Genomic DNA, 134,613 nt, shown 5'->3' with positions numbered 1-134,613 from the left:
TTAAAACTAAACCAAGACGGGGATGGCATTCTTTTCTTTTTAAATTTCACCAACTTTTCCATTGATTCTGCTGTGAAAAAATATAAAATATATTATTAAAAATATATAATATAAACAAAGCGATAATTCTTCATCTGTAAACTATGAACAAAAAAAAGTTCAATTGAGTTTGTTAAAAAAATTAACAATTACGTAAAACTAAATTGTTGTAACATACATATATAATTGATATAAAGTTAGTAAAAGACAATAATTAAAAGCTTAATTGTAAAATCTGAACTTACATAGAATGCACGATGGATTTGGAGAAGAGAAGTAAGTTGAAAAGACAATAAAAAATCTATTCTAGAAACAGAGAAAAAAATAGGTTAAATATGTTTAAAAGGGTTAGGAAACAAATTATTTAAATTTTTTTTTCTAATTGTTAGATCCATCGCCAAATATGTGGGCTTTAGCCTGTGGGTCCAAACATTTTTTTGTGGGTTCAGAGAATCAAAAGTTTGTGGGTTCAATTTATTTTATTCATGCTATTAATAAGGAATTTTATTTTTTGTGGTGTCACCACCTTCAACGTGGGAGCGAGCCGAAAGTGAAATGTCGAAGATGATGAAGTTGCTCAACCTATGGTATCTCAGAGGGATAAGTGGATGATCAAATGAAATCATTGGTGAATGATTATAAGGTAATGGAAACATTAAAATAACACTTTCTTCAAACTAAGAAACCATCAATGTTTATGAGTTACTTGTCTTAATAAGCATGGTGAGTGAGTACAATAGTGGTTTTGATGATGATGTTTGTAGTTAAATAATGATCTCTCCAATTCAGATCTCTCCAATTCATATACATATTCTATGTGTCTTGCATTCAGATCACAATAGTAATTTTCAGAAGGTTCACTTGCCAAAAATAATTTGTTTCGGGTCCTATTTAAAGTAGTACATATTATCTTAACAATTAATATGCTTTTTTAGATTGTCAGTATGCATGAATGTTAGGTGATCAGTAAAGTTGTCAATCTAAATTGGTGAGTGATGTTTGAATTGGTTTGTTATATGTTGAATTGGTGATATTGATACAATGTTTTCTTGTAATTTTAAATTTGAACTACTAATAGCTCCAATGTCTTAGATGATGTTTTGACTGGAGTACAAATCTCGTATACTTGAAGTCTTATTTTGGCATGACGACCCGCTAACGGTAAATATATGATGGAGTGGAATTGGTCATGTATTACAGGACTGCGTCCGGTGGCAGATAAATCTTACACAAACAAAATGAAATGGATACCGTGTCGGGGCTAAAATTTTGCCGCGAAAAAATCCAAATTGACAAAAGATAAGTCTTTTTCCACTATAGAATTGTCTTTTCATAGACATTTCAATTATTTGACATGTAGAGATTCACTGTACAATAAAATAAATAAATAAACATATGGATAACGGAAGGGGGTTATTGGGAGATTGATTTGTGTAGAATTTGAAAATTTGAAAATTGATAGATTTTAAAAGTTACGTGGATTATGCAAATATATGTACTCTTGATTTGTATATCTTTATCTTACTTTTGTAGAGATTGTTAGATATTTTCTTTGATTGTATTACCTTCTTTCTATCATTCTTTTTGTAAACAAATATGTGATGTATGTTGTTCTAAAGATTTTCCAAAATATTTTATTTGAATATAATATGCCCATTTTTCCTTTTGAAAAAATATTTATTTGTTAAAAAATAATAATATATAATAATGTTAATATAATACGATGAATACTATATATTAAAAATTTTAACTATCCATGGAAAACACAAATTGCTCCACATGGCTTGATAAAGCCTCAAGATAGTAGCATGTGGATGGAAGCGTGGATATAAATCGCTTCTCTTCATGGGTTTTTTTTTTTTGTGTGACCTTTATAACCAATATCAGTTGTAATTGTCCATTGGGCTTCCATTAACAGAATATGTTTGACAAAAAAATATAAAACAAGATGAATTAATCTTTGTTAACAATAGTTATTTTGTATCTTAAACTTTTTTTATTATATATATATATATATTTGAAATCTTATAGACTTATATGATATTTTGAAAATTGTCTCATCGATTAAAATATTTGGAATTGATCTCCGAAAAACACTAGAATTAGTTAGAGTTAGAAAATCAATCATACTTAACGTTTTGAATAACAAGATATTTGAATAGCTTTTAAAAATAATCAAACCAATGGATTTTATTAAAATTAATTCATATACAATTGCAATTGAATATTTCAAAAGTTTCAAACTTTATAAGAATTTGTCTATCTCTTAAGTGTTTTTATGCAAATTATTACGATCATCAACATAAAATTAATTTTTTTTAAATATATCTTTTATACTATAAAACAGAAGTCATTTGACAAATTTTGGAGTGATACGTGTCTTTTATCATTTTTTAACTACAATTCTTTTAGTTTTTAAAAACTGTTTTATTAACTAAAGAAAAAACAATTATTAATAAGAAATAACTGTTGGGTGGTTACACTCCCACTATTTACGTTCTATCTTTTGATCTTCAACTTTCGGTATCTGGGTCTTGTAAGGTTTTAGGGGTAAGCTATTGATTAGGTTTGGATTGTATTTGGGTTTGATAATTGTATAGATCGGTAGAGAATGGGAATTAGATTAGACGAATCACGTGTCTCAGTTATTCTCGGCTTTCGAGGTTCTTGATTTGTAAACATGTCAGATGCTATTGGTGCTGTGTTTCTTGACGAATCATGTGTCTCAATACATGAAACAAAATCTAAAAATCATTATGTATACCTGTTGGTTAAATCACATACCTACAAAAACTTTTTCATCATGCTTCTGAGAAAGCAGGTCATCAAAAGATATGCAATGAAAACGAAGTGAATCATTTGGAATCTCCTCGAAATTCTTCTTAACGTGTTTTAACCAAACGAAAAATATTTTGAAAGGATGTGGTGTTCCTCTGTAATTCCCTAGATTAGGAGACAACTTAAAGTTCATCAAAATACAACATTTTCCTTCTAATGCAAGCTTGTATACGTTCTCCCTGTTAGAACATGATAAAACCATTATCAAAAGCATATAAACATAAACAACTCAGAATTCTATTGTAAACCTTATCATCCAAAAGGATTAAATCAATTCCACCAACATCTCCAGGCTTAATGACATTCTGAAATTTCCACATACGGACTACTCGGACCTTAATTTTCTAGATTTCGTTTTCAGAATATAGCTTTAACTGAGCAACAGGAGTGAAAGCAAGCTTCATCTTGCTCATAGCTAGAATAATACCTGGAAAAAAATTAAGATTAGAGTCGACAATTTGATATTGGAAAAAAAGGGGAAAGAAATTCAAGAGTTGCAGATTACAAACTCAAAAAATCCAAAAAATCACTATACCTTTTGCTAAGACGATACTGGATTTTTTTCATGCGATAGGTTTTCATATTTGTATATATAAGAGAGGTCGTTGATGATAGAGTATCAAATCGTAAAGTTGATGGTTGGATTTACGGGATAGTGGAGAAGAAAATGGAAGATACTGTGCTTGAAGAAAAATTAAATCAAATTAAGAAATAGTTATAGTGCAAAATTGATGGAGAAAAAAATTATATCTTATTGGGCTTAAGAAAATTTAGTTGTGTCTAATTGGGTTTAAGACAAAACCAAAGTTGTATACGGTTACATATTTTTCAATAAAAAAGATGCTTTTGGGAAAACCTTTTTGTTTTTAAATAATTTTTTTTTCAAAAAAGAAAATATTAAATTTGTACTTTTCTGCTTTGTAGATGAAGGTTTTCCACAATCATCTTTAGTCACATGCGCAACTTTTGGTTTTGATTTCGTTGATGAAAGTTGTCCATCTTCTTCAGCTAAAAGTGAAACATCTCCTTTAAGTTTCTTTGAAGAAAGTTGTGGCACACAATCCTCAATCGCTAACGTACTTTCTCGCTTTTCGGTTGGAGTTGATGTTGATTATGTGGAAGCACTTATCGAATTGGTAGACTCTTTGAAAACATCATTGACCGGAAAAATATCAATAAAAAACATTTATTCACATCTGAGGGTATACTATGAAAATCCTACAGAACAAAAAAGAACAAATTTTATTGCAAGTGTTCCCTAGTTATGTATCCAGAGATGGAGTTTTATTTTTTTCATACTTTGATAACTGTAAAAACATTTGTTTCTAAAAAGGTTAAAAGCATAATATAAGTTCAAGTGGAATAAGAATACCAAGTTCATAGTGGTTTCGGTGAAGTTTGAGAAATGAGGACCAATCTCAGGAATGTCAGTCTACATAGAAAATTCGTAAAACTACTAATAATAACAACAACAAATTCTGAGAACTATTTCAAAACATAATAATATAGAGTTTTTATCATTTTTACCGCATTGGCATCATCACTATGAAATCGTAAAATTTTAGCAGGGTCATCCATCATTCATGTTAACTTCTTTAAAAGTATATGGTGTGTGATTCTTGGATGTTTCAGGTTTGTTAACTATGAAGACGAACTCCCGACACTCTAAAGCTAGAAGTTCTCTAGGGAATTCATTCCCACTGTCGAACTGTGAAAATGCATAAAAAATAAATAAGTTTAGATATTGAGATGGATAAAAGATCTATTTTACCTGAACTTGTTGCTCCAACAACTCATATGCCGATTTGTGAATTTGTTGAATGACTTCCCCGTCAAACATTACAAAAGAAGTGGTTCATGTATGATCCAAGACTTTACAATGAACCTTATATCTGTGAAAATAAATTATAGTTTAGCATAGTGACAAAAATAAATAGATGATATATTGCTTAATGACAAACCTTGTTTTTTTAGAACAAACAATTGTTTCGCATCCGTCACATTAGAACTTATCCATTTCTTTTTTTTTTTTGAACAAAACTTATCCATTTTGATTTCTTCAGTTTTGGGGTTTAAGTATGGGGTTACTTTCTTGGCACATCCTCGACAGCCAAGATACCACCAAGGAGCCTCAGTTTTAAGTGCACATATTGTTGCATATATACAATACATTGTTTCCTACAAATAAAGAGAAAATTTAAATAAAATGGCTGCATATGTAACTGATTTAAAAATTTGATGAAAGAGTACAAAATACCACTTACCTCATACGATGTTAACAGCTGAGAAACTGTTTTGCGATTCTCAAATGGAATCTGATCCGAAGAAACTTGGGTATAGGTTGACAAAGTCAAAAGGGAGCCACATGATGTTGTAGACGTAACATCTTTTGACATTCTAGTATAGTAAAGTAATATCATTAATCATAAATAGAAAATTATAATAGAATATGAAGTGAAAAATAAACCGAACTACTTACTTTTCTTTGAAATCATTTATCTCAGCAATGTCAGAATTAATGAACAACTTTATCGAAGATTTTCCACTTTGGATTGCGTTTCTCCCTTTTTTCCTATATCAAATTGCCGACTCCAATCTTAATTTTTCCAGGTATTGTTCTAGCTATGAGAAAGATGAAGCTTGCCTTCACTCCTGTTGCTCAGTTAAAGCCAGATTCTGAAAACGAAATCTGGAAAATTAAGTTCTAATAGTCCGTATGTGGCGATTTCAAAATGGCGTTAAGCCTGGAGATGTTGGTGGAATCGATTTAATACTTTTGGATGATACAATACATAATAGAATTCTTAGTTGTTTATGTTTACATGCTTTTGATAATGGATCTATCATGTTCTAACCGGAAGATAGTATACAAGCTTGCATTAGAGGAAAACTTATATCCGAGTTCGAAAACGATTTGGGAGAAGGAAAATGTTGTATTCTGATGAACTTTAAGTTGTCTCCTAATCTCGGGAATTACAGAGGAACACCACATCCTTTCAAGATATTTTTCACTTGGTCAACACACGTTAAGAAGAATTGTGAGGAGATTCCAAACGATTCATTTTGTTTTAATTGCATATATTTTGATGACCTTCTTTCTCAGAAGCATGATGAAATTTTTTTTGTAGGTATGTGATTTAACCAACATGTATATATAATGGTTTTTAGATTTTTTTTTCATGTATTGAGACACTTGATTCGTCTAATCCAATTCCAAAAATATTGTCCATAAAAAATGGGTGTAATAGGAGGTTGTTGTTGTTGCTCTTTCCTTTTTCATATGATTCTTGCTTGTTCAGATCGAATAAACTCATGTATATTATTATCATCGATAGAGCTTAAACTCGTTAGTAATATTTTATTTTCCTCCTCCATTTTTGTTAGAGCTAATTTTTGGCTTGATTTTGTATATGCAATTGAGTCATCTTGTAACTTTTTTCTCTAGTTGTTGCACTTTCTTTTAAGAAACTAAGGATTTGCTCATTTGATTAAACCAAGGTAGCCATAGATGAGTTATTACGTTCATCAAGTTTTCTTTTGAGTTTTGCTTTATTTGATCCAATATATATGACCTTGTGATGAGTTTTTCTTTGTTTGTTTTTCCATGTTTTTACTAGAGAAAGATATTGGTTGAAATATGATCTTTTCATTGGGTTGAACCTATTATTTATACACAACCAAATGAATGGCCATAAATTTATTTCAGAGATTTTCTATATTATCTATGTATATTATACTTATACATATAAAGATAGGATAATAACAACAAACAAATTTCAATCCAACGGTTGATCTCAAATAAAATCTAGTGTATGGTATAGATTCAATTTGATTATTATGTAAATTATATTAAAGTTTAGGACTAAAATGCAAAGTACATAAAGTTTTGTAGATAAATTTGTGTTTGTTCTTCATCAGACCCTCAAACCCCCAACCCTTAGATTTCGAAAGTAGTGAAAACTCAAATGTTGGAATAAACAGTTTACTTTTGGACGGATTTCTAAATATTCGAGGGATTTCAAAAAAAAAGTTGAAATTTTGGAAGTATTTCTAAAAGTAAAATCTCTCTCTCTCTCTCTCTCTCTCTCTCTCTCTCTCTCTCTCTCTCTCTCTCTCTCTCTCTCTCTCTCTCTCTCTCTCTCTTTCTCTCTCTCTCTCTCTCTCTCTCTATCTCTCTCTCTCTCTCTCTCTCTCTCTCTCTCTCTCTCTCTCTCTAAAATGTTGGATCCTTACTACATCGTGATGAAGCAACACAAAAGGAAATGTGATTGGCTTTATGCAGTGGCAGACGCAAACTATGGCATACCAAACAAGTGTGCTTGTGGTCAATCTATCGTAGTGGAGACTGGCGAAAAAGGAAGGCGGTACTATGTATGCAAATTTTTTTCAGACTATGAATCGGTCATTCTTCCATTGTCTTTGTCCTAAGAGTTAGTGGTTCTGTTTGTATACTTTTAAACCTTGTGGTTAGCCAGCAAAAAATGTTCTTTATGGTTCTATTTGTATACATTTAAACCTTGTGGATATCGAGCAAAACTGTTCTTTAAACCTTGGGGTTCATAGTCTTTGTCTTGAGACCATTTTTGGTAGCTGGTCATTTTACCAAAACCGACCCATTGTCTTTTTCAAAAGACTTTTAAGATATGTGGTTACATAAGACTCCCTTATCGATGCAGAATGTCTAGAATCTTTTGCCTTGTGACTTTCCGTTTTCTTTCATCAATACAACAAGTCCTTAGTTTGTTTTCCTACCATCCAACAATTCTATAGTATAGACTTTCTCAACATACTTCTAAGCCATGTGGAAATAAGAATCTTTAAGCAGTTGATTTTTCTAGGCAGTTTTTTTCTATACAGCAAATCAGTTAGTTGTTTTTACCATCCAACCAGTCTAAATTGATCCATAGTGTCTTTATCGAACACTTTTCTAAGGTGTGGGACATTTCGAAGCCGTAGGTTGTCTTTGTCTAGAGACATTCCAAAGCATGGCAGTTTTTGTTTGAGCTATGTCTTTGTCTCCTTTAAGGCCTTGTTGTTATTAAACAGAAACAGTTCTTTAAGCATTTTGGTCCATAGTCTTTGTCTTAAAATCTTTTCAAACTGTTTTTCAGGTTTTTTTTTTGCATCCAATAAGGTATTATTTCAGGCATTAGTCGCTTTTTCTTTCATTGAAGGACTTTTTCTAAGCCGCTAATCATTGTCTTTCCGTCATGTCTACAAACCAACCTGTATTATCTGTTTTAAGACTCTTTTAAGCAATATTTTATCTTCTTGGTCGTTATAGCAAAGACATTTCTCAATTCAGTTTTTTGTTTTTGCTCTTAATTTTTTTTTTTGTGTTAAGACATCTCTTAAGTTGTTGGTCGTTTTTTACCATCCTAAAGTCTAATATAAGCCATTGGTAATTTTTATCCATCTAAGGACTTTTCGGAAACTGTCTTAAGACATCTTTAAGCTGTTGGTTACTTTTTTTTCCCTTCCAAAAAGCCTTATTTAAGCTGTTAAGTAACAATCTCTTGATCCTTTTTAATAATCTTTCTCTTTACACATCTTTAAGCTGTTGGTAGTCTTAGTCGCTGTGTGACTTTCGGAACCAGGAGTTGTTTTCGTATCAGCTATGTCTTAAGAGTGATTTCAGACATGGTCTTTGTCTTAAGAGCGTTTTCATACTGTTGTCTTAAGCCGTTGGTCGTTTGTTTTCCCATCCAACAGACCGTAAACCAAGCCATTGTCTTTGTCAAGTGACTTTTTAAGCTGTGGGTTGTTTCTCTACTCAAAAAGTCCAGGACCAACTCATACTCTTTGTCTTGAGATTTCAGATAATTTGACATTCTTCCATTGTCTATGTATTAAGATGTGGTCATTATGTCCATCCAACTCACAGTCTTTGTAGCCTTGTGGTTATTCAAGTAGAAAACAGTTTGTTTACGTCTTGTGATTCATAGTCTTTCTCTTAACACATCTTTAAGCCATTGCTCGTGTTCTTTTTGCCCATCAAACAAGTCTTGAGCCATTAGCCGCTTTTTTACCATCTAAAGACTTTTTCAGAGTCTTTTCGTAAGACATCTTTAAGTTATTGGTCGTGTTTTCACTTCCTATAAGCCTTACTTAAGCCGTTAAGTAATAATCTCTTTTAGATTCATAATCTTTTGTTAAGAATCTACGCGTTATGATTCTTTAATCCATTGGTAGTCTCTGTTTAAGACTGATTTCAGAGTATGAGTTGGTCAATATTTCCATCCAACTTAATAGTCTTTGTGTACTTTAAAGCCTTGTGAATATCAAGCAGAAACAATACCTTGAACCTTATTCATAGTCTGTGTGTTGAGACTTTCTATTTGAAGTTGTCTGGCAGAGTAAAGAATTAATTATCCATATATAGTCTCGTCACACTGTCTCAGTCATGAGAGTTTATTTCATTTGAGCCTTGGGTTGTTTTCCATCTATAGTCTTTGTCTTGAGAAATTTTAAAGCTATTGGTTATAATACCAAAACCAAGCCGTAGTCTTTTTCAGAAGACACCTAAGCCATGAGGTTAGGTAAGAACCTGTTGTCAATTCATATTGTCAATTCATTAAAGCCGTTGGTCGTTTTACCAATACAGCAAGTCGTTAGTTGATTTCTACCATCCAACAAGTCTATGGCATAACTTTCTCAAGAGACTTCTAAGCCGTGTGGTTAAATAAGAACATGTGTTTGATTTATAATCATTGTCAAGAATCTTTAAGCAGTTGGTTTCTTTTAAGCCATTTGGGTATCATTTTATGCAGGAATCTTTTACCATCCAACAAGCCTCGCTTATGACTTCTTAAAGCTTTTTGTCATTTTTCTTCGTCCAACAAAGTATTCTCTCAGCCATTAGTTGTTTTTATTCATCTGCTGACTTTCTTTTTCTAAGCCGCTGGGCAATGTTTCCATCCAACATATCTAAAAATGGACCCATATTGTCTTTTTGATTCATAATCCTTGTTAAGAATCTGTGTGTTATGATTCATTAAGCTGTTGGCAGCCTTTGTCAAAAGACTTGCCAAAGCCATTAGTTGTTTTTGTATCAGCTTTGTCTTAAGGACATAATTTTTCATCCTTTCCATCCACCAAATTACAATCCATCTCATAGCATTTGTCTTGAGAGCTTTTTCAGACTTTGTCTCAAGTCTTTGGTCGTTTTTTTTTTCATCCAAATCATAGTCTTTTTGTACTTCTAACCCTTGTGCTTATCCCAAAGACATAGTTTTCTTTACTTCTTGTGGTTCATAATCTTTGTTTCAAGACTTCATCAAACTGTTGGTCGTTTTTTTTCCCATCCAACAAGTCTTCTTTTGCGGGTCATTTCTCCATCCAAAATATCTAAAACCGACCTCTTTTGTCTTTGTCAAGTGACTTCTTTAAGCCGTTTGAACTCTTTTATTCCACCAAGGACCCTTTTCTAAGCAACCCCTATTGTCTTTTGTGTAAACGCTTTTGTTTCAGACTTTGTATCAATCTTATTTCAGCTGTTGGTCTGTTTTCTTTCCATCCAACAAATGCGTAAACCAACCCATCCAACTCATAGTATTTGTCTACTTTAAGTCTTGTGGTTATCGCAAAGACATAGATCTTTAATCCATGTGGTTCAGAGTCGTTGTCTTAAGACATCTTTAAGCTGTTGGTCGATTTTTCCAATCCAACGAGTCTTATTTAAGCCATTAGGCGTTTTTCTAAGCCGTGGGTCACTCTTTTCTCATCCTCATATAGTCTCTGTCTTAATACTATCAAGCCATGCACTACCAACCAATAGATTCCAAGTCTTATTTTCCATCACCATAACATCTTTCTTTAACAATGCACTACCAACCAAGAGATTCCTTACGGGACAGTGTACCAAAGTAAAATCGGACAGTGTACCAGATGATCTTTTTGAATTTCAAAATGCACAGACATCGAATAGAACTGATCTAATGTGTTTGACTTTGTCCTCGTTTGAATTCCATCCTCAAAAAGACAGAAATTTTAAAAACAAAAAAAAAACTTGCATTTTAATGTCATAGACAGAGAAATTACCTTGGCGACGATGATGGTTTCAAGCAGAGTAAGCTTCCAGGTATGCAAAGAAGTAACTCTGGCAGAAAAAAAGGCCGGTGAGTTTCCTCTTGCAAGCGATACTATCACCTGTTCAAACAAAAACCAATGTTCAGAAACTAACCACTCTGACTTGTGTGACATAATTTATACAAGAGAATGAATTTGACAGATTGTACAATGCTTAGCTTTCAAAACGAAAACGGGAAAAAACCCTAAACCAAGATCACTGCATAAATTATAGTTGAACAATGACTAATTTGAAAACGCTAAATCGAAATCGCCAATAACACAAACCTTACAAAACCATAATTAACATATACAGAGACGTAACTTCACGACGAGTGAGAAACCCAAACAATCACATCGGGTTTCAGACGGAATCAAGCTTCCAAAAGAAAACCAAACCAATCTAATCAAAGAAGAAGAAAAGATTGAACAATTCAGGAAATTTGCGAACCCATAATCAATGTCGCGAATCAAATAGTACTCAAACAGATTCACGATTTAAAGATAACGAAACACTTACTAATCTAAGATTGCAATTGGATTTTCCGGTTTTGCAAATCTTCGAAAGAGAGCATTCTTCCCCGGAATTTTTTTCGTAAACAATGTGGAAATAACAAACACACGACTTTTATAGACAAGTTTTCTAACGGTTATATTTTAAGAACTGAGACAATTGATTTGAAACGAACCGGTCCTACACTTTTCACCCTAAACTTGTTCGATTTATTTCCAATTGAACCGGTTCTGTATTTCCTATTGGTTGTATTTTACAACTTAAACCAAACCGGTCTTGTAGTTTTTCACGATGTCTACTACTATACGCTGTCGTTTGTCTGTATAGTTTCCAACATTTTTGATTCTCTCTTTCAGTTATGCATCTATTCTTTCACTGGCTAAACCACTCAACCTCTTCCAGGTGAAAAGATTTCTTCAATCCGACAAAAAAATATTTGTTTGATCAAAACCATCAGCCAGCTTTGAAACAGTAAGATCATGATGATTCTTTGTGTTGTTAAAATGCTGAGTTCTCTTGCTTTTCTTTTAGTTTTCACATCTTTCACTCAAAATCTTTGTATTATTTCATAACAGCGAGTTTTGATTTCTAACAATTAAACTGAATCACAAACTAAATGATATAAACTCACACACAAGATCTTTATTTGTTAATCTGGTGTATTGAACTTTTTTGTTTTATATTGGCCTTCTTAAATCTACTCCTCTTCTTTCAAATCTCTGTAATACTGTAATACTCACTGATCTATTTCTATTTTCTATATAATAACCACCTCTTGCCTCCTCTGCTCTTTCAGCCACTCCGGATCACCTTTCGTAGCTGCCTGGTTATCTCGTGGAGCAGGTGAGAATAATCATTTTATGCCAAAGTGTGTCATCAAGTAATCTCTTCTTGTTTAGACCAGTAACAGAGCATACATCACCTTGAAATCCTGATAAATGGCATCGTAGAAGCTTGTCAATGGCACAATGTTATCGAAATGAAGAATTGGAGCATAAGATGCTAATGCTCCAATTGCTATGTGGGGGATACTTGAACCTGAACCACGCTGGAAGCACTGTCCCAAGACATAACACACAACAGAACATAGTTTATAAGGAATGATAGTTAACTAATTAGAAGTTATCATTCCATTGAGAGAGGTGGGTGTGAGCTTACCAAAGACAACCACAGGTGATGCCGCGGATGATAGATTCTGTTTCAAGCTTCTTATCAGGATTCTGCATAATCAGCCAATGCCTGCTGAGAGTTCAAGTAACCCAATGTTTATGCCATGATTTGAAACTGAAGTGGTCAAGACTATGCGTTGATCCTCTCTAGGGCTGGGAGTTACAGTTGCGGCAGTATAACGATCCTTTTGGTTATAGTTTTATGACACCACCGTGCTGTTATTTCTTTAACAAGTAACAACTACTGTCTGTTAGAAATCTAGGTTCTACCAATTCTATGTTTCTTTTACTTCTTTTAAGGGCGAAGAGTTTATTTGCCTGTTTACGGATCCTCAAGCAATAGTCGTGACAAAGACAGCAATATGCTATACAAACTGAAAAGAAGGCTAGGCTAGGAGATAATGCTTGTAGAAATAAAATACATTGTCTCCTCAGAGATCTTATTAGAGCATTTAGTGTAGCAGATAAGAGGTAAGGTGATACCAAACGAAGAAAATGATCCATGTGCCAAGAGACAATCTATAAAAGCAATAAACTCTACAACACATTGCTTTCTTCTCTTTGGACTCTGTACTAATTTGGAGTTTCTTGCAAGAACATGAATCCTTTTGTTCAAAATTCTACAGACAATTCTCACATCGATATCGAAGAAGTAGTGAAACAAATGCAGTAACCAAGATGTTTAATTACTCTGAACTCTTAAGTGAATCCCACAGAACACCCAAATCGACATTACCTCCTGAGAGTACAATCCCTATGTTTTTACAATCTTTCCAACAAGGATTGCTACGGAAACTAGTTGATAAAACTGCTGCTAGGCCAATGGCACCACTTGGTTCCACAGAGACTTTCAGCATCTCATAGCACATTCTCATGGCTTCAATTATCTCCCCATCCTCCACAACTACAACACCATCTACCATATCTCTCACTACCGGCCTAATAGAAAGAAAAAAAAACATGTTTTCAGACAGTAACATTTTATGTTCTATAGAAGTAAGGATTAGAGGTACCATGTCAAGTCTCCTAGAGAAGCACGAAGGCCATCCGCTACGGTATTAGTAACAGGTAAAGTGATGATTCTACCAGCAACCTTAGACTGAGCCGCATCATCAGCTCCTTTTGGTTCAGCTGCTATAATCCGGATGCTCGGCTTAATTGACTTAGCAGCCAGCGCCACACCAGAGATCAAACCACCCCCGCTTATCGGCACAATTATAGTGTCAATCTCTTGGATTTGCTCCAACAGTTCCAACGCAACAGTACCCTGACCACTGTTCAAAGAACTATGCATAAGATTTGAAGATTCATACAATTTTTGAATAACTAGTATCAAGAAAAAGCGAAGTACCTTATGATGCGTCCATCATTATATGGGTGGATGAGAACGGAACCTGTTTCGTGCAAAACTCTGGAAGCTACTTCCTCTCTAGAAGACATTGTTGCTTCACTCCATATAACCTTACCACCATAACGGATCACATTATCTACTTTGCACTTGGGAGCACCTTTTGGTACAACGATATACGCAGGGATCCCCTGCATCTTTGCAGCCAAAGACAACGCAGCAGCATGGTTTCCACTGGTAGAACAACTCAACAGCAAGTAAGGGACTAACAAGTGAACGCAAAGTGTATCATTAGCTATAAACACACAAATCAAGAAGATAGTAGAGAACCTGCTGTGTGTTACAACCCCTTTGGCTGCATCAAGAGACAAGACAGCATTGCATGCTCCACGAAACTTGAAAGCTCCACTTGTTTTTCAGACAATAAACAGAGAAGGGATTACTTAATACTGAGAACAAAAAGAGAGAAACTTAAAGAAGATAATAAGCAAAGCCTCACCCTTTCTGAAAGCACTCGCACTTAAAGAACAAGCTTCTTCCAGAGATTGAATTCAAGGACTCAGATGTTAGCACTGGAGTTTTGTGTATGTACGGCTTGATACGTTCATGAGCTTCCTTTATGGAAGATAAATCCGCAGCATATTCATGCCTCTTCTTTGCTTCCATTTCTTAAAGGACTTACTGTCTGATTAGATTTGGAAATGGGATTTTTTGTAGATTTCAGAGAACATAGATGTTGTCTTGTTTCAATTATCTCTGAAAAAGACAGCACGATGTTTGGATCTAGAACAGAGAACGACGTTGCGCTGTTTTCCAAAATAAAACGTCGTGAACTGTCTGTGTGTATTAACAAAACTGTCGCATGTTTTCTTTTGCTTAGCTTTTACTTACTTTTTAGCCAACTGTCTGTGTATATTAACAAACGTTTCCAAACACAAAATTCTATGATAGATTTTATATTGATTTTTAAAAGTGTCAAATCTATTTTTTCACTTTGTTCATAGAAATTGTTTTATAAGGATAGTGGAAACGTTTTATTTTCTATACTCATTCAATTTTTTACCTTTATAATTTTTGCATGTCTTTCCACCGCTATCATTTCTATCACAAATTAGTCATCTGGTCCAACTATTAAAGTGTTTGCTTAAAGACCAGTTGAAACATATATCCAATTACAAACACACACACACACACATATATATATATATATATACTGATGATTGAGAAAATTGAATAATAAGAGCATATCATAAATAATCAACAAATAAAGTAATAGTGGAAAAAATATTCTCAATATAATAAAATTACTTCTTGACTTTCTATAACTTGTGTAAAAAAATGATTTCAATGGATATAAACTGGATTATGGTTACCATCAATTATATATTGTCAAATATATTATTTTATACATGACTAATTAGGTTATATGTAAATCTAGTTTGGAGTTCAATATTAGTGGTTTATTTATATGTTATCGTCCGCAACCGCAAACATTTACATAAATGAATTTTTGATTTTGAGCGGTAAAAAATAGTTCAAAACAATACAAAACGATTTATACAACTGTTTCAAAACATTGCTTACTGCTATCATATACAAAACAACGGTATTTGCGAGTGGCAATAGAAAACCCATAAAACCCTTAGAATACATATTATGATGTAGTAACACATATTTGTATATAATAAATGATTGTGGCTTTATTGATTTTTCCACTATTACTAGTATAGCAAAATTATATACTTCCTATGTATCATTTTAAGTAGTATTTAAGATTTTTTCACAAAGATTAAGAAAATATAAAATTTTATGTAGTTTATCTTGGTTACAAAAAAGTAGCATTAAATGAAATTAGTTCAACTAATAAGAAAAATATACTATTTTGTAATTGATCATGAATTTTAAATGACAATAAACTTCATTTAGAATATTGAAAACATCACTTATTATGAAACAAAATAAAAATTTGTAAACACCACTTAAAATGATATGGAAGGAGTATTAATTAACTGCAAGTGAATTAATAATATTATTCATAATAAATCCAATTTAAAAGTCAATTTATAGATTATAAAAAAACAAACAAAAACAAATTAATTTTATATTACACTTCTGAATTAATAAAATACTAGATTTTGACCCGCGCTTTGAAAGCGCGGGATAACATTTTGATTATTTTTTTAATTTAACAGACTAATTTGTTTTGTCTGAGCTTTAATATTTGAGTTTTGACATCTATAATTGAAAGTAATTTATTTTGACATCTCATAGTAATGTGCGTTCAAGTTTTAGGTTTATATCGGTTCGAGTTTAAGTTTTCAAATTGTTAGGCTTGGGGTTTTCGGACCCATTTAGAAACCATACTTTTTCGGATTGTTCATGTAATGTTGGGTTCGAGTCATGTTTTTATATTTTCATAAAACCCAAAGTGAATCTAGTTTAAAGCATGCGTAGTTAATTATAAGTAATTTTTTGAAATTAATTAACTGAATAAATGGTGAATAAATCCAAATTATTTACATAAAAAATTAAGAGAACTATCTTAGGATAGCCTTGAAAAAGATTTTGTCATAAATATAGTTTCTAAGGATTAAAATGACCAAAATGTTTCATTAAAGTTAAGGGATGGAGTTTTAAAATTTTATAAAATAAAAATAAATTTTAAAAATAGTTAGAAAAAAATTTTGAATTTCAAAAAATAAAATCTGAGAAAAATAGAAAAATTTAAAAAATCAAATAAAAAATGAAAGTTTGAATTTGAAAAAAATAATTTAAAACTATAAAAAATATTTTTTTTTATTTTTTATTTGTTGTTATTTTTTATTTAGTTATTTAATTATTTGTATTTATATATTTAGGGTTTAAGAGTCTTTTATCTATTAAATGAAACATTTTGGTCATTTTCTCCTAAGAATCTATTTTGTGACAAAAACCTTAAAAAATGTCTATTTCGGAAACTTTCTCAAAATTTAATGTTATTAATATATTTTATATCTAAAGAAGAGCAAGATCTAGAGTTATTGTTTTCTTTAATCTTTCGATTTTCTTGTTTTTTGTTATTGATATGTGGAAAATTTGTAACTCTAATGATTGGCCGCTAGTTTGTTATTTAGTATATTCGTATAAATGTTAAAGAAAGAGCGCGGAGCCCCGGCCCGAGCCATAGGTCCGCTAACGTAAAGCGAGGAGTTGAGCCTGAACTGGCGAACTGAAGTCACAAAACTTATGATTTTCTTGTTTTATTTTTTATTCTTGATTTGAAAAAAGATTTGCAACTATAATGATAACGCAAACTGTGCTTTACATAGTTAATAAAGATATCGGTATAATCAGAAATTTGAGTATCAAAAATATATTGTTTTTTTAATATATCGGCTTTTATGTAATAGTTATCATATTTATAGTTTGTTGGATTATTTTTAATAGATGAGGAGGAAAATAAATTAAATGATTTGGGGTTTAAGGTTCTGTAAAGTAGAGCTTATTGAGTTATGATCATATATGTTAGGAGTTCATACTTTTGAATACTGCCGAAATACTAATTAACATATTAAGCTTTATTATGTATATATAATACCATGTCAATTTGAAAAAATCGAAAACATATTGAAGTTAGTGTTGGAGCATGATGGTGTAACATATGGTTTATAAGCAATGACAAACATATTGTTTATTTTAGTATCGTTAATACAAATAATACAAATGTGTATGCATGTAAAAATTTACAATTTAAAAATGTAAAAATTAAGAGAAGTAAGCTGGATATCCATAACCCGCATAAACATTTCCCAAAACTAGGTCCTCAGCACTTAAGCGCGATTTGGTTTTCTCTCTCATCTCTGTTCTCTCTCTCGTATCCTTCACAGAGAGGAGATTGAGAAAGCTTTGTTGTCAGTTTTACGATGGTTTTCTTCGCCATCGTTCAAGCCTCTCACCGGCTTCGGTCTCATCCGACCGGTTTTGGTCTCCGGCATCGCATCTGTCATGATGGATGGTCGGCTTTGGTCTCCGGCGTTCTCACCTTCCTCTCCGGTGAAGAACGGCTGGCTCCTGTCTCCGCGTCGCACTTTGCTTTGTGTTGACGGCGGCTTCTCCTCGGGTTCATCCCGATTTTGTTTCTGTCTACGGTTCTTGTGGTGACCGAACTGCATGCCGGAAAGTTGATGGTTGATTGGTCGATTGAAGACGATTTGTTTCTTTTCCGAGCCGTAGACCTGCAAAGCGTCTGGGTTTCTGTGAAGGCTGCTCTCCGTTGATGGAGCTCATGCGATATGGCTATTCATTTTGCTAAAATTGTCCGACGGTCTCTTCTTTCCGTTATCCTGTTTCCGGTGTGTCCGGTGGATCTACGGGAAGTTGCTCCGGTGACGATTTTCTTGTCGTGAAGTTCGGTGGCGTTTCAGTTCTCGGACACGTGTCTCTCCATCGCTAACAATGTAACGCGTGGATGTGTACGGGTTGACTCATCTTCTTCTTTTTGGATTTTTTATCTGGTTTTTTTTGGGCTTTCTTTTTAGCTGTGTTTGGTTTTTTGTTTGCCCTGGGTTGGGCCTCCTTGTATTTGCTGGTATCTAGCCTTTGTGCTTTTATAATACAAGATGACAAAAAAAAAAAAAAAAACATTTCCCAAAACTTGAAAATCCGAAAAAACCACAATAATATTTGAGAAACCAAACTCCTTTTTATAATACAAAACTTCTTTAGACCTACCCTGATCTCGAGTAAATATCCCGTGTATTCACCTATAACTCCATCTCCAAATTGATGCATAAAGCAAAATCTTGGTACCAGGTATCCTCATTACTGTTTTCTAAACTTCTCCCCAATGATCCAGACGATAAATAATCCTTGTCACTGCAGAAATATATAAACGTCATACATCACATATCCATCTAATCACCTCAGTCAAATAATAGCAACCAAATACATGAAAGGGATAAGTATCGGTAGTATTCTATAATCATAGTTTCCTCTTAAAACCATCCTTCATCCCCCATAGCAAAAGTTTCCCAGTTTTTCTGAAAAGTTAGTTCAAATCCCTCCTCTTTTCAGATAAAGAACCACAACATCCCTATTAATCCATCCGTCTCCACACTAACAAAACCAGTTGTTTCACCTAAAATCAGATTGTACAAATAGATAGAGATCATACTACTGAATTGTCCAGCTGCTCTCTGCAATCCAAGTTAAAAGAAACCATATTTATGACAGAATCAGATGTTTTTTTTGAAACAAAACAGTAGTTGTTAAAAAAGTATGGAAACAAAACAATATGATTAATATATCACACTTGTTTAAAGTTATGAGACTACGGATCATGTATCTAAAATTAACCATAGTATAGGAGTGGTTTATATAACTAAAATGATGATATCATATCCATCAAAAAACTCAGGTCAGCAAAAAAGAAGAAGAAAAAACTCAAATGTTACATTTTGGAGTTTCCAGAAAACAAAAGCGAAATCTTGTTTCTCTATAATAACATTACACAAATCTTGAGCAATTCTAAAAGAAAAAATAAGAGATAGCAGACCAAATCTGACTTCAAAAAGCACCACAAATATTGTCAATCTTCTTTGAACAGCAATGTCCTTCGGCCTTTCCCATCATACCCACATCCCACTCAGATCAACCAATTTTACCAAAATGATAATCATCATTTTGATTCAAACTTCACCTCTGTAGCCAATTTTTGTATGCCACATGATAATATTAAGATTTTCGTGATGGTACACAATAGCTTAGATGGTAGTATATATATTAAAAGGGATTGTAGGTTGCGATATGAATAGTTTCAAAAAGATTTGGTTAATTGAATTTTTTTTGGGAATATTCCTTATTGTAACTGATTCACAATATTTTTATTTTCTTATTGTTTTATTTCTGGAAAAAGATAAAACATTTAATTAAAAGCATACACTAAAAATATTTCAGTGGCAGAAATCTGTAAATACTTTAAAACTCCAAGGGCACCTCAAAAAAGGCCCTTCAGTTTTAATAGTATTGATATATTCATAAATTTAGTGCATAACAGATTTTAAATATTAAAAATATTAGCTTAACATTATTTTATTGATAACTTATAAAATTTTATATCTTTTTTTGCTAAGTTAAAACAATACAAATACCTGAAATTTCGGTTGATTTTCATTACTGAAGAAAAAAATAGTTTTTGTTGTAAACAAAAATATAAGTGCAAAATTTTATATTGGAATTGCTTACATGAAAAAAAAAACTAAAATTAAAAATCGAGAATATATATGCACATTAAAAACTTAGGCCCAATATGAGCATTAATATTCCCGAAGCCCTTAAAAGTTCTAAGATCCGTAATATTGTTCGGTTCACATTACCGCCGCACAAAGTAAACGCAACAGAGGAGCCAAGCACACCGACGAGTGTCCAACGTGGCGTGTTCTGCAGCACGCACGTGTATCACCTATTCTCCATCCACTGAACACGGAGATAGAAACTGCTGAATAACGAAATGACGATTTTGACCCTCAGTAGCTAACAAATATCTAATCTTGATGAAAAAGGAATCTGGTGGAAAATGTTGAGATCCTCGTTTCGGCTTCTCTATATAACAAGAACCAATCTTCTGGTTCGAGCTTCACCATCATCGCTCTCTCGACTCTCATCTAAGTTCAGCTCTGCGAAACCACTTGTCAGTTCTCATCATCAGATTCCGTTATCGACAACGGGAGCTAAACTTTCTAGGTCGGAACATTCCATGGCTGCTTCCTCCGAACCCAAATCCATCTATGACTTCACCGTCAAGGTTCGATATTTTTCTTTTCTTTCGGGTTGTGAATTGAATCGTGGGTCGAAAAATTGAAAAGCATGTGAATTGATGACAGGATGCGAAGGGAAACGATGTTGATCTAAGCACTTACAAGGGGAAGGTTCTGTTGATTGTCAACGTTGCTTCTCAGTGGTAAAAACCTTCGTGTTTTCAGTAAAGTAAGTTGATCAGTTAGTGACTAGTTTCTTGTTGTCGGTGCAGTGGCTTGACCAATTCGAACTATACTGAGCTTGCACAGCTGTACCAGAAGTACAAAGACCATGGTATACTTTTCTTTACCAGATTTTTTTCTTTGTTTGTTCAATTAACCATATTATAGTATAGATGATAATTATGTTAAATGGTATTAGGGTTTGAGATCCTTGCATTCCCCTGTAACCAGTTTGGTAATCAAGAACCTGGTTCTAATGAAGAGATTGTTCAGTTTGCTTGTACCCGTTTCAAGGCCGAGTACCCCATCTTCGACAAGGTAACCACTTTTACTCTAATTCAAGTCTTATTATGTTACCATCTTGGGGTTAGTTCCTTGAAACATGAGTCATCCCATGTTGATATAAATAAGTATTAGTCTCAGGTGCTTTTCGCTAGTAAACACAATATGACTTTCTGAGGCCATTCAGTTGTTTCTTTTTTACAGTTGTTAGTATTGGACTTGATTTTGGAACTATTATGCAATCCAGGTTGATGTCAACGGTGACTCGGCTGCTCCAATCTATAAGTTCCTAAAATCAAGCAAAGGTGGGGTTTTTGGAGACGGAATCAAGTGGAACTTCGCCAAGTTCTTGGTTGACAAAGATGGGAATGTTGTGGACCGTTACGCCCCAACTACTTCCCCTCTCAGCATTGAGGTAATTGTCGAATCCTTTTTTTTTTTTTTTTTGGTCAAAGGACCACAAAGATGGGAATGTTTTTAGAGACCCAAACATTTCTATTAATGGTTCATTGTTGAAATCCGCTATTTGCAGAAGGACCTGAAGAAACTGTTGGGAGTTACTGCTTAAGCAACTAATAGGCGCAAGTATTCAAATAAAAGCTCCTATGGTATTGTAATAAGCTGTGTCTATGTTCTTGAGTGTCTTTGGGATGAGTCGTCTCCTACTACTTAAAATCCTCCTTTTTAGTTACTGATGTGTGTAACATCGTTGACATAAAACACATATTTACCGCTACTATTGTATTCTGCTGTTTCCTAGAATCGTGGGAAGAAGAAAGCTAGAGACGCTTTTATAAAGTCGAAATACAAATCAAATGTCTCGAAGTAATAAAGAACTGAAAAAAAGACTAGATGATAAAAATGAAACCAAACCAGTTTGTCTCAAACTAATAAATAACTGAAAATGATTAGAAGATAATATTCTTTTCTAAGTGTTATTTTAAATTCATGTTAAGAAATTATTTAATTTCACATATTTTCTATATTAAAACATCATTATTCATACGCATATCCATATTTTAATTAATAAAAAATAAACTGAAAAATAAAATTAATAAATTTTATATTTCAATAATAAAATGACAATTATTTTGCAACAATAAAATTTCTCTACAACAACGACACTTAATATGAAACAAAGAGAATATAAAAAAGTAACATTTGCAACTGTTTAAATTCTAACAATCAGGTGATTTATAACTATTTACAAAATATTTTTATCGTAATTATGATTTTTATTTTATTATTCAAAATTATGTTGGGGTCAAAAAAGGTTATCAAAGATTGTTTATTTAATTTATAATAAGTTGTAACGTAAATCAGATTAGATGATCAATGATCAGTATATGATTCATTTGACTGAATCATATTATTTAAAATATTTAGGTTTCTTCTAATGATCTAATAAAGTATATTATTTTTTTGGTGAAAAAGTGGTTTCACCTCTATACTCTATACTGAAAACCCAAACATTGTAAATAGTTATTTTCAGTGCTAATTGAATCTAAGTGACGGTAGTTGCAGCTACAATCGCTTTACCATTAGTTGAAAACGTTGGTAAAAACGCGGGTTCACCTCTTTGCCGGGAACCCAAATGCTATAAGTAATTTTTTCTAGCATGAATTGTGTTCATGTGGTGATAATTACAGCTGCAATTCCTTTATCACTGAGAAACTCAACGTTGGTAATAAATATTATATTTTCCTCTAAATGATTCTATTGATTCAAACAGATTCAGACTGAAATAACAAAGGAGATGATTCTAAGCTAGCAAGTTACAAACTCTAGAGACTAAGCCAGTAGGACATATAACCTTTTTCTAGAGAAAACGACCAGCAGAATTTGTAAAATCTAAATCCATAAGTACAGAATGCCCAAGCAAGCAAATCCATAGAAGAAAGAAGGCCGAACTAAGCGCATACTCTTAGGTCATCTCCAACAAGACACCAAAACACCAAATTTTGTGTGATTTCATCTCCAACAAGACATCAAATTTGACACTATTCCACCAAATTTGGTGTAATGTGGTGTAACACTATTTATCACACCAAATCTTTAATGTACATATTTTAATATGTTTCATTAAAAAATATAATTTAATTATTATCAAATTTGTAATTAAACATAAATATATAGTATTATTTTTTTAAATTTATTTTCACATTTGGTGTGATAATATTCATCACACAAAATTTATAAAATACATTTTAATATGTTTCATTTAATCCCTTATATACTAAAGCGCAAGTTGCCTGGCCAATCAGTTTCTGCCACATGTTTATTGTTCAATTTCTTTTTAAAAAATACTAAATTAAATAAAGAATTCTGATACAAGCAGTTTATTTGTAGTTAGATCAAAAATAAAGTGATGATAAAAACAAAAAAAAAGAAGCAAAAATCGTTTTATTTGTCTCAAGACTATCAACCGTTTCAGCCACTATCTCCACCTTCTTCTCATACACTACGTCAACTTCTACAAATAGTTTAAGGTGATGATTGTTTGGATAGTTTTTAGATTTTGGTTTTTGGTTTTTGGCTTTTGGTTTTTAGTTTTTAGATTTTGGTTTTTAGTTTTTGGCTTTTGATTCTGCAGTCGATTTTAGTTTTTGGAAAAACATGAATGGTGATTTTGGTTTTTAGCTTTTGGTTTTCGTTTTAAAAATTATTAAATACATTTATTTTAAATTTTGATTTTGTTGTAGTTTTAGTTTCTAAAAAGCTTCAGGTGATGGTTTTTTTACTTTTTAATTTTCCTATATTTCTTTTTGAAGTTGAAATAAAAATTAATAATAAAATATATTTTTATTAATACTAAAATATTACTTACTGTGAAAACAACAAAAAGCACAAAATATTACCACTTAAAATAAATTTATTTATTTAATAAATTATTTTAAAAGAAAACAATGCAATTTAAAAGAGAAAATAATGCAAACTAAATAAACGAACCACAACTCATATATATATCACAATGCATAGTTCATGCAACTCAAAAAAAAATTATTAAAATTTAAACAAAATTAAAATAGTTATATTTTAAAATATTCTATAATTTAAATATTATAAAAATATCAATAGTTAGATTTTCAAATTACCATATAATTTCACACATATTAAACAGTATACAATTGACAATTAGTTTATTATTCAAACATACTAAATAAAATTTAAATATATCTTAGAATTTTGGAAAACTGAATAAAATTATAAATATATTTTGAATTTAAAATTTTATTATCTTTTTGGGCTTTTAAAAATTTTGATTAATGATTTTTTGGTCTGTTATTTTTTTTTTTTAAAAAATAACTTATAAGTTAATTTCTTTTTTTAACAAAATAAAAAATTACTAAAAAAATATACCACAAATTTTAGTAGAAAGTACGAATAGTTAGCAAATGATTCTTACTAAACATTATTTGTGTATAGAAATTATCTTCTTTATTTTTTTTTATATAAAAGCATAAATATAATTATTATTTTAAAAAAATTATAAAACCCACGTGAGTTTTGAAAAAACCATGAAAATTTAGTTTTTGGTTTCTATGTTGAGAAATCAGTTATTTCCAAAAACTAGTTTCCCTACATTTTAAGAAATCTATTTTTTCAAAATCTTGATTGGATGAAAAATGGTTATTGGAAAAACAAAAACCAAAAACTAATCCAAAAACCCAAAACAATCAACCTCTAATTTATTCCACGAAAACATAGCAGCTGATGTTCATATTTGTTTTCTCTGAGAAAGATGTTCATATTTGTTTTATTTGAGAAAGATGAATCTTCAATCTTATGGGGACTGTAAAGGTTTTGAAGCGGTAGAAACGGTCATTTAAAAGAAAAAATAAGTGAAAGTTATAGATGGCTTTGGGAAATACCTTGGTATCCATTGGTTGGTGGTGCCAACCAGTGTATTTTTGTTTAGGAAATGAGTTAGTACCGAATCTTTCTTATATTCTCATCATTAGATTATTTTTTGTTGTGTAATTTTGATTTATTTCTATATTTTTACTTTTCTTGCAGAGGAATGGTTCTTCCTCAAACCAAAATGGCTCCACTACAACCGAAGATGAAGAAGCTGGCAACACCATTTCATCTCTGTTTTTGTTTTAGAGTTATGTTCCGATTAAAGTTGATGAGAGTTCATGAAGAATGGATGAGAAGATGGACTCCAATTTACCAAGAGATCTCAACCCACGTGCTACTCATGATTTGATTAATAGGTCAGATGCAAAACCTTGATTAATATTTTTTTTTCTTTTCTCTCTTTGCTCTTTAACTATCAAACAATGCTGAAAACTCTTAAGATTGATAAATTTTCAATAGTATTTTATATAATGACAAATATCATGGGTAGTTTATATATATAAAGCATGTACTGGTCGAGGCTATTCTGTTTACATCTATAATATTATATTATATATTGGTCAATTAATTACAATACCTAAATTATGTAATATTCTTCTTAGTATTTATTTTACAGCATAGTTAAAATATCATATTTTCATCCAAACAATCCTTTAATTAATTGTTCAAATTAAATTTCATGTAAAATCAAAATTGATTTTTATGGTTACACAATTAAATTGAACTAAATGAAGGGCTTTGTTATTAATTTATAGATAAAAGAAAACTAGCTCTTAATGGATAAGAGAAGAAAATTCTCAAATGTGATTATTATAGAACTCAAGCATTATCTACAAATATTACAATACATGGAAATTAACATCTGACAATCAATTTTGCTACAAATCATACTATTTTTAACATAATAAATTAATAACTATTTTCCTGTAGTATACTAGTAATATAGATCAATTACTATCAAATTTGTAGTTAAACATAAATAATATTATATTATTTGTATTTTTAATTTATTTTCATATAATTCAAATTTTTATTTTATTTTTATTTTATTATTATATTCAAATTAGTAAATAACTATTATTATTTATCACTTATAAATAATAAAATATAAATATAATCCAGATATAACAAAATAATTATTTATCAATTACAAATAATAGAAATATAAAAGTTTTAAAACTGAAAACATCAAATAATATATAATATTGCTTTTGGTGTAAGATTTGGTGTTATTGTTGGAGATGACAAAAAAAATTGACACCAAAACACTAAATTTGTTGTAATTTCAACACCAAATTTGGTATCATTGTTGGAGATGCCCTTGGATGAACTAAGGAAGAACCTGCATATCATTATATGGCTTCGGAAACAAACCTGACAAGCCACGAGGTAACACAGCGAACCAGATCCCGGAGGACGAAGACCCAACTTTTAGCTTACAAACCTTCACGTTAAGGTGCATAAAGGGCCAAAGCCCCCAAGTCCTTGAAAACGAGCCGGATTTTCTTCCAAACCGACCATAAAGCAACTCGCCTAGAGGGAGACAAGGAACAAGCACAACCTTCAGCCATTGATAGATCTACAACTGAAAGCAACCAATACGCACATGCAGCTTTCAGAGAGAGACACTAGATTTTGACCTCCAAGGAATATTTTTTGTTAACAAAAATTTGCTTAAACTTTGGCTAATATGTTTTTCAATTTGTCTAATATGTGATATTTTTCATTCTTTACAGAAATTTTTTTATCTTAATTACTTCAATTTAATTTTATGTCGAGAGACTTATATTCTTATCTGATAAAATGATTAATAATTTTCACTGAATTTGAATATATTTTTTGTATTCGCCACCCTATTTGAAAAAGTTTGAAATTTCTCAACTATTGGTGATTATTATTGTAGAAATCATAATAAATTTTCAAAAAGTAATAGAAATGTATGTGATGACTATGATAAATAAGGCTGCAAAGATTGCACCAGATAATATATAACTTCGATTAGCATTCAGAAAACTGAAGTTTGATTGGCAATTTATTGGAAATATTTGCGGGTGAAAAATCTTATCAACATTTGTTATTGATATCTTACGAAATGATGGATCATAATATATTAATTTAACGTAGTATATATATATATTTCTTAAGATATTTGTTTAAGTTTTAGGAAAAATTGTGTCACATATATTTATTTTACGAGTTTTGAAATACATGTTTCAATAATTATAGATTTAATAAATCATTTATATATACATACAATTTTAAATGTATTGTGCTTGAGTATTATACGTGAAAAGATAATTTTGTGAAATTTTTAATTTTTACTTTCCCAAATAATTTTATAAAATTGTTTTTAGTTTATGTTATAATAGTCTAAAAAGTTAATTAATTTTAGAGAAAATAACTAGAATGTTATAGAAAAGTTGGTTTATTACTAGAATGTTATACATCTTTTGAAAATTACTAGAGTGTTTTGATACCCCTAGTAAATGATAATAAGGGCCTTTGATTAGTTTTTTTTTAATTGAAATTATTTTTAAACATTAAATCCACATCACTAATTAAGTATCCACATAATCAATAGAGAACAATCAACCATCTCTTTAATTACATAACGTTGAACAAAAAAAACACAATAACACAGCACAACTTCGTCGAAGAACAAAGGAACCCTAACCACATCTTCCCTGAAATCGTCATCGACATTGTGTTTACTGCCTCTTCCTCGAACTAATTCTCTGTCTTGTCTTCTCCGATATTGTCTTCTCCGATATCGTCTTCTCCGAAATCGTTGTCTCCAATCGTTTTTACGAAATATTTTTTGCTGCAATCGCCCGAAATCCTCTTCTCTGCTGCGTTTTTCGAGTTTGTGTCTGAGTTTTAATTTATGTTGTGGCTGAGTTACATTTATTTTACGGCTGGTTTATATATGCAGTTGTGGCTGAGTTACTTCTCGCCAATTTCAGAAAACCTTGTTATAAGAAGTGTGCATTCCGAGGAGAAAAGACAAATACATTCCAAAAAAACACCCAGATCGGTAATTGTGGGATGTATTTAATTAAGTTTGTTTGTGATTTTATACCCATATATGGATAATCTAATTTTTTTTTCAGATCTGGGTGAAAGAGAAATTTGAACAAAAAGAAAATAAAAGAGACAAAAAGAAGTGACGGATTCAGCAGAGACGACGCAGAGGAGTTCATTGAAGCTTGGATACATGGATGAATACCAGAATGGTGCAGAAAACATGTATTTTGGTTTTCTATGTAAAAAACATAACTCACCCATGTATTGTGTGTTTGATTTATGATATGTTTACACTATTCAGCCGTGTTGTTTATATATCACAGCCGTGTCTCAGCCATACCTCAAACATACCCTAAAATCAGAAAATGTTTAGATAACTCAGCCGTATCGTTTAGATAACTCAGCCGTATCGTTTATATAAATCAACTGAATGTGTATAGTTTCTTGAATTTAAAGTTGAGACTTTAACTTGATCTTGAGATATATGTTCTCTTACAATCACTTATACAATTCTTACTTACAAGACTCTAACTTTAATCTTTTCTTAAATATAAACCTCAAACCATAAACTATAGAATTATAAAGTTATAAAAATTTAAAGTTTATCTTTGAACATTAAATCCAATATTTTTATTATTATTTAAAGTTTAAGGTTTAGGTCTAAAGTTTAGGTTTATTGTTTAGAGTTAAACTCAAATTTTAATCATTTAAAAAATAATCTTTAATTTAAAGTTCCATTTTAAATTTTGATTTAAACCCGTAACTATATTTTATAAATTTAAGCAATTTAAAAAAAAAATGAAAAGAACTAAAATTACAAATTATATTGCTTTTTTCATGACCATTGATTTATTTTAGTCTAAGGGTTCAATATTTTCGATATAAAATTATAATATTTTATAACGTTTTAAAATTTAAACTACAAATATTAAAAATAAATTTATAAAGTTAAATATTTTCAAACCATGATCTCAAACCATATCTATTTCGAACCTTTAACCCTGAACCACATACTTTGACCTATACCATAAAACATTAAACTTCAAACTTTTTTAAAAATTTAATTAATCATCTACCATAAATTCTAACTACAAATGTTAAAACTCTACTATTTTTGCTATTTAAAAATATAATCTTAAATCTTAAATCGAAACCCAAAACACTATATACCCAACCCTAAACTTACTCGGTTATATACCCTAAACTTTAAACTTCATATTTAAACCACACATCAAAAAATCAACATATAATCATAAAATCCAAGTTTTAAAATATAAAGCTTTATCAAAAATACACTTTAATATAAAATATAATTTTAACCATCAAAATTAAAACATTAACAATTGATTGTTTTAATCTAAGGGTTACAAATTCATCTAGTGGTTATTTTTTAACTTCTTTCTCATTGGTTAGATTTTGTAGTACAAGGATTACAATTCTTGACCATTGATTAGTTTTGATCTAATGGTTTAAAATGCATTTTTTCTTCACTTTCTCTCTTCTATTTGACGTCTCCTTCTCCTCTTCTCTTTCTTTCTGGAGTTCTTTACAGTTCCAGATCTTCTTCATCTCTTTCACTTTCTGTCTTCTAAACAAGAGAGATTCATACATTATCATTCATTTCTTATGCCTTAGTATATTTGGTTTGTAAATCTTAGAAGTGAGAAAAGAAGAAACGTCAAAGAAGAAAAGAAGATTGTCGGTAAAGAAAAGAAAGTGTCGAAGAAGACTGGTCTTCGCCATCATCACGGATATTGAGCTCGTCGCCATCTATACTTGCCGACGTCGTCCTTGTTTCAGTTTCTCAGATCCATTTTTGCCGGTCTCCATCTTCACCGTAGTCGCCACTACCACCGCTTGTCACCACACTGGTCACCTCTCTCTCTTTCAATCTCTCTCGCTCTTTCTCTGTGTTTTGAATTTGTTCTTGTTACTAGAAGGTGGATAAGGCAGAGGAGCTTGATGGTGGAGGAGATAACAAAACCGTTGTGTGGCTTGAAGACGTTGGAGCTCTCATGGTAACGGGACTGCGGTGGCGAAGGAAGAAGACAATAATGACCTCCCGGCTCTCGTGATATGGAAGAAACACACGGTGGTTTAGTTAGGTTTAGATTTTGTCAACACGGCTGCAAGCTTTTTGTTTTTAGGTTTTAGATTATGGTTGGTTTATAATTAAACTCAGCTGTAACATATGCATAACTCAGCTGTAAGTGTACATAACTCAGCCGTAACGTTCCTATAACTCAGCCGTTAAGTTAAGTGTTATATGTTTCACGACGTTTCGTATTTTGGGCGGGAAAAAATATTTTGGGCGGGAAAAAATCATTCCTTCAACTCTTAACACAATATTTAAACTTTAATATTTTCTTAAATTTGAACCTCAAACCCTAAACTATAGAACTATAAAGTTATAAAAATTATAAAGTTTATTTTTGAACACAATATTAAAATTTTAATCTTTTCTTAAATTTGAACTTCAAACCCAAAACTATAGAACTGTAAAGTTATAAAAATTATAAACTCAGTCGTAACCTATGTGTAACTCAGCTGTAAAGTATGCATAATTCAGCCGTAACGTATATGAATGGTATAAGTCAGCCGTAACATATTTGAATGGTAAAAGTCAGCCGTAACGTTCCTATAACTCAGCCGTTAAGTGTAATATGTTTCACGACGTTTCGTATTTTGGGCGGAAAAAAAATATTTTGGGCGGAAAAAAATCATTCCTTCATCTTTGAACACAATATTTAAACTTTAATATTTTCTTAAGTTTGAACCTCAAACCCTAAACTATAGAACTATAAAGTTATAAAAATTATAAAATTTATCTTTTGAACATAATATTAAAACTTTAATATTTTCTTAAATTTGAACCTCAAACCCAAAACTATAGAACTATAAAGTTATAAAATTATAAACTCAGTCGTAACGTATGCATAATTCAGCCGTAATTTGATTATAACTTAGCTGTAATGTATGCATAACTCAGCTGTAAAGTATGCATAACTTAGCCGTAACGTATCTGAATGGTAAAAGCCAGCTGTAACATTCCTAAAACTCAGCCGTCAAGTGTAATTTGTTTCGCGACATTTCGTATTTTGGGCGGGAACAAAATATTTTGGGCGGGAACAAACTCATTCCTTCTACTCTGAACACAATATTAAAACTTTAATCTTTTCTAAAACTTGAACCTCAAACCCTAAACTATAGAATTATAAAGTTATAAAAATTATAAACTCAGCCGTAATGTATGAATAACTCGGCCGTAATGTAAGGATAATTCAGTCCGAATGTATGTGTTGGAGACTTAATGTATGAACTAAAGTTATCATATTCAGATGACGCACCATCTGAGTCATCAAACATATAAACTCAGCTTTCAAATTCATCATCTTCTTCGTCTTCTTTCATTTTCTTATTTTTTTTGTTCAACTCTCCTCTTTTCTTACAATTTACGGGGCTTAACTTCTTCATCTCTCTCTTTGAGTCTTTTTTCTTCTGCAAGACGACGAATCCAATGAGAGAGGGAGCAGCACAAAGACGTAGTTGTTCGATTTTCTTTAGGGCTACAAAACCTTGCAACTGGCGAGTATTGGACACGTACACTGGTGGAGTGTCGTGCGCCATGGTTTTCAATAATTTATTCGAGAACATGTAGCTAAGCTGAATATGATCCCTCATTTCATTCAATCCGTAATCATCGAGAACAGACTTTGCGAAATCTTCATGTCTAGAGTTCTCATCTAAATGAAGAACTCTACACCCTCTACTATCGGCGTTGAATACATATTTGTTTTTCTTAATCCAGTTACCGGAAACAATAATAACCAGATCCATAACCAACTGAGAGAGATGAAAAAGATAAATAAAGGAGACGGAGAAGAATATGAACAGGCTGATTAATACCTAGTTTGCAGTTCTTTCGTTGCTGATGACATGGCAAATCCGAATTGATGACATGGCAGATGACATGGAATATCGGTTTTTCAGCCACTAAAAGAATATATAACTCAGACAAAGTAAATCAGCCCTCATGTACTAAGTAAGTCTGCCGAAACGTGGATACTAGTTTAGTAATTAATCTTTTTCTATAACTCAGCTGTCAATATAATGAAATAAAGTAACCCAGCCGTATCGTCGAACAACCCAGCCGTAAAACTATGATATTCTAGTAATTAATCTTTCGCTAATAAGTCAGCCGTTACAAAGCTTAGTTCCCCTTAAACCAGCCTGCGACGGCTGATAAAACGTAACCCAGCCAATAAACATCAAATAAGTCAGCCGTTCGATGTTCATTAACTCAGCCGTGGGTATATAACTGAGTTGTGACTTAACTACGACTCACCCAAATTTTCCAGAAATCAAAACATCGATAGTTAAGTCAGCCGTAACATCGGCACATAAGTCAGCCGTTGTTCAATAACTCAACCAGGTTCCTGTAACTCAACCCTTACGCGTGGTTGACTTATCGTCTTAAACCAGCCTTTTTCACTAAGTCAACCATTTTTTTATAATTCAGCCGGAACGTATACATATACCAGCCATAACGAAGGACTTATTCTTTACGGCTGACTTAATAAAAACACGGAAGCGAATTCCTACGTGTCGCCGGATTTTTGCTTACGTGGCATTAAAAGTAATGACATTCTCGTAAATATGTTTTTTCTCATAACGTGAATAAATGGCACGCTTGGCATTTAAAAAATGCCAGTAATAAAAAAAAGATCTGTATGGTTCTGGTCATAACTCCTAAAATATATAATATCTGAGCAAACTTCCCTTAATTTTATTATTAATAATTAATTAGTTATGAAATGGATTTAGGTAAGTATGTTTAAAATTAAGAAAACACAATAAATGCTGAAGATTAAGACTAATTAATTTCTCAGTGGAAATAAGTGTAATTAATTTGTTAGTTTAAGGGTTACTTTATATTTGTACTTCAGTTTTAACACTATTCCCCAAAGCTTTAGATGTTTTAACGGCCAATCCTCCAAGAGATATTTTCTTTAAACACGTGGGATCACTGCAACTGTCTGTATACCATGGATTTTACTTATTTTTAACCATGGTAAATAAGTGTTTGTAAATACATTATAGTTGTTTTGGAGTCTTTTTAGTATGTTTTAAATTTTTGAAGTGATTCGGAGGAAAGTAGTGATTTTGGTTCATTTGGAGATAAAATGATAAAGACTTGTAGCTGGCCATCGACCAGCCTAGCGATTGATGATCGAGGATGATAATCAATCCACACACTTTGTGTTGTCGATCGACGGTGAAGTGCGCAAACGCCAGATTGGTTCCAGCAGACTTTAAGCATATGTCCCACAAGAATTACTATATTACCCCTGACGAGTTTTAACATAATGCTAGATCCTCGAGCAACCGCGCTGATTTTTTTTTTTCATTTATTTTTGTATAAATATTTTGTTTTTAATTCTAAATTGGTTTATTATAATATATATATGTGTTTATCAATTTTTAAAACATAATAAGTTTACTGTATACTTTTTTCATTGAATAGATTGTTTCAAACTTTACATGTATTTGTATCTTGTGGGAACCGAAATTCGCACTGTCGATTTCCGTTTAAATAAGGAAACTAGGAAAACCCTAATTTCCCAGAGGTCCCGGATCTCTGCGAAAGCCAACGACAAGTGATCGAATATATGCGGAAATCATGAAAAGATAACAAACGAGTTTAGAGAAAACAGTAGATCTTATTTCGAGTCCGCGTAAGAGCGTTGCGATCATTACAAGAGAATACAAAGGCTTTGGCCGCAGGGGCCGTCAGCGAGTTACCTAGTTCTAGCAACATAAAACCCTAATCCTAGTTGAGTCGCAGCTCGATAACAAAGGACGAAAAAGATATCTAAAAGGCTTGGATTGATTTCGGACTGAACCTTGTTAAAGGCTGCCTACGTACCCCTTTCGAGGATCAAGCCGAACGTAGTTCAATTGATAGAGCTGGTGATGTGAGCTTGACTGAACCAGTAGCTGATCTTGCGCATGAAGAGCTTGAAGAGAGTGACAGTGAAGAGGAGCTGGATGAGACGAACACTTCAATTGGATACAAGGAGCTGGATGGGAGTTCAATTGGATTTAACTCAGCACGAGACCCATTCTCTTTCTCCAATTGGCCAATAACCAGATCAAAGACAAGACAATTGAAGGAGGCAATTCTCAGATTGGTTTACACTAAACCAATCTCGACATCTGAAGAAAACCAAGTCAAAGAAGCCTTGAAGATATTCAATTGTTCAATCTTCAACACTACCTAGTTTTACTTAAGATATTTTCGAAAACTACAAGTCCTTGGTGACTCTTTGCATTCCTTTCTTTCTACTTAAACTCTCTGCAAGATCTGAATAAAATCAATCACTTTTGTTATCAAAAATTCTCTCTAAACTTGTGATTCCTTTGTTCAGTTTTTGGACATCGAATTTGGCTAGAAGAGTGATCTTCCTTAAGCCTTGATCTTGTTCACTAGTGGGGCTGTCTCTCACGGACTAAGATCATCCCAATCAGTGCCTGATCATTCCGCAGATCATCACTGAAACCATCTCTACCATCGATCACCAATCCTCTTTCTATCAACTCATCAATCGATCATCTTTCCATCAGTGTTAGTAACCTGATCCATCACCACCAAATCAGTACCAGATCGACCCTCAAGAGCATCCTAGGGTTCTTCCTTGACCAGGAAGCTATTAAGTGGTATCAGAGCAGCTTGAGGGCTTCTAATCAAAGGGGTTTGTCGATTCAATTCTTCTCTCTCTGTTTTGGGAACCTAATTTCCTTTTCTGATTCTCTGCAACTCTCTGCAGTTTTCTTTTTCTCTTTACTTTCTATCTGTTGTATCTGCAAGGGGGCCAACCAGTATAAAAAAAAAAAAAAAAAGAGATCTAAGTATCTAAGAAAGTCGAGGAGAAATCCGACTAGGGCTGAGGAGAAATCCAGCCAGACTGAAGAGAAATCCAGTCTCTGGTGGTAAAGCTCCTTGCAAACCAAAATTTCTTAAATCTGTCTATCTATTTCTTTGGGGTTTTGGGATTTTTACTTCTCTGGCTTTGAGTTTGTTTGTCTGATCATTGAACTCTTGGAATCACTGAGAAAATCACTTGAGAAATCATTGAGAGAAACACTTGAGAGAAACACTAAGTGAGGCTTCGGCTATATCTATTGTGTACTTACTTTTCTTGTTGAAGTCTTAACAGGAAACCATGTCTGAAAGTGATAAAGAAAGGCCCGACCTCAAGGTTTGTATACTCCTCTTCCCATTCCTGATGCTCCATGGATTGATATATCTATGGATTTTGTGCTTGGTTTGCCTAGGACTAGAAAGGGCAGAGATTCAATCTTTGTAGTTGTTGATAGGTTCTCAAAAATGGCACATTTCATTCCATGTCACAAAACTGATGATGCCTTTACCATACAATGAGCAAACTAATCTTGATGGCAAGGCAAAAGCCGAGTTTGTTGTTTCATTGCATGAACAGGTAAAGAAGAACATTGAGAAGAGGACCAAGGAGTATGAAAAGCAAGCAAACAAGAAGAGACATGAGCTGTTGCTGGAACCAGGAGATCTTGTATGGATTCACTTGAGAAAGGAGAGGTTTCCTGAAGAAAGAAAGTCTAAACTGATGCCAAGGACAGATGGACCTTTCACTGTGCTTGAACGGATCAACAACAATGCTTACAAGATTGATCTTCAAGGTAAGTATTCTATCAGTTCTACTTTCAATGTTGCTGACTTGATCCCTTTTCGTGCAGATGATTTGGATTTGAGGACAAATCCTTTTAAAGGAGGAGGGGATGATGTGAGCTTGACTGAACCAGTAGCTGATCTTGCGCATGAAGAGCTTGAAGAGAGTGACAGTGAAGAGGAGCTGGATGAGACGAACACTACAATTGGATACAAGGAGCTGGATGGGAGTTCAATTGGATTTAACTCAGCACGAGACCCATTCTCTTTCTCCAATGGGCCAATAACCAGATCAAAGACAAGACAATTGAAGGAGGCAATTCTCAGATTGGTTTACACTAAACCAATCTCGACATCTGAAGAAAACCAAGTCAAAGAAGCCTTGAAGATATTCAATTGTTCAATCTTCAACACTACCTAGTTTTACTTAAGATATTTTCGAAAACTACAAGTCCTTGGTGACTCTTTGCATTCCTTTCTTTCTACTTAAACTCTCTGCAAGATCTGAATAAAATCAATCACTTTTGTTATCAAAAATTCTCTCTAAACTTGTGATTCCTTTGTTCAGTTTTTGGACATCGAATTTGGCTAGAAGAGTGATCTTCCTTAAGCCTTGATCTTGTTCACTAGTGGGGCTGTCTCTCACGGACTAAGATCATCCCAATCAGTGCCTGATCATTCCGCAGATCATCACTGAAACCATCTCTACCATCGATCACCAATCCTCTTTCTATCAACTCATCAATCGATCATCTTTCCATCAGTGTTAGTAACCTGATCCATCACCACCAAATCAATACCAGATCGACCCTCAAGAGCATCCTAGGGTTCTTCCTTGACCAGGAAGCTATTAGCTGGACAAGAGATCGAACTGCCTGGGCGAGTTCGTCTAGTAATTGAGTGCCAGTCATAGAAACCGAACTTGTCGAGAATAAGCCTAAAGTTTCTAAGTGCAGAGAATTCCGAATCTCCAAAGTCCTCCCTTTGCTCCTCGCCTAGGACTCCTTATATACTAGCTCCAAGGTCGGTTTACGCTTTTACTCTTCTGCCCTTAAGCCGTCATAGCATAAAAATGGAGATATTCCATTTTCCCGATCTTCACAATTATCTTCAAAACTTCCGTATTTATCCGCGGAAACTTGACATTTATCCTTCCTTGTAGACCAAGCGTAAACCAGGCTGTGGTTTACGGGATTTTGGTTAGGAAAATCATAGGATGGGCCTCGAGTCGTGTTTTAGGTCCCTTTGGGCCGTCTTCCGACTCGACACGTTTACTACGAGTTTTCCGAGGTTTCTAATCCGCGAAGTTTGATCGATGAATTAGAATGGCGGGAAACATGGACTGAGCTTGCTACGGTCTTCGGGAGATAGCATTCGAAGGTTTTGACGAGAATGCAAGAAATGGTGTCGTATTGTCGTTCGGAAAGGTTCAATCGCTATACAGCGACCGAACTTTGGCTCGAGCCCGGTCGCTTCGTAGCGACCGAGCGGGACGAGCGCTCGGTCGCTACGTAGCGACCAAGCTTGGCTGAGCTCGGTCGCTTCGTAGCGACTGAGCGGGACGATCGCTCGGTCGCTACGTAGCGACCGAGCTTTGGCTCGAGCTCGGTCGCTACGTAGCAACCGAGCAGGACGATCGCTCGGTCGCTACGTAGCGACCGAGCTTTGGCTCAAGCTCGGTCGCTACGTAGCGACCGAGCGGGACGATCGCTCGGTCGCTACGTAGCGACCGAGCGGGACGATCGCTCGGTCGCTACGTAGCGACCGAGCTTTGGCTCGAGCTCGGTCGCTACGTAGCGACCGAGCGGGATGATCGCTACGTAGCAGCCGAGCTTTGGCTCGAGCTCGGTCGCTACGTAGCGACCGAGCGGGACGATCGTTCGGTCGCTACGTAGCGACCGAGCGAGACGGACGCTCGGTCGCTACGTAGCGACCGAGCTTGGCTCAAGCTCGGTCGCTACGTAGCGACCGAGCTGTGTGCATGCTTGGTCGCCGCGTATCGATCGAGCTTGGCTTGTCCGCGGTCTGATTTCCATACTCGAGCTTGTCCGCGGCCGATTTGGATACATGTCCGTTGCCTTCGGACAATCGGTATTTAGTGGTTCGATTGAGATTTGGACGATATTTTACTGCAAGGCTGTTCGTAAAGATATCTTTACGAAGATTACTTTTCGTAAAAATGGTTATGCTGATTTTTACGGACTTTCAGACATTGATTCCGTCATGACCGATTTTGACCCCAACAGTTAGCCCCCCAGCTCGTTAGAATCATGAGCTTCTAGCGTGAGGTTCTAGTGAGTGGCTTTAGGCAAGTTAGGTGAGTTAGGCGGAATTAATGGTTGAAAAGGTCTATGGTAAGTGATCTTCTCGCTCTCCTAAAAGTAGAAAACGCAATAAGATTGGGGCTGCGCCTTATGACGGCTGCCTACGTACCCTTGTTGAAGGGATCAAGCCTTTCGTAGTTCATCTTGGAGTTAAGGTTCTTATGACTAGTTTTCCAGTAGGACCTTTATGGTCTAGTTTTTATGTAGCGGTTATAAGGCGTGTTTCTGCCGATGGCGTTTTGTATGGGTGTAGAGGGAAGACTACGAGTTGTCGTCTCGTAATCTAACTCTGTGTGAATTGCCATATCCATAATCTGTTTCGAGAGTTTTCCGCAGTGTGTAAACTTGCGGGATTTTTCTGAAGACGTTCGAATATTGGCAAAGAGACAAATTTTGGGATCTTGTATCAGGGTGTTTGATACTATGCCTAGAGATGTTAGAGACCAGTGCGCTGGGTTTAGGGCAAGACCTAGGTTTACTTTTGGTTTAAGGATTGTGCGGTGACTGGCCGGCTATCGTTTTTCCTGTTGCGATTTCTTCCTGATTCGTATCGATTTAAAGTCCGCGATAGGTTCTCGGCTTATACGACTTGTTTGATACGAATCGAGCATCTCTCCGGAAACCGGAAGTGCTAGACCAAAATTTCGGATTTCTTTTATAGCGCTATTATCCTTGTGTCGGATGTAAGAGAGTCATCTTCTACGAGATGGCTAAGTCTGTTTAGGACGTTTAAGAGTTTGTTGTGATCAGCAACAAACTTAATGGTAAAAATTACTATTTTGAGTCTTCGCGAAGAATATGTTTTGAGAAGATGTTAGTGCGTATGACTGTGTGGTCTTCCATGAAGGTGTATTTATCGAGGAAGGAAATTTCGTCGAAGAACTTATCTTCAGGCGTCCGCGACGTCTCGCGATGCTGAAGATTTGTTATTCGTTCGTATGCCACGTTTCGTGCTTGAAATGTTCGCGGGCTTTGAAGATATTTCGCGATGTTGCGAGGGTTTAGTATTAGCCCTGTGTTTGAGAAACGTTCTGGTTTGACTATGAATGTTCGCAGCCAAAAATTGTTGTTCCTGCTCGGATGCTAATAGCTTTATTTGCGCTCGAGGAATTATGACTGAGGTGTCATGTAAATTTGTCCATGGGAACAAGTATTTTCCTTCATGGTTCTTTGTGAAGAGTTGGCCTTCCGAGATGTATTTCGTGCATTTTTTAGGATGTTTCGTATAGCTCTAGAAGCTTTGTTACGAATTTTTCCTTACATGCCGCGTATTATGGTTAAAACGTTGCGGGCTTAAAGTGAATTGTGGAGCGTATTGAACTTGGTCAATTTTCGAAAAGTTTAGATTTTCCGTTAACCGTTTGGTTGTTATGACTTAGTTTCGTTACGAAGAATTTATCATATGATTTCCGACTGTGGGCTACACGATAATTTATCATATCATATAACCGATTTTACGAAGGTTGTAAATCAGTGATATGTAAACATATGTCAAAGTAGCATTGTTTCTGCGGGTTCTACGAGAAACGTTCCCGCTGTGATTTTGATCTTAGATGAAAGTTGCTTGGAGTTACTCATGGAGTATTACCGAAGTTTATTTCAATACGATCTAGTCGCGGAACGCTTTTCATAGGTTTTTCGAGAGGATTCTCATGACACATTCGTTTCTTGAACGAATTGGTCAACCAGAAGTGGTTCTAGCTAACCATCGGGAGGAAAATGCTCCTTTTAATGTGCACGATGCTACATATATTCTCGAGTTTTCTTCGTCGCAAATGTTTTCGATGCTTTTCCGTGACTTACTTGGTACAACGGAAACTGAAAGAAATGCTTTGGTGATTGAAGATTTCTCGTAGAAATTTTTAAAACGAAATTGGCTTTCTGAAGCCGGAAAAAGCTTCAATACTTTGGCTAATCGTCGAGTTTCAGTTTGATATTTGTACAAGTTTTCTGTACGCATGATTGCGACAAGAAATGATGTATAGTTTTTGAGATTATGTTCATGATCGTCTGGATATGTTGCTAGCGTTTAGACGAATATTAAGATTGTCGTTTGCCTATTCTTGACGATTTGCAGAAGTTTTTTGAAGTTTGGGAGTATACGAGTATAGTATACGTACCTACTCCCCCTTTTTTTTTTTTACGAAAGAAAAACGGTTGAACCGATACTTTGAAGGGTTGTGTACGTTTCCTCTCCTGATGTTTGGAATGATCGATAATTCGGGACGATTTATAGACCACGCTTGGACTGTGATTTGGTTGTTTCCACGTTGACGACTTGAGATATGTCGGTTCCGAGAAAATTGCCAGAAACGAATCGGTTTTAAGACGACGTTCATGTCTCTAACTTTTTCTCTCTTTAGGAAGCGAGCTTGATATGCGTGGCGATCGTTTCTCGACTTTCGGAGAGTTTAGATCGGTTTGCAAGATCTTGATGAACAACTATGGAACAATATATCGAGACAGGAAAAATTGCTTAAAACTTAGTTCGCTAGACTATCCGCCTAGATTTTACGTTCCCTAAAGTTCTATGGCAGCCTCAAAGTAATTTCCTACGAAAATTCCAAGTTTGATTTCAAAAATTTCAAGTCCGAAATACCTTAGTTCTCTCGAAGATGCAGTTTTGTCCCTTCTCAGTTTTGCGTGCTCATTTCCGTCATTTTCGTTTCCTATTCTCGTGTATGTTCGCCATTTCTGATATTGGTGTTTTTCCTTTGAAACTTGACATTTATCTTCCGAACTTGACTGTTATCTTCTCCTTAGATAAGACTTCGATTTTTTGTAAAAAGGTTCAACGTAATCGTATAGTTAAGGCGGCTAAGGTGTTAAGTTAACCATTGCCGTTTTATACGATTAATCTGAATCCATGCGAGAAAATAGGTCTTTGCGGTTTTTTTTTTATATCGTAAAGTCTCAATGGTAACTTCAATCGAGGCGAAACAAGAGACGTTTCGATCGAGGTTCGAAAGTGAACGCAAAGATGGAGGTAGGGTGAGCAGAAACAAGCCAAGGAGTTTAAGATGAGGTTTACTTGTTTTTGTCGTAAAATCTCAACGGAAACTCCGATTGAGACGAAAGGAAAAGCGTTTCGATGAGAATTCAAAGGAGAACGCAAAGGAGGACCCCTTTGAGGCCTGACAGGTCGCTATAGCGAGTGAGGATGTCATCTCGGTCGCTATAGCGAGTGGAAGGGAGCCGAGACGAGTCCCACTTGTTTTCTTCGTAAAATCTCAACGGAAACTCCGATTGAGACGAAACGAAAAGCGTTTCGAAGAGGATTCAAAGGAGAACGCAAAGGAGGACCCCTTTGAGGACTTACATGTCGCTACGTAGCGACTGACAGTCTGACAGGTCGCTACGTAGCGAATGGAAGCAAGCCGAGAAGAGTCCTACTTGTTTTCGTCGTAAAATCTAAAAGGAAACTCCGATTGAGATGAAACGAAAAGCGTTTCGACGAGGATTCAAAAGACAACCCAAAGGAGGACATTTCTGAGGCCTTACAGGTCGCTACGTAGCGACTGACAGTCTGACAGGTCGCTACGTAGCGAGTGGAAGCAAGCCGAGACGAGTCCCACTTGTTTTCGTCGTAAAATCTCAACGGAAAATCCGATTGAGACGAAACGAAAAGCGTTTCGAAGAGGATTCAAAGGAGAACGCAAAGGAGGAACCCTTTGAGGACTTACAGGTCGCTATGTAGCGACTGACAGTCTGACAGGTCGCTACGTAGCGAATGGAAGCAAGCCGAGAAGCGTCCTACTTGTTTTCGTCGTAAAAATAAACGGAAACTCCGATTGAGATGAAACGAAAAGCGTTTCGACGAGGATTCAAAAGACAACCCAAAGGAGGACCTTTCTGAGGCCTTACAGGTCGCTACGTAGCGACTGACAGTCTGACAGGTCGCTACGTAGCGAGTGGAAGCAAGCCGAGACGAGTCCTACTTGTTTTCGTCGTAAAATCTCAATGGAAACTCCGATTGAGACGAAACGAAAAGTGTTTCGATGAGGATTCAAAAGAGAACCCAAAGGAGGACCTTTCTGAGGCCTTACAGGTCGCTATGTAGCGAGTGGAGAATTGGCTTGAACTCGGTCACTACGTAGCGACCGAGCAGTGTGTGTGCTCGGTCGCTACGTAGCGACCGAGCAGTGTGCGTGCTCGGTCGCTACGTAGCGACCGAGCAGCGTGCGTGCTTGGTCGCTATGTAACGACCGAGCAGCGTGTGTGCTTGGTCGCCGCGTATCGATCGAGCTTGGCTTGTCCGCGGTCTGATTTCCATACTCGAGCTTGTCCGCGGCCGATTTGGATACATGTCCGTTGCCTTCGGACAATCGGTATTTAGTGGTTCGATTGAGATTTGGACGATATTTTACTGCAAGGCTGTTCGTAAAGATATCTTTACGAAGATTACTTTTCGTAAAAATGGTTATGCTGATTTTTACGGACTTTCAGACATTGATTCCGTCATGACCGATTTTGACCCCAACAGTTAGCCCCCCAGCTCGTTAGAATCATGAGCTTCTAGCGTGAGGTTCTAGCGAGTGGCTTTAGGCAAGTTAGGTGAGTTAGGCGGAATTAATGGTTGAAAAGGTCTATGGTAAGTGATCTTCTCGCTCTCCTAAAAGTAGAAAACGCAATAAGATTGGGGCTGCGCCTTATGACGGCTGCCTACGTACCCTTGTTGAAGGGATCAAGCCTTTCGTAGTTCATCTTGGAGTTAAGGTTCTTATGACTAGTTTTCCAGTAGGACCTTTATGGTCTAGTTTTTATGTAGCGGTTATAAGGCGTGTTTCTGCCGATGGCGTTTTGTATGGGTGTAGAGGGAAGACTACGAGTTGTCGTCTCGTAATCTAACTCTGTGTGAATTGCCATATCCATAATCTGTTTCGAGAGTTTTCCGCAGTGTGTAAACTTGCGGGATTTTTCTGAAGACGTTCGAATATTGGCAAAGAGACAAATTTTGGGATCTCTTATCAGGGTGTTTGATACTATGCCTAGAGATGTTAGAGACCAGTGCGCTGGGTTTAGGGCAAGACCTAGGTTTACTTTCGGTTTAAGGATTGTGCGGTGACTGGCCGGCTATCGTTTTTCCTGTTGCGATTTCTTCCTGATTCGTATCGATTTAAAGTCCGCGATAGGTTCTCGGCTTATACGACTTGTTTGATACGAATCGAGCATCTCTCCGGAAACCGGAAGTGCTAGACCAAAATTTCGGATTTCTTTTATAGCGCTATTATCCTTGTGTCGGATGTAAGAGAGTCATCTTCTACGAGATGGCTAAGTCTGTTTAGGACGTTTAAGAGTTTGTTGTGATCAGCAACAAACTTAATGGTAAAAATTACTATTTTGAGTCTTCGCGAAGAATATGTTTTGAGAAGATGTTAGTGCGTATGACTGTGTGGTCTTCCATGAAGGTGTATTTATCGAGGAAGGAAATTTCGTCGAAGAACTTATCTTCAGGCGTCCGCGACGTCTCGCGATGCTGAAGATTTGTTATTCTTTCGTATGCCACGTTTCGTGCTTGAAATGTTCGCGGGCTTTGAAGATATTTCGCGATGTTGCGAGGGTTTAGTATTAGCCCTGTGTTTGAGAAACGTTCTGGTTTGACTATGAATGTTCGCAGCCAAAAATTGTTGTTCCTGCTCGGATGCTAATAGCTTTATTTGCGATCGAGGAATTATGACTGAGGTGTCATGTAAATTTGTCCATGGGAACAAGTATTTTCCTTCATGGTTCTTTGTGAAGAGTTGGCCTTCCGAGATGTATTTCGTGCATTTTTTAGGATGTTTCGTATAGCTCTAGAAGCTTTGTTACGAATTTTTCCTTACATGCCGCGTATTATGGTTAAAACGTTGCGGGCTTAAAGTGAATTGTGGAGCGTATTGAACTTGGTCAATTTTCGAAAAGTTTAGATTTTCCGTTAACCGTTTGGTTGTTAGGACTTAGTTTCGTTACGAAGAATTTATCATATGATTTCCGACTGTGGGCTACACGATAATTTATCATATCATATAACCGATTTTACGAAGGTTGTAAATCAGTGATATGTAAACATATGTCAAAGTAGCATTGTTTCTGCGGGTTCTACGAGAAACGTTCCCGCTGTGATTTTGATCTTAGATGAAAGTTGCTTGGAGTTACTCATGGAGTATTACCGAAGTTTATTTCAATACGATCTAGTCGCGGAACGCTTTTCATAGGTTTTTCGAGAGGATTCTCATGACACATTCGTTTCTTGAACGAATTGGTCAACCAGAAGTGGTTCTAGCTAACCATCGGGAGGAAAATGCTCCTTTTAATGTGCACGATGCTACATATATTCTCGAGTTTTCTTCGTCGCAAATGTTTTCGATGCTTTTCCGTGACTTACTTGGTACAACGGAAACTGAAAGAAATGCTTTGGTGATTGAAGATTTCTCGTAGAAATTTTTAAAACGAAACTGGCTTTCTGAAGCCGGAAAAAGCTTCAATACTTTGGCTAATCGTCGAGTTTCAGTTTGATATTGTACAAGTTTTCTGTACGCATGATTGCGACAAGAAATGATGTATAGTTTTTGAGATTATGTTCATGATCGTCTGGATATGTTGCTAGCGTTTAGACGAATATTAAGATTGTCGTTTGCCTATTCTTGACGATTTGCAGAAGTTTTTTGAAGTTTGGGAGTATACGAGTATAGTATACGTACCTACTCCCCCTTTTTTTTTTTTTACGAAAGAAAAACGGTTGAACCGATACTTTGAAGGGTTGTGTACGTTTCCTCTCCTGATGTTTGGAATGATCGATAATTCGGGACGATTTATAGACGACGCTTGGACTGTGATTTGGTTGTTTCCACGTTGACGACTTGGGATATGTCGGTTCCGAGAAAATTGCCAGAAACGAATCGGTTTTAAGACGACGTTCATGTCTCTAACTTTTTCTCTCTTTAGGAAGCGAGCTTGATATGCGTGGCGATCGTTTCTCGACTTTCGGAGAGTTTAGATCGGTTTGCAAGATCTTGATGAACAATTATGGAACAATATATCGAGACAGGAAAAATTGCTTAAAACTTAGTTCGCTAGACTATCCGCCTAGGTTTTACGTTCCCTAAAGTTCTATGGCAGCCTCAAAGTAATTTCCTACGAAAATTCCAAGTCTGATTTCAAAAATTTCAAGTCCGAAATACCTTAGTTCTCTCGAAGATGCAGTTTTGTCCCTTCTCAGTTTTGCGTGCTCATTTCCGTCATTTTCGTTTCCTATTCTCGTGTATGTTCGCCATTTCCGATATTGGTGTTTTCCTTTGAAACTTGACATTTATCTTCCGAACTTGACTGTTATCTTCTCCTTAGATAAGACGTCGATTTTTGTAAAAAGGTTCAACGTAATCGTATAGTTAAGGCGGCTAAGGTGTTAAGTTAACCATTGCCGTTTTATACGATTAATCTGAATCCATGCGAGAAAATAGGTCTTTGCGGTTTTTTTTTTTATATCGTAAAGTCTCAATGGTAACTTCAATCGAGGCGAAACAAGAGACGTTTCGATCGAGATTCGAAAGTGAACGCAAAGATGGAGGTAGGGTGAGCAGAAACAAGCCAAGGAGTTTAAGATGAGGTTTACTTGTTTTTGTCGTAAAATCTCAACGGAAACTCCGATTGAGACGAAACGAAAAGCGTTTCGATGAGAATTCAAAGGAGAACGCAAAGGAGGACCCCTTTGAGGCCTGACAGGTCGCTATAGCGAGTGAGGATGTCATCTCGGTCGCTATAGCGAGTGGAAGGGAGCCGAGACGAGTCCCACTTGTTTTTTCGTAAAATCTCAACGGAAACTCCGATTGAGACGAAACGAAAAGCGTTTCGAAGAGGATTCAAAGGAGAACGCAAAGGAGGACCCCTTTGAGGACTTACAGGTCGCTACGTAGCGACTGACAGTCTGACAGGTCGCTACGTAGCGAATGGAAGCAAGCCGAGAAGAGTCCTACTTGTTTTCGTCGTAAAATCTCAACGGAAACTCCGATTGAGACGAAACGAAAAGCGTTTCGACGAGGATTCAAAAGACAACCCAAAGGAGGACATTTCTGAGGCCTTACAGGTCGCTACGTAGCGACTGACAGTCTGACAGGTCGCTACGTAGCGAGTGGAAGCAAGCCGAGACGAGTCCCACTTGTTTTCGTCGTAAAATCTCAACGGAAATCCGATTGAGACGAAACGAAAAGCGTTTCGAAGAGGATTCAAAGGAGAACCAAAGGAGGAACCCTTTGAGGACTTACAGGTCGCTACGTAGCGACTGACAGTCTGACAGGTCGCTACGTAGCGAATGGAAGCAAGCCGAGAAGCGTCCTACTTGTTTTCGTCGTAAAAATAAACGGAAACTCCGATTGAGACGAAACGAAAAGCGTTTCGACGAGGATTCAAAAGAGAACCCAAAGGAGGACCTTTCTGAGGCCTTACAGGTCGCTACGTAGCGACTGACAGTCTGACAGGTCGCTACGTAGCGAGTGGAAGCAAGCCGAGACGAGTCCTACTTGTTTTCGTCGTAAAATCTCAATGGAAACTCCGATTGAGACGAAACGAAAAGTGTTTCGACGAGGATTCAAAAGAGAACCCAAAGGAGGACCTTTCTGAGGCCTTACAGGTCGCTATGTAGCGAGTGGAGAATTGGCTTGAACTCGGTCACTACGTAGCGACCGAGCAGTGTGTGTGCTCGGTCGCTACGTAGCGACCGAGCAGTGTGCGTGCTCGGTCGCTACGTAGCGACCGAGCAGCGTGCGTGCTTGGTCGCTACGTAACGACCGAGCAGCGTGTGTGCTCGGTCGCTACGTAGCGACCGAGCAGCGTGTGTGCTCGGTCGCTACGTAGCGACCGAGCAGCGTGTGCGTGCTCGGTCGCTACGTAGCGACCGAGCAGTGTGCGTGCTCGGTCGCTACGTAGCGACCGAGCTGTGTAATCGTTTTGTTGTGTTTCCTTTTTCCGCGATTAACGTAGGGGTTTTTCAGCGGTTTTTTTTGGGAGAACAAGTTTTATCCTTCCGAAATGTTTTCGGAAAACGTGTTTTGGTAAAACCCTTACGCATCGAGATTTGTTTACGGGGTTTTGATAAGATTTATCGTTTCCCTTCTTGTTTACAGGGAGAAATCGCGAGCTTGTTTTAGTGCTCTTCCTGTGGCGGAAGGTCGCGACTAAGTTTTCGATTTTGTTGAAAACTACGGCGTTTGCGTAAGCGTTGGCCATAGGAGCAGTCAGTGCTGCGAGTTTGTCTTTCATATATCCAAACATCGTTTCGATCAAGCGTTTTGTGGCCATGAGTAAGAGTAATCCGTAACCCCCTCCTTCTAGCGCCAAACTGTGGGAACCGAAATTCGCACTGTCGATTTCCGTTTAAATAAGGAAACTAGGAAAACCCTAATTTCCCAGAGGTCCCGGATCTCTGCGAAAGCCAACGACAAGTGATCGAATATATGCGGAAATCATGAAAAGATAACAAACGAGTTTAGAGAAAACAGTAGATCTTATTTCGAGTCCGCGTAAGAGCGTTGCGATCATTACAAGAGAATACAAAGGCTTTGGCCGCAGGGGCCGTCAGCGAGTTACCTAGTTCTAGCAACATAAAACCCTAATCCTAGTTGTGTCGCAGCTCGATAACAAAGGACGAAAAAGATATCTAAAAGGCTTGGATTGATTTCGGACTGAACCTTGTTAAAGGCTGCCTACGTACCCCTTTCGAGGATCAAGCCGAACGTAGTTCAATTGATAGAGCTGGACAAGAGATCGAACTGCCTGGGCGAGTTCGTCTAGTAATTGAGTGCCAGTCATAGAAACCGAACTTGTCGAGAATAAGCCTAAAGTTTCTAAGTGCAGAGAATTCCGAATCTCCAAAGTCCTCCCTTTGCTCCTCGCCTAGGACTCCTTATATACTAGCTCCAAGGTCGGTTTACGCTTTTACTCTTCTGCCCTTAAGCCGTCATAGCATAAAAATGGAGATATTCCATTTTCCCGATCTTCACAATTATCTTCAAAACTTCCGTATTTATCCGCGGAAACTTGACATTTATCCTTCCTTGTGGACCAAGCGTAAACCAGGCTGTGGTTTACGGGATTTTGGTTAGGAAAATCATAGGATGGGCCTCGAGTCGTGTTTTAGGTCCCTTTGGGCCATCTTCCGACTCGACACGTTTACTACGAGTTTTCCGCGGATTCTAATCCGCGAAGTTTGATCGATGAATTAGAATGGCGGGAAACATGGACTGAGCTTGCTACGGTCTTCAGGAGATAGCATTCGAAGGTTTTGACGAGAATGCAAGAACTGGTGTCGTATTGTCGTTCGGAAAGGTTCAATCGCTACACAGCGACCGAACTTTGGCTCGAGCCCGGTCGCTTCGTAGCGACCGAGCGGCACGAGCGCTCGGTCGCTACGTAGCGACCGAGCTTGGCTGAGCTCGGTCGCTACGTAGCGACCGAGCGGGATGATCGCTCGGTCGCTACGTAGCGACCGAGCTTTGGCTCGAGCTCGGTCGCTACGTAGCGACCGAGCGGGACGATCGCTCGGTCGCTACGTAGCGACCGAGCTTTGGCTCGAGCTCGGTCGCTACGTAGCGACCGAGCTTTGGCTCGAGCTCGGTCGCTACGTAGCGACCAAGCGGGACGATCGCTCGGTCGCTACGTAGCGACCGAGCTTTGGCTCGAGCTCGGTCGCTACGTAGCGACCGAGCTTGGCTGAGCTCGTTCGCTACATAGCGACCGAGCGGGACGATCGCTCGGTCGCTACGTAGCGACCGAGCGGGACGATCGCTCGGTCGCTACGTAGCGACCGAGCTTTGGCTCGAGCTCGGTCGCTACGTAGCGACCGAGCGGGACGATCGCTCGGTCGCTACGTAGCGACCGAGCTTGGCTCGGGCTCGGTCGCTACGTAGCGACCGAGCGAGACGGACGCTCGGTCGCTACGTAGCGACCGAGCTTGGCTCGAGCTCGGTCGCTACGTAGCGACCGAGCTGTGTGCATGCTTGGTCGCCGCGTATCGATCGAGCTTGGCTTGTCCGCGGTCTGATTTCCATACTCGAGCTTGTCCGCGGCCGATTTGGATACATGTCCGTTGCCTTCGGACAATCGGTATTTAGTGGTTCGATTGAGATTTGGACGATATTTTACTGCAAGGCTGTTCGTAAAGATATCTTTACGAAGATTACTTTTCGTAAAAACGGTTATGCTGATTTTTACGGACTTTCAGACATTGATTCCGTCATGACCGATTTTGACCCCAACATATCTTCTTCTATATATATATTTTCGGATTATTATTTCATTATTAAAATCATAACTATATATATAAAGATTAGTAAAATATTGTTTTATTGTCATATTCAATGATACTGTCACATTTCACAAATTTATAAAGTTTTCAAAAATTTAAAATTTTCGCTTCATAGATTTATATTATCGAGTAACTAATTAAATATTTAGTTTTTTGTTTAATTTTAAAATAAACTATATAGTTTAAATTTTGTTTTCATTGGTTTAAGGTAGTAAAAATTAATCATTGTTAGATAATATGATTTTTGTTATTTAAAAAAAGATCTTTATAATTTTAAAAGTTAACATCAATAAATATTTAAATATTTAGCATATAGAGGTATAATATTAAAATATTAAATTATATCTATTTAATTTATATTATCTATAAAGCCAATGGATCATCTATTGTTTAAATCCAATTATTGATACCCAATAAAACTTTCTGGTAAGTCCAAAATTTAAATGATAAGATTAGATATTAAATGTAACATGACTTTCTAGTAATAGGTCCATTAGGTCTATTTTAAAAAAAAATCACACATGAATCAAGGTTGTGACTTCTGTTTTAATATATAAGATTTATGTGACATGCCATTATTTGAGGCAACACACACTTTATTACTTTCTTACTTTCATACAGCAAAATACTTAGAGTCTTAGGTTTGGAGAGAAGATCCAAGAACTCCTTCAGAGATTTGTGATTGGAACTCCAGTTTCCTACTCTATTTTATTTATGCAGTTTTCTTACTTCTTTGTGATAAATTGCTTAGATATATTTGAGTAGTTCTCCTTGTTAGATTTAGGGTTCAGATATTCATGATTGATTAGCCCAAAATATATAATTGCTAAGTATTAGGATATCCATCAATTAAACTGTTCTTAATGCATGTGTTTTAGAGTAGCTAACTAGGACATTGCCTATAGATATTAGAGCGCAAGCGGAAGCTTGGTTCTCTATCTGAATTAGTTTAGATTGTGCTAGGATTGCTAGAAACAAGCGGAAGCTGATTTAGTTAAACCTAGTGAACACGTCAAACCCGTGCGTAACGCTCCCTGGAAGGTTTATCGATCGACAACTCATTAGTTGCATCGATCGACGGGCGGAAAGGTGTATCGACTGATAACCCGTTAATGGTATCGATCGACACTTTCTCAGGACCAACAAGCGAGAGGTGAGGTCCTAGATCTGGCGATATATAGTCTAAAAATACAGAAGTTGATCGACTATTCTTATTGTTTGAGTTCTAGAATATCCAATAGATGCTTAGTATCTATATCTCTATTATCATGATTGTCTGAATAGAAACCCTTAGTCTAACGCTTTCCATACTTGTTTTAAAATCCCAATCAATCAATCAAACAATTACTTGTTCACAACCTTTCTACTTACACTTAAACCTGTTTGCCTAGTTTAACCATATAACTAGTAGATCAATTGTGTACCTTAGCTCTCCATGAATTCGATCCCTAAGTACTGCAACTCAACCTCTTATTTGAGAGAGTACAAATCATATATAGGATAATTTGAGTGATATCACTGTCACCTGTCCAAGATGTGGAAAGTAAGAATCAATCACACATATTTTATTCTCATGTCCTTATGCGCAAAAAATATGGAGCTTAATACCTATCATTGATGCAGTTCACCTAGCTGTTGTACCAGATTTCAAATCGCCTGTGATTGATTTTCGTAGGAAACCTTGTTTGCCACCTTCAGGTATCTCGATTAACATACTTCCTTGGGTGTGCTGGACCAGAATCTCGGAATAAAATCATGGACGACTTACATGTAAGTCGTCGGACGGACGACTGAATTGTAAGTCGTCTATATATAATTAAATATTAAAGTTTTATTTTTTAATTGCAAAACTAACCTATGACGACTTAATTGTAAGTCGTCGAGTTTTTATAAATTATTGATATTTGAATTTTTCGCCAGACAACTGAAATGTAAGTCGTCCAGGAAAGTCAAATCCAGTCAAATGCAAAACTAACCTATGACGACTGAAATGTAAGTCGTCTAGCTTTTTTTAGATTTTTTTTTAACTATACAAAAGTAGACGACTTATGTTTCAGTCGTCCCAGATAACATATTTCAAAGTCAATTGTAAAAATAACCTCTGCGTTGACCATACAACTTATAGTTTAGTCGTCTGGAAGACTTAGATTGAAGTCGTCCGCGTCGACCTAAATGGACGACTTCTCTGGAAGTCTACTAGATGACCTCCGTGGATGTCGTCTGCGTCAATGTTTAATAAACTTGCATTTTCTCTAAAACAATAAATACTTTTTAACATTTTCTTGTTAATGCATGTTTATTAATGAATATTTGGGCTACTGAATGAAATTTATAATTTAATTGGTGATATTTATGAGGTTACCAATATTCACGTTAATTAAAGTTTCTAACTAATCCGACAAGACTTCCGTGGAAGTCTTCTCCGCTAGTTTTTAAGTCTTCTACGCTAGTTTTTGAATAACTTGTATTTTTAAGAGTGATAAGTAACTTCAAGATATGTAAAACTCATATTTTTAAAATATGTTCTCTCCCTTAGTTTTACTAAATTTGACTAATTTTTTCCACACAAACTTATAAAAAATAAGATATGCTTTGACGAATTACTATTGTTTGCTTCCATCTCTTAAGTATTATTGTTATAGACATTAATGATGATTATTGTTATGAGTTGGAAGAAGGGTTAAAATGCTTCTTAAAATGTTGTATCAATATGAAGCTACCAACATTCTTGTTTATTAAGATGAGAAAAAGGCCGTTGGAGTTTATTATTGCATATGAGAGATCCAAAGATAAGAAAAAATCTACTGAAGTCTATTATTTCATTGATTTGTAAATGTGTAAACACATTGTTAGCACATGTATTACAACTTGGGAAACATTATTACTGATTTTACAAAAAATTCACAACTAAAAGAGTAGACATGCAATTCACAAAACAGACCACAAACAAAACTATTATAGATCATCCTCTACAAAGACAAGTTTGGACTCCACTTGATATGGAAGAAGACTTTGTTAGAAGACTTCCAGGAAGTCCAGGCGACTTCTAGGAAGTCCATACGACTTCTAGGAAGTCCATACGACTTCTAGGAAGTCCATACGACTTCTAGGAAGTACATACGACTTCCAGACGACTTTCAGGAAGTCCAGACGACTGAAATGGAAGTCGTCTGGAAGACTTCCTGGAAGTCGTCTAGTGCATTATATTTTAGACGACTAACAGGTAAGTCGTCCTAGAAGTCTTCTAGATCTGAAAAACCTGCATATCAAATCCATATCTGAAAAACCTGCATATCCAAAAACGTTCAAATGGGATAAAAATAGAAAAAATAAGTGGAAGATTAGATAAATCTACCTTTATAGAACACACAAAAATACATATCTAAAATTAATTGATCTACCTTTAAATGAGTGGAAGATGAGTACCATCTGATTAAAAACCTGCAAAAAAGAATAGATTAGTAAGAAAGACATGAGACGAAACTGAAAAATTCATATAAAGTTTGGTGTTTTCAAGTCAAAGAGATTAGAGTGGGTTTGGAGAGTTTTAGTTTGGGAAAAAAGCAAGAACTTTATACAACAAGAATTTACCAAATGAATAAAAATCAGAAATAAAAACTTACCAAAAGGCTCAGATCTATTATGAAAGGGAGACTTCGTCAGAAGACTTCCATGAAGTCCACACGAATTCCAGGAAGTCCAGGCGACTTCCAAGAAGTCCAGGCGACTTCCAAGAAGTCCAGACGACTGAAATGGAAGTCATCTGGAAGACTTTCTGGAAGTCGTCCAGTGCATTATATTTTAGACGACTAACATGTAAGTCGTCCCATAAGTCTTCCAGATCTGAAAAACCTGTATATCCAAAAACGTTTAAATGACTTAAAAACAGAGAAAATGAGTGGAAGATTAGATAAATCTACCTTTATAGAACACGCAAAAATACATATCTAAAATTAATAGATCTACCTATAAATGAGTGGAAAATGAGTACCATCTAATTAAAAACCTACAAAAAAAGATAGATTAGTAAGAAAGACATGAGACAAAACTTAAAAATTCATATAAAGTTTGGTGTTTTCAAGTCAAAGAGATTAGGGAGAGGTTGAAGAATTTTAGAATGATGAACATTACATTTTTGTTGAAGCCATTTGAGAGGAGGAGAGAGAATGTGTAAATTTTTCTTTATATAGGGAGATAAAAAAATCCAATTAGGTTAAATATTTTTGATTCAGACGACTTACTTCAGAAGACTTTACTATTTTTAGCGGAAAATTAAAATATTTTGAGCGGAAAACTAAAATAGAAGACTTTCCAGACGACTTACAAGTAAGTTGTCTGGTTTAACTTATTTAAGCGGGAAAATATTTTTTTTTATAATTTTAAGTGGGAATATTTGGACGACTTATATGTAAGTCGTCTGTTTTAATTTCTTCACCAGACGACTGAAATGTAAGTCATCTAGACCCTAAAATAACACCGAAACTTAATTAACTAACTAAACACTTCATAAAATCAAATTAGACTTCAAAAGTGTTTACTATACACAAAAATAAACACGTATAGGTAAAAATTAATTTTTCAAAAAAACATTCAATCTTCCCAAAATCTAACTCTAAGAATACATACAATACTATAATATATGTTGCCAAACCGTAGACAAAAGAATACCATGATTCACTACCTATACTCATCTATGTTAAAAACAATTCAATTTTGTTATATTTTAATTTATATCACTTAAAACTGTTTATAATTACATGATTTTAATTTTTCGCTTATCAAAATATTTTAAAAATATTTTTAATTATTTTTAAGATCAGCTACACTATAAGACTTACTTTGAAGTCGTCCAGACGACTTCCAACATCTCAGACGACTCACACGACTTACTAGGGCTATATCCGTAAAAATGGCTTCTGTTTTTTTGTTTGGTCACAAGGGGTTGGGCTGTAATTTCACAAAGCTTTTAGGTTAGTTTTGCATTTGATTCAAGTTTGGGTATAAGTTTGGGGTTAAAATAAAGTTGTGGGTTAGTTTTGGCAAATTTCCCACCCAGAATCTCAAACAAAAGTGACCCACCAAGAATCACAAGCTTCAATGGCTCTATGCACCATAAAAATTTTAGAGTCAAAATCTTGAGATTTTTTTGGATGAATATGGAGAGAAAGTGAAAGAAATGTTGTTCTTAGTTGATAAGAATTGAGAAAAAAAAAGAAGTATAAACCGATTTGAGGTGCATTAAGAGCTTCAAATTGGTTGTTCATGGTGGTTGATGTATTGATGGCAATGACAATCTTGTAAATATACGAAGTTGATGAGGTTGAGAGAGTAAAAATATCATTTTGAAAGAAAACACTAATGACATTTTCGTAAATAATGTGAATATTTGGGCTGAATATGGCAAAAGAAAAAATCCAAAAAAATATAAGTTAATTTTGTGGTTGACTTCATGTTTTGAGTCAATTTTGCAAGAACTTCATTTTCAAATGAAAAATCGTAAAGCCCCCCTGTAATACCATTTCCTCCGCTTATCATATGATTAGTAATCTTATATATTAAAACAGAAGTTACAACTTTGATTCATGTGTGATTTTTAAAAAAATGGACCTAATGGACCTATTCCTACAAAGTTATATTACATTTAATCTCTAATCTTATCATTTAAATTTTGGACCTACCAAATATTTTTATTGGGCTATTAATAATTGGATTTAAATAATAGATTATCCATTGGATTTATAGATAGTATAAATTAAATAGATATAATTTAATATTGTAATACTATACCTCCATATGTTAAATATTTAAATATTTGTCGATATTAACTTTTAAAATTATAAAGATTTTTTTTAGATACCAAAAAATCATATTATCTAACAATGATTAGTCTTTACTACATTAAACCAATGAAAACAAATTTTAAACTATATAGTTTATTTTAAAAATTAAACAAAATTAAAAGTTTAATTATTTACTCGATAATATTAATCTATGGAGCAAAATTTTTTATTTTTTATAAACTTTATAAATTTGTGAAATGTTACAATATCTTTGAATATGAAAATAAAACAATATTTTACTAATATTTTTATATATATAATTACGATTTTAATAATAAAATAATAATCTGAAAATATATATATATATAAGAAGATACAAATACATGTGACAATTTGAAATAATCTATCCAATGAAAAAAATATACCGCAAATTTATTATGTTTTAAAAGTTGATGGACACATATATATTATAATATATAACTATTTAGAACTGAAAACAATATATTTATATAAAAATAAATGAAAATAAAAATCTGCGCGGTTGCGCAGATCGAGATCTAGTTTATCTTTTAAAATAATAAAACTTAATTACATACTAAAATTTTATTACAATATTAATATAACATATGTAAGATACTTGTAGAAGTATCTTAAGCAATAATCATGTTATCATTTCGTAGAATACATACAAGTTAATATAAATGATCTTCTTCAGCGTACTTATGGTCAGTAGCTTTACATGTGAGGATGAGAGTGAGGTTGCTTGCACGTCTTGTCTGTGTGTCTAACCATTCGTGGCTTCCCGTTTGTTTATCGTACCGATTTTCTTGATTCCTTCTTGTAAACTACTGTTATTCCCATCTTTTGGGCTGAATCAAATCGGAACTGGTGTCCCTTTTTTGCTTTAATTTCAAGTTGTAATTTTCTTTGTTTTTTTCTGTTTTCTCTTCTTTGTCAATCTCTGTATCTCCTCTGTTCCTTTATTCAATACGAAAGCCCTTTAAAAAAAAATTTCATTGTGCCATCTTTTAATTAAAAATTTTCATAAAAACAATGGAGATTTAAACAAAAATTGCATAGACTTTCTACCTATCAGTCTATCACCAAACAAGAAAATGGGAAGAAAAACAAACATTTTTACACATCAATTTCTGTGTATTTCAACTTTTAACCAAATAAATAAGTTGAAAACCCAATAAATAGTTAAAAATCTGTTACTTCTTTCTTTAAGAAAATAAATTGTTGTAAAAAGTCTTGATAGCTTAATCTCAATATTTGGCTAATAAATAAGTAAATGAAAATCCAACATTAATAAAATTCTCTAAAATATTAAAAAAAAATTAAAAAAAAATAAAAAAGTCTAGTAACTTTTCTTTTGCTACATGTCTCCTTGACTTGGAATACCCAATAAAAATCTAAAAAAACTTCGTCCATAAGAATCCATAATCTCTTATATATAAAAATAGAAACATTGTCAATAAATGTGTTCACACACACATTGACACATATCATGCTCACAATAATTTCAATTTTAATATGTTGACGTGTCGTTTATATAATGTTTTTCATAATAAAATTGTCTTACTAGAAAAATATGTTTCCAAATTTGCGTCTCACGTGTAATTTATATTTTCTTCACGTGTAATTTTTTTGTTCTCCGTAAAAGACCAGTATGCGAGCATGGACGTGTAATCTCAACTATATTAAGCTACAAAATTGTTATCTTGCGGTTAAAACTCCAAATCTAATATCACCATTGATAGAAAACGTGAGAGGTTTGGTTGACTAACTTGGAGAATATTTTCTGAGCTTTATGGGTTCTTCCAAAATTGTTCTATTGAAACCGATTTGGTTGTTCTTTTATATATTTTTAATACAAAGAATGGTCTAAATAGAAATAGGTATTACAAAATTTACATTTACATACATATACATGTGCACATTTACATTTATGTGAGCACCTATAATTAAGTATTCACCGCATATGAAGATTCTAATTCTCTTGAAAGTTAGAATATTATTATTTTTTAAATAAAATTGTAATAAAAAGATTTGTTTTAATAATTTGTTTTTTTTTTCTTCAACTATTATTTAGATTTGATTTGATTTTGTATGCACTTAGAAATTATAACATGGCACGATTGGTTCAACACCATGATTGTCTAAAATTCATATAACATAAAACTAAATAAATAATAATAGTTTTGGTTTATAACCCAAAAAAAAAACAAAAACCTTAAGCATTTAACCGAATAAACCAAAATAAATATGGATTTAGAATGGTATCTATATTTTAGGAGATTAAAACCAAAAAAACCAACACGAAACCAAACCGATATCTAGATTGAACATACCTAATGTCTTTTTATCTGAAAAAAAATAACGAAATTAGTAATGTCATGCCGCGCAAGGCGCGGATTACTACCTAGTTCATAAATATAAACCAAGTAACTTGCTGTCGAGAAAATCAACTACTGTGCGCGAGAGACGAAAGGAAACGGTGTGTTCAACATATTCAATAACATAGTTTTCATTTAAACTCAAAACTATAATTGTAGTTGCGACTTGAGGAAAATTATAATGATGAAAACTGTTTTATCAAACGACTCCATACGTCTGATGTTTTTCTTCCTCTTTCTTTTGTTCAAGGTCTTATGTGAATGCATGAGTCAATCTATCTAAAATGTTTATAACCGTTTTCTCATTTGTACGTATGTAGTTACACGTGATGAATAAGTCAGGCACCTCAAGACAAGTTACAAAATGGGAGTCTCTGGACAGAGACACACTCGCCCTTATCTTCAGTAAGCTAAGTCTAAAGGACTTTATCATGCATGCATCACGCGTCTGCATCTCTTGGTTCATTGCTTCTCACAATAGAACTCTATGGAACACTGTCGACCTCGCCAAAGCTAAGTTACAAGAAGGCCTAAGCCTTAATAATATTTTTACTAAAATATTCAATTATTTTGACATTAGTGAAACACGCAGAAGTCTCATGAATGTCACAAAGTTCAGCGGCAGTGTCCCGAAGAATTTGTTCTTTGACTTCTCTTCCTATATACAAGACGAGGATCTCATGTTTGCTGCTTCGAGGTAAATCTCATCTTAATAATTGAATCACAAAAATTGATTTGTGTTTAGTATCTCATTTTTTTTTTTATAGGATGCCAAACATAGAGAAACTAGCTTTACCACGCTGGTGCTTTCAGTCCAAGAATTCATTTCCGATTGCGTTTAGTCAATGGAAGAATCTTAAAACACTGATCATCAGTGATGACTATCTCACCGGAAGATTTGAGTTTCAAGTTGTGGGAGAGAACTGAACTAACCTCACAAACTTGAAATATTTGGGTTATTTGGAAAAAAAAATTGCAAAGCAAATCGTGGGTTACCTCAAGAACATCAGGAAGTTAAGTTTGCGATGCTCTTTTTACAGCAGTCCAGGAGTTCTATTGCTAATCACAGGCCTCCAAAACGTTGAAATCATTAATATTTCACATTCTAAAGTGTTGGATATGATTCCTGACCGTAGTAACAATGGACAATATTGTACAAGCCGTCACTGAGAAGCGTCTCAAATTTATATGTTGTTCGGTAAATAATTGTGCGGTTTGCAAAAGTCGGCCTAGGTTTTATACGTTCTGGTCGTATGGCTCTAAGCATTGGCGAGATGATGAGATAAAGGAATTTCAGTTCTGAGCTTTTGAAAAGCTTTTTCAATGTTCTTTAACAGTTTAGCTGTTTCTGTTTCATAATCAACATTTAATTTTACATATGTGGTTCTTATTACTCTAAACATCAGCCTTCTTTTATCTAAAATGATAACTAATGGTTCCGTCTGAGTAACAGTGTTGCTTTTTAGCTAAATGAAATTAGCTAACAAGTGTTAGTGTTGTAGAAAATTAGGGTTTATGTGTGAAGAACATGAGAGAGAGAGAGAGAGAGAGAGAGAGAGAGAGAGAAGAGAGAGAGAGAAGAGAGAGAGAGAGAGAGAGAGAGAGAGAGAGAGTTGGGTAAATATTTTCTGTATATTGATTTTCTGTGTGTACCATCAAATATATGTTAACCCTACTTGCGAGTAGTTACAATTAATTAGGCATGTGCTAGAAAAAAGAGTGGATGTGGTTAACCACTACCTAGAGCTTCATCTTGACCACTTCACATTTCTAAAGTGATAGTTTTGCTCCTCTAGGTTTAACATTCCCCTTTAAGATGGCTGGTTGGTGAAGATCCAATAAGCCCATATTGACATGCATATCCTTACACATTCTTTGAGATGTAGCTTTGGCAAAGATATTTGCCACTTGATCAGAACTCTTTATATAAGATGGGAGGATCACTCTTTGTTGAAATTTTTTTCTTATGTATTATGACAATCTACTTCTATGTGTTTGGTTCTTTCATGAAAATCCACTGTTACTGAACTTGACATTTCATAAACATTACAAGAAAACCTACACTTAACTACGAAAGTTAACAAGGAAAAAGAAGCCTCGTAAAATTTAGTCTCCTCTATGTTGGGGTCAAAATCGGTCACGACGGAATCAATGTCTGAAAGTCCGTAAAAATCAGCATAACCGTTTTTACGAAAAGTAATCTTCGTAAAGATATCTTTACGAACAGCCTTGCAGTAAAATATCGTCCAAATCTCAATCGAACCACTAAATACCGATTGTCCGAAGGCAACGGACATGTATCCAAATCGGCCGCGGACAAGCTCGAGTATGGAAATCAGACCGCGGACAAGCCAAGCTCGATCGATACGCGGCGACCAAGCATGCACACAGCTCGGTCGCTACGTAGCGACCGAGCGATTGTCCCGCTCGGTCGCTACGTAGCGACCGAGCTCGAGCCAAAGCTCGGTCGCTACGTAGCGACCGAGCGATCGTCCCGCTCGGTCGCTACGTAGCGACCGAGCTCAGCCAAGCTCGGTCGCTACGTAGCGACCGAGCGATCGCCCCGCTCGGTCGCTACGTAGCGACCGAGCTCGAGCCAAAGCTCGGTCGCTACGTAGCGACCGAGCGATCGCCCGCTCGGTCGCTACGTAGCGACCGAGCGATCGTCCCGCTCGGTCGCTACGTAGCGACCGAGCTCAGCCAAGCTCGGTCGCTACGTAGCGACCGAGCGATCGTCCCGCTCGGTCGCTACGTAGCGACCGAGCTCGAGCCAAAGCTCGGTCGCTACGTAGCGACCGAGCGATCGTCCCGCTCGGTCGCTACGTAGCGACCGAGCTCGAGCCAAAGCTCGGTCGCTACGTAGCGACCGAGCGATCGTCCCGCTCGGTCGCTACGTAGCGACCGAGCTCGAGCCAAGCTCGGTCGCTACGTAGCGACCGAGCGATCGTCCCGCTCGGTCGCTACGTAGCGACCGAGCTCGAGCCAAAGCTCGGTCGCTACGTAGCGACCGAGCGATCGTCCCGCTCGGTCGCTACGTAGCGACCGAGCTCGAGCCAAAGCTCGGTCGCTACGTAGCGACCGAGCGATCGTCCCGCTCGGTCGCTACGTAGCGACCGAGCGCTCGTCCCGCTCGGTCGCTACGAAGCGACCGGGCTCGAGCCAAAGTTCGGTCGCTGTGTAGCGATTGAACCTTTCCGAACGTCAATACGACACCAGTTCTTGCATTCTCGTCAAAACCTTCGAATGCTATCTCCCGAAGACCGTAGCAAGCTCAGTCCATGTTTCCCGCCATTCTAATTCATCGATCAAACTTCGCGGATTAGAAACCGCGGAAAACTCGTAGTAAACGTGTCGAGTCGGAAGACGGCCCAAAGGGACCTGAAACACGACTCGAGGCCACGATTTTCCTAATCAAAAGCCCGTAAACCACAGCCTGGTTTACGCTTGGTCCACAAGGAAGGATAAATGTCAAGTTTCCGCGGATAAATACGGAAGTTTTGAAGATAATTGTGAAGATCGGGAAAAATGGAATATCTCCATTTTTATGCTATGACGGCTTAAGGGCAGAAGAGTAAAAGCGTAAACCGACCTTGGAGCTAGTATATAAGGAGTCCTAGGCGAGGAGCAAGGAGGAGAACTTTTTAGATTCGGAATTCTCTGCACTTAGAAACTTTAGGCTTATTCTCGACAAGTTCGGTTTCTATGACTGGCACTCAATTACTAGACGAACTCGCCCAGGCAGTTCGATCTCTTGTCCAGCTCTATCAATTGAACTACGTTCGGCTTGATCCTCGAAAGGGGTACGTAGGCAGCCTTTAACAAGGTTCAGTCCGAAATCAATCTAAGCCTTTTAGATATCTTTTTCGTCCTTTGTTATCGAGCTGCGACTCAACTAGGATTAGGGTTTTATGTTGCTAGAACTAGGTAACTCGCTGACGGCCCCTGCGGCCAAAGCCTTTGTATTCTCTTGTAATGATCGCAACGCTCTTACGCGGACTCGAAATAAGATCTACTGTTTTCTCTAAACTCGTTTGTTATCTTTTCATGATTTCCGCATATATTCGATCACTTGTCGTTGGCTCTCGCAGAGATCCGGGACCTCTGGGAAATTAGGGTTTTCCTAGTTTCCTTATTTAAACGGAAATCGACAGTGCGAATTTCGGTTCCCACAGTTTGGCGCTAGAAGGAGGGGGGGTTACGGATTACTCTTACTCATGGCCACAAAACGCTTGATCGAAACGATGTTTGGATATATGAAAGACAAACTCGCAGCACTGACTGCTCCTATGGCCAACGCTTACGCAAACGCCGTAGTTTTCAACAAAATCGAAAACTTAGTCGCGACCTTCCGCCACAGGAAGAGCACTAAAACAAGCTCGCGATTCCTCCCTGTAAACAAGAAGGGAAACGATAAATCTTATCAAAACCCCGTAAACAAATCTCGATGCATAAGGGTTTTACCAAAACACGTTTTCCGAAAACATTTCGGAAGGATAAAACTTGTTCTCCCAAAAAAACCGCTGAAAAACCCCTACGTTAATCGCGGAAAAAGGAAACACAACAAAACGATTACACAGCTCGGTCGCTACGTAGCGACCGAGCACGCACACTGCTCGGTCGCTACGTAGCGACCGAGCACGCACACGCTGCTCGGTCGCTACGTAGCGACCGAGCACACACGCTGCTCGGTCGCTACGTAGCGACCGAGCACACACGCTGCTCGGTCGCTACGTAGCGACCGAGCACTCACACGGCTCGGTCGCTACGTAGCGACCGAGCACGCACGCTGCTCGGTCGCTACGTAGCGACCGAGCACACACGCTGCTCGGTCGCTACGTAGCGACCGAGCACGAACACGCCGCTCGGTCGCTACGTAGCGACCGAGCACGCACACTGCTCGGTCGCTACGTAGCGACCGAGCACGCACACTGCTCGGTCGCTACGTAGCGACCGAGCACGCACACGCTGCTCGGTCGCTACGTAGCGATCGAGCACACACACTGCTCGGTCGCTACGTAGTGACCGAGCTCAAGCCAACTCTCCACTCGCTACATAGCGACCTGTAAGGCCTCAGAAAGGTCCTCCTTTGGGTTCTCTTTTGAATCCTCGTCGAAACGCTTTTCGTTTCGTCTCAATCGGAGTTTCCGTTGAGATTTTACGACGAACACAAGTGGGACTCTTCTCGGCTTGCTTCCACTCGCTACGTAGCGACCTGTCAGACTGTCAGTCGCTATGTAGTGACCTGTAAGGCCTCAGAAAGGTCCTTCTTTGGGTTCTCTTTTGAATCCTCGTCGAAACGCTTTTCGTTTCGTCTCAATCGGAGTTTCCGTTGAGATTTTACGACGAAAACAAGTGGGACTCTTCTCGGCTTGCTTCCACTCGCTACGTAGCGACCTGTCAGACTGTCAGTCGCTACGTAGCGACCTGTAAGGCCTCAGAAAGGTCCTTCCTTTGCGTTCTCCTTTGAATTCTGTTCAAAATGCTTTTCGTTTCGTTTCAATCGGAGTTTCCGTTGAGATTTTACGACGAAAACAAGTAGGACGCTTCTCGGCTTGCTTCCATTCGCTATAGCGACCGAGATGACATGTCAGTCGCTACGTAGCGACCTGTAAGTCCTCAAAGGGTTCTTCCTTTGCGTTCTCCTTTGAATTCTGTTCAAAATGCTTTTCGTTTCGTTTCAATCGGAGTTTCCGTTGAGATTTTACGACGAAAACAAGTGGGACTCGTCTCGGCTCCCTTCCACTCGCTATAGCGACCGAGATGACATCCTCACTCGCTATAGCAACCTGTCAGGCCTCAAAGGGTCCTCCTTTGCGTTCTCCTTTGAATTCTCATCGAAACGCTTTTGGTTTCGTCTCAATCGGAGTTTCCGTTGAGATTTTACGACAAAAACAAGTAAACCTCATCCTAAACTCCTTGGCTTGTTTCTGCTCACCCTACCTCCATCTTTGCGTTCACTTTCGAATCTCGATCGAAACGTCTCTTGTTTCGCCTCGATTGAAGTTACCATTGAGACTTTACGATATAAAAAAAAAAAACCGCAAAGACCTATTTTCTCGCATGGATTCAGATTAATCGTATAAAACGGCAAATGGTTAGCTTAACACCTTAGCCGCCTTAACTATACGATTACGTTGGACCTTTTTACAAAAATCGACGTCTTATCTAAGGAGAAGATAACAGTCAAGTTCGGAAGATAAATGTCAAAGGGTAAACACCAATATCGGAAATGGCGAACATACACGAGAACAGGAAACGGAAATGAGCACGCAAAACTGAGAAGGGACAAAACTGCATCTTCGAGAGAACTAAGGTATTTCCGACTTGAAATTTTTGAAATCAGACTTGGAATTTTCGTAGGAAATTACTTTGAGGCTGCCATAGAACTTTAGGGAACGTAAAACCTAGGCGGATAGTCTAGCGAACTAAGTTTTAAGCAATTTTTCCTGTCTCGATATATTGTCCCATAATTGTTCATCCAAATCTTGCAAACCGATCTAAACTCTCCGAAAGTCGAGAAATGATCGCCACGCATATCAAGCTCGCTTCCTAAGAGAGAAAAAGTTAGAGACATGAACGTCGTCTTAAAACCGATTCGTTTCTGGCAATTTTCTCGGAACCGACATATCCCAAGTCGTCAACGTGGAAACAACCAAATCACAGTCCAAGCGTCGTCTATAAATCGTCCCGAATTATCGATCATTCCAAACATCAGGAGAGGAAACGTACACAACCCTTCAAAGTATCGGTTCAACCGTTTTTCTTTCGTAAAAAAAAAAGGGGGAGTAGGTACGTATACTATACTCGTATACTCCCAAACTTCAAAAAACTTCTGCAAATCGTCAAGAATAGGCAAACGACAATCTTAATATTCGTCTAAACGCTAGCAACATATCCAGACGATCATGAACATAATCTCAAAAACTATACATCATTTCTTGTCGCAATCATGCGTACAGAAAACTTGTACCAATATCAAACTGAAACTCGACGATTAGCCAAAGTATTGAAGCCTTTTCCGGCTTCAGAAAGCCAGTTTCGTTTTAAACTTAGCGGCGAGAAATCTTCAATCACCAAAGCATTTCTTTCAGTTTCCGTTGTACCAAGTAAGTCACGGAAAAGTATCGAAAACATTTGCGACGAAGAAAACTCGAGAATATATGTAGCATCGTGCACATTAAAAGAAGCACTTTCCTCCCGATGGTTAGCTAGATCCACTTCTGGTTGACCAATTCTTTCAAGAAACAAATGTGTCATGAGAATCCTCTCGAAAAACCTATGAAAAACGTTCCGCGACTAGATCGTATTGAAATAAACTTCGGTAATACTCCATGGGTAACGCCAAGCAACCTTCACCTAAGATCAAAATCACAGCGGGAACGTTTCTCGTAGAACCCGCAGAAACAATGCTACTTTGACATATGTATACATATCACTGATTTACGACCTTCGTAAAATCGGTTATATGATATGATAAATTATCGTATAGCCCACAATCGGAAATCATATGATAAATTCTTCATAACGAAACTAAGTCCTAACAACCAAACGGTTAACGGAAAATCTAAACTTTTCGAAAATTGACCAAGTTCAATACGCTCCACAATTCACTTTAAGCCCGCAACGTTTTAACCACAATACGCGGCATGTAAGGAAAAATTCGTAACAAAGCTTCTAGAGCTATACGAAACATCCTAAAAAATGCACGAAATACATCTCGGAAGGCCAACTCTTCACAAAGCACCATGAAGGAAAACACTTGTTCCCATGGACAAATTTACACGACACCTCAGTCATAATTCCTCGATCGCAAACAAAACTATTAGCATCCGAACAGGAACAACAATTTTTGGCTGCGAACATTCTTAGTCAAACCAGAATGTTTCTCAAACACAGGGCTAATACTAAACCCTCGCAACATCGCGAAATATCTTCAAAGCCCGCGAACATTTCAAGCACGAAACGTGGCATACGAAAGAATAACAAATCTTCAGCATCGCGAGACGTCGCGGACGCCTGAAGATTAGTTCTTCGACGAAATTTCCTTCCTCGATAAAAACACCTTCATGGAAGACCAGACAGTCATACGCACTAACATCTTCTCAAAACATATTCTTCGCGAAGACTCAAAATAGTAATTTTTACCATTAAGTTTGTTGCTGATCACAACAAACTCTTAACGTCCTAAACAGACTTAGCCATCTCGTAGAAGATGACTCTCTTACATCCGACACAAGGATAATAGCGCTATAAAAGAAATCCGAAATTTTGGTCCAGCACTTCCGGTCTCCGGAGAGATGCTCGATTCCAACCATACAAGTCGTATAAGCCGAGAACCTATCGCGGACTTTAAATCGGTATGGAATCAGGATGAAACTGAAACGGGATACGTAAGTCGAATTAGTCATCGCACCCTCTAAAACCAGGAGTAAACCTAGGTCTTGCCCTAAACCCAGCGCACTGGTCTCTAACATCTCTAGGCATAGTATCAAACACCCTGATACGAGATCCCAAAATTTGTCTCTTTGCCAATATTCGAACGTCTTCAGAAAATCCCGCAAGTTTACACACTGCGGAAAACTCTCGAAACAGATTATGGATATGGCAATTCACACAGAGTTAGATTACGAGACGACAACTCGTAGTCTTCCCTCTACACCCATACAAAATGCCATCGGCAGCAACACGCCTTATAACCGCTACATAAAAACTAGACCATAAAGGTCCTACTGGAAAACTAGTCATAAGAACCTTAACTCCAAGATGAACTACGAAAGGCTTGATCCCTTCAACAAGGGTACGTAGGCAGCCGTCATAAGGCGCAGCCCCAATCTTATCGCGTTTTCTACTTTTAGGAGAGCGAGAAGATCACTTACCACAGACCTTTTCAACCATTAATTCCGCCTAACTCACCTAACTTGCCTAACTTGCCAAGCCACTCGCTAGAACCTCACGCTAGAAGCTCATGATTCTAACGAGCTGGGGGGCTAACTGTTGGGGTCAAAATCGGTCACGACGGAATCAATGTCTGAAAGTCCGTAAAAATCAGCATAACCGTTTTTACGAAAAGTAATCTTCGTAAAGATATCTTTACGAACAGCCTTGCAGTAAAATATCGTCCAAATCTCAATCGAACCACTAAATACCGATTGTCCGAAGGCAACGGACATGTATCCAAATCGGCCGCGGACAAGCTCGAGTATGGAAATCAGACCGCGGACAAGCCAAGCTCGATCGATACGCGGCGACCAAGCATGCACACAGCTCGGTCGCTACGTAGCGACCGAGCGATCGTCCCGCTCGGTCGCTACGTAGCGACCGAGCTCGAGCCAACGCTCGGTCGCTACGTAGCGACCGAGCGATCGTCCCGCTCGGTCGCTACGTAGCGACCGAGCGATCGTCCCGCTCGGTCGCTACGTAGCGACCGAGCTCGAGCCAAAGCTCGGTCGCTACGTAGCGACCGAGCGATCGTCCCGCTCGGTCGCTACGTAGCGACCGAGCTCAGCCAAGCTCGGTCGCTACGTAGCGACCGAGCGATCGTCCCGCTCGGTCGCTACGTAGCGACCGAGCTCGAGCCAAAGCTCGGTCGCTACGTAGCGACCGAGCGATCGTCCCGCTCGGTCGCTACGTAGCGACCGAGCTCGAGCCAAAGCTCGGTCGCTACGTAGCGACCGAGCGATCGTCCCGCTCGGTCGCTACGTAGCGACCGAGCTCGAGCCAAAGCTCGGTCGCTACGTAGCGACCGAGCGATCGTCCCGCTCGGTCGCTACGTAGCGACCGAGCTCGAGCCAAAGCTCGGTCGCTACGTAGCGACCGAGCGATCGTCCCGCTCGGTCGCTACGTAGCGACCGAGCTCGAGCCAAAGCTCGGTCGCTACGTAGCGACCGAGCGATCGTCCCGCTCGGTCGCTACGTAGCGACCGAGCGCTCGTCCCGCTCGGTCGCTACGAAGCGACCGGGCTCGAGCCAAAGTTCGGTCGCTGTGTAGCGATTGAACCTTTCCGAACGTCAATACGACACCAGTTCTTGCATTCTCGTCAAAACCTTCGAATGCTATCTCCCGAAGACCGTAGCAAGCTCAGTCCATGTTTCCCGCCATTCTAATTCATCGATCAAACTTCGCGGATTAGAAACCGCGGAAAACTCGTAGTAAACGTGTCGAGTCGGAAGACGGCCCAAAGGGACCTGAAACACGACTCGAGGCCACGATTTTCCTAATCAAAAGCCCGTAAACCACAGCCTGGTTTACGCTTGGTCCACAAGGAAGGATAAATGTCAAGTTTCCGCGGATAAATACGGAAGTTTTGAAGATAATTGTGAAGATCGGGAAAAATGGAATATCTCCATTTTTATGCTATGACGGCTTAAGGGCAGAAGAGTAAAAGCGTAAACCGACCTTGGAGCTAGTATATAAGGAGTCCTAGGCGAGGAGCAAGGAGGAGAACTTTTTAGATTCGGAATTCTCTGCACTTAGAAACTTTAGGCTTATTCTCGACAAGTTCGGTTTCTATGACTGGCACTCAATTACTAGACGAACTCGCCCAGGCAGTTCGATCTCTTGTCCAGCTCTATCAATTGAACTACGTTCGGCTTGATCCTCGAAAGGGGTACGTAGGCAGCCTTTAACAAGGTTCAGTCCGAAATCAATCTAAGCCTTTTAGATATCTTTTTCGTCCTTTGTTATCGAGCTGCGACTCAACTAGGATTAGGGTTTTATGTTGCTAGAACTAGGTAACTCGCTGACGGCCCCTGCGGCCAAAGCCTTTGTATTCTCTTGTAATGATCGCAACGCTCTTACGCGGACTCGAAATAAGATCTACTGTTTTCACTAAACTCGTTTGTTATCTTTTCATGATTTCCGCATATATTCGATCACTTGTCGTTGGCTCTCGCAGAGATCCGGGACCTCTGAGAAATTAGGGTTTTCCTAGTTTCCTTATTTAAACGGAAATCGACAGTGCGAATTTCGGTTCCCACACTCTACGATGACTTTACGAGTAAAAATAAAATCCACGTACTTTCGTCACAAAATAACAAGAATCATATTTCCTCGTAAAAGCAAAGTCAATTTACGAGGACTTTACGAGGAATATAGTTTTAATCGTGAAGTAGACGTAAAATTAGCCTCAATTTGAGGACGAATATTTTACGTCTCTTTAATGACGACATCTCGAGTATGTCTACTTTTTAGGTGTAAACGTGTTTTTGGTTGGGCTTACCAACTATGTTTCCTCGTAATTTCTTAGTAAATTTTCACCTACCAATTTCAAAAATTTCTTGTAATATATCATTTGTCTTCCATATGAAACACACCAAAAGAAAAACTGAAAACGTGAAAAAAAATGTCTGGTGATGGAAATATTTTCGAGTTACGGAGTTGGATATATACGCACAAAGATGCTAACACGAGAGTGACGCAATAATTTCTCGACGGGCTGGAGACATTTATACATCAAACAGATTCAACACCGCTCACGCAGGAAAGCGGTAAGATGTTTTGTCCTTGTCGGAAAAGCAACAATACAAAATTTGCTCCTCGTGAAATTTTTTGGAAGCATTTAGTAAATAGAGGTTTCACGCCACATTACTATATTGGTTTCAACAAGGAGAAGGTTATAATTGTGGGAATGAAGCTAGTACTAGTAATAGCAATTTTCTGAATGAACCGGTTGATCATTTGCATAATAAAAATAGTTACCATCAGGAAGAGCATATGGTAGATTATGGTAGGGTTCATGATATGGTAGCCGATGCATTTGTAGCTGATGAAGTTGAAGAACCTAACATAGATGGAAATTTTTTTAATGAAATGTTAGCTGCTGCGAACCAGCCAATCTACAATGGTTGTAGAAAAGGTCTCTCTCTAAATTGTCGTTAGCAGCTAGGATGATGAATATTAAAACTGATCACAATCTACCTGAAAATTGCATGGATGCATGGTTTTAAAGAGTATTTACCGGAACACAACGTGTCAGCTAATTCTTATTATGAAATCCAGAAATTGGTCTATAGTCTTTGATTTTCTTCGGAGATGATAGATGTTTGCATAAACAATTTCTTTATCTACTAGGGAGATGATGAGAAGTTAAAAGAATGTCAATTCTGCAAGAAGCCACGATTCAAACCACAAGGACGAGGGTGTAATAGGGTACCGTACCAAAGGATGTGGTACCTACCAATCTCATACATGTTGAAAATATTGTACCAATATGAGAGAACTGCTGGAGGGATGAGATGGCATGCCGAACATACTCAGACAGATGGTGAGATCACTCATCCATCAGATTCATGAGCTTGGAAATATTTTAATCAGGTACATCCAAGTTTCGCTAGAAATATTCGGAATGTGTATCTTGGACTATGCACAGATGGATTAGTCCATTTGAAATGTCAAGGAGACAATATTTATTGTGGCCAGTCATTCTTACGCCATATAACCTGCCACCGGAGTTGGCATGCAACGAGAGTTTTTATTCCTGACCATATTATTACCTGGTCCGAAGAATCCAAAAAGGTATCTAAATGTTTTTCTACAACCAGTGATAAAAGAGTTGAAAGATTTGTGGTCAACAGGGGTGAAGACGTATCATTGTTCAACGAAAACAAATATTACAATGCGAGCAATGCTTTTGTGGACCATAAGTGACTTTCCTGCTAATGGAATGTCGTCTGGATGGAATACACATGGGAGACTATCTTGTCCATATTGTAATGGAATGACAAATATGTTTCAATTTAAGAATGGTAGGAAGACATGTTGGTTCGATTGTCACCGTCGATTTCTTCCAATTAGCTATTTGTACCGAAGAAACAAGGCATTGTTTAATTACAAAAGGGTTGTGAGAGACACTCCTCCTCCATATTTAAACTAGAGAACAAATTGAATTAAAAATTGATTACTACGGAGCTCAAAAATATTTCATCGTGGGAGTAATTGACATGTTCCGAGTAATATACCTGATTATTTCGGATTTCAGCACAACTGGCACAAGAAGAGTATATTTTGGGAGTTGCCATATTTGAAGGATCTTCTTTTGCGATACAAACTCGACGTGATGCATATAGAGAAGAATATTTTTGAGAACATCGTGAATAAAATATTGAATGTCCCAGGTGTTTAGGGTGAGTTTGGTCTCGGGTGAAGTAAACAATACTAGAAATGGGTCGAACAGAGGCGTTTATTAGATTTCGAGATGATGTTACAAAGGTGGAGAAAGTAAAAGCAAGCCGGAGCTCGTGAGAGCTTAAACCGGAAAAGTACAAATAGCAGAGAGATGATTGTACGGATGATAAACCCTAATCTCGCCGCTAAGTTTGTGTCGCTAAGTGTCGATCCCTTTCTCCTTTGCTTTCCTCTCCTTTTATACTCTGTTCGATTACCTTAACCTAATCTCCTTTTTCCGATTGGGCCTTGTCGGCCCTTCGGGCCTGATTAGGAGGTGCTCGCTCTGAGCCGCTTAGTCGATTGGTCCCGCTTCGTTTGCTCTCCGCTTCGACTAACAGCATTTCCTGGCTAAGCCGATACCCCGAGAATCGGCTTCTGAGCCGAGGTTGACTCGATCTGCTGGATTGGGCCCTTTGTTCGATGGGCTTTGAGGATGGGTTAAATCCATCCCCAACAGTAAGTCCCCCCCTAGTTCATTGATGGTCGAGCAATCGATCTTCGATGAATTTGGTGTCTTTAGTTCGGAGAACAAAAGGTTCAATCCGAGCAAGTGACTGATCGTTGAGGAGTCAGTCCGTTTAATCGACGCTTCTCAACCGAGGGAATGGATTGACGCATCTGTTTATCACGCGTTGCGATCGTGAGATAAACGCTTACGGGTCGAGAAGACGGATCGACGCATCTGTCGATCACGCGCCTAATTGGGTTTAGGCCCACTTAGGCCTTATTAGGCGTAATGATGACGCCTTGATCCCTGCGCTTATCTCTCCCTATAAATAGCGCACCCCTCTCCACTTCTTTTCATTTTTCTCCGCAGCGCTAAAGGTACTTTCTCTCTCTACGCTCCTTCTCTCTCTACGCTCCTTCTCCCTCTTTATCTCTGTTTTTAGATCTGCGATTATCCGAGATGTCATCGCGTCGTTTGACGCGAGAACAAAAAGGAAAGGGGGCGGTATCTTCTCGGGATTCTGCTGAGAATCCTGACAGTATCCATCACGGAGCAATGATGGATACGGGAAATATGGACTTAGCGCAGCGTCTTTTGGTCTCGGAAGCAAGAGAACAGTTCTGGGGTGACGACGACGGTCAAGAAGCGGTCGACACCTCGATTGTTCCGATCAGCTACTACCCCGGGAACATCTTCGCCGAGGAGAGCCCACTGGAGGTTTGGAGAATTCGACCTTCGGTCGTCGATGGACAAGATTGGTCCAACGTCGAGAGGACGAAGTCCACCGTGGAGTCGGTGGAGGCTATCCTCCGAGATCTCAATGCACACGGGGTCTCGTTCATCATTCCAAAGCAGGATCAGAGGCCTTGGTCGCCCCCGAAGGGGTATCAATGCATTTACGAGTCCTATTTCCGGAACGACACGAAGTTGTGGTTCCCAATCCCCCGAATTGTCACGGCCTACGCGTTCCGCAGAGGGGTCGCTTTAAGCCAGTTGATGAACGGTTCTCTCCAGTTGATGGTCGTTTTATCGGTGATTGCGGCTGAGGCAGGGACATCGATGAGTGTGAGGTCGTTTGAAGAGTTGACTTCAGTTTCAATTTCCGACGATGGGCTCGTCTCGACGAGGATGCGCCCAAACTATAACGTGGTCACGGGGTATCCGACCAAAACCTCAGATTGGCAGCGTTCGTACTTCTATGTGAAGTCGAACAGATCAGCGTTCGAAGAGCCTCCGAAGTCTGGTTATCGCGTTCTCTGGAATGCAGAGATGGGTACTGCACACTGTCTTATGTGACGATTGTAGCGTGTGCTCGTCTAACGCGTATCTCTTTTCTTCTCTTTTTTTTTGTAGTTGGTCATCCGAATCTCGCTACGTACCCCGAGGATTGGAAGGAGAGTTCTCGGATTGTTGCGTTGCAGAAGCAAGATCACTGGGAGGATTTTACTCGGGAGAGAATTCAAAGATCTGTAGAACGGATTGCGAGTCGTAAGTTCTCATTTCCCTTTTATGTTTCCTATCAAGCGAATAATATCTTATTAAGGATTCTCTTTTGCAGAGCATTGGATCTCGGATTCGCTTCCTCACATCAATCGATCGACTTTGAAGCGGTTGTCCCTTTTCACACGAGCCGAGCAAAAGGAGATCAATCGGGCCCGAACAATGAAGCAACTGCCTGATCTAAGCCTTATTACGGCGGGGAAGATAGGTGCCAAAAAGGGTACTGACGACTCCGCGGGGGTCGGGATTACGGATGCTGCCCCCGTTACCGCTGAGCGGGCGCCTACTGGCGGTTCTTCTCAGGGAAGGAACTCGAAGAAGAAGAAAAGCAAAGAGACTCGGAAGGAGTCCAATGAGATGGATCAAACCGATCTGGATAACCCCTCTAAGAAGGGTGGTAAGAAGAGGAAGGCCGTGGAACCGCCTGCGGAAGACGTTCCTAAGAAGAAAAAAACGAAGAAGCAAGATTTCTCCGTGTCCCGACCATCCTCGGTTTGCGAGGAGGAGCTCCAGGTTTTGGTCCCTGATGCTACTCCCGAGGTTGGGACCTCGGATGATGATGAAAATGAGACGATAGCTTTGCGTCGGAGGAGACGAGAGGGTCCTCAGTAGGATCGCGGAGCCTTGGTGGGCGGTCAGGGCATCTCGGAGGTTCCGAGGGAGTTGCCAGCCTCTGAAGGACAGCAAGTCCCTCTGAGGGGCGACTCTTCGGCTCATGTCACGGAAGGTTCTGAGACTCGTGTGTCCGGCCATCCCAAGGAAACCCCGGAGGATGGGTTCAAGTTCGAGTTCAACCGAGAGCTCCCGCTGGCCTGTTACCCGGAGGATTGTGCTCGCTTGCTACGGTTAGTCAAAGGCGGTCCCGATCAGCTTCCTTCAGTGGGGGACCTCATCTTCAAAGACGAGTATGAGCACGCCTCTTGCTCGTCGGTAAAGGTAAGTGGTTGCTCGTTTCCTTCTTTTCTGAACCTTAAATTATTTTGGCTAAGTCTTTTTGTGTTTTGATCAGAGTCACGGCGACTGGAATGTTCTGGTCGGGAAGTATGACACAGCCCTCAGGCGGGCTAGAGAGCAGATCCGTGAGAGCGAAGAAGCCAAGAAGAAAGCGGAGGAGGCTCTTCGGGTGTCTTCGCGGGAAAAGACTGAAGCCATTGCTCGGGAGAGATCTCTCAGGAAAGCGTTTGACGAGACGCGAACATCTGACGCGGCTGAGCTGCAGATGTGTAAGGAGGCGATGGACAACCTTGAAGTTGTGGTGGACAAGCAGCGGAAGGAAAAGGTTGACCTAGAGAGAAGGATGGCCGCGGAATCACTTAGGCATTCCGAGGAAATGACCAGGCTTCGGAAGTCTCGTAGGTATGAGGTTACGCACGAGAGAATTCGCGTGCTGATCGCCATGATTGCTAAGGCTGAGAAGCGCTTCCACAAGATCTCTCTTCGTGAGGACCAAAGAGACAAGTACGACGATGCTAGATGCCTCTACAGCCAAGCCTTTGGAACAAGGAAATGCCTCGAGCAAATTAAAGCCTCGGGTGTCGAAATCCCGCAGGAAACCATCGATTTCTTTGCTGGGCAAGAGAGGCATTATGAAGAGGAAGCAGAACGCTTGGAAGTAAAGGAAATTCCAGCAGAGGACCTTCGCCTCTCCCCGTTAGTGTTGGAGTCTCGGTTCCTGATCGAAGAGATTTGGCGTCAGCTCGATCCGTTTGGATCGAACATTGGTTTGATCGATTCAGAGGCTGCTATTGCTCTTCGTACTCCTCTCGCCGACCGAGATCCCCGCTCTGTAGATCCGACGGAGAAGCCCGCTCAGACGGCCGTATCTTCCAATCAGCACACTGACCAAGGCGTCGATCCGGCGGAGCGAACATCAGTGGGAGCGGTTATTCAGAAGGACGGGGCAGTGCCTACCATTGTGCTGACCGATTCCTCCGCGAAGGCATCGAAGAATGCCAGCTCGTCCGCTTCCTCGTCGGAAGACCCGGGGAAGGAAGACGAGCTTCCAACGGAGACGCCAGCTGCAAATGTGACTGACTCAATTCCAACAAAGTTCGGCCGCGTCTCGGGTCCCGGAGAAGGTGACGGCAGTGGCGACAAGGATCCTCCTGTGGTCGATTAATAATCTCTGTTGTTTGTTGTAACTTCTTTCTCTCTTTTACTTTTTAGAAGACTCCTTTACTCCTTGCGTTTTACCTTGGTCTCGGCTCGTTTGAAGCCTTTGAACTTTTATGTATCATTGGCCCGTATGGGTCTTGTTGTTCGATACTCGGGGTATTTCTTTTCCTTAAGGTTTTTTATCAAGTGTTTGTTTGCTTTGAATCGTAATCCGTTTTTCGTTAAGTCGTTCCTGCTAACCTTGTCTGTAATTGATTAACAAAGAAAAACAAGGCAAGGAATTTTAACGAGTTTCCGAGGAAAAGGTGTCCGGATGCTTTGCAGTAATCGAGAGAAATTTGGTCGGCCAACTCATTATTCTTCGATTTGCAATAAGATCCAGAAATTTCGCTCGTGAGTCGGTCAATGCCCTGAGCATCGGTGACGCGGGACTCTGTTTTTCCCTTCGTTTGATATCTGATCAGGATATCTTCGACTAACTGGGATGAGTGCTCGTGCGCCGCTTTCGAATTAAGGGGCTAGCATCATTTGATGGGACTTTTACTCTCGTCATTTTACTCGAGAGAGTGAGACGAGATGTATTTTTGTTAGGTTGGGGCTGGACCCCGTAGAGGGGATGCCTACGTACCTCCGAGGAGGATCAAGCCTTTCGTAGTTCGTTTTGGTCCAAGTAAAAGTGACTTGGTAGTCATTTACTTGGACGAGTAGAAGTGACCGTAAGGTGCATCTACTCTGTTTTTTTTTTTTTTTTTTTTTTTTTGTGAGTAAAAAGGTGATGTAGATCATTTTACTCGCTCTGAAAAGTTACTCATTTTACGAGTAAAAACGACGAAGATGCATGGAGTTCCAAGCTCGTGGGACTGCTTCTCCGCGGGAAGTCTCGAGTCGGTATACTCCTGGTTTGACGACTCGAGTGATCTTATACGGTCCTTCCCAATTCGCACCGAGTTTTCCAGCGTTGGGTTCTTTGGTGTTCTCGAAGACTTTTCGCATAACCAGATCGCCGAGCTCGAGGGGACGCGAGCGGACCTTCTTGTTGTAGTAGCTCTCGATTTGGTTTTGGTAATTCTGGATCCGAAGCAAGGCTTGGTCGCGCTTCTCCTCTATCCCATCGAGGGCATCTAGTAACATCTCTTGGTTAAGCTCAACGTGCTGAGGCATCTTGGACCGGCGGAGACTTGTTACATTGACCTCGGCCGGAGCCATCGCCTCCATCCCGTAAGCGAGTGAGAAGGGGGTAGATTTTGTTGCTCCTCGGGGGGTTGTCCGGTGCGACCAAAGCACGCCGTCGAGTTCGTCGGCCCAATGTCCCTTTTTGAGATCAAGGCGCTTCTTGATTCCGTCGATGATGATCTTGTTCGAGGATTCTGCTTGTCCGTTTCCTTGAGGATATCTCGGCGTCGAAGGGCTTAGTCGGATGTTCCACTTGTTGCAGAAATCTTTAAAATTTCCGGCCATAAACTGTGATCCGTTATCAGTCACGATCTCGTACGGTAGGCGATGGCGACAGATGATGTTCTTCCAGACAAAACCGCGAACTTCCTTTTCTGTAACCTGCGCGAAGGCTTCTGCTTCGATCCATTTGGTGAAGTAGTCGGTCAATACCAGCACGAAGCGACGTTGGCGAGAATTCGGCATTGGTCCGATGATATCCATCCCCCATCGCATAAATGGGTAAGGGGCTGCGGAAGTTCGTAGTAGCTCGGTTGGGCTATGGATACTCGGAGCGTGTCGTTGGCATTTGTCGCATCGCCGGGCATATGCTTCGCAGTCGGTATTCATAGTTGGCCAGAAAAATCCTAAGTTCCGAATTTTCAGGGCTAGTGACCGACCTCCAGAGTGGTTTCCACCTGCTCCTTCGTGAGTTTCTGCCATTACTAACTGCGTTTGCTCGGCAAAAATGCATTTGAGGAGGACCTTGTTAGCTGTTACCCGGTGAAGTTCTTCTTCCATGACGACGTAGTGCGCGCTGCGTCTCTTTAATCGTCTTGCGGCCCATTTATCAGTTGGAAGCGTGCCCACGGTGAGATATTGGATGAATTCAGTCCTCCAGTCTGGTATCAGCTGATCTTGGTCTGTCATCTCGGAGTCGTCGTTGGTCTCAGATAAGGACGTTGTTTCGGATTCTGTGGTGACGAAGTTAGCTGATTCCGTTGAGATGTCGATACTTGGTTTCTCGATTCGGTGGATTGGAATAGTCCTTTTGACTTGATCGCGTAGCTTGCTTCCGAGTGCTGCTAACGCATCTGCACAGACATTTTCTCCGCGGGGAACCTTTGTGAGCTCGAAGAATTCGAACTCTTTAGCTAATGCTTGTACGACTCGGAGGTAAGCGTCCATTCTATCGTTGCGCGCATCGTAATCACCGCTGAACTGACTGGCGACGAGCTGTGAGTCGCAGTATGCACTGAGCCGCTTAGCCTTGACTGCTTTGGCGAGGCGAAGACCGGCGATGAGTGACTCATACTCCGCTTCGTTGTTTGATGCTGGGAAACCGAAACTGAACGACTGTCGAATGAGTTCTCCCGATGGGGATTGAAGCTGAACCCCTGCTCCAGAGCCTTTGTTTGTCGAGGAACCGTCGACATGCAGGATCCATGTTGAATCCGAAGTTTCCAAATCCTGAGCGAGTTCCGGAGATAACTCCACGAGAAAATCGGCGAGGACTTGGGCCTTAGCGGCAGTTCTACACTTGTAAGTGATGTCGAGCTCTCCGAGTTCGATCGCCCACTTGGTAAGACGGCCAGCTCTGCTCGTGTTTTGCAAGACAGTTCTGAGCGGCTGGTCGGTGAGGACTTCTACCGAATGTGACTGAAAATATGGGCGGAGTTTCCTCGCTGATTCGACGACGGCCAGGGCCATCTTTTCAAGTGTCGGGTACCGGGTTTCTGGTCCGGTCATCCTTCTGCTCATGTAGAAAACGGGTCGTTGTTCTCCTCGGTCCTCCTTGATTAGCACGCTGCTGACTGCGGCGGATGAGACCGCAATGTAGAGAGATAAAACGTCGCCTATGTCTGGCTTTGCCAGGATAGGGGGCGTCGTCAGGTAATGTTTGAGCTGATTAAAAGCCTCCTCACATTTATCGTCCCAAATGAATATTTTGTTTCCTCGGAGGAGATCGTAAAAGGGGAGACATTTATCGGTAGACCGAGAGATGAAACGATTAAGTGCTGCGATTCGACCTGTTAGTCGCTGGACTTCTCGGCAATTTCTCGGACTGGGTAGATCGAGGACGGCTGATATTTGCTTTGGGTTTGCTTCGATTCCTCGCTGCATCACTATGTAGCCGAGGAATTCTCCGGACGATACGCCGAAGGTGCATTTGGCCGGGTTTAGCTTCATCTTGTACGCATTTAGGATGTCGAAACACTCCCGTAAATGTGCCAGGTGGTCGTCTGCTCGGACTGATTTGACGAGCATGTCATCAATGTAGACTTCCATCGTTGTACCGAGCTGTTTAGCGAACATGCGATTGACAAGTCGCTGGTACGTCGCACCGGCGTTCTTCAGCCCGAAGGGCATTACTTTGTAGCAGTAAGTTCCTCGATCAGTTATGAACGACGTCTTCTCTCGATCATCGGGATGCATCATGATCTGGTTGTATCCCGAGAAAGCGTCCATAAACGTGAGCATTTCATTGCCGGCAGTTGATTCGACAAGCCTGTCGATGTTCGGAAGCGGGTAGCTGTCTTTTGGGCAAGCCTTGTTGAGGTCGGTAAAATCGACGCACATGCGCCACTTGCCGTTTTTCTTCTTGACCACCACCGGGTTAGCGAGCCATTCCGGGTAACGAACTTCTGCTATCGAGCCCGCGCTTAATAAGCGTTCGACTTCCTCAACAACTGCTTTGGATCTTTCGGGACCCAACTTTCGTCTTTTCTGTCGAATGGGCTTGATATTTGGGTCTACGTTTAACTCGTGAGTCGTGATGGACGGGTCGATTCCCTGCATGTCAGTCATCGACCAAGCAAAGGTAGACAAGTTTTGCTTCAGGAAATCCGTGATATCGCGCTGCATCTCGTCCGATAGATAAGCGCCTACTCGTAGCACTTTACTTGGATCCGATTCGTCGACTGGGACTTCGAGCACCTCTTCTTTTTGTGGGCAGATCTTGCTACAGGAGGGGAGATCGAGTTGACTATCGACTGAGATCGCTGCAGTTTGACCGTGGCAATTAAGAGATCTCGAGCGGCCCGTTGATCTCCTCTCACTGTCTTAATCGTACCATCCATTCCTGGAAATTTGACACACTGATGGTACGTTGATGCGATCGCTCGCATGGAGTATAACCATGGAGTGCCTAGTATCACGTGGTAGGGAGCCTTGGTGCTGACTACCGAAAACTTGACCATCCGAGCTACTCCCTCAGCTTGTACCGAGAGACGGATAGTTCCCATGATCACTTTAGAGGAGCCGTTAAAGCCGGTGAGAGTCCTGGAAGACGGTTTCACGTCTTTTAAGTCGATTCCCATTTTTACGAGAGTTTCGCGAAAAATGATATCGACCGAGCTGCCAGTATCGATCAGCACTTTGGTGACGTCGTACTTATCGATAGCCAAAACGACGAGAAGAGGGTCGTTATGAGGAAAGTTTACTCCGAGAAGGTCTTCGGTTGAGAAGGAGATTGGAGGATCAGCTGGGGACTTCTGCGGCCAGCGCTGCGAGGTGTCCACCATTCGTCGGTGATCTTTGACTGCTCGTACGGAGTCCCCGCAAGGTGGAGATCCTCCCATAATCACGTTGATCCGCGGCCTGACATTTGATTGCTTCCTGGTGAGAAGAGCTCGGAGGTCTTCGCTTTCTTTCGGCGACCCGACTTTTTTGTGGTCTAGCTTTTCACGCAGATCACTGACTCGCGCGTTAAGCTGATCTCGTAGATCGACGATAAGATTACCGTCAGTAGTTGCCAGTGAAGATCCTGGGCTCAGCGAATGCTTAGCTCTTTTAGCATTGAGCTCGACTCGGAGATCGGAAGATCCGGGAGTCTTGTCATTCATCGACGTGGTCTTTCGTTTGAGGAGTACTCGTAAGTCCAACGGGTCGAGGGCTTCCTCGAGATCACTCTCTTCGTCTGATGAGGACTCCGGTTGGGCGCGAATAACTTCAATCCTTTGTCTGGCTGCTGGCGGATCTTCGTCAGCTGAGGCGTCACCATCGTCGTCTGGATGTGGGATTTGCTCGGCGACCTTCGGCTTTTGGTCGTCTTGACGCGGTTTTGCTTGATTTTTTCGCTGATTTTTCCTGTCCTTGTTTCTGCTCCAACTGTTCTCGCTTTTTGGCTTCGGAGGAGGAATCTTAATTTCACCGCTTTCGAGTGAGGAGAGGAATTGCGCAAAAAGTGTTTTGCACTCTGAAGTGTCGTGACCTTTTACACCGTGGAGTTTGCACGATTTAGTAAGCCCTGGTGGGGTCCGGGAAGATCCCGCTGCCGAATCGACCTGGGCGACCGTGGCTGGCGCTGTTGCTCGGGGGGATTCGCTTGGAGAATCGGTTTCCCGATGAAAGGTGTTCCACTTCTTCCCGTTTTCGTCGATGACGTAAAGGAGACCGTTCTTACGGTTGTTTTTATCGCTTGGAGCATGCTGACGAGGTTCGACGTGAGCTGTGGCGGCATTTTTAGGCGCCGATTGCTTCGCCGAGTTGTGCTTGCTCAAGATGGCTTTAGTGTCTTCTTCCATACGAATGAAGTTGTGAGAACGAGCAACGGCGTCTTGCAACGTCGTGGCGGTGCATCGATAGAGATCTTCTCGGAACTTACATTCCACAAGGAGATTGTTCCTCAAGGCATCGACGGCGATGTGGTCTGGGATATTGATTCTTGACACGACCGACTTAAAACGCTCCATGTAATCACGAAGATTCTGGTCCTTCGTTTGCTTGAGGTTCCAGAGAGTCGAAGCCGTTGCTTCACGCTTGGTGAACATGATGTAAGTCTTGAGGAAAGCTGAGGAGAGCTCTTTGAAGCTTCTAATTGAATTCTCTTCGAGTCCCGAGAACCAGGTTAAGGCTTGCTCGTTGAGTGTCTCAATGAAGAGTTGGCAGTATCCCGCGTCTCTCTCGTCGGGAGCAAGTCTGGCCCTTGCTACCGCAATGTTGAAAGCTGTCAAATGCTCGACGGGATCTCCTCCTGGTTTATATTCTGGAAGACGCAACTTGTCCATCTTTCGGAGTTTAACCTTCGTCAGTTCCTCGGTGAAAGGAGTATGCGATGTTGATGCGATGACACTGTCAATCTCGGGTACTGCGCTCGTTGCTTGGTGGATCCTCGAACTCATTTGTTGGAAATTTAGTTTAAGCTCGGCGATTTCTCGGACAGTCGATGGATCTGACGCTGTAGGAAAAACGTCGGCGGCTAGGGTTTCCGCGAGTTGGAGAGTAGGATCGACTGGGTTCGTCGTTCGTCCTTCTGCCGGAGTAGGGGGATTTGTATTGAAAAGGTGACGACGAAGCGGTTGTGAGTTGCCGGTGGAGGCGCTAAGAGCAGCGACAATGGCGGCGAGCTGATCATTCGTCGTCTTCTGAACTTCTTCTTGGTGAGCAAGTCGGGCTATGACTGAACTCATGAACTCCGACGAGAGGAGGGGAGGAGGCGTGAGTGCCGGCTCCTCTCCGGAGGTATCTGGGTTCGTACCTCCGGTGGTCATATCGGTCTAGAAACGCTAGGTCTGTTCGGCCCCACGGTGGGCGCCAATTGTTTAGGGTGAGTTTGGTCTCGGGTGAAGTAAACAATACTAGAAATGGGTCGAACAGAGGCGTTTATTAGATTTCGAGATGATGTTACAAAGGTGGAGAAAGTAAAAGCAAGCCGGAGCTCGTGAGAGCTTAAACCGGAAAAGTACAAATAGCAGAGAGATGATTGTACGGATGATAAACCCTAATCTCGCCGCTAAGTTTGTGTCGCTAAGTGTCGATCCCTTTCTCCTTTGCTTTCCTCTCCTTTTATACTCTGTTCGATTACCTTAACCTAATCTCCTTTTTCCGATTGGGCCTTGTCGGCCCTTCGGGCCTGATTAGGAGGTGCTCGCTCTGAGCCGCTTAGTCGATTGGTCCCGCTTCGTTTGCTCTCCGCTTCGACTAACAGCATTTCCTGGCTAAGCCGATACCCCGAGAATCGGCTTCTGAGCCGAGGTTGACTCGATCTGCTGGATTGGGCCCTTTGTTCGATGGGCTTTGAGGATGGGTTAAATCCATCCCCAACACCAGGCAAGACGAAAGACAACAAAAAATCGATGTTAGACTTACCTGATATTTCCTCTAGAAGTGAGTTACATATAAAAAGCAATGGAAAAGTTTCAGTTCCGATATTCAGATTGTCATCAGAACAAAAGTCGATGTTGTTCAACTGGGTTGCGTTAAAAGTGAAGTTCTCCGATGGGTACATTTCAAATCTCTCTAGAGGTGTTGAAAAGTCAAAAGTTCTCTAGGGTGAAGAGTCATGATTGTCATTTCTTTATGCAACGACTACTTCCCTTTGCATTTGTGGGGCTACTTCCAACAAAAGTACATGAAGCACTTGCACGTAATTTATTATGAATAATTCATTTCTTTATTTATGCACAAATAAATAATATGACTACTAAAGTGTTTAACTATACAGACATTGGAGAATTTTTCATGGATCTGAGTACATGCACTCTAAAAGAGGATGTCGTTCAGCAACTTCATGAGAACATTCTCTTCTTATTGTGCAACTTGGAGAAGATATTTCCTCTGACATTTTTTGACGTCATGGAGGATCTAGTTGTCCACCTCCCATATGAGGAATTTCTTCGTGGACCTAGACATTACGGATGGATGTATAGTATGATCGCGCCATGAAACTTTTGAAAGGAAAAAAACCAAAAACCTCGCAAATGTTGAAGGTTCTATAGTTGCTAAAAGTTCGATGGAAGAAACATCTCATTTTACATCGTACTATTTTGCACCAAAAGTACATATCCGAAAAAGAGCTCTAAGAAGATATGATGATGGTGGTGTCGCGCCAACATATGCGATTGATGGTGTTCCATACATCTTTTGCCAAATTGGGCGATTTGGTGGAAAATGGAAAGAAGTTGGATGGTCGAGTGAAGAAGACGCCTATTGTGCATACACTTATATTCTCCTCATTTGAGAGGATACATTGATGCATAATTTTGAAATGTAACATATATGAAAACTTATAAACACACACACACACATATATATATATATATATACATTAATGGATTAATTAACACAAAATATGATTTTACAGCCTATTTGTTACTCAAGTTCAAGAAGCCATACCATGGATATGCAAAAGTGAGGTAGACAAAAGGAAATATCATTACTTTATTAAGGTGTTGACTGGTTTCTCTGCTAATACTCGCAAACGCAGCTTTTGCGGTTGGTAGAGGTTGTTGGCGTTTTGATACAATCAATGAAAACACTATAAATCGCTTCAAACCGCTACGAACCTCTTAAATTCAAAACCTGGTTCTAGTTACCGTTTGCGGTTGCCGTTGCGGACGGTTGCAGGAGGATAATTTTTTCTAATAACAAAAAGCTATATAAATATAAAAATAAAATATTCAATTAAATTTTTAAATTGAAATAACAGTAATACTAAACAATATATATTATATTTTAATTTATACTATAAACTTTTAAAACAAAAATATTCTTTATAATTTAAAAAAATTTAAAATTATAATTTATAAATATAAATTTTATATTTATTTATAATAATATAATTTTTAATATTTTTATAATTATATAAAATTTAAATATTGTTAATTTATTATTTAACCACTAATGCGTTTGGTTGTTAGCCAGTCATGAGTATCCCGCAAACGCACAAATCTAACAGTTGTACCAGTCATATAAATCTCTTAGTAACACTTAAAACCACAACCACTCGCAACCGCAAACGCTCGCAATCGCAACTGCTGCGGTTATACCAGTCATGCCCTAAGTGGTTGAGGAGTCAGGTAGTAACTTAAATTTTTATGGCATACATCTCTATTATCTGTTAATATGGATAATTTTAATGATCTCTTTATTTTTGCAGGTTGAATATGACGATACATCTTATCCTATATGATTTCACGAATTAGTTCGAGGTCCAGTTGCAAAGTTCACCACATCACCGATGTACTTCACATGAGGCTTTAGTTTTAGTACATATGAGTATGGTAGGCGGCGGGCGACAAGTAATTATGCAATATGTGTGAAAGGCGAAACAGAATTTTACGGGATCTTGCAGGAGATCATTGAAGTTGAATTCCAAGGGTTATTGAAGCTGAAATGCGTCATCTGCAAATGTGACTGGTTCGACCCGTCGTCAACAGAGGTGTACGGTTTAACAAATTCGGTGTTGTTGATTTCAATGTTGGACGAAGGTACAACCAGTTCGAGTCTTTTGTATTAGCTTCGCAAGCAGACCAAGTTAGCTTCATTCCATACCCTCGGCTTAAAGACTCTGGAATAAATTGGTTAGTTTTTATCAAAGTTACACATCGTGGACGAATAATTGGTGGAGAAGAACCACCTTTGCAAGAAGAACGCATCAATGAAGTCGAGGAACCTGAACAAGAAATTGATGACATCCTTCTCATTGATCTGCATAATCGTGAATACTAAGATTTTCCTGACGATACCACGGACGAAGCTGTTGAAGACGACTTTGATGAATGTGATGATGTTTCTAGTGATGACTCTTAGGAACTTGGGGTTTGGGATTTCGGGTTTAAAAGATTCAGAATGAGTCGTCATTATTTCTTAACATAGAAACACGGGAACTGGTTGATTACTTGTAATAAGTTTCGTCGTAAGTTACTCGTAAAATATTAAGGAATCGTCAAAAAATTCTCGTATAAAGGAAAAGCGGGTCCTGGTTATTTCCACGTAAGATAATTCGTCATAAAGTACTCGTACAAAGAAAACTAGGGAACTGTTCTGTTCGTCATAAATGAAAATGCGGGGATCTGGTAGATTACTTGTAATTTTACGAGTATTTTACGATGAAATCTAAAACGAAAACGTGGGATCTGGTAGATTCCTCGTAATTTTACGAGGCGTTTACGAGGAAATACAGTTTCCTATATATACACGAACCAACTCACGGTTCATTTCGTAGTGATTGCCTCTCATTCTTGAAGCAAGGTACTCCTATATACTTCCTCTTTAGTTTAGTTTAGGTGGTTAGTTTAGGGTAATTAGGGGGTGATTAGGTGCTTAGTGTAGGGTATTTTTAGATAAGTTTATGGAATTTGTAGATTATAGGATGAGAAATTTAAAATGTTACTTGACTAATAATCTAATTAAATTTTTTTTTTCAGAAGGTTACGAAAAACAAGCTTACAGCTCATTACAAAGACATGTTTGGGGTGCCTGGTAGTCATTCAGGCGCATCATCTTCTTCAGCCCCGGTTCTTCGGTTCTGAATACAGTCTCTGAATCTTATATCTCCTCTCCCAGTCGCCTCCTTTTGCACCACCGCCGGTGCCTCTTTTTGCTGCTCCCCCACCGGTTCCTCCATTTGCTGCAACACCGGCGCCTCCAGATCATGTTCCAGACTAGGTGCCTCCTGCCCAAGCGGCCAGGATTCATCCCAATTTTATGGTGCCGCCGAGTGTCCTTATGATACATACACCGTCGAGGACCTTCTCACTCAGCCAGGCAGAGAAGGTTTACTAGTCTTAGACCCCGATCGACCGGAAAATACTTTCTGGTACGTAATATTTTTAAAAGCTATTTTAATGTATAAGAACATTAATTAACTTATACTTTTAATTTTTTTCTTCAGGTTTGGGGTTGACGGTTATGTCGCTCGGAGCGTATCCGACTCAATGAAAGGCTACTTCCCACGACACATATTCAATACTTTTATTTGTAACTTATTAATCTAATATTTTTCTGTTACATCAAAAATGGCATTGGTCCATACGGATCAACGAGAAGGGGAAGAAAGCGTTTGTCGCGAAGGCGAAGACTCGATTGACCGACACGGCCTCAAACTGGAAGGATGATTGGGTGGTGAAGGGTTAAGAGCACGGGAAACCAAGTGAGCTCATGAAGAATGTGTGGGATGGCATCATCCTTTATTGGAACCAACGATCATCGATTAGAGTCTCCAACAGTTGCTCTGCTTCTCCTCTGACGAAAGATGAGCATGGTAACTTGCCGATGCTTCACTCACCAGGCCAAAAACTCTACGCTGGTATCCGTCTAGAGATAGTAAGTATTTCAGTTATATCTTTTATTTATTTTTAATATATTCTAACTTTCATATATATTTTTACGCCAAAGAGATATGAGTACTACCATCTCTTAAGAAGCTTTACGAGAGGACCCACAAGAACAAGTGTGTGAAATTTGTAGATCTTAGGTCTGAGCAAATCTACAACGACGTGGTTGCTCGTATTGAAGTGCGCCACACCCAACAGTCCCCCGATGGAATACCAGTCACTTTATCCACACCTGAAGTGGATAAGATTTACGAGGTGGTACAATTTTTTTTTTTAGAACGGCTTCATTTAATCTAACGTTTTATCACTAAAATCAATCTTTTTTTGAAGGTGGTCCCTAAGAAAAAAGGACGTATGTTGGGAATCGGTTCCGTTAACGATGTCACGAGGGCGATCGTCTTATGGTCATAGACAGGATGATGAGACTGCTCAGCTGCGTTTTCAGTTGAGCGCGATGAGTTCTGATTTGAGCGCGACACAAGCTCAATTGGGTTCATTTGAAAGTTTTCTAGACATTCTAGCGGCTGGAAATCCGTAATTGGACAGCATGTTGCAGGTGAGACGGGCGGGATTTGGAAATCCACAGCCACATCGCTCCTTAGAGGAGGAGGAACTCGAGAGAAGGAGTCAGGACTTCTTCCCGGAATTCCCGAACCCCTAGCTAGTTTTTTTTCTTTTTCTATTGTATTATAAATTTGAAACTTAAATATTTTTAAAATATTTTTAGATTTTTCTATAATTTAATTTTTTGTATTTTTTTATAATTTTAGTAAAATTTAATGATTTAAATTTTTAATATTGAAACAATAAGAATCAAAGTAAATTCGTGTAGCTAAGCTTATGACTATTTAATGAGGAAAGACTCGTTATATCGACGTAAATTAAAAGATTTACGTGGATGTAGACGTAATTTTGTCGTAAAGTTTACGTGTCCTTTACGACGATTTCTTCTGTTTTTTATTACGAGGAAATAGACGTCGTTAAATGGCATATATATTAAGAAGAATTTATTACCAACCATTTTAACGAAATCTATTCCACATAAATTTATGAAGATTTAGCGAGGACAAATGGTTTACAACCGATAATTAACGACAAAATGACTTTCGAGGTTATTTATTCGTAAAGGCCCTTTTACGACGAATTAACTATGATTCATGTCGTCATTAAGTATATGTTTTCTTGTAGTAAAGGTACTCTGAAATCCACTGTTATTGAAAATATTTTAAGCTGTGGAGTTTTCAAGTGATTTTAGATTGTTTGGGTGAAATTTTTAGATAACAAAAATTAAAACTCAAATCTTATGATTTTAAGTGATATTCTAGACTAATTTAACAAAAATCACTTTAAACTCTCCAATTTACTGAAATCATCTAAAATATCGTTTAAAATTAATCAAATCACCTCGAACTTTAGATCGAATACACCTCTAACTAAAGTCGTGGATTATTAAAAAGTTTATGTGATCAGCCTATATGGCTAAGTACCTAACAAACAAAATTTTGGACAGTTATATCTTAATTTATCTGCAGAGCTCACATTACAGGAAAAGTTGGTCAATTTCTAGGGTAGAGATGTTTTGATATAAAAACAGTAAATCTTAAGGTATATTCTTTTATGCCTAATCTTTCATAGAATATAGAGACCCACAAAAAAACGATAAACTCAAAAACGTCTAAAAGTCTCAATTGTACAGGGATGATGATGACAAACTAATTAGTTTTACCGAACGACTTTTATCCTGAAAGCAGCCACAAATTGGTTTACATAATTCTTTTTAAGCTCACCAAAATATCTATAAATTTTAGTTCGACTTTTTATTTTCGATTCAAAACCAAAAAATCTGTAGCAAAATAAATATTAATAGCAATATTCATAAGAGATGAAGCAAACCATAAATATTAATATTTTTAGGAACGAATATATGATTTGACCTGTTATATGCATATATAATTATATATTAAAAATTATATAATTATTTTTATTTAAATTTAACAATTTTATTTATTGTTTTGATATTTAAATATCCATAAATTAATAAATTTTTATTTTTATAATAAATATTATTATTTTATATTATATTGTTTTTATTTTATTTTATTTTATTTATTGAGAAATTCCATAGGATAGACGTAAAAAATATTTTGTCACAAATATAAACTTTAAAAAATAAAAATGACCAAAATAGATTTAAATGTTTTATCAAAAGAAGTAAATATACATTTATATCCTTAAGGTTAATTAATATAGACATTAGAGTTTAGAGTTAAGAGGTGGAGTTTAGGGTTTAAAGTTTAAGATTTAAGGTTTATAGTTTAGGGTTTAGAGTTGGGGAGTGAAGTTTTGGAGATAGGATTTCAAATTTTAAAAAAATAAAAAAAATAGAAATTTTCAAAATTAAAAATGCTATTTTGGTCATTTTTTGTTTTTGAGATCTATTTTTGTGATAAAAGTTTAAAAATGTGTATTTGAGAAAATTACCCATATTTATTTGTTCGGATCAGATAGAATATCCAACCACCAAAAATATAAATTTTTTGGACATCTAGAAATGAATATTAGATAAGTATCAGACCAAATCTGATAATTAATTATTTTAATAAAAAAGAGCAGATCACGAATACTTTTTAAATCCGGATATTCCATTTGTGTCCGTCCCTAGTTCTCTTGCACGCAAACAAACATCGAATCGACTAGGCATAATTTTATTTGTCAAACTCAACGACTTTTCACTATTAAAGTAGTGACCTATAAGATTTTTGTTTCTATGCACCTATGGGTGTGATTGGTGAGATGTTAGAGTAAATACGATAGAAAAACATGGAGTAAATGGGAGGGAGCGAGAAATAAAAAATTAGAGTAAAATAGAGAGAAATCTATATATATAAAAAAATGTTTGCATCTTTCCCGTGAAGCTACGTCATCAATTCGTGCGTTCTGGGAGTGACACGTGTCCCATTTTATATTTAGGACCAAAATAAATGAATGCAATTAAGGGTAATTGAACCCAGCACCTCTAGCACCGATAATTTCTCTTAGAACCACTAGGATAAAGTCACTTTTTATAAATATGTGGCCGCGAAAATACTTATTATCGTGTCAGCTGGAAGCTCATGCTTCTTCTACTTGTGGCCAGGGCCGACACTGAACTGACGTCAAGATGAAGATCGTGAAGTTAAAAACTTTGCTCCAAACAGTTTTGCAATGTTTACAACATTTATAACTTGATGTATATAATATATATCAAAATACATTTGTTGTACACACTTTTATTAGTTTTGCTTTTAAAAGAAGGTATTTACAGTTATAAATGTTTTGTGCCAGTGAAGTAATGGTTGAAAATTTTTATACATATGTCATTTTAAAATAACACCCAACTTCTATATATAGTCAATACATATGTCCATGTTATATTCTAGACTAAATATTTTTTCTTTTAAAAATATAGAAAACAATTTTTTTAGTCTACAAGCAAATGTTGTAGAGCAAGTATGCATTATACAAAATAATATATATTTAAAATCCATACACAAAAACATAAAAGTTGTTATAGGCTTCTTTCTTACACATGCACACTCCAATATGAATAAGAATTAAAAAAAAAATCCACATTTGTACATCTATAATTATGAGTTGGATAATTAGTTAATTTGATACAATACCAAAGCAAGAATAATCGAAAAACAACTATACCACTGCATACTAATATGTAAGACATAACAGATAACCAAATTTTTGAATCTTAAAACAAATTTCAACTCGAGCATTTGTGAATATCAAATTAACTAATATCTCGCCCGTAGGACGGGCCGACCCTAGTATATTATATTTATAATCTTTTGTGTTACTCCCAATTCCACTGCAATGAAGGAGAGGGAAATTACAAGTATAAAACCAGAAAAGACAAAACAGAATAATTACTTTGAGAGTAAATGAGAGTAAACATTTTTATTTTATTTTTTCACCTGATTGGTGAGAGATAGCGAGAATTAGAGTAACTGTCGCATTTTACTCTACAACTTTACTCTAAAAGGTCTATACAGTCAGACTCTATATCTTCGCACGAACTGAATCCACTCGCAATCTGACACCAACACAAAAAATCAATCAAGAGACTCACGACAAGAATGAACACGTAACTAATCCCCTATATATCAGAAGAAAAACATTACAACATATTTTTGTAGCCACATGTCATCACTACAATCATTCTTAGAATCTTTAGAAAAATATGTTGGTTCATATAAATATATAATAAGCTTTTTATTAAACTAACCATAAATTAATCATAAATGTTCTTCATTGTTTTCTTAAATAAAAATCACGGAATTACCTAATGTGGCTTAAGTATATATAACAATTAATGATTTTGAATAATAAAGATTTGATAAAAATTACTCTATTCTCTATCATTTTAAAAATGTAACTAATTAAAATAAATTAAACAAACATGTTAACTATATAATAAAAATTTAGATTTTTTCGTATATGCTATATTTTGAAGTTTTAAAAACCAATATAAATGACTAAAGTTGTTAAAAATATCACATTGAAATTTTTGTGATCCATTGTTTAAAATTTATGTTATAACAAGATACAAATGATTATAAAATTACAGAAGTAGGAAATTTCATTTAATAAATATTATATATATGTATATTAATATTTTTTAAAATAAATTATATACCATATAAAATACATAAGTATTTTAATTTCGAATTTGCTTTGAATTTTTTTGATAAATATTTTGAACAATTATTGACAACTTAATATTTAGATTTTAAAATTTGCAGTGAATGTTTTTAAAATTATAAATTACTAAAACTATTAAACATCGCGCAATTTTTTTATTGTTATCACTTATTTAAAATTTTTGTTATAAAGAAATACAAACGATCAAAAATAATATGAGTATAAAATATTTTTTAGCAGATTTCAATATTAAAAATGTACTTTATATCTATGTTAATATCATGTAAACTTAATTTTATAACATATAAAATAGAAAAAGTGTTTGTCTCGATTAATAAAATTTATTTAAATATTTGTACCAATTTAATTATATACGTAATAGTTACTAAATTTTTTATTATTCAATATATATTTATTATTTCATAATATGTAAGAAATATATAATACTTAAAAATAATTTATATATAATATTCATCCCGTCCAAGGGGCGGGTCTTAACCTAGTGAGTTTATATAATAGACTTCAACGCAAATCTAGCTAATAAATATTAGGAGGTTATATGAATCTGAAATTTGAAGTTATTTGATTTTAGTGAATTTTTAGCTGATTTTAGATGAATATTATAATTAGATGTGATTTTTGTTAAACAACACTAGAATCTCATCTAATACCATGGAATTTGGATGCGATTCAAGAATTGTTTAACAAAAATCATATTGATTCTAGAGTTGTTCTCCTGAGTCTTTCAATAACTCCTCCAATGCAGTATGCAGGTTCTATTCCGGGTGTTATCCGGTTCCTTCTAGCTCTAACATGTTCGATTTTGGCACCACAAACTATTTGCCTACTGGTTCTCGGATCTGTGGTTATTCAATAGTTGTGCTTGGTATTAGAAGTGATATGTTCTTTGATTGGGTTCACTACAAGAAATATGTACATTCTTAGCTCATGATTAACGCTATTATAGGGGTTTCATAGCGTTTTCTCATCTGCTATGTCATCGGCAGCCATCATAGGTCCCCTCTCTACGATAGCGGTTTTCTTTGACGCTACTAATATTCCAAGACGATAGCAATAAATGAATGCCGTTTTTAACGTAACAATAACACGTTTTTATTTTGTCACAAATTGTTTACGATTCATAATTCGAGTTATGATATGTCCTTCTACAATAGCTGTTCAGTATTCCTATATTTAATTTTGCTACAGCTTTGAAATATGTTATCATTGTCCAATTCGTAGGTACTTTTAAACGCTATGATATTTTACTATAACTTTTTTTGTTTTCGCTATTGTAGATTTGTTTGTCTAATTCGTAGTTTGATTTAAATGCTATGATTTTCAACTATAACAATTGTATTTTGTTATTACTGGTTTGTTGGTTATGCTATGATATGTTGGTGCCCAGAATTGATTTCAGAAAACAAATCTCATAAACAACAACGAAAGCATTCATAGAGCATTCATAGAAAATGACGTAAAGTCTTACACATAAACATAAGTCATAAAGTTTACACAGCCGATTGAAAACAGAAAACACAGTCTTACACATAAGATAATTATAAGTTCAGTAGCCTTGTTTAAAGGCTGGACCAGATTTCTTCATTCCCCCAAGTTGCTACAATCAAAACCTCTATTAATCAGTTTAGGAATTGCATCAGAAAGATTGTAAAGAAAAAGCACATTACTTACCTGTTCCTCTTAAAATATGACCAATTTATCAAGTGGCCATGCGATAGAAGAACCATGTGCATCCTTCAAGCTCTCCATTTCATCAGACTTCCTCCAAACGTCTGCATCATCTACCAACACTACATCTACCCACACTCTAGCTGCGTTCGGACCTAATCGTACAAAGTGAACCATCTGATTTGGGTCTGTTGAATGCACACGTCCTTCGGCAACAACTTGTTTCCTCTCACTGATGTCCATCAATTTACACTTCTGATTCACGTTTATAGGTTGGGATCCATCATTTAGCTGTCATGTTTACAATACAAAACATTGTAGTACTCAGTCAGTAAGACAAATAATAATAGAGGAAAACCTAAGGAATAAAATGTTACCGGCATTGAGGAAGACTTCACAGTAGGAGTAGTTGATGTTGTTGCTCTTGATTTTCCATTTTTTTTAAGGCTGCTTCCAGTAGACCCAGGAGAAGGAACTTTAAGACCTGCAGTATTTGGAGTCGGAGACACTTTTCTTCTTGCTTCTACCGGGTTTTCGAATACAACTTTGTGAGCGGGCCATGATATAAAAGTCATTACGCTGTCCTCAAGGTATGCCACTTCCAACGTAGGCCTCCATAAAAATGTTTCAGGTTCATGTACAACATCCAGAAAAACTTTTACTGCCTTTGGTCCGAGAGGAAGTCCATTCACCAAAGCTTTTGGTTCTTGCGTCTGCCAGCGTCCTTCACCAACAACTACATTATCATCGGATAAATCCAATAGTTTGCATTTGTTGAGAGAATTTGATCTTGAGCCCTATCAGACAATGACAATACAATATCAGTTTAAGCCTACTCAGTACATTAACTACTCAGTACAAAATCAGTAAGAGCCTACTCAGTACATTAACTAGTAAGAGAATGGACCAAAATACTTTACCAGTGGGGCAATATCTTCTGGTTGGAGGCCCTGGCCTAGTTCAACACATTTACTCTTAGGCCATGCAATAATATGGCCAACAGCTTCCTGAATCGTGCACATGTTCTTTGCAGGTCTCCAGAGGAAAGCTTCTGGTTCAGTAGCAGAGTCAACCAATACTTTAACATCTGTAGGTCCTAAACGACAGTCATTGACTATATCGTTTGGGTCTGAAGAGAGAATACGGCCCTCACCAACGTTGCCATCTTCATCAGCCCAATCTATTATAAGACACTTCTTTTCTGTTTTTTTGTTCACACTCCTTGCAGCCGAGTTTTCACCAACTTCATATTCTTCTCTCTGTAAGTTAAACCAAAAAAATTCTTATTATTTTGTTATCACCTACTATCTCAATGTATAAACAGAAATATTATATGACCTGGTTTTTCACTGCTGCTAGTTCAGCCTTTAACTGATTAACCGTTTCCTGGAGTTCATATTGCTTCTCTTGCATTTCAGAAATAGTCTTGTGCTTAACTTGGAAGCAAGCTAACTTGGTCTTACTCATATTTCTGCCCATTACTCTCATACGACCAGGATTATCAGGTCCTAACAGCTTGACGAGTGCATCCTCATCTTGATTTTTAGCAGACGATGGATTGGCACCACTACCAAGCTCAGCTGCCTTTTGCTGTACATCAGACAACAAACGATTCTTTTAATATGAAAAGCATTTGATATAGCAAACCATAATTTATGTTTTTCACTTACAATCTTTTCAGCCGCATTTGTGTTTATAGGAGTTCCATCTTTTCGGGTACGAGACTTAACCCATATTTTAAGTCTTGTCACTTGAGATGGGTCATCAGAACTGTTTTTCTATGGAAACATTGTATGTCAATATACCAATTGAAAATGAAACAACGAGAAGAAAGAATACGTACCATGTCTTCTGCTAGTCTAACCATTCCCTTCCGACTACAAGTGTGAGGCATCTGTTTGCGTCTTCTCTCCTTGTAGCTATCACTCACAGCCTATCATAACTTCTGATTGTTAATATGTTATGTACTTTGAAAACATATTTTACTCAACTCAAAATACATACCTTGAATTCTTGGCTTGTTTTCAACTTCACAAATTTGCGCCACTCAACCGGAGGAACATTTTTTGGTCTGAGCTTCATCCTTTGTTGGTTATTATCGGATTCATTGATTTGGGTGACAAGACGTGACTTCGATGATCTCCACAACGCTCCCATCTGCTTAAGCACTGCATCCCTATGGTAGTCTTCATCAATTTCAAACCTTGCCTGCACTCACGTTGAAAATAACTCAGTAATCTATCTCTAGTTGCATATCTAGATGTTCTCATAGTATAGAAATTTTTACCTGCACAGATTTCCAGAGAACTGTCTTCACTTCTTCAGAGAGTTTTTTCCAACCTTCAACTGTGACAGGAACATGCTCCCTAACCAATGGACCTAGATACGAAGACAACTTCACTGAACCTTCACCATACGCTTCTCCCATGGCATTGAAATCAACATGAACTCTGGAATTTGGGTCTTTGGCTAGGTCTTTCATTCTTGTCGGTCCACGCTTCCTCTTACGGTTGGTTCTAACTTCAGTCTCTTCATTAGTAGATAATTCAACTTCACCTTCAGGCTCTTCTGTCTGTTGTTGTTCATCGTTTCTCTGTTCATGGTTTTGCTGTTCTGGATCAACTTCAGCTCCTGCCTGCTCTTGAACACCTTCAGCTCCTGCCTGCTCTTGAACACCTTCATCTTGAACACCTTCAGCTCCTGCATGCTCTTGAACAACTTCATCTTGGTCTACCCCTTCACCAGGTAAAGTACAGATAAACTCAACTTCTGTATCTTCTTGTACTACTTTCTTTCTTGCCTTACTGACTCCTTTCTTTTTTCCACGTCTCATCTCAATTTACCTGCATCAAATTTTGAGCAGGAAAAAGTTAACTCTAAACAAAACAACAACCAAGCACACACAGAAGCAAACAAGCAAAAAACAAGCACAGACAGAAGCAAAGAAACACAAAACAAACACATAAAGTAAGGATACGTTTCAAACATATATTCCTTCACAATCTGTTCTGACTTCGTAGGCTTCATCATTGTCGACTTCCATGTCAATATTTGTAGGCAGTGGACCAATCTCAGCATTTCCCTCTTGAATATCTTCTTTACTATATCTTCTTGAAGGACCTCTCATTACAATATACCAATTAGAAGTCTCATTTTCCCTTGAGTAAAAGACTTGCTTCGCCTGAGAAGCCATAATGTAAGGATCACTTGTGAAAGAGGCTTGACTATGATTCATGTTAACAAGTGTAAACCCATCTTCAATCTTCACTCCATTACCCTTTACAGCCCAATGACACCGAAACAGAGGAACATAGAAGACATTATAGTCTATCAGAATGATGTCAGTTACTCTGCCGTAGTAGGAAACCCAATCAACCACCTGTGCTGTATCTTTCGCACTAGATCTACAAACTGCTGTAGCCTCATAGTAAACCCCAGAATTCTGACTTTTTCTATCAACTGATGCGGTGTGAAACCTCTGACCGTTAACTATATAGCCCGTATATGACTTAGCTGAAGAACGTGGACCATAGGCTAGCCACTTGAGTGTTTCGTCATGTTCTTTAGAATCAAGAGGCACCTACAAAAGTTAAGACTAGTAAAACACCTATATCATATTATCAAAACCAGATAACAAATCATGTACCTGTTCTTTTAGCCATGAAGCAAAATTCTTAGTATGCATACTCCATAAGATGGATGCATCTCTCCTACATCTGTCATCTGAGTCTTGTAAATACTGGAGATGCTCACTGGACAGAGAATGTGCATATTAGAAATAAATATCAAAACGAGTAAAGACAATATAAATATAAAGAATAGGATTCTTACTCTACAAAAGGTTCGACGAGAGCAAGGTTTTGGATGATAGCAAGGTGTGCTATTTTCTTCTCCATTTCAGTGAGTGTAACTGATGTGCCAGCTGATATTGGACGACCCTCTAAGATAGAGCTGTTCTCATAGTCCATGTTTCTCTCTACTTTATCTTGTACATTTGTTGACTTCCTGAGAAAATCACTGCAAAACTTCATACATTCCTCGGCAAGATAAGACTCAGCAATGCACCCTTCTGGTCTAGCAGGATTTCTAACAAAGTCTTTGAGGACTTTCATGTACCTGAAAATGTGTCTATGTCGATTAGCAGATTAAAATGGCTATAAAAGAAAATTAGAGGAAAATATCTACAGCAGTCATGAAGACATTACCTTTCAAATGGGTACATCCATCTAAAATGGACAGGTCCACCAAGCCGGGCCTCCCTTCCTAGATGCACAGTCAGATGGACCATGATATCGAAGAAACTTGGAGGAAAATATCTTTCAAACAAGCAAAGCGTCTCTACAATCTCCGCTTCCATAACCAGAAGCTGCTCTCTATCAATAACTCTCTGGCACAACAGATTGAAGAATGCGCATAACCTTGAAATGGCAAGTCTCGGTCCTTTAGGTAACAGCCCTTTCAATGCAATGGGAAGAAGTTGCTGCATTAACACATGATAGTCATGTGATTTCAGCCCTGTGACTTTACAGTCATCTAACGAAACACCTCTAGATATGTTGGAACAATATCCATCTGGCCCTTTGAAGTCAAAAAGCCTCCTGCAAAATATCTTCTTCTCTGTCTTAGACAAAGACCACGGGGCTGGAGGAAGATATGTTCGTTTTCCATGTATGCGAGGGTGCAAATCCTGCCTTATACCAAGATCCTCAAGATCTTTACGAGCCGGAAGACCGTCCTTGGATTTCCCACAGTGCAACAATGTCGAAACTAGACTAGCAGCCACATTTCTCTCTACATGCATAACATCTAAGTTGTGCCTCACCGGGAGTTCCTAATCATATCAGAAACAGTACATAAAGTCAAATTTAGACATAACATATTCAAAATGTAAAACTACATAAGGTAGCATGAAAGAGATATCTTACCGCCCAATAAGGTAGCTTGAAAAAGATAGATCTTTTCTTCCATCTAGATAACTCATCCTCATCTATTTCCACTTCTTCCTCTTCCTCCTCATCTTCCTCTTCTTCTTCCTCTTCATCTAAATCCGTACAGACCATCTTTTTTCTCTTACTCCCAGAATGTTTAACATTGCCAAAGTCATTCTTGAAATTTCTGAGATTTTGTGAAATTTCAAGGCCGGTTAAAATTCTCCCCCTTCTCCTTTGCTCAGCTTTTCCATCAAACCACTTCTTCTTTCCCCGAAAAGTATGAGCTGGTGGCAGACCTTTTCTGTGGCACATATACACATGTTTTCTGCTGTACTTGAGCCACATACTGTCTGTGTTTTTCCCACATAAAGGACACCCCATTTTTCCCTTCACTTTGCAGCCTGCAAGATTCCCATAAGCTGGGAAGTCACTGATCGTCCAAAGCAACATTGCCTTCAGTGTGAAAGTTGATCGAGTAAACGCGTCGTACACTAACTCTCCACTGCTCCACAAATGGTTTAGATCTTCAATGAGAGGCTCTAAGTAGACATCTATACTGTTACCGGGCTGTTGTGGACCAGGAATCAACAGTGAAAGCATTATGTTCTCCTTCTTCATACATAAATCAGGTGGCAAGTTGTAGTTGACTAACAATACCGGCCAGCAGCTGTACATAGAATTCTTCATGTTGAATGGATTAAATCCGTCTGTTGAAAGTCCAAGCCTCATGTTCCTTTCTTCAGCGGCAAAGGCAGGGTATTTCGCATTCATCTGATCCCATGTGACTGAATCAACAGGGTGTCGAAGTTTCCCATCAGTGCTTTTGTTGCTGAAGTGCCACCTTAGATCCTTAGCCATTTCTTCAGACCGGAACATTCTCTTCAACCGTGGGATTATTGGAAAGTAGCGTAATACTTTCTGTGGGACTCCTTTCTTCTTCTCACCAGTATGGATATTACTCTTCCATCTCGATGCCTTGCATTTTGGACAGTACTCAAGCTTCTTCAACTTCTTTCTGAATAGGCAGCAGTCATTCACACAAGCATGGATCTTCTCGTAACCCATATCAAATGATTTCAAAAATTTCTTAACCTCGTACAGTGAAGTGTGCAGCACATTCTCCTCTGGTAACATTTCCGGCAACGTCTCTAGCAGTTCATTGAAGCTCTTGTCAGACCATCCATTCTGAGTCTTCAATCTAAATAATGACACTATTGCAGATAACTTGCTGTGGTTCGCACATGTAGGATACAAAGGTGTTTCAGCTTCAGCTAGCTTCGCCAAAAATTCATCTTCTTTCTTGTCCTCTCCCTCTGCTATCTCAAAGACATCCCCCGTACCAGCTAAAGCTTCATCAGAACACTCAGCGGCTCTGTATAAACCAATGATCTCATCATTCCATTGACTTGCCCTTCTTTCATCTGCAACCACTGAGCTCAACTCTCCATGCAGATACCAATCAGTGCGCTTCTTATAAGCCTCCTCCATTCCTCTAGTAACAAGATGAGCAACTACCACACTTCCGCAATGACGATCTATGTTACGACAGTCAATGCAAGGACAGACAATCATATCAATTCCTCCCGAAGCTGCAGCCACTTCCCGTACAAACTTAGTAGCTCCTCTCTCATAAGCAGGATCGACTCTTCGGTGACATGAACAAAAATTCACAAGCTCAGTGACTAAACACATACTGAAACATAACATATATGATAAAATTCATTACCTGCTCAGATGAACCCAGTCTTTATCCATCATCTATGTTCTAAAACCTACATTCAAACCTTTAGTAACATAGAGAACCATTCAAAGTAACAAATAATGTAAATCGAAATCGATAAAATCATGAATCAAGTTAAATGTTGTCAAGAATATAATAAAACAGGAAATCTAAGCAAAGAACGTAGAGCAGGAACGCAAATCAAACAGGAAAGAAAGAAAAGACGAAATCGAAGCAAGCAGAAAACATCTCTTCCATTTGAGATAACAAATCAACAGAGATGTCGCAATCTCAATCTTCGATACCTTCGCAATCGACAATAATGGATGTGGGGAGCTCAATTACGGTTCTGGATTAGCGGATTAGGGTTTTAGTGATGGAGATTGTGGTCTAATTTTTTTAGGGTTAGTAGAGAAAGAGGGGAAACTGAGAAAAAGAGAAAGGTATTTCGCGAGTGGAGAGAGGGAAAATAATCAGATTAGTCTTTTTTTCACTAAGTGTGCCGCGGTAAAGCTAATTTTAGGTTCCCGCTTAGTGAAACTCTACCATAGCGTTTAATTAACCCTATTATATAATAAGCAAATTTTAGACTCATCTATGATAGCAGTTCAGTAAAACGTGCTATAGTCATGTGCTATCAATGAAGACTTTTTTTGTAGTGGTTAGTGAAGCTTTGTTCTTTGCTTTTGATTCTATCACTGGGTTTCTAGTAGTTTAAAGTTTTATCACTCACGTTTTGTATTGTTTGACAAGTAGTCTAAAGTAATAAAGAGAATGAGGGTTTAGTTGTGCTTTATTTGGAATCTCATGTCTCTGTTGTCATGGTCTCTGTTGAAAATCTTGTCGCCTTGGTGGGATACTTTATGGAGTTTCTCTCTGCTCTTAACTTTTCGCTTAGTTTAAGTGATAATTGTGTATGTAGCTTTGTGTTGATGATAGCTTCCCGTTTCTCTAGTTCTTTTAAGAACATGTATCTGGAAGCTCAAGACTTCCCAGTATTGCAAGGTTTATTCTCCTGGTACTGTGACCTTCTTGGAATTGTTGCAGAGTTTCTAGCTCTTTTGGACGCACAAGTTGCAGCCATTCTATTGAGCATCTCCAAGCTTGTCTGCAAGTCAGACTGTCAATAACTCATTCGCCTCCATTCAGAGAGTTGGTCTTTTGATGTTCTTTGAATCTTATTCGCTATTCGTTCATTTATCCTGTCGTTAAAGAATTTATCTGTTCTTGTGTTTTGATGTGCTTGTAATATGGCAACTCCTTTGGCTAGTAACGCCTTTATATTTTGTATCTCCTCCTTGAATGGATTTTGAACTTTAGAAAGAATGAAGTTTGGTTTGGTCAAAAAAAAACCCACGGGATTTGAATTTTTGTTTTTATAAATAAGAATTCCCTATCAAACATCCTAAAAACATTTAAAGCACTATAAAATCTCTAACTTAAATTATGTTCAATAACAGTGGGTTTCAGAGTGTTTTATAAAGTGATAAGTTCAATAACACTAGATTTTAAAGTATTTTTTTAAATCCTTGTTTGAATAACAGTGGACTTATTATTTTAATACAAATCATTTGAATCTTTTAGTTGAAACTCTTGAACACATGCACCCCCCTTAGTTTTCTTTGATTGGGAAGGGGTTTTCAATGAACTAGTGCTTTTGGCGGAAGGAATTTGGAAATCATGGTCTAACATTTTCCCGAAGTGAGGTGACAAGGTTGAAGAATGAAAAATTCTTTTAAAAACTGAAATAACAATATGACTCCAAGTCAATTTTCTTTTATAGGATTCATGAAGTCGTTTTTTGTTTGATACCAATATAGTGCAAGAGAGATTTCATTGAGCATTCGATTCATGGTTCCTTTGTGAATACAATGTGAGTTTGATATAAACCACTATATGCATTGCGTCAAGTCGTTTGAGGTTCCTTCGATTGTTGGCCGATAGACTCGTATATATCAAGATGATAACTTGATAAGGCTATTTCGTGGCCTTATAAATAGTGGGCCGAGCTCGTTTATAGAGTTATTGATTTTGAGCAGTATGAAAAGTTCTTTTCATTTCTCGTGGTAGATTGGACTTATATGGAGAGTTAGTTTATCGAGTTTTTGTTCATTTATGAGCTTTTGATGCGAGTCTCGCTAGACATATTTTTTATTTCTCGTGTACTCGATTGTGTTATATTAATTTATGAAGTATTTAAAAATTATTATAGATAAAAAATATTATAAACAAACAAATAATGAAAAAAATATGAGATCATAATAATAAATATTTTTGTTTTGAATTATAACGGCAGTAACCTTCACTATTCTTTGATAAATAGCATTATATTTTTAATATTTATTTTAGTTTCAAATGTTTCGTTTTATAATATATAGCAATCATTATTTATTATTACATAAATGTGCACATTACAATATATATATATATATATATATATATATATATGTTGAAGAAAATATCATAGAAGAATTATTGTCAAAGAAGAGTTATTTTTATGAACATGAATCCGCTAATATGTTTTATCCTATAAATTATTCGAATTGTGTAATAAATTATCTACTATAAAAATAACATTAAAAGCCATGTAACACAACTAATACACAATTATTTTTTACATATGTAATTCGAAATCATATATCTCAAACCAGTCAGCTTATTTCTAAAAGTACTCCCTTAAAAACGACAGCATGTAAAGTTGCTTCAGGTGTTACTCCCTACTTATATATAACCACGATAAGCTTCACTTGTATATGATAAATTAAACTGAATGTCATTAGAAAATAAGATAATCTACTTTCTTATCTCATAAAAGCATGATATAATCGTAACATTTTGGTATGCTCTTAATTAGGGTTATAAATTCTTTGACTTCTTCTACTTGATTTAGTAAACAATGTTTAAAATACTTAAAATTTTAGGAAATCAACAACAATTGCACTTTCTCTTTTCAAATCACTGGCAAAATATATTATGTAATTGTTAGGGAAAAAATATCAACTATTTTGCAGAGATTATGTATTTTCACTATATTATCATCTGCTGACTGAATTGAAAATTAAATACTAATGAGAGAAAATGATGGCCAAGTGAAGTGTCTTAGTAGATTTGATCTTAGTAGTAAAGAAAATTAAAAATAAATGTCAAATTTAGTTTTAAAAGGTTTTGTAAACTTTATTTTTAAAGGTTTTGTCCAAGTTTCTGTTTTTTTTTTACCAAAAAAAAGTTTTCTCTAAGTTTTCTCGGGTTATGTTGATCTTTGTTTTTGGAAACTGTTTCCTGTATGAGTATATTGCAGTTGTTATTGGAAAAGGTAAAATCATTTGTTTCACAGTGGAATGTTGGTCGGAAACTATCTATCTCAGCGTTTATATAGATTAACATATTTGATAGATATTTTACAAATGCTGGGATTATTTTCTGTTTATACATTAATTTTGTAGTTAAAGCTATTTTCTTCGTATTACAAAAAAGAAAGAAAAAAGTTGTTTTCTTCAAAAAAGAATTTTAGCGAAAACATATTTTCATTGATGCAGATCAAAACCAATTCAAGTGATGAGAGTAAGATATTTATTAGTACACATTTTCTTCAAGCAAGTTCCTAACATTCATAACCATATGAGATTTCTAAATCCATTTAAGTTAATAAAATGTAAAAATAGTGGAGAACATACTACACATATATATTCCATAACTTATTTCCTTTGAGTGTGTTGTCATCTATATTTTTACCATAATGTTTTAAAATTTCTCTAGACTTTATATACCATATTGATCTCTAACATTTACTGGTTAATGACAAAAAAACTAAAATGTCTGCATTTAATCTTTGTATATGTCCAAATCATATAAAACTAGTATCTATTTATAGATCATCAAAAGTTATAACTTTTGATATAGTGTAATAAAATAAATAAATTAATTTGTTGTAGAATAAATGACTTATAATAAGAAAGGTGAAAATGAAAAATCTAATTACTATCAACAACCAATAAGAAAACAACATAAATTATGGTGGATCCCACTTGTTTGGCTTTCAACATGTTGAATAAATTCAACAGCAAACAATCCACGTAATGTTTTTATTTTTTTCAACAGGGTCATTGCAAACATTCAACAGTTGAAAAAATTATTCAAAATGTCTATTTTAAGTAGTCTTATATCAGTGGGTGCATCATATCACTTGATCAGTTTTATTCTTTAATCAGCTTCTCCTTATATCAGTGGGTGCTTCCAAGCTAGCCGACAATGTCTGATTCAATGGCTGCATGGAATAATATCCAACACATTCACCAAGGTAGGTTATGTACCGAGAATTTACTAATCGGAGTAGGCATAGATGAATTTATAAGATTGTAGTGTATCTACTTTAATGTCGTACCTTATGCTCTTAAAGGCAATCTCAAGCAAAATTGCTCAGAAAGACATGGACTTGATCACTGCTTATTATCAACAACTTAGGGTATGTAGTAGTAAACCTATTCGAGTCCGTGCATTTATTTTACCCATATGTCATTGTTTTTTTACCCAATCTGTGTGATCTTGGCAGGAGAAGAAGATATCTCGAGAGGGATTCTCAAAGAAGCTGAGGATGATTGTTGGAGATGATCATCTTCTGAAAACCACCATTACAGCTCTTCAACGCTTACCACACACTGCTTTGAAAATGGAACCGGTCACATGTGGCTGTAATGGTGTATTTTTGCTGTCTGACTTTATAATAAAATTAAGACAAAAGGAAATTGTTTCCGTTTAGTGTACTCTTTGTGGAACTAATCTACATTTTCCTGATATTTTCTCAATTTGAATTTGTTTTTATTGATCAACAGCTTATGTTCTTTGTTATACATCATACCTGATTTTACTCAAATAGCCAAAACTTAAAATCATCAAATATGCATCTTCTACAGAAATTACCAATGTCATGAAAGTGATAATTCTTTACAACGCTTGTTGCTGGTTTTTTTAATAGAAAAGAAAAAAAGAAGAGCATTGTTTAAAGAATACTTTATGAGAAGCTTGGATGAGCTCCGGTGTCAGACGACGGATCCCATCCCGGCGGTTGTATATTGGGCCAATCACCACGGCAACCTAGCCTTATGTATAGACTCTTCTTACCTTCAAAAATTAAACCACCCAGTTACCATTTTGTTTATCAGAAAATCACAAAAACGTAACAGTTGGGTTTCTTCGGTTTTATTTACCTGGAAGTCCCTTGTCTGAGATGATCAGGAGAGATGGATATAGTTTAAGCCTTTCATAGTTGGTTTCACCAAAACAAAATGGAAAAAAAGGTCTTCGAGAGAGAGATGATACCTTTTAACCTCTTCTGTTGGCATATCTGTAATAAGCAGTTCATCATAACCATAAAGAAGCTGAAATAAAATTCCAAAACATATGTAAAAATGCAACTGGCGATAAAAGACCAAGTAATATAAAACAATTATTGTAAGAAGCTGAGTACACAATCTTGGAAGCTTTAAATATGGCATGATGGATTTCATCTCAAGCAGAAGGATCAAGAGCAAACTGCATCAATTTGTCCTAGCCGAGGAAAAACCTGAACCAATAGGAACAAAAATTCAAATCAAACACCGAATGTGACGTATATTAATCTCACTTACATTCAAGCAACACCCATGTATTCATAACTACATAACAAAACAAAGAAACCGACCTTCCGTTGTGTCTAAACTGTTGTCTAAACTCCTTGAATTTGATATTTTTCATGTTTTCAAAAGAGAAACAGGGACAGAGTTTTTGACAGTCTCTCTGATACCATTAACAATACTCTCCTTCTGCTCCCTCCCTTCTTTTCTTCTTTGTCATCGACAAAGCAACTGCAATAACACAACAACAAAAATAATACCTTTATGAACCATTCATCAAGTGATTTCTTTATTCACTCCCTGAAAGCAAAAAGATGTAAAGAGAAGACCAGCACTTAGATACATAACGAAGAGACTGAAGAGTACATGAAACAAAACTTTAAAAATGGAGAAGTTGAGGACATAAACGAATAAAATTCAGGCGAAAGTGATCTTTAAAACGAAGAATATCGGGTCCGAGACTATGCAACCACCATATCCGCGAGTATATGGATCTGGTTCATCATCCTTAGTCGATTCCAAGATCAAACCCAAACCCATCTCTCCTTGGTCGTGATTCAATCACTTGATTTCCAGATTAGCAGGTGACGGAAAGTCTTTCCACCGTGTTTGACGTTTCTGTCAATCTCACCTCCACGGTTGAAAAACATAGGGTTGACTTTTATTCAGAAAACGGATTGATGAATTAGCCATTTTAGAGGAATATAGACACACCGCCTTGCAGAGATCAAAGAAGAAAAAGACTCTTCGACTCATTGTGGAAGAAACACCAAACCCTAAAAAAGGTCTCGCTGTCTATGAAACGCAGAGTTTAAGATGGCGCCTTACAGAAACGCTGAGTCTTGTTTACAGAGCACATGTGTCGCCTCGACAGAAAGAGACTTTGTGACATGGAATCTGACGTGTCTCAGGAAAGAGAAAACACAACTTTATATATACTAGATTTTTTAACTGCGCTACACGCGGATAAGATATTATATGTATTTCTCAATTCTAAAAAAAAATATATAATATTGTATTACATTATTTAAAGAATATAAAATAAGACTACATAACATAAATATATTTTTAAAATTTTCTTTGTGGAAATCATTATGTTGTTTGATTGTTGTACTTGATTCACATATTTGCATCGATATTTGTGATAGATGAATAACTATATTTTTATTATCAGTAAATAATATATATTTATTATATAATATAAGAAAAATAAAATTATTTACTTTTTAAACAAACTTGTCTCATGTTCGGGACTCGGTTATAGATATATAATATTCGAAGGAGACATTTTTACAGTTATCAATCTTCTTAACAATCAAGAAACAAATCTGAATATCAAAACAATATCTCATACGATCTCTTTGTGAAATAGCTGCTTTGAAGAAATTGAATTTAGGCATCAAAAATGGCTGGAAATAGATGTGCAGATGTGTTATCTAAGTCAGCTTTACAAAGTACTATTCATAGTTCATATATCATTTATGTCCATCCTATTTTTTTTGTCCATCCTTTCTTAAACATCTTTAAATAACTGATGATAATTAATAATAAACTTTTGGCTGGCAAAAAAATTAAATTTGTCTAATTATCGCTTAAATATTTTATTAATATTGTCTAAGAAGCTTTCAAGTGATATCATAGTTTAGTTTTTATTAGTTTTTTATTTGTTAATTTTTAGACTTTTTTGTATTTAAGATTTTCTTCCATATTAAGCTTCTATTTCTTTCACAGAATTGATATATATATATATATATGTCATAAAAATTACCATCAAATCAGTTTTACTTATTTATTATTTTGTTTTTAATGAAAATACACTTTAAAAATAATTTAATTTAAAATAAAATTATATATTAATTTGCTGTATTCTAACAATTTGATTGATTTAATTAATTTGCTTTGGTGGATAACTTACAAAGTTTTCATATGAATCGGAGAAAACAAACTTATGTTGTTATATTATATTTATTTGTGTATATATAATCTATATATAATGCTAGTGTAATAAAGAAAAAACATTATTTTTTTGTAACTTCAAAAAGATACATTATTACTATTTGAAATTAATCAAAATTGAATAAAATGGTAATTAAATATTTTTAAATCTAATTGTTTTTATCTTGTTTAGTTGGATTCTCATGAAAAGAAATCGATAGGTTAAACAAATGTTTCAAAATTTGTTGTGTTATTGTTTTGTCTATAAATTACAAAATTTATTGAATTGATATATTTAATTATTTCACCCTTAAATAATATTTTATTAAGACATTAGAGAACTATGTTTTGAGTTGTTTTGTCAAAATTATACAAAAATCTATGCTTTTTTCATATTTATCACGAAAATTGTTATGTTAAACTTACTTTTACAAAATTCTTAAGTTTGTCACGAAAACAAAAATATATATTTTTTCATATTGTCAATGTTCTCACACTTTCAAAGAATATATTAGCTTAGTCACTTACTTATTTTTTTTTTACAAAACAAAGCATCGGAGTCTTAAAAATTGAATTTATATTATTGTAACTGTGCAGAAGAGTTCGTGATTACATACTTAGTGATTCTTTATATGTGTCTAAGAAAGTTTCAATGGCTTAGTGGTAACCGCCATTATTTTTTCATTTTTTACAAAAAAATAAATGAGATGACGTGGCAACTTCAGGCTCTCTGATTGGTTGATTTTCTTATCCTACGTGGACACCCTCTCCATATCACAATAAAAATAAAATTAAATAGAGTTAATTTTCAACTTACATAAATATATAAAGGTATTTGTTGTAAAATAAAATAGAATATTTTGTGATTATTCATTTTTAGAGGCAAAAATAAAAGAATATATTGAAAAAAATACACTTTTATTTTAGAGTTAATTTATTTTAGAGGTAAAAATATACGTATACATTGGAGATGGTCTCACAAATTATTTTTTCGAATGTGATTATTATTGCCTTCATAATTATTCATTAAGCGTGATAGTCACGCGTACACACTCATGCACACATACATACAATGGAGACTCGTCTTTTTATTAATTCTCCTCAGTGACCATCTGGATGGGGAGCTGGTCCGTCCCAGTAGCACCGAGCCTAGCCGTTGGACAAAACACGACCCTGTAGTTAGTGTTACTGCAAGTAAAAGTGCTGGTCGGGTCATCTTGTGGATAGCTGTAGGCGTCGGGACATCTATCTTTGAAGAACTTTGAGTAGCCTGTGGGGCTACATGATCCCTGCCCGTTTGTACAACAGTACTCGTTCGTCTTAAAAACCGTGCACGGGTTGTTGCAACCGCCAGGCGCTCTTAACACGTTAGGACACTGTCCGTTTATGTCTGCGGTGCATAGTATCCGCTTGCAATTTGAGCTGGTTGCGCTGGAGATACAATATGGCACCAACAAAAAAAATATTCATTATCGACTCAAAACGTTTTTAGACAATAGAGTTTCAATTGTAACCGTTTTTTTTCTCCACCAGCAAAGAGTCACCGATTCTTCTTTTCTTTTTTTAGAAAAAATAATTTATATTTTCATATCTATAGAAAGAAGAGTGAAAGTAGGGTCGTCTATTGGTCAAGATTTAATAGTTTTTACCCTAGGTCTACGATTCGATTCACAGAAAAACAATTTTTTGCAAATTATAGAATGCAAACTTAATGGCGGTTCCAAAGTCATAGGGTTCACCGATTTTAATGTTATCAATATATAAGAACTGTTCAGATTTTTCTTTTGCTAAGCGATTTTCTGCATGGTTCCATAGTGCCTACAAGATTTAATTAGCAAGCAAGAATTTTTTCCATTGCACGCAGTATTTAATTTTTTCTTTACTTTTTCAAACTTTTATGATTGTTTTATACTTGTATACAAAAGAAAAAGGTTGTTTCATTTTCTTCCCATTTTCATATTCAATCGTTAAAATGTTTTAACGAAAATTAAAACTGATCACCGATCTTTTTTTACCGCACAACTTTTTTATTACTCTCTTCTTGAGGTTTTGACACCGCCGATTTCACGTTTATGATCCGAAAAGTTTCTTGAATATTTCAAATTTATGAAAAGATTATCGTGAGATAATATTCTTACCTAAACTCCATAGGAATGTTAAATCCGTCGACAAGTGAAATGTCGTAGAAGTCTAAGTTGTTGAACTGGTTCAAAGCATACTCAGCCAACGTATTTGGTGGCTGCCCCCAACCGGTACATTGAAGTCCACCAGTACAGTCACCTGTTTCACATCGGCCACGCCCCGAGGAGTCAAAGTTACAGTTGGTCCGACCCCAGATCCGTGCCATAGACGTTCCAGCCGGAACATTTAGTGCCCACGACTGGCCTGAGTTTAGACGCCTGCCCCCTCCAGGACTTGCGGCAGCCCATACGGTGTAACCGCATTGGTTAATGATCTCGAATGTTGCGGCGGTCGCGGTGGAGATGAGTAAAAGAATGGAGAATATGAATGTAGAGAGTAAGATGTTTGTCATTTTTATATTGGTTTTACTACTTGTGGTCTGTGTATGTGTGATCTTTTTGTTGATATTTAACATAGATTTTATAGAGGTAAAGTTAATGTATTGGTTTGTTTGTTTGATTAGTATTTGCCTGTTTGAACTTATCTATACAATGAATGTTAATTTGCTTTTATATTTTTATAAATATAAAATGATGGACTGGTAGGGGCGGCTTGACTTGTGTTAAAGTGTTGTTTCTAGATTGTGTAGGATTAGGATATACGACAACAGGTGGGCTTTCTTGTTTTTTTAAACACAAATCATCGATTATATCAATATATCATATTTATTTTATTACATACGATGATTAATATCCGCAACACATATAATTATGATGAACAATTTCACAGAAAAGAATTCCACGGTGTAGCTTTTTTCCTAACATTCGGATCAATAGACGGTTCGGCATATAGGACATTTTTGATAGACATAATTTCTCTGCAACAAACGGCTCTGTTTTTAGTATTTTGAAACAGTAAAACCACCGGAGAAAGGTATTTTCACTCTTGTTTCTTGTAGATATGAATAAGATAATTAAAACTCAGATATCGCTTTCTTAATTAGTAAGAATTTTGATTAAATTTATTTTTAAATATAATCGAGGAGTTTTTATTCCATTTAACATGATTTTTTTGTTATAGACTTTGTATTCTTTCTTCAAAAAAGGAAAAGACTTTGCGTTCTATTTAACATGAATTTTTATGTTATAGATGTGATTTGTGTGGTTTTTGCTGATGAAGACCATCCTCTGTAGAACTGTTTTAAACCACCAGCATGGCTCTCTTTTAAGTTTCATTTTAATTTGATTCTTAGTCTTCTTTCCAAGTTAATTTTTGGAGGATAGAACTGTCATGTCCATGATCCTATTTAGTATCGTCGGGATGGACCATGGTTCCAGGAAAAATGCCAGCTGGTCGTATGACCTGAAGGCAAGTCTACCATGACCTAAATAGAAGGTTAAGTGCATCAGAAGGATGAGACTTAGCCAAATAAAAATGGAAACAAGGATAAGAGAGCTGGACGAGTTTAACGGTAGCTGGGCAATACAAACACGAAGCTCGACCAGCTAGACGAAGCTCGGTCAGAGTTCGGGTAAAGTAATTCAGCTCAACCAGCTAGATGAACTAGCTAACTTAGGTGGATTAGCTGAGAGTCATTTCAGGTCAGATGGACTGAGTGTTCGAGTCTTGGACCGTTAGTCCGGGTCTGGACCGGGGTCGGGCCAGGTGGTCGACCCAAGGTTTTCATGGGCCGAGGGGTCCATGCGACCAACCACATGCTTTAGTAATGGGTCTAGACCCAGGTCCAGCCCTTAGGAGGCAGTTATGGCGAAAGAGAACTATGGAACAGGTTAGAACTAGGGATCTCGTCCATGGCAGTTGGCCGACCTAATTATCTATAAATAGTGGACCTTCTGGTTGATTTCATTCATCAGTTTCTAAAGAAACAAAAGGCAAAGACCGAGAGAGAGAGATAGAGAGAGAGAGAGAGAGAGAGAGAGAGAGAGAGAGAGAGAGAGAGAGAGAGAGAGAGAAATAAAGAGAAAGAGAGATATCGGCCAAGACAAGGCCGGTTGTGGTGGTGAATCTTTCCTGGTGAGAGAGATCGTTTGAGAGAATAAGGGACGATTAGAGATGGATACAAAAGGCAAGGAGAAAGGATTAGAGAAGGACTCCAACCCACCAGAGCACACATCCAAGGTCAGTGGAGTAACCAGGCAATCCATCGGCTAGGATCTTTGGTTTGTCCAATCGAGTCTAAGGCCATGGGCGAACGGTTATATCCTACTCTCTCTCTCTCTCTTTGTATTTGATTATATTCTTCTTCTTCCTTTTGTATGTGCGATCATATATAATGGTTTGGGGATGGAGATAGGAACCAAGACTTAGGCAGTTTCGTACGGCCGCAGTCTAGGGCCGGACACGCGTATTGTTTGATCGGCCAAGGAATGGACCAATTGGACTAGGCGGTTGATAGGCAACTGGTTTTACTCAATCCCCAAGCGGTTACAAGGATTCATGGTTTATGCCGGATGATGTGATCATGGACCCGCTAGTTGATGAGGATAATGAGATCATGGGCAAGCCGACTGATGAGGATGTCTTAACCATTCCTAATAGTCCTATGACTCGTTCCAGAACCAAGAAACTCAATGAAGCTATTAGAGGTTTGCTTAAGACAGCTTGGAAGCAAGAAGAAGGTTTTGGACAAGGCTTGATCAGCCAAGACACACTCATCACCATTCAAGCTACTCCACCTTCAAGCTGACCATCATCTAGGAGAGTAGCTTGTGTATACTCTTTTTCCCTTGATTGGTTTTGTCCCACTGGGTTTTCCAATCAAGGTTTTTAATGAGGCCACAAGTTGCTTCTCCTATCACCTGGATGATGATCTCGGATCAACCACATATCTATCTTATGTTACTTCTATTTCTAAGTTTTCATGTTTTTAAACTCTAAGTGTTTAGTCTTGTTTGAGTCCCATGGGAGCATGTTCCCTTTATTGTCTTTAGTTTTTAAGAAAGATTGGAGCGTGTTCCAACTTGTGTTGGGGTCAAAATTGGTCACGACGAAATCAATGTCAGAAAACTTTTCGGAAAATATCCTATTTGAAAAAGAGAGATAAAATTCGAAAGAAAAGAGAAGTGAGAAAAACTAAATCGAGTTTCGTAACAACTCCGAAATAGATTCACACGATAAGTCTTCGAGGAAGGTTACTCTAGGCCTCGGACAAACAGATCCCGAACAGCAAAACAACTATCGTCCAATTCGCCCAAAGGGAGAGTTGGACCGAACGCACCGTCCAACTCGTCCGTTTGGCTAGTTGGATCGGGCAAGCCGCCCAACTCGCCCGCTCAGTGAGTTGGATCGAGCAAGCCGTCCAACTCGCCCGCTCAGCGAGTTTGATCGAGCAAGCTGACCAACTCGCCCGCTCAGCAAGTTGGATCGAGCAAGTTATCCAACTCGCCGAACGGGCGAGTTGGATTGAACAAGTTGTCTAACTTGCCGAACATGCAAGTTGGATCGAACGAGCAGCCCAACTCTCCCGTTCGGCGAGTCAGATCAACTAGCCTGCCTTTGTCCCATCCTCGTAGCTCCCTCCTTCAGGATTGGATTAAACCTGCTCTTGTTTTTTCTCGATTGGAATCTCCGTTGGAACTTTACGATTTAAAAACCGTAAGAACTCGTTTTCTCATAAGAAGTTCGAATTGATCTATAAAACGCTAACGGTTAACTAAACACCATGAACTACCTCCACTATACGAGAAAAATTCAAAGTTACTTCGGAATCAACGTCGTTTCGGAAGCGCTCTTTCGATAAATCGTAAAAACGTTTAAGTCGGACAACAACCCAAATGGCTCCAAAATGCGGCTAGAAGCCCAATTACGATTTTAAACAAAATCGAGCCCAATTGTTATGACGGTTTATCTTCTATTCCCCAGGAGAAGATAAATGTCAAGATCGGAAGATAAACGTGAAGTTTCCAAAGATAATGACGATCTAAGAAAAATGAAATATTTCTGCGAAGCGATAAACTCGACCGAGGGCAGAAAAGAAAATAGCAAACTGCCTCTAAGAGGAGTATTTAAGGATGTCGAGGCTGAAGATGCAGGAGGACGTAATTTTTCTACTCAGAGCAAAACTTAGCAATTTAGAGCATTTAGGTAATTTTCCGTTTTTATTATCGAATTGCGACTCAACTAGGTTTTCCGCACAATTAGGTTGTTTGAACTAGGGATCTCGTCAACAGCTCTCGTGGCCAAGGCTCTTACCTTGTTGTAATGCTCATACGCAGATTCGGAATAAAACGCTTCTTGCTCTCTTTTCTATTCTCAAATTTACTTTTCGTCTATATTTTTGTATTCTAATTTCTTGGCGTGTGGTTTAGGAGCTATCCGAGCCCCTGGGAAATTTAGTGTTTCCTATCTCCCACAGTTTGGCGCTAGATGGAGGGGGGGGGGGGGGGGGGGGGGAGGGGGTACAGATCAATCTATCTCTCATCCACCAACGCTTGATCAAACATGTCAACTGACAATCTCAACAACCAACAACCTCGTGACGGCACCGTTGTCAACTGACTCCAGCAGCGAACGTTACCGCGGTTAACGCTAACACCGCAGCATTGGAGAAGGTCCAGAAGATGTTCTCGACTTTCGAAAAGAACTCAGCAGAACATGAGAAGGTCATGAGTTCTCTCGATAAACAAGTCAAAAATCTAAAAGCAAGAACCGGGGCCGTTCTTCCGTGCGGAACAACCCGAATCCGCGGAAGATGACTTGATTTCGCGACTCCTTTGGACTGGTCCGGCAACGCATAGGGAAAACCGTCTGGGCAAAATCCCAACGAAATCACTCCGGCGCCAAATCGGAAAAATCCAAGAGATCCCTGTCGCGGAAGATAAAGAAGAAGGAGAAATCCGACATGTCGACGTCGATTCTAGCAGTGAGTCCGAGCCTACAGACGAAGACGCAAACATGCATTTGCGTCACACTAGGTGCCGCGCTGCTCAAGACAACTCTAGTTCGACAACCCTATGACCGAAGAATAAGAAGCCATCTTCTGGGTTGAACATGAAGAACTGGCCGAGGAGCAAACTCGTAACACTCGCGCAAACGCCGACAAGGTTGTAAATCTGCTAGCAAAAAATCTGAGATTCACGATCTTCGCGATCATCTCATGAAAACGGTAGCAGAGGTTGGAGCGGTGAAATATCCGATCCATCACGCTATCAACACCTGAGATCGATCTACTGCTCAAGGAGTCTCGAAAAACGCCCTTCACTACTCGCATCACCAGAACTAGGGTTTCGGATCCTGGAAAGGTCAAGGTAACACCTTACAACGGTACAACCAATCCAAAGGCACACATGCAGGCTTTCCAGATCGCGATGGGGAGAGCCAAGTTTAGAGAAAGCGAAAAAGATGCCGGCAAATGCAGAGTGAACATGATGATCGGAGGATTGCAATACTGCGGCGATACCGTGCCATAAAAGCAGAGCGACGGACTACATAATCATCAAGGAGGAGACGAAAGTCTTGTCATAAAAGCAGAGGCTGACAAAAAAATCGTCAAAGGATCCTGGGTCGGACCAGAAGTCGAAAAAGAGAAACCCCGAAACGACAAAAACGTCAATCACGAGGAAGAAGAGACCCAGGGAGCGCATAACTACGCCATCAACTCTGGACCAGAGCAAGACCGGACGACGGGTAACACATGGACCCAAAATCCAAATTACGACGAGAATGTCTTCTGCTACTTTCACCAGGCCTGCGGCCACTCAACCGTTAACTACAAAGTTGTCGGCGCAAGGCTGGCCGCAAAGTTGCTCGCGGGAGAACTCGCCGAAGTGTCCAGCATAAAAGATCTCGTCCGCTATTCAGACCGCTCCTCGAGAAACAAAAAGGCTCCTCCGACAGAGAAGTCTTTCCAAGGGAACCAATCGAGAGAAAAGCCCGGCAGAAGACAAGACGAGAAGGTCAACGACAATAGTCGTCGCAGAGTGAACATGATGATCGGAGGATCGCAATACTGCGGCGATACCGTGTCCGCCATCAAATCATATCAGCACAAGCCCGATACGAGCGTGAATTCGCTGACCTGGTCCGCGCCCAGTGACTTCCCGAAAGGAGCGATCACTTTCGATGAAGAAGAGGCTGGCAGGATTGACCAGCCCCACTGGGATCCACTCGTGATCGATCTCGTGATAAGAGATATCGAGGTCGCCAGGGTTCTCATTGACACGGGTAGCACTTTTAATCCATCTCAGTTCCAGAAGTGTCGTTTGCATTCTCGGATCATATCCAACACCCAGCTAAAGTGATCCTCCCTATCCTAGGGTTCTTCAGTTGGTATCAGAGCCACTTTGGCTGGTTTGTTTTCATTCTTCTTATCATCTTCTCATATCTTCATCATTCTCTTTTCTTATTTCTTTTTGGATCTGGGCTGTTCCTTTACTCCCTTGTGATCGCCATTAAAAAAAAATTGATAAAAGAAGAAAAAAAAAAGTTTGTTTTGGGTAAAAGTTCTGGCTTGAATCACTTATGAAGAGAAATCCAGGGGGAGTGGTGGAAGAGAAACCCTGCTGGCTGAAGAGAAACCCAGCCTTAGGACAGTTAAGGCGGATCCACACAAAAATCTCTTCATTTTTCTTTTCTTTTCTTTTTCCCACAAAATTTGTTTTGGGTTTTGACTGCTGATTTTTTACTGCCTATCATCCTTTGAACCAGTGAAAGAACTCTAAGTGTCCATCTAAAAATCGTGAGCTAAACACTTGGAGTGTGAGGATTTTTATTTGCTAACTTTGTTAAGTGTTTTCAGGATGTTTGGACTTCTCAAGAAATCAAAACCACAACAAGACGTCTACTTTCCTTTTAAAACTGTTTTTGAAAAGGAGCAATTGATTTTTGATAAGAAACAGTTTGCTTCTGTCTGACTTTGTGCAGAAACAAAAGAAGAGACAAAACAGGTGCGATGATGAGAAGTGGGTCAGAAGTGGTGATCGTCCCTTCACCAAAGCCAAGAGAAGCAACCGTGATGTGCCTGATCAGAACGAGCTTCAGACTTATGCCAGCTTGGAAAAGATGTTGCATAAGGCGATTCATGTTGTCCGGTAACTCAAAAAGAAGGAAAACAACAACACTTCTTCTGCACCAAAACAACAAAGTAATTCTTCTTCTATTTCAAATTCTGATTTGAAAACTAATGTGTTGTCTTCTGATAAAAGCAAGGCTGTGAAAACCACAAGAAAGGCTCTTTCTACCAGGTGCTTCAAATGCCATAGGATCGGTCATTATGCCAACAAGTGCCAAAAACAGAAAACGTTAGTGACTTTGGAGAAAGTTGAAACCGAGCCAGAAAAGGAAGACCCTTTGCTGATTTTTGATGACTATACACATGAACCGAAGGAAGGGTCAGGTGGAGAGCAAAACTGTGGTCATAAAGAAGGATCTTCTTCCATTCACAAACCAGACCGAACTCAAGGTGAGCAACGTTCTGATTATGGTTCTTTTACTTATAATCCTTTTCCTTTTAATGTTTCAGATTTGAGGACAAATCTTTTTGAAGAGGAAGGGAATGATGTATCGTAGGCCACAGATCATTACATGGAACCAGCTCAGCATGGAGTTCAGGACGTTATGAATATTTCAACCGAAGTTCATGTTTTTCACCGTACCAGACTTGACTTGGGTCGAGCCAGACTTAGCTTGGGTGGTGAAGAAACCAAAGACGGACGGACATGCATTCTCATTCGGTGGACCATCCGGACAGTCCCGCATGCGTCCTTATCGTTACCCCGTGCATCTATCTAGTTCTGATGAATCTGGACAGAAGCCGAACAGTCTTCTTGACTAGTCTTCTCCAGTTTCCGTGCTTTGACCAGATCTAGTCAAATTGACTGGTCTTCTCCATTTTCCGTGCCTTGACTAGATCTAGTCAAATTTATATTTTCTATGCATTGTTTTTCCATATTTTCTTTAATTGTCTTTGACTACAAAACACTATAAATATGTAGTCCCTTTGATGAATAAAATCAGTTCAGTTTTTTTGTTGTTTATTTCGTTTCTTCTCTGTGTGAGAGAGAGAGTTCTTTAGCTAGTTCATTGGTGTGAACCGGCTTGTTGATTTGGTGGTCAGCCAATTCATCTTTGTGTGTTGTTTGGTGGTTAGCCAACATATTCATTCTTTTCATTCTTTCTTTGGTGGTTAACCTTAGAACGTGGGTATATCAAGAGTCATTCCGCATCTCTTGACGATCCTTTCAATCCATCTCAGTTCCAGAAGTGTCGTTTGCCTTCTCGGATCATATCCAACACCCAGCTAAAGTGATCCTCCTTATCCTAGGGTTCTTCACCTTGGTTACACGCCATGAAGGCAGTTCCGTCGACTAATCACTTAGGCATCAAATTCTCGACTCATAACGGATTCGCCGCGATCTGGGGATGCATGAAACAGTCGAGCCGTTGCTTCATGGCCGAACACAAGCTAAGATAAATAATGACCACCGCAATGGTGAAACCCAAACAGGCAAAGCTAACTCAGGCACCAACTGAAAACGCTTCGGAAAAAGGTGATCCAAAATCGTCGACTCAAGCAACAGCCAAGAAACAACCAGTTTCGGACCCCAACAGCTAACGCGATCGACGCAAACGAGACAGCCGAGTAAACACAGTCGCACAAACAGCAGAACTACAAGATGGCTTGATCTTCGAAAGGCGTACGTAGGCAGCTCGCCGCAGGACGAGTTCAGCTATCTCCCCTCTTCCAAAGGGGGGGGGGGGGGGGTGTGGATATACGAGTATTCGTATATTCTCGCATTCTAAAATTTTTGCCTTCTACTCAATATTTTTGAATATTTTTCCGCAATAAAGACTTCATTAAAATCTCACAAAATCTCTCGTATCTCGATAAACATCTTGTTATATTTTCGGAAAACATCAGTATACGAGCAAAACAATATCGTACAAACCCGAAAACGGAAACCCGCGAACAATCGTCCTACCTCAAAACGGATAAACTCCACACTAGCTTATCCAATAAAGAAACATCTTCGCATCAATTAAGGCATCGCCAGACTCAACGGATTCCGCCGATCACAAAAAGCCCTTCACAAACATATCTCAGTCGCACCGTCTATTTCGACTCCCGACCAGAACACGAAATCTCGGTCTCAAATACTCAAAATATTAACTAAAAGTATGTTTTCGAAAGCAAGACGTCGCCTAGATCTTCGAGTCGCGACTATAAATTACAAACGCTCGTCGATTGGCCCTGCCGAGCACTTTAGCCGTCCTAAACAAACACATTTAGATCCATCCTAAGGATAGTTCCTCTTACATTCGACTAGGATATATAACGCGATATAAAAGAAATCCGAAATTTTTGGTCAAGACTTCTGGGAGACTTAAAAATTGCCCTCGAAGAGATACTCGATTCCTACCGTACAAGTCACGTAAGCCGAGAACTTGTCGTGGACTATAAAGCGGAACGGAATCAGGTCGAAAGCGATACGAGTAACATAAGTCAAATTAGTCATCACACTCTCTAAAGCGGTAATTAAACCTAGGTCTTACCATAAACCAAACACACTGGTCTCTAACGTCTCAAAGTATGATATCGATAAGATACGAGATCCTGAAAGCATGTCTCTTCGCCCACATCTAAACTGATATGTCCTGAATTGGAGGATCACTTTAGCTGGGTGTTGGATATGATCAGAAAAGGCAAATGACACTTTTGGAACTGAAATGGAATGAATGATCATCAAGAGATGCGGAATGGCTCTTGATATACCCATGATCTAAGGCCAACCACCTAAAAAAGAATGAATTTGTTGGCTAACCACCAAACAACACACAAAAATGAATTGGTTGACCACCAAATCAGCAAGCCGGTTCACACCAATCAACTAGCTAAAGAACTCTCTCTTTCACTCAGAGAAAAGAAGAAACAAAAATATAATTCAAACTTAGACTGATTTTATTCATAGAATAGTTTACATATTTATATTAGCAATGGTCAAAGAAAGACATGAAGAAATTGTGGAAAATTAGAAACTTAGAAAATACAAACAAAGACTAAGACTTTTGACGAGATATAAGTGTGTTATTGAATGCCTCTTGGATGATCACGACTTTGACTCCTTTTATTGATATTTCTTGATGCAAATGGGAAGGAGATCATCAGCAAAGGCCTGGTCGAATTTGGTGTAAAATTGACCAAATTGAATTTGTTATGAATTTTTTCTTGGGCTGAAAAAGACCCATTTTGCCCATCAACTAAACCAGCTCCATATTCAGTGTCACTTAGCTCATTTAGCTCCAAGCTAGTGTCACTTAACTCACTCATCTCATCCAGCTCATCTACTCTCACTTCAACTGGTTTCAACTCATGCACACTCTCTTCAGCTGGTTCCAGTTCATGAACACTCTGGTTCAGCTCGTCCTTTGTCTCACCAGCTGGTTTTAGATCAGTATACTCGCCATTAAGCCCTCCTGGTTTGTCCTTTGTTGAAGAATCAGCTGGCTCAGCCATGGTCGCATTATCCTGGTCCGGGTCTACGATCTGAGGCGCATCCTAAACGCTCTCGAAACTTTGAGAACTTCTCAAACATTTCATACGAGCAACGAACAGGAATGTCCACAAAAGGAGTGAGGGACGAAATGACAACTCAAATCCTTCCTCCTACACTTAACAAAAATCCAAACATCCTTGAAGCCCTTTTTTCTATTAAAGCATGGTTCATAAAAAAGTCGGTAAACGGCAGGGATTCGAAGCCACACATAGCCAGTTCCACTACGTAAAGCACGACCACACTTGGCCTGAAGTAAACAGATAACAGAAATATATTACAAGACAAGGGAACATTCTCCCAATAAGTCACATAAGGCTTTACGATCAACCGTTGAAATCAAAGTACCCAGTCATTGATCCCCCCCATCGAGTAGTCGTTCACAACAAGGGGAACCGTCGGCTGGTTCATTTCGCCTGTCTCGTCGGGGACTCCCGCTCAGCTTCCACTGTGTCGGGAGAAACATAAATCGGTTCCCATTGCTTCCAAATCCACTCCTCAATCTGAGGAATTGCGAAATCCCTGTCTCTTTCGTTCATGTGCTTAGTTTGCCTCGCATTCTCGACAGCGAACGAATAGTCAGAAGCCTGCGTGAGATACAATCCGCCCACGGTACCGCGGCACTCGCGATAATCCCCGAGAACTTGATAACTCTCCTTAAACTCCCCAAACTCACACGAAAACGTGTCGCAACGGTTCTTCATAACCTCGGACATCTCTATGGTTCCTCGCCTATAGGCACGGCGAACCTCCGGCAAAGCGAAACCTCTCTCGTGACGACGAGAACACTCCAATTCGCCTTTCAAACGGGCAATCTCCTTATCGAGGATCTCGGCCCTGAATTGAGCCATGCAAGCCTCTTGGTTGCTCACTTTAAGGGCTCGGTTCATGAAGAGGAGGCCCTGTGAAAACTCTCGAAATCAGTAAAAATTCGACCATAAAAAAAGCCGTCAAGGAAAAAGACTTACCCCATTGACCATCCTCGACGCCTTGGTAAACTTCGGCGCGTTGCTGGGATCGCCATCAGTCGGGGGAAATTCAAATTCAAAAATCTCTTCGAGATCGACTTTGTCACTGCCGCTCCCACCTGCTTGACTGTTCAGATAATCTCTGAGTATGTTGTCAGTGGGAGAGCCTTATCCGGCAACCGCGTCATCATCGACGATAACATGTTTGTCTATGCGGGTCCTCGACCTTTCCCTCTCTACCGAAGCCTCATACGGAACGAACCCATCCATGCTCGACTATGCCCCTCTTTGACCAGTAAATCCGGCTGGAACCGAGAGCGGTGGAGGGCGACAGCGCGACAAACCCGTTTCAGAGTGAACAAGGCGCAATAGAATGGACCGCTACTGAGTAAATCTCTAACGGTGAGCAAGCCATCCGGATTCGGGGGAGAGGGTTAGTCACTGCAAAACAAGAAACAAATGCGTAAGGTTGAATATCTTCGAAACCAAAACTAGCGTGTATCCGGTCGGGAATACCTTTCGGCCCCATCTGGTCCTAAAGATGGGAATTCAACTCTCTTCCACAGATGCATTGTTGACACGTACAACGAAGAAATATTTATTCCAAGATTGGAAGTTCGACGCGAATCCCTTTATGTTCTCCATGTTGTTCCAAGGACCCATTTGTTCTGTGTCCGAATTCCCCCGAGGCATCAACAGGCCTTCGAGTTGATCAACATCAAGGGTCATGCCCCGTTCGTAACTCATCACCAGAATCCCGACAAGGTGCTCCAAACCGCACAGTTTGACCTGACCGATCGATAACCCGAAATGCTCTGAAATGCCCGAAGAGCTGCACGACAGCTTATGGGAAAGGAAACCATAAGTGGCATTGCATTAAATACGCTTTGAAACACATAAAGTAACCATCAGGCGGGAACTCGGCGACTTCCCCAGCTTCTGGAAGACAAAACTCGAAATTCTGCAGAAACTCTGAATAGCGGCAAGCCCATTCGGGCAACTCTTGCTCGGACAACCATCCACAGGGTCAGCACGAAACAGAGGAGGAGTCCAAGTCCAAGGCCTAGGAGGCTTTACTTCGCCCCTGGCCGCCCAGTACGCCTCGGCCTCCTCAGGATCAACCAAGTGTTCCGTCAACTCCACCTTTGGGACAACATCGTCATGTTGCGAGCTAGAGTCATCAGGAATCGAACGACCGTGACGAGATTTGGTGGAAGCTTTTCTCCTTGAAAACATGATTCTTTAAAAAAAAAAAATTTCCTTTCCAAGGGGAGAGAAGAGAGAAAAGGATCTTTTTGTCCTGAGAGAAACATTTGTGGAAATGAGCATGTACAGAATTTAAAAACTTACTCCACATACTTATAGGCAAAAGCATTCACTATTCACCTTCGGACTTTCAAACATTAGATTCCGCCTAATTTACCCGGCATGCCTACCGCTCGTAAGAACACCACGATTCTAACGAGCTGGGGGCCTAACTGTAGGGGTCAAAATCGGCCACGACGAAATCAATGTCAGAAAACATCCCGAAAAAGTTCTCTTTGAAAAAGAGAGATAAAATTCAAAAGAAAAGAGAAGTGGGAAAAACTAAATCGAGTTTCGTAACAACTCCGAAAAGGATTCACACGATAAGTCTTCGAGGAAGGTTACTCCAGGCCTCGGACAAACAGATCCCAAACAGCGAAACAACCATCGTCCAACTCGCCGAAAAGGCCAGTTGGATCGAGCAAGCCGTCCAAAAGGCGAGTTGGACCGAACTCACCGTCCAAAAGGCGAGTTGGACCGAATGCACCGTCCAACTCGCCGAACGAGCCATCAAACTTTCGTCTCGATCGGAATCACCGTTGGAATTTTACGATTTAAAAACCGTAAGAACTCGTTTTCACGTAAGAAGTTCAAATTGATCGTATAAAACGGCAACGGTTAATTAAACACCTAGAACTGCCTCCACTATACTAAAAAAATTCGAACTTACTTTGGAATCGACATCGTTTTGGAAGCACTCTTTCGATAAATCGTAAAAATGCTTAAGTCGGGCAACAGCCCGAAAGGGTCCAAAACGCGGCTAGAAGCCCACTTACGATTTTATACGAAATTGTTCCCAATCGTTATGATGGTTTATCTTCTATTCCGCATGAGAAGATAAATGTCAGGATCGAAAGATAAACGTGAAGTTTTCAAAGATAAATATGAAGAACTAAGAAAAATAGAATATTTCTGCGAAGCAAAAAACTCGACCGAGAGCATAAAGGGAAATAACCTCTAGGAGGAGTATATAAGGATGTCGAGGCTGAAGATGCAGGAGGATGCAATTTTTCTATTCATAGTATAACTTAGCAATTAAGAGCATTTAGGCAATTTTTCGTTTTTGTTATCGTGCTGCAATTCAACTAGGTTTTCCGCAGTCTTAGGTTGTTAGAACTAGGGATCTCGCTGACAGCTCTCGTGTACCCAAACTGAAGTGATGATTTTTGAAACTTTATCTTGTGGTCAGACACCATTTCATAATCCTTCAAAATCTTCAAAATGGTAACGCATTCTTCTTTCTGCGCCCAGCAGAAAAAAATAATGTCGTCTGCAAAGAGTGGATGAGAGATTGTGGGGCATGCCCTTGCTACCTTCCATCCCGTTAATTGTTTCTCCCTCTCAGTTTTTTTGATGTTTGCTATCAAGGCTTATGTGCACATGATGAATAAATAAGGGGACAGAGGGTCACATTGTCTCAAACCTCTTTGTGGAATTATGTGTCCTCTGGGCTGTCCATTCAATAAAACAATATATTGTACCGATGTGATACATTCCATCGTCATCTTAACCCATTGCGGATCATAACCCATCCTTTGGAGCAGTGCCTCAATGAAGGTCCATTTAATTCTATAACACGCTTTGCTCATATCCGTTTTAATTGCCATAAATTTTTCTTGACAGAACTTATTAGTCCTGAGTCTATTAAACATTTTCTGAGCGATGAGGATGTTATCCGAGATTAACCGACCAGCGACAAATGCAAATTGGGTTTCCAAGATCAACATTGGAAGGTAATGTTTCAGCATCTAACATAAAACCTTCGAGATAATCTTGTATCCTACATTGCACAGCCTTATTGGCCTCAATTCCATCGTCCTTGTAAGATGTTCTGTTTTTGGTATCAGACATATGTTTATGATATTTAAGTGACCAATTGTCATGTGCTTCCGACTGTTGCTAGTGGAACGAAAATAAAGGTACCCTTTTTTATTTCAATCTTATCATTTATCTCTTTCCATTCCTCCCATTCATTTTGGTTCACAATCGTAGAATGAAAGCTTAACCCACTCTCCTCACGAGATCAGCGTTGGGAAGTTGAAACGTGAAACGCCGTGGGGAGCTAAAAGGTGTGGTAGATATGCTCCTCTTAGACGCTAAGGTGAATCCCTCCAAAGTCATCCTCACAGTTTGTGATAATCTAGAGAAACTTATTAGCAGTATAACGACGGCTAAGTCATCTGTTCTTCTTACTGATTTGAAGGCTGGTCGCTGTTCTTCCACCGTCTACGGCTAGAAACTTCAAACGCGGTGGCGAGTTGATGGGAGTGAACTTGCTCTTCCTTGATACGAAGATTTTTCGTTCTTAAATCTCATGATCATAATAGTTTTGAACTTCACCGACTTTTACATTCATAAGTATGGAACTTTTTTATTCGATCTTTTTGAATCTCTTTTGAATGAGATATTTTGAAACCTTTTATGACTATGTTTTACCGTTCTTAATTCTCATGAATCATGATCGTAGGAGTTTTTGAAATTTTCCCGTTTTCACGTTCATAAGGATAAATGTTTTTCCAGATATTTATTGAATCAATTTTCAATGAAAAATTTTGAAACCGTGTGTTGATTATGTTTTCCCATTCTTAAATCTCATGATCAAAGTAGTTTTAACTTTTCCGGTGGTCACATTCATAATCATCAAGCGTTTTTATTCAGATCTTTAAACAATATTTTTTGAATTGATATTTCTAAACCATTTGTTTATTATGCTCTCTTTCTCTCATTTTCCAGTCGACCTTCATGCCAGCCACCATGAATTTTCATCACTCCTCTTCACATTTGACCCTCATACATGGGTCCATCACCGTTCAAAGAAGGATTTATTTACGAGCTCAGTGTGTTAGATGTAGCAAGATCAACCATCACTTCAAAATTTCAGGCTCAGTCATCGCCATACCTTCACCGAGCTTTATCGAGTTCATCAAGATGGCAGTTGTTAGTTTTCAGCACGTTTATCATTTTTCTAATCTAATTTTCATCCAACAATAATCTACCAACGTTACACTTTTTTAATTAAAGGTGATTTAATCTGGGGATGGTCAACCACAAAGTCTGCCATATTTGGTTCGTAGGTGAGATGTGGAAACGAAAGTGAAGACACGATCTAGAAATATTTAAATAGCTTATCTTAGTTGTCAATATTTTTTTTTCTAAGAGAAAAGACCTCAGCTGCATATCCCGCATTAGTGTATCACCCTGTGACATCACAACTATAATATAAATAAGAACCACAACACAATTTTTTTATACTTTGGTAATAACTATTTTGATCAACAACCAATTTAGATATAATAGTATGGATATGATCATTGTTCCAAATTGATTATATATATATGTGTGTGTGTGTCTGTTAAAAAGATAGATGGTGAAATTACATCAAAACAAACTTAGGAAGAAGTGGAACAAACAATTTGAAAAGCCAAAATTTGAAACCCCCATTGAAAGTTATGAATTCAATGGTTCTAAAACTAAAATAAATTTTAATTGTTTGTACATTGAACAATATTTTACATCTAAACTTATATAAGTAAGATAAAAGAATATTTAGATCATGGAAAAAAATATATGTAGATCATGGGTCTGTTAGTTGGGTTGTAAATGCAAAAATGTTGTGAGAATTTAGTATGTAGTTTTTAGTGATATAGTCGTAAGTTTTTTTATGTCAAAACTATTACAGTTTTTAAACTGCTGATTTAAGAAAAAAAAAACATAAACAACAACAGGTTGTAGATTTAAGGAGAGATTGTCCATTAAATTATTATAAACTAACTGGAAACAAAAATTAAGTGAAATGAAATATTTTTACAATCCAACCAATCAAACACCATAACTAAAATTTAATTAATTTTTGCTCATTTTGCTCATCTTCTTACATATAATTTTCAATAATCAAATATTAAGTATTAGGATACTAAAAATTTTGAAATTTGTAAGACAAAAAAAAATCAACAATTTGAAATAATTATATATTGTCTTTCTACTTATATTTTTATAATATATTATAATATTTATACATGAAATAAAACCTAAAAATATATATATAATCAAATTTAAACTTTAAACAAAAACCCAGTCCGGACCGACCCTAGTATACTATAAAATTCACATTTATATTTCTTAACAGATACTAAGGAGTAACATAGAATTATACAAAAGATGTGTTACACTTTCCAATTAATATAAAAATCTCATAGTTAATATTGTTTCATATTTGTTGATTCCTTAATTATAATACTTTCCAATTTTTAAAATTATAAACTAAAAGTTAGGGATTATTAGGACTAAAATTTTGGCGATAGAATATTTTTTTTCTTTCAAATCGAGGTGGAACTAAACCTATCGGTTATAACTATATATACATGATGTGAGGTAATATCTATGATCACAACTTCCATTATGTTTGTTAGCAGATTTGTATATGCAATAATGGTTCATATTTTTATCCTCTGTAATAATTAGTGTTGTCAAACGGGTTGTTCCATCCCGTCCCGGCCCGGACCATTGCGGGTTTTCTCTTTTGCGGGTTACGGCGGGTCAGGTCCGCGCGGGATGCAGTCTCCAAAAGCTCGGCCCAAGCCCGCCCCGCCGAAATGCACAGGCCTTTACAGGTCATCCCGCGGGCTGCGAACCATCAGGTGCACCAATGGACTTCTAAGCGCTGTGTGCTGTTCCATAACACTTATTGACGCTGCATGCTGCTCCAGGAGACCAGGACACTTCATCTACGTATTAAAGATGTACAATTCATGCTTTTATACTACATATCTAACTTTATTTTGTTCTTGTAGTCAATTTCAATTCATATAAGTTCTTGAAGTCATGTACACACAAACAAGCTCGACTTATTGGAACTGGATAGTCTGTATATTAAGAATGCAATTTCAGTTCAGTTAAGTCTAAACCAATTTGAAAGTTCATCTTAAAGTCAGTGATGATAACCAAGCTCGAGTTTTTGATGATAACCAAATCTTATAGTGCATGTAGAAGATGAGATGTTTAGTCTTAACAAATTTTAAATAAAGAAAAACACCAAATCATAGCAGTCAAAACAAAACCAAGCAAGTAAAACAAGATGTAGCAGATTGTAAAAAATAAAAACACCAAATCAAGATAACAATTCAAGCTTCCTCATCTTCATCTTCCCCATTGACAATGGACTGAAATGATGGTACTTTCTCTTCTTCACCATCACCATCGATTTCTTCATCTGTAAATATCAGAAATTTCATTTACTTAGGGTTAAAGGATAATGGTACTCTACAAGAAATAATAACGTGAATTAATTACCATGTGCATAAGATTCGTATCTCTTGATCCAATTTCTAGTGCATATCAAAGCTTGCACATTTTTTGGGAGTTTACGGATCCTGTATTTGTTAAGAACTCTAGATTCAATGCTAAAGGAGGACTCTGAAGCCACTGTTGTGATTGGAATACTCAGCAGGTCACATGCCATTGCAGGCAAATCCCCATACCGATGGGCATTATCCTTCCACCAATCGAGGATGTCAAAGCTCTGAAAATTATTAATGTCCAGAGGTGGTTCATCAAGATAAGCTTCTAGAGGTGTTTTTCCAGTCGCAACCCCACTGACTTTGCGAAATGCAAAGAAATCCTAAGAAGGTTAATACGAAAAAAATTAGAAACGAAAAGAGAGATGAAAAAAGGTTTAAAAATTAATAAACACTCACACTGTAGTTCCCAAACAGTCCCATTGACCCTGCTCCAGAAGCTTTTTGTGGAACAGTCTCTCGTGGCTCGGTAGACGGTGAGTTATTCTTGGATTTTTTGTCGTACGACTCAAACAGAATACTGAGCTTCTCACGCAAGTTCTTTAGCTTTGCATCACGTGTACTCATGTCAAGCTTTTACAAACAGCATTCGACAATGGACAGCTTAAACCTTGGATCGAAGACTGCTGCCATTGCAAAAAGACCACTGACTTCTTCCCAATATTTATCAAACTTCTCTTTCATCGGTGGCACCATGTATCGCACAATCTCATCTTCGATTCCCTCATTGATCCGAAGCCAATTATGGATTTGGAACACCTGATAGAAATACAAGTTCGAAGTCGGATAGTTCGAACGAGACATCAAATTTGTGATCACAGCAAACGGACCCAAAAAATTGCAGATATTCTCAGCTCTTGTCCATTCCGCAGCAGTGGGAGCCATTTTATAACCCTTCTTGTCAAATGTCTCCAACTTGCCAAATGCTCTACGGTACCTGATGGCTCTTTCAAGCATAAAGAAAGTCGAGTTCCATCTTGTCGACACATCCAGGAGTCGACCCCCAGTTTCTACTACACCCGCAGCCTCAACACATTTCTAGAACAAGTTTTCACGCGTTTCCGATGACATAACATACTTAACACTCTCTCTTACTTTGTGCAAAGAGTCTCCAATTACCTTCAACTCATCTTGTACTATGAGGTTAAGAATGTGAGCTGCACATCTCACATGGAAAAACTCTCCTCTACACAACAAAGCATCATCCAAATTCAGCCGAGACTTCACAATATCTTGCATCGAGTCATTACTGGTGGCATTGTCTAACGTCACTGAGAACACCTTCTTATCAACTCCCCACTCTTTTAGTGAATCAAGGAGCTGAATAGCAACATTCATACCAGTATGTAGTGGTGGCAGAGCACAAAACGTCAGGATCTTGCTATTCAACTTCCAATTCCGATCAATGTAATGTGCTGTCACACACATATATCCTTCCCGCTTCACTGATGTCCACAAGTCAGAGGTGAAAGAGACTCGTCCAGGAAGACTAGCCAATTCTCTCTTCAGCGTCTCTCTCTCACTCTCATATAGTCGATACACATCAGCTCTTGCTGTGTTTCGACATATGGTTTGGACATCAGCATTCAAATACTTCCATGTGTCTCTCACTTTTTCATACTCCACGTACGAATATGGTAGATCATGCTGCACTATTGTCTTAGCAACCAGTTGCCTGAAGACATTATGATCATACTTCCGAGACACAACTTTCCCCTCAACATTGAGTTGCTGCTGCTTTCCTCCATTCCTAGGATACATCTTACATCTTAAACGATGCCTTCTCAACCCACTAGTTCCATGCGAATGGGACTGCCATGCATACTCCCTCTTACAATGATTTCAAGCAGCTTTCAGCTTCCCATTGGGTTTCTGGACCACCGTGAAATCTTTCCACACATCTGATCGTTGCCTCTCTTCCCTTTCCTCTTCACCGAGCTCGAGCTCATCAAGCCCTTCTTCATCCAGTTCATCCTCAAGCTCCGGTATCTCTTCTTCCATCTTATTCTTCTTCTTCTTCTGAGACTGACTACCGGAGCCCTTAGACACGCCCTTGTTTCTTTTACCTCCACGGATAACCGACTTCACAGGAACATACTTCTTTTGACTACACACCTGCTTGGATGAGCCATTACCAACTTGCAGTGTGGATTGGATCATGGGTTTCTGCGAAGCAGTTCAAAACTGGTTGGTCTGCGAGGCTTCGTCGTTTGGGTTGTTGGAGTGATTTCAACATCAGAATCCTCTTCTGAATCAACAAGACTGATCAGCTTTCTTTTGGAACTCTGCTTCTCTCCAGCGTTAACAACTTCATCACCAACTTGACTTGCGATCTCCTCAGCTGCACCAAGTCTGGCCATCACTTGTTGAGTCTCAAAGTCAAGCGTATTAGGTGGCGTGTAGCTTGAATCAAAAGTGAACTGATCGTCTGAGTCGCCTCTTGATCCCATATCGTCTCTCAGCTCTCACTTATTGGTTGGTTTGTTTAAAGTTTCGATTATTCTTAGCCAAGTTACGGCTCCGTGACCTAAGCTACGTGGTTTAGTGGTGTTAGGGTTTTTTTTTTTTTAATATTACCAAATATTGCAATTAAATTTTATACTTTAAGTATTAAAATTAAAATTTGTTTGAGGACAAACAACAATGCAGCATTAACGAATTCTTCCTATTTCTAAAAAATTCTTCCTATTTCTTAGCATAAACGAGCTCTTCCTAAACAAGACAAGCAGCAATGCAGCATAGACAAGACATCAAGGCAACACAACGAGTTCTCCAATCAATTCTGCGAGTTCTATGCTACATGACATCAAGTTCTCCTATCACTTTCAAGTTCTCCTATCAATTCTTCCTATTTCTAACTTCTAAGCGACTAACCTGAGGTCCTTAAGCTGCTATCTCGGAATGAAAGATTGGGAAGCTGACGTCCTGACGCCTCCTTGTTCACCAACACTCCAACAGCTCGACAAAAAACCAACCAAAACAAAAAGAGATATCAGAGACTTGATATAAGATTAAGAACATGAGTACAAACTAATGACTTACAATGCTTTCAGCTCTCTGTAGTATATGCGAGTTTTAAAAACAAGCAAGACAGCGGCTGGTGATAACAGGAAAGCAGGTGTGTGCTCAACACATACATTAAGTCAACACCATAACCTGATATATCGTATTGAGCCTTCACCTGCGTTCACTGTCATCACCAGCCTCCTCCTTGTTCACCTACAAAAACAAAAGAGATATCAGAAACTGAAGCACTAAAGTTCAAGCGAACCAGGACAGACAATTGAAACAACAAGCAACAAGCAACTATATAATTCTTGTCTTAACTTCACAGCGGATCTTGCCGTGTAGCCAACGAACAATCGCTCTTCATTCTTTTGAATGATTTTTCATAAGCTACACCGCTAAGATCCGCTGAACTATATAGTTGCAAGTAACAAAGCGAATCTCAATTTCAAATGAGTAACAAAGTGAATTTCTATTTCAAACAACAACTAACTAAACATCATCCTAACGGCTACTTATTATATTATTATCTTTGATCGAATCTCTTTTTCTTGAAAAAAGGAGGAGTCTTAGAGAGTCTTACATCTATTCAGATCTTGCATGCATCTTACGGATCTCTTTCCTTAGGTAGCTAAAAACCTGAAGATGTTATACAAGACTAAATCGTTAGAGGTGTAGAGCAGAGAGTTTGATGGATAAAGAACTTGAAAATATTACATGCAAAACTTAGAAGAAGAGGTGAAAAGGCTTATCTCTGTAGATGCGAGTTTGATCTGTGAAGTTTACAAGCCGAGATGGACTAACCGTAGCTTCTCTGTAGCCGGATCTCCATTTCTTCCGTCGGCGACTCGTCTTTCTCTCACTCTCTCTCTTTTGTTTTTTCAGGTCCCCGATGAAATGAGGAGGCAAGAGGGTGCGGGACATTACGGCAACCTGCGGTTCTTTTGGGCCATCCCGCTTTGAGCCCAATAAGAGTTAACCGTTTTTTCAAAAAAAAAAACAAAAAGTTAACCTACATCGTTTCACCATGTCAATATATAGAGTATAACCTCTTTAAATTAATAATCTATAAATTAATATGCAGTAAAAATCTCTATAAAATAATCTAATTTTATAGTCACAAATTGAGTTTTTGGTTCAATTAGTATTTCGATAAATTAATATCTCTATAAATTAATAAAAAATTATAGTTTTGGTATAGTCCCAACTTTATTAATTTATAGAGGTTTCACTGTATAGCAATTCCAGTTACGTACTTCCCATTCATATTCTGAAATCGCAAAATAATGTCGCTTACTAAAAATTTTACACCTCTTAAGGATGTTAAACCCTACAAGACTTGATGGGAGTACACATGAAGTTACTTCATTCGTGAAATTAGAACACCGGTTATGGGGGAGAGTCTCTTGAGTGCATTCTTGAAATCAGAACACCGGTTATGGGGAGAGTCTCCTTTGAAAGAAATATCCTAATATTCCTCAACATGATTTTAAAAAAATTCTTAAAATAGATAGATAGTTATATAAATCTCTCTATTAAGTGGGGTTACATATTATTTAAGCCTAAAATATTTAATATGTTTTTCGATCATTTATCATTCTCAAATTACAAGCCAAAATAAGTAATCCTCTTAAAACCTAATTTATTAGTGTAGATGATTATTTTAAATATTAAAAAAATAAAATAAAATTTCTACATACTAATTATGTAGTGCTAATAATTTAAAATTTAACTATACATGATAGTACCAAATTTATTAATATAGAAATTATTGATACAAATAATATTCAAAATGTAATATATTCTCTGATCCAAAACTCCATCTTAAAACTAATATAATAAATATATTATAAGAAAGATGTGATACAAATGACAATTTGAAAAAATAATTTAAGTTAACATATTCACACTATATTTTTCAAATATAAAATATTATACGATTAATTATATGTGAAATGTTAGAAATATATATCATTAATTTATAGAAATAATATTCACTTATAAAAAAGTAAAAACAAACACCCGTTCGGCCGAGCGGATCAAGCTCTAGTCTTCTATTATATAACATGTATTATATGTGACTATAACTTTTAATTTTTAATATCTATTAATTAAAATAATAATCTTTTTAATCCATTCAATCCGGACGCGTTAACCGCCTAGTACAATATTAATATAGATACTAAGATAGTCGGTATCATAGAAGTGTTATATGTATGAGCGCTTACCTCTTATTATAATATGATATAGAATACGATAAATATTATCACATATTATCTATACTATTATTAAATTTTAATATAAGAGGTATTATATAACATATACATGTCCTAACTCGTCAAGGTTAAGAAGTTAAGCCTAATAACTATATACTAGGTGTTTTGCCCGTGACACGGGCTTAAACATTTTCATAAATTTTTGAAAAGTTCTTTGTACACTATATTCATTACTAAAATAAATCTTAAAATAACTCAATATTATATTTTTAATTATATAATTAAGAATTTTATTTAATTAATATTTAATTATATAATTTATGTTTTTAACTTTTTACTAAAAGACTTTTTCAGATAACAATACATTATATACAGAAAATATTTCTTTTTCAAATTATATTTTTATATTTTGGATAATTCTTATTATTCTTAATATTAATCAATTATCTAATCAAATCAATTAAAATTTCGTTTTTATTTTTTAATTTATTTATAAATTTTATTCATTCAGGGTATAAACGATATTAACCACTCTAACTTTTAACGTGAGAGCTCAATTCCAAAAATTTATTTTATTTGATTAATATTTAATTATATAATTATGTTTTTAACGTTTTACTAAAATACTTTTTCAGATAACAATACAGTTTATAATTATTATTTTTAATTATATTTTTAGATTTTGGATAATTCAATATTCTATTTTTAATTATATAATTAAGAATTTTATTTGATTAATATTTAGTTATATAATTTATGTTTTTAACTTTTTGTTAAAAGACTTTTTCAGATAACAATACATTATATACAGAAAATATTTCTTTTTTAAATTATATTTTCAGATTTTGGATAATTCTTACTATTATTAATATTAATCAATTATCTAATCAAATCAATTACAAATTCATTTTTATTTTTTATTTATTTATACATTTTATTCATTAAGGGTATAAACGATATTAACCACTCTAACTTTTAACGTCGTTTTTATTTTTTAATTTATTTATAAATTTTATTCATTCAGGGTATAAACGATATTAACCACTCTAACTCTTAACGTGAGAGCTCGATTCCAAAAATTTACTTTATTTGATTAATATTTAATTATATAATTATGTTTTTAACGTTTTCCTAAAATACTTTTTCAGATAAGAATACAATTTATAATTATTATTTTTAATTATATTTTTAGATTTCGGATAATTCAATATTCCATTTTTAATTATATAATTAAGAATTTTATTTGACTAATATTTAGTTATATAATTTATGTTTTTAACTTTTTACTAAAAGATTTTTTTAGATAACAATACAATATATACAAAAATTATCTATTTTTTAAATTATATTTTCAGATTTTGGATAATTCTTACTATTATTAATATTAATCAATTATCTAATCAAATCAATTACAATTTCGTTTTTATTTTTTAACTAGGTGTCTTGCCCGCACATGCGGGCATAATCTTCTTATAGATATTTATTATTTTATATTTTGTTAATTCAAAAACAATATGTTAAGTTATTATTTATATTCTTAACAAGTTTATACCAAACAAACAATATGTTAAGTTATTATTTATATTCATAACAAGTTTATACCAAACATAAAATAATTTATATACGACAGAAAATTTCATTAAAATATATATACTAATTATTGTGTTGAATTTTTCAAAACACTCATATATTAGAAATGTTTTAGACTATATTTTTATAAGAATGTTTTTTTCTTCATTAATATTTAATTATATATTGTTGTATATCTTAATTTTATAATAAAAATATTATTTAAAGATAACAACACAATATATAAGTATTATCTTATTTTGTAGAAATATAAAATATTATTTCAAGATAACAACAAAATATATGAGAATTATCTTCTTACAAATTTAATATTTTTAATATAAAATTTGTTTTTATTTAAATTATTATATATAAAAATTTATTAAGGATAACAACGACATTAACCAGTGTAACTTTTAACGTGAGAGCTCGATTCTGAAAATTTACTTCGCAAATACACTCATATATTAGAAATGTTTTAGACTATATTTTTATAAGAATGTTTTTTCTTCATTAACATTTAATTATATATTGTTGTATATCTTAATTTTTATAATAAAAATATTATTTAAAGATAACAACACAATATATAAGTATTATCTTATTTTGTAGAAATATAAAATATTATTTCAAGATAACAACAAAATATATGAGATTATCTTTTTACAAATTTAATATTTTTAATATAAAATACGTTTTTAATTAAATTATTATATATAAAAATTTATTAAGGATAACAACGACATTAACCAGTGTAACTTTTAACGTGAGAACTCGATTCTGAAAATTTACTTCGCAAATAATAGTATAGATATAAACACAAATTTTAAAATAATAATAAAATTTAAATTAATTCATGAGTCAGCTTTAAAATTACTAAAAATATGATAAATAAGTAAAATAACCTAAATCATAATAATAAATTAATTAGTTTGAGATGATATATATTATTAAAATTAATTAATGATTTATCTTTAAATTAAAAAAGCATGAAAAATAATTAAAAGAACATAAATTATGGTAATAAAT

General features: G+C 37.5%; 7 protein-coding genes, 3 long non-coding RNA genes and 1 pseudogene across 11 annotated transcripts; 5 read left to right on the top strand and 6 right to left on the bottom strand.

The window, feature by feature from the left end:
• Nucleotides 1-13,248: 13,248 nt before the first annotated feature.
• On the bottom strand, nucleotides 13,249-14,712 carry LOC106397082 (serine racemase). The gene is made up of 5 exons (XM_013837634.3): nucleotides 14,475-14,712; nucleotides 14,306-14,383; nucleotides 13,979-14,209; nucleotides 13,641-13,901; nucleotides 13,249-13,566 (listed from the first exon to the last, which is right to left on the bottom strand). The coding sequence occupies exons 1-5, from the start codon at nucleotides 14,639-14,641 to the stop codon at nucleotides 13,314-13,316; spliced, it is 990 nt and encodes a 329-aa protein (XP_013693088.2). The 5' UTR covers nucleotides 14,642-14,712; the 3' UTR covers nucleotides 13,249-13,313.
• Nucleotides 14,713-20,497: 5,785 nt separating this feature from the next.
• Nucleotides 20,498-21,947, top strand: LOC106401696 (probable phospholipid hydroperoxide glutathione peroxidase 6, mitochondrial). Of its 2 annotated transcripts, none has more exons than XM_013842255.3 (6): nucleotides 20,498-20,756; nucleotides 20,836-20,912; nucleotides 20,982-21,043; nucleotides 21,131-21,249; nucleotides 21,461-21,628; nucleotides 21,746-21,947. In XM_013842255.3, exons 1-6 carry the CDS (start codon nucleotides 20,529-20,531, stop codon nucleotides 21,779-21,781), a joined length of 690 nt encoding a protein of 229 aa, XP_013697709.2. In that variant the 5' UTR covers nucleotides 20,498-20,528; the 3' UTR covers nucleotides 21,782-21,947. The 2 variants fall into 2 exon arrangements, with proteins under 2 accessions (XP_013697709.2, XP_048612809.1); XM_048756852.1 differs by having other exon boundaries at nucleotides 21,461-21,643; nucleotides 21,689-21,947.
• Nucleotides 21,948-57,913: 35,966 nt separating this feature from the next.
• Nucleotides 57,914-58,887, top strand: LOC106395840 (annotated as a pseudogene).
• Nucleotides 58,888-71,655: 12,768 nt separating this feature from the next.
• On the top strand, nucleotides 71,656-74,815 carry LOC125584360 (meiosis-specific protein ASY2-like). The gene is made up of 5 exons (XM_048752720.1): nucleotides 71,656-72,469; nucleotides 72,550-72,684; nucleotides 72,755-73,236; nucleotides 73,336-73,632; nucleotides 73,706-74,815. The coding sequence occupies exons 1-5, from the start codon at nucleotides 71,656-71,658 to the stop codon at nucleotides 74,813-74,815; spliced, it is 2,838 nt and encodes a 945-aa protein (XP_048608677.1).
• Nucleotides 74,816-75,624: 809 nt separating this feature from the next.
• On the bottom strand, nucleotides 75,625-78,828 carry LOC125584358. Its single transcript, XM_048752718.1, has one exon. The coding sequence runs from the start codon at nucleotides 78,826-78,828 to the stop codon at nucleotides 75,625-75,627; it is 3,204 nt and encodes a 1,067-aa protein (XP_048608675.1).
• A 12,962-nt stretch (nucleotides 78,829-91,790) lies between these two features.
• On the bottom strand, nucleotides 91,791-99,715 carry LOC106425512. Its single transcript, XM_048756845.1, has 6 exons — nucleotides 97,328-99,715; nucleotides 96,608-97,233; nucleotides 96,234-96,518; nucleotides 96,049-96,154; nucleotides 94,690-95,982; nucleotides 91,791-94,610 (listed from the first exon to the last, which is right to left on the bottom strand). The coding sequence occupies exons 1-5, from the start codon at nucleotides 99,038-99,040 to the stop codon at nucleotides 95,383-95,385; spliced, it is 3,330 nt and encodes a 1,109-aa protein (XP_048612802.1). The 5' UTR covers nucleotides 99,041-99,715; the 3' UTR covers nucleotides 91,791-94,610; nucleotides 94,690-95,382.
• Nucleotides 99,716-103,936: 4,221 nt separating this feature from the next.
• Nucleotides 103,937-104,427, bottom strand: LOC125586928. Its single transcript, XR_007323459.1, has 2 exons — nucleotides 104,258-104,427; nucleotides 103,937-104,171 (listed from the first exon to the last, which is right to left on the bottom strand). It is a non-coding gene; the product is annotated as an uncharacterized LOC125586928 (long non-coding RNA).
• Nucleotides 104,428-104,517: 90 nt separating this feature from the next.
• On the bottom strand, nucleotides 104,518-105,384 carry LOC111198857. Its single transcript, XR_007323463.1, has 3 exons — nucleotides 105,136-105,384; nucleotides 104,731-104,893; nucleotides 104,518-104,613 (listed from the first exon to the last, which is right to left on the bottom strand). It is a non-coding gene; the product is annotated as an uncharacterized LOC111198857 (long non-coding RNA).
• Nucleotides 105,385-107,568: 2,184 nt separating this feature from the next.
• On the bottom strand, nucleotides 107,569-109,208 carry LOC106397882 (osmotin-like protein OSM34). The gene is made up of 2 exons (XM_048756839.1): nucleotides 108,736-109,208; nucleotides 107,569-108,028 (listed from the first exon to the last, which is right to left on the bottom strand). Exons 1-2 carry the CDS (start codon nucleotides 109,191-109,193, stop codon nucleotides 107,689-107,691), a joined length of 798 nt encoding a protein of 265 aa, XP_048612796.1. The 5' UTR covers nucleotides 109,194-109,208; the 3' UTR covers nucleotides 107,569-107,688.
• Nucleotides 109,209-114,045: 4,837 nt separating this feature from the next.
• LOC125584357 lies at nucleotides 114,046-114,978 on the top strand. The gene is made up of 2 exons (XM_048752716.1): nucleotides 114,046-114,096; nucleotides 114,154-114,978. Exons 1-2 carry the CDS (start codon nucleotides 114,046-114,048, stop codon nucleotides 114,976-114,978), a joined length of 876 nt encoding a protein of 291 aa, XP_048608673.1.
• Nucleotides 114,979-123,468: 8,490 nt separating this feature from the next.
• LOC106399743 lies at nucleotides 123,469-124,742 on the top strand. The gene is made up of 2 exons (XR_007323457.1): nucleotides 123,469-123,600; nucleotides 123,703-124,742. It is a non-coding gene; the product is annotated as an uncharacterized LOC106399743 (long non-coding RNA).
• Nucleotides 124,743-134,613: the final 9,871 nt, after the last annotated feature.

This window comes from Brassica napus, chromosome A2 (assembly GCF_020379485.1).
Source record: "Brassica napus cultivar Da-Ae chromosome A2, Da-Ae, whole genome shotgun sequence".
Classification (NCBI taxonomy): Eukaryota; Viridiplantae; Streptophyta; class Magnoliopsida; order Brassicales; family Brassicaceae; genus Brassica; species Brassica napus.
This window is presented reverse-complemented; position numbering and strand designations above follow the sequence as displayed.

What these genes read in the sequence shown, in the direction of transcription:
- LOC106397082 (XM_013837634.3), bottom strand. Translation starts at nt 14,641, where the DNA reads ATGGAAGCAAAGAAGAGGCATGAATATGCTGCGGATTTATCTTCCATA. An exon ending in TGCGAGTGCTTTCAGAAAGG is followed by an intron (nt 14,384 to 14,474) that starts GTGAGGCTTTGC and finishes CTGAAAAACAAG; the next exon opens with TGGAGCTTTCAAGTTTCGTG. An exon ending in AATGATGGACGCATCATAAG is followed by an intron (nt 13,902 to 13,978) that starts GTACTTCGCTTT and finishes TTCTTTGAACAG; the next exon opens with TGGTCAGGGTACTGTTGCGT.
- LOC106401696 (XM_013842255.3), top strand. Translation starts at nt 20,529, where the DNA reads ATGTTGAGATCCTCGTTTCGGCTTCTCTATATAACAAGAACCAATCTT. An exon ending in CCAGAAGTACAAAGACCATG is followed by an intron (nt 21,044 to 21,130) that starts GTATACTTTTCT and finishes AAATGGTATTAG; the next exon opens with GGTTTGAGATCCTTGCATTC. An exon ending in CTTCCCCTCTCAGCATTGAG is followed by an intron (nt 21,629 to 21,745) that starts GTAATTGTCGAA and finishes CGCTATTTGCAG; the next exon opens with AAGGACCTGAAGAAACTGTT.
- LOC125584360 (XM_048752720.1), top strand. Translation starts at nt 71,656, where the DNA reads ATGTCATCGCGTCGTTTGACGCGAGAACAAAAAGGAAAGGGGGCGGTA. An exon ending in TGTAGAACGGATTGCGAGTC is followed by an intron (nt 72,685 to 72,754) that starts GTAAGTTCTCAT and finishes TCTCTTTTGCAG; the next exon opens with AGCATTGGATCTCGGATTCG. An exon ending in TCCCTGATGCTACTCCCGAG is followed by an intron (nt 73,237 to 73,335) that starts GTTGGGACCTCG and finishes GTGGGCGGTCAG; the next exon opens with GGCATCTCGGAGGTTCCGAG.
- LOC125584358 (XM_048752718.1), bottom strand. Translation starts at nt 78,828, where the DNA reads ATGCAGCGCGATATCACGGATTTCCTGAAGCAAAACTTGTCTACCTTT.
- LOC106425512 (XM_048756845.1), bottom strand. Translation starts at nt 99,040, where the DNA reads ATGTTATGTTTCAGTATGTGTTTAGTCACTGAGCTTGTGAATTTTTGT. An exon ending in TCAAGCTACCTTATTGGGCG is followed by an intron (nt 97,234 to 97,327) that starts GTAAGATATCTC and finishes TGATATGATTAG; the next exon opens with GAACTCCCGGTGAGGCACAA. An exon ending in TGGATGTACCCATTTGAAAG is followed by an intron (nt 96,519 to 96,607) that starts GTAATGTCTTCA and finishes ACACATTTTCAG; the next exon opens with GTACATGAAAGTCCTCAAAG.
- LOC106397882 (XM_048756839.1), bottom strand. Translation starts at nt 109,193, where the DNA reads ATGTTAAATATCAACAAAAAGATCACACATACACAGACCACAAGTAGT. An exon ending in AACATTCCTATGGAGTTTAG is followed by an intron (nt 108,029 to 108,735) that starts GTAAGAATATTA and finishes TTGTATCTCCAG; the next exon opens with CGCAACCAGCTCAAATTGCA.
- LOC125584357 (XM_048752716.1), top strand. Translation starts at nt 114,046, where the DNA reads ATGGGGAGAGCCAAGTTTAGAGAAAGCGAAAAAGATGCCGGCAAATGC. An exon ending in AAGATGCCGGCAAATGCAGA is followed by an intron (nt 114,097 to 114,153) that starts GTGAACATGATG and finishes CCATAAAAGCAG; the next exon opens with AGCGACGGACTACATAATCA.